We start from the raw sequence: 135,027 nt of genomic DNA, 5'->3' as shown, positions 1-135,027 counted from the left end.
TGTTAAGCTACTTGAGGGAACGCTACCAGGACGACCTAAGGCAGATTAATAGCAGGATTTGAATCCAGTGTCACTTTTAGAGACAAGATTTTCAGGGAATAACAAAAACAGCTGTACTTATATACTGTTCTGGAAAACAGTAAAGAGTCCAGTAGCGCATTTAAGACTAAACTTTATTGTGCTACAGTCTTAAAGGTACTACTAGACTCTACTATTTTCAGACTACAGCATAACGCGCTAACTCCTCTGGATCTATGTTCTGGACAGATTAGTGCCTCACTCAGAGCAGAACTACAAGTGACAAAAGGCACAGGTTGGACACTTGTCAGCTTCCCTCAAGTTTTGATGGGAAATGCAGGCGTCCTGGTCTTGCAGCTTGGCTCTCCGACTGCTGTCCAATGGACTTTTCAACTGTCACTTGTCCAACATTCCGCCAAGCTGCCTACATTTCCCATCAAAACTTGAGGGAAGCTGACAAGTGTCCAACCTGTGCCTTTTGTCACTTGTAGTTCCGCTCTCAGAGAGGTGAACAAGCTTTTGAGAGTGAAAGCTCTCAGATACTTCTTCACAGCTTTAGATCCAGAGAAGTTAGCCGTGTTAGTCTGTAGTAGCAAAATAGTTGAGAGTCCAGTAGCACCTTTAAGACTAACCAACTTTACTGTAGCATAAGCTTTCGAGAACCACAGTTCATCTGACGAAGCTTTTGGGTTCTCAAAAAGCTTATGCTACAGTAAAGTTGGTTAGTCTTAAAGGTGCTACTGGACTCTTCACAGCTTTGACTCTTGAAAGCTTATACCCTCTAAATCTTGTTGGACTTTTAAGGTGTTACTGGAGTTGACTTTTGCTCTTCTACTGCAAACCAAGGTCGAATCCATACACACTCACCTTCAGCTTTCGCGCATTCATGGCAGTTGGGTTGATCCCACTGTCATGAACTGGACATTCACATTCATGCTCTTAGAGTGTCTTCATGGCGCTATCAGTTCTCCACATGCCCGTGAGGAAAACGTGATATTGGGCAGAGCCTTTTACTGTCACTGTTCCTCTTCCCTCCAGCCGGGTATGAGTGGCGCGAGCGAGCGCACGCCAGCCACTCCTCCAGGGAAAGTTCCTTCCAGTCGGGCATGAGCAGGGCTCTGAGCCCACAAGGGGAAGGGGCAGCAGCGGCGTGAGCAAGCGCACGCCAGCCGCTCCTCCCAGAAAAGTTCCCTCTGGCCAGGCAGGAGCAGGGCTCCATGCCCATGTGGGGCTGCAGGCCAGAGGAAAGGAGGTGGCGGCACTGGCTGCAACAGGTGGAAAAGAAGACCTGCAACCATGGCTGCCACAGGCTAAGCGTTTCTCAAGCGGGACAGCATGGAAGCGCAATTATGGTGCATTGATAGTGGAAGTTTTGCGAAATATGTGAGCAGCGGTGAATTTAGCACCACAGTGGCGGAAAAAACACGCAAAACAATGGACTTGTGGATTTGGCCCAACATGGCTACCCCCCTGAAACTATCTCAGGGTATAAAATTCCACTGAGAAAAGGGATTCATTCAAGTGTGCTCATAGCCCTGGCTGACCATGCAGAAAATAGTTTGGGCAGTAACTGCATGAATGTTTGACTTGGGCCAACCTGTCCAGCACATTTTGACCCCACCCTTCCTCCAGGAAGATCACACAGTGTGTACATGGGGTCACCTTTCCACATTCTAGTCTAACATAATCATTGCACCATTATGGAAACAGAACATGGTAGCTCCTATTGGGTAATTTCCATGGGTAATTTCCATGTTGTTTAATATGTCGTGTCAAACTACTTATGTTTTGTTTCAGCAAGATCAGTCTCTGTATCCCTGTACTTGAATTTAGGCTTATTTTAAGATATCTGCAATGCATTCCCTGTTGTATCCCCTTGTTGTTGATTGTATTAACTCACACTGTGCAATCCATCTGTAGTCTCACTGAGAAATGCAGACTATAAATATATAAGTAAGCAAGTAAGTCTGGAGTTTGAGGAGGTAAAGGCTGTTTCCACACTACTCACCTTCTTCCGGAACGCTGCAGAACATCGTGAAAAAAACACGCTAGAAGACACTATCTTCCGCGTTTTTTTCGTCACATTCCGCAGCGTTCCGGAAGAAGGTGAGTAGTGTGGAAACAGCCAAAAAGTAGTACAGCCCTCTCCTCCCTTCCTGCTGTTACTGCATTATGTTGGAACTGCCTGGAGGCCCAATGTTGAATAGTGCGTGTTCTTTGGTTCCCTATACTGAGCTCTTCTTGATGACATTACTACTACACACAAATTGTAGCCTCTATCAGGTTACATCTTCACCTCACAACACCTTGTACGGCCATGAAAGGATCTAAAAAACAGAATACCCAATTTTGGCCAGCTGAGCTCTTGGCAAGTTCCACTACTACATCTGGTAGGTCTATTTTCTGGGTTTGTTTGGGTTTCTTTTTAACATGGAGAGCAGAAAGAGAGAAAATTGGAAATGGTTGTGCAGATGCAAATTGTTGTTCAGTGTAGAAGATTTTTGGTAGGTACCTCAGATAGGTACCTCTCTTACCTTTCATTCACCTGCAAAACTTTCCTCCTTCACACAATTATTAAAATGTGATTAAATGGACAGTATGTCCATTTATTTTCAAACAGCTGTGTATGAGTATCAAGTTCAGAAAATGCAACCACATTCAGTAGGGATCCCAAGTCCCGCAATGGGGACGGTGGATCCCCCTCTCCCACACTCTGCCCCTGCTACCACTCACCTGGTGGGGGGAAAGGCAGGGAAACAGGTCTTCCGGCAACACGATGACATCAAGTGGCGTCATCGTGCCAACCCGGGAGCGCTTCCATGCCTGTTTGGGGGCCAAATTGGCCTGTTGCAAAGCACAGGAGCACTCCCAGGCCCTGCACAATGACGTCACTTCCCAGAAGACATGGCGGCACACGAAGACAAAGAACAAAGTGAGTGCTGGGCCCCTCTGCTCCCACTTGGAGGGTAAGGGTATCTGGTAACTGTTAACATTCAGGAATGGGAAATTTTCAACTCATACGAAAATTCCCTCTGCTACACAAGTATTTGATGAAGTACAGAAAACCTCTTCCTTTCATTTGAACCATGAGTAGAGTTGGGATTGTTAAGAAGGACTGAAGCTGGGGTCCCCAGCCTTTTTGAGTCTGTGGGCACCTTTGGAATTCTGACCCAGGGTTTTAAGAACCCCACCTTGTGTCATTTCCTTGCCTGCACCAAGCTACACAACAGAGGCTACACAATTTTCCCCCTATTCAGCATCATTTCCTCAGACAGAAATGGCTCCATTGGGCTGCTTTAAGACCTGTTACGGAAACACCCACTTTCCGGTTGTAATCATGCAGAGAAGAATTCTCCCATCCTTTCCAAAAGTACTGATTCTCTCTCTCTCTCTCTCTCTCTCTCTCTCTGTGTGTGTTTTTTTGCAGCTAAAGTGTTTTGCCCTGCATGCAACAAGCCAGACATAGGGTTGCCGACACCAGCGTGGAAAATCCCTAGAGATTTGGGGCAGTGCCTGGGGATGGTGGAATTTAAGGAGCTCAGCAGCAAAATGAAGCACTAGAGTCCACCACCCACTGAAGCTGCCATTCCAGGGGAACTGATCTCTGTGGTCTGGAGACCAGTTGTAATTCTGAGAGAGCACCAGACCCCACCTCGAAACTGGCAACCCTAATCCAGATTGGTGCAGATGTCTAGAAATTAGGTAATATCCTGGTGCTGCCATGTGACCAATCAGTTCTACAACCTTCCTTCAAAAGGGAAGATTTGAGAATGGGAATCGATAATACCCTTTTTATAGCATTTTGGTATATCCAAAAAACTTCACATAGCTTATCGCAATTATCCTAACATCAGTACTGCACTGTAGGTTGTTTGTGTTATTGTCCCTGTGTTGCTGATGAGGGAATGGAGAGGGGGGGGGGGCTTAAAACCACCTAGTAGTTATTCATTTACAGCGCAATCCTAAGCAAAGTTACTCCAGTCTAAGCCCAGTAAAATCAATGGGCTTAGTCTGGAGTAACTCTGCTTAGGATTTCACTATTAGTCAAAATCTGAAACATGAACTTCCAAGGTCCCATTTTTAGCCACTACATTCAACCTGATACTAGGGAATCAAGAGAGAACATGAAGTCTTATGCGACTCCTCCAGAAAAGAAAAAGGGAATGCAGCAATTGCAGGCCTAATTTATTGGCAGAACAAGTTACGCTAGTATTGCTGAAATGTAACAAATAGCAGATCTCCTCTGGTATCTGCAAATAGATGCACGTGAAAGAGCTTAAGTCCCACCCAAACAAGCTAAACTCTGTGCTGTGTTGGGGCCACGTGGATTTTTAGATCTCTTAGTTCGAAGAGCAAAGGCCCGTTCAATTGCATGCAGAAGGTCCCTAGATTCAGTCCTGGGCATAAAGGCAGCACTTGTTCTCTGCCGGACAGCTACTGCCAATCAGAGTAGACAATACTGAGCTATTTGGTCTGACTCAGTAAAACACAACTTCGTGCATTCGTAACCTGATTCCCCGCCCCCCACAAAGACCAATCACCTCTAGTTTGTTTCCCAATGTTAGCTTCTGTCCAAGACCTAAGGGACAAGCTAGATGTGACAGCCATGTGCAATATCAGATCAGTGGCCAAATCTAACGCAGTAAGGTGGTTTAAAGTACGGCGTGGCTGGACAGCAGGCCCCACTCTCCCCAGACTTCACCTCCCAAATCTCAAGAATTTCCCAACCCAAAGTTGGCAACTGTACCCTCCACCCAAGGCTTTTGTGTATTACTTGTTTAATTTCTTCTCTCCTTTCTGATTCTGATTGCCATCAGCCACTTCGGCCTGTTTGTTTTAATGTTGTTTTTAATTTTTTTTTTGTTCGTTGACATTATTTATAGTCTGCCTTTCTCAAGGAGGATTACACAGAATAGGTCAATATGATCAAACATTCAGAAAACACTGCAATAAGGCAGTGATTGCAGAAATTTGAGTACAAGCAGAAGCTGATAACAGAGCTGAAAACAATGCTCAAACAAGGCATAAGCAATTTAAACTCTTCATAGGTACACAGTAGTATAGTTCACAGTTCCTGTCCCTTTACCTGAGGGACCGCCTCTCCCCATATGTACCTCGGAGAGCTCTTAGATCTGCAGGTAAACACCTACTGGTGGTCCCTGGCCCCAGGGAGGCTCGGCTGGCCTCGACCAGGGCCAGGGCATTTTCTGTCCTGGCCTCAACCTGGTCGAACTCTCTGCCGGAAGACACTCGGGCCCGCCAAGATCTTGTATCTTTTCGGCAGGCCTGTAAGACAGAGATGTTCCACCAGGCATACGGTTGAGGCCAGCACTGGATCCATCTAATTAGCCTCCCTGCCGGTCTCCTGTCAGTGGCGGGGGGGGGGGAGCATATGGTCCATCTGCCTCCCCATGCTTGAAGAGTTAGAGGTTCACCAACCCACACCTCCACCCTTTTTTTCCCTTGTGTATGGTGGGCAGGGGAAGGGGAAGGGTGCCCCATCTGGAATGTGGATATCCGTGAGATGTTATTTTATTGGTTTTACTTATTGTATCTTATTTATGATTGTGACCCACCCTGAGCCTGTTTGCGGGGAGGGAGGGCTAAAATCCAATAAATAAATAAATGAATATGTAATTTAACGGCACTTCTCTGCACCATTTCCTTACGGTACAGCCTTCTTACCTGGTTCTTACCCAGGTAAAAAAGTCTTCCTGATTGATTCAGTTTTGCATAGTTAGTGGAAAGCCAAGAGAGTAGGGGCCATCTGAACTTTATCAGATAGGTCATTCAATAAGGTGGAGGCCACAACTAAGAATGTACGTGTACAGGCAGCTGTTGATTTTGCCTATTTGCAAGAGGCCCTGTTCAGATGAGTAAAGATGCCAGGGAAGAGCATCCCGGCATAATGATCTCACGTCCGAGAATGATGCTATGCCATGCCAGGAGCATGCCCTTTCCACCCTGCCAGCCAGGTGAGTGGGGAGGGGCAGAGGGTGGGAGCGGAGGATCCCTTGCCCTCCCTGGGGGACCTGGCAGCCCTAATTGACTTTGAAGGGAGACCTTGAAGTGCATTACAGCCGTATAGTCTTGATGTTACTGTGGCGTGGATCCAGGTGACCAGATCAGCTGTATCAAGGTAGAGGGCCATTTTTCAGGCTAGTTGAAAAAAGGCCTTTTTCCAGCTATGTTAACTTGCTTCTCTAGCAGCAGTGCTGGATCCATTATAACCCCTAGGCTCTTTATTGAGTTGGCAAGGGTCAATTGAACTCCATTGAAAATGAAGAGCACAATGTCCTTCAACATCTCTTGCTTTCCCAGCCAGCATCACTACTGTCTTTTCTGAGTTCATATTCAGGTTTTTCACTTTCATGTTCAGTTGTTTCATTTTCAGACATTTGACCACAGCAGTCAGGCAGCCAATGCTCCACCTTTGCTATCGAGTTTTCTTAACTGTCAACTTTAATAACTTTTGGTTGTTGTGGGTTTTCCGGGCTGTATTGCCCGTAGTCTTGGCATTGTAGTTCCTGATGTTTCCTGACGTTAATAACTTTTCATCATTTTAATGGATGACGAGAATGCTGGCAATAAATTCTTTAAATACATAAAATGAGATAAAAGTGCAACCCATCAAGAGGATTGAAAAAGAACAATTCCATCTTCTTGACATCACAACCTGCGATGACCCAGTCAAGTTGGTTAGGGAGCTCGCCTACCCATCCCTAGGAAACTAGGTAACCCTTTTTTCCCATGTGCCTCCCAGGGCGGAACCACAGATTACCAAAGAATTGAGTGTCCTGAAGAAAACCTCTTCTGATGTCATTGCATGTGTATTCCCTCGCTCCCATATCACATCATCACTGGAGAAGATTGGGAAATGCATATCTTAATGACATCAGGACACGGAGTAATTTCAAATCGATATTACATAGACAGAGGAGGGGATGACACAGGGTTGATAGCAGCCAGGTGTCATTTGTGATTTGCAGTCCCACCCTTCTATGCAGTTGGGGGAGCTGGGTTGGAACAGAAAGCCGAGGCATTTCCGCCCCAACTCTGGCCCAGTTCTCATCAAGGCAGTAAAATTGCATCCAGGGCCTATATGGGTACAGCAGCGCTCCTGCACTCTACCAAGGTTACAGATCAAGGCCAACCCCATCCATCACAGGGTGTGTCACCTTGTTAATTTGGGGGTGGGTTTTTTTGCTGCTGGGAGCTGAATCAGCTGTGTTCTGCCAAGCAAGTTGGTCAGCAATGGATGGATTTTCCAAATCAAACAGGAAACTAAATGATGTGTGCAACTAGCATTTTTCTGTGTTCATTCCCAAACTCTGTATCTGATCCCTGCCCTGAACTTCAAAGCCATCGCCCTCCCCTAAGGAATTACACATAACATTTTTTGTTGGTTTTAAGCCATAAGGCAGCAGAAAAGCTTTTCTAGTCCACCTTCAGTTTCAGCAGCTGCCCAATGCCCATGAGGGTCTCGGCTGTACCACTTCAGGCTGCAGAGGCTGTACCATGTCAGGGAAATGGTCTAAACGACCACTTTTCTCCCTGCCATCTAATTTTCAGTATGGAGAAGATGTTTCTGTTTGAAGCAGCGTTCAATCTTGTGAGCATCCAGCTGCAGCCTGGAAGACATTCATAAGGGCTGCCAACTTCCAGGTGAGGCCTGGAGATCTCCCAGAATTACAGATGATCTCCAGACTACAGAGATCAGTTTCCTTGGAGAAAACGGCTACTTTGGAGGGTGAACTCTATGGCATCATGCCCTACTGAGATCCCTTCCTTCCACAAACTCTGCCTTCCCCAGGATCCACCCTCCACAAATCTCCAGGAATTCACCAACCCAGGGTTGGCAACCCTAGCCAGGTACAAATTTACCATCTCAGTGAGAACAAGGGCTCTCTTATACTCTGAGCCTGGGGTTCAAGAGGGCCAGCTTAGTAGCTGCTGGTAACCATTGGTGGAACCTTTAAAGCCCTTCTCAGTCTAGGAGCCACCCATATACCCAAAGAAACACCTCTTCTTGTATGTCCTCTAGATGCCATCTGTTGATTGTTCTTCCTTTTAAGGCAGCTTGCCTGGCATCACTGTAGCTTCTTCTCTGTGGAACAGGGTCCCTGAAGAGACAAGGGGCGTGTGAGCATCTTCTCTAGAAATATTTAGGAAGAGCTCTGCAAAAGCCATTTTATTTGCCAGGATTTTGCAGGCATCTTTTAGGGAAGAGCAAGGGTTTTATTTTATTCTGGTTTCCCCCCCCCTCCCCTTGCCAATCCTGCTTACTTTAAAGCTACCTTGAGCCACATGGAAAGGTGAGATATAAACATTTTAATCAATCGATAACCATCATTTTAGGCAGGGGTCATTTTGTAGAAAAAGAGCTGGAAGACCTCATTAGCATAACTCATTAGCACAACTCATTAGCATATACCACGACCCTTTGCTATCACCAGAAGTGTGTCATTAGCATAACTGATTTGCATATGCCCCTGACATCACCTATCCTGGCTGTTTTGGACCCAATCCTGGCCATTCAGGGACGAAATTGGGCCCAAAATGGCAAAAAGGGGCTGAAAATGGCCGAAAAGGGGCCCAAAATTGTCAGGATTGAGCCGCTGCTGAGCAGGAGAGTGATCCACCACCCGTCAGAGGCCTGATCTGGGCTGTTTTGGCCCCAATCCAGGCTGAAACGGCCCCCAAATGGCCAAGAGTCATGTGGGTGGGGCCACCTGACATGTGACCTCTTTGGAGAACTGCCAGAACTGCATTCCTATGCGTTCCCCCTTGAACTGAGCCTTGATTTTAGGGGAGGGGCTATGTCTCACGGAAAAGCCTCTCCTTTGCATGCAGAAGGTCCCAGGTTCAATCCCCAGCATCTCCCATAGTAAAAAGAAAACAGTAGACTGTGGTGCTGGAGAGCTACTGCCAGTCTGAGTAGAAAATACTGGCCATGATGAACCAATGGTCTAATTCTGTATAAAGCTGCTTCACGTGTGTTTAAATAGTCGAGCCAAATCTTGAAGACAAGTAGGCCATTTAATTATTACATTGAGCGACTGCCTTTCTCCCATCATAGAACTCCAGACCGGTCCTGCATTCCTCTGTCTACTTGCGGTCCACTATGTGCGCAGCTACCTTTTCTTGCCTTCCATGATCTCTGAAAAAGACAGTGAGCACAGAGAAAGGGGCACAGAGCCGGAATATCTTCTCTCACTTGCACAACCTGATCTTAAGCATGCAGAAAGAGACCCTCCCCCCTCCCTTTTTGACATGTCTTCAGACCATGTGCCTTCCACATCTATCCCGGGTTTGTGCACAGCATTAGAGATTTAAGACAATTATTCCAGAGGTGGAGGTTAGTCTGTTGCACCAAAAGTATCCAGGAATCCAGTGGCACCTTTTTATTCCTGCATAAACTCATGTGGACTAGAGGGAAACTAAACGTCACACCTGACATGCATTCTTCAGGTGTTGTTTTCCTGCAAGTTTCCATGGGAAGTATAGTCAGAAAGGATGACCGCTCGATGCGATTCTCTGCCAGGGCGAAGAGGGAGAGAATCCTTGCAGAGGGAGCATTGGGAGAGAACCACTGCCGCAGGGCGAGGCGGGTGTGCAGGGGGCTGGCTGTTGCCTTCCTGGGTTGCCCTCCTCAATATGGTCCTCAACTTCAATGGCACCAGCAGAACAGTGGGAGGGATTATTTATTTATTTAATTTATTTACGTCATTTATGGTCCGCCTTTCTCACTGAGACTCAAGGCAGATTACACAGTATGAGGTTAATACAATCAGTATCAAGTAAGTACATTTCAATACAATACCATAAGGTCAACAGATACAAGTTTAAAGACATAGCATTAGCAAGGATCCAAGACATAGTAGAGATACTGAAGCAAAACATAATCAATTCTAGGAGTAACATTAGACAACATGGAGCGATGGTTTTACATAGGAGGAGTACATATTTAAAGCAGCAGATAATATATGAGGAAAAAATGGTGATGAAGTCTTTGATCCCCAACTTGTTAGAGAAGCACCTGAGACCCCATCCCAGAATGCAGCCCTCCCATTTGAGTAAAAAGCCTTTTTGAATAGTTTGGTTTTGCATTGTTTACGAAGCCAGGAGAGTGGGGGCTCTTCTGACTTCCTCAGGCAGGTCATTCCATAGGATAGGGGCCACCACAGAGAAACCCCACGTACAGGCGGCTGCTGACTTCACCTGTGTGCAGCCTGGTACCTGCGGGAGACCCTGTTCAGATGAGCGAAGCTGCTGTGGAGGAACGTAAGGAGGAAGGCGGTCCCGTAGGTATGCCGGACTAAAGCCTTGAAGATTAAGTAGATTAAGTGCAAAGAGATCAGCACCGAGCATCTATACTGGTCGCTGCCATCTTCCACCCTCCCAGAACGAAGAATTGCACTGTTAATGTGTAGAAATGGGCCGATGAAGCTTTTCACAGAATGGAGGTAAATCATATCCTCTGGGAAACAATTCCCCGTTAAGCCTCTCTTAAAGATAGTTTTGTTAGTCCTTAAGGTTGCCCACTAGACTCCTGTTTATTTTTGGAAATTTAGGACATACCATCTTTTGCTCCCTCAATGGCTAGGGAGGCAGGGCAACTGTTTCTTTAATAGTTCAACTGAAAGTGCAGTTTGGGCAGGAGAAGGAAGTGGCAGTTGCTGAAATGCCCAAAACAACTGTTGACAGTGTAGGAACCTGTAATCCTTGCCCTGGTCTCAGTCCAAATTGTCCCCTTTCTAACACCGCTGGCTGCGTTTAAATAAAAATCACATTGGTTGATCTGATATGGATCTCTACCAGGTTTGCATTTATTTATTAAATACTTACCTACATTGTTGGTGGGATTGCACTCACATTAATCAATTTTGGCAAGAAGTGATTGAATATATTAAAGTAATGACATCTTATCAACTCCCACTCCGACCAGAAATAATTTTGTTAAACGATTGGCGAGATACTCCGATCCCAAACATAAGAAAAATCTTGACAGCCCATTTGCTAGCTGCAGCTAAATCAGCAATTGCTGCAGCATGGGAAAACAATTGGTTATTGAGAGTTCGGGACCAGTTTATTTTGGCTAAGCTTACTGACTATATTAAACAATCTGAAATGCCTGACTATAGCTTAAAATTTATTGAGCTTTGGTACCCAATTCTGTAAAGAGCCCCATGGTGCAGAGTGGTAAGCTGCAGTACTGCAGCCCAAGTTCTGCTCATGACCTGAGTTCAATCCTGGTGGAAGCTGGGTTCAGGTAGCCAGCTCAAGGTTGACTGAGAGCCAAGCTACAAGTGATGAATTACACTTGCCTGGCAAGCAAACAGACTCATGTGTATTCCTCCTTGTTCACTTGCCATTCACTTGCTCTCCACTTGATCAAGTGGAGTCTGTTCACTTGCCAGGCAAGTGTAATTTGTCACTTGTAGCTTGGCTCTTAGCCTTGCATCCTTCCGAGGTTGGTAAAATGAGTACCCAGGTTCCTGGGGGTAAAGTGTAGATGACTGGGGAAGGCAATGGCAAAACACCCTGTAAAAAGTCTGCCAAGAAAACGTTGTGATGCGACGTCTCCCCATGGATCAGTAATGACTCAGTGCTTGCACAGGGGACTACCTTTACCTACCCAATCCTAGAATTTTTAACTAAAGATGAATGTGCAAAACAGCTACTTAGACCTAAAGACTATTTTCATGTACTGCTCACCATCTAGAATAAGGCAACAAATTCAGCCACTTACCTTATTGTTATAACGGCCTAACTGACATCGATGTATAAAAAAGTACGAACGAATGTTGGAAACCAACTTTCACTGTTAATGTTTTGTTTGTTACTGTTATATTTGAAAAACTAAATAAATATTTTTTTAAAAAGGAAAAAAAAGAAATACTTTTCCACAAATGTGTGAAAAGATGAATTAGCTGACAGTACACAGGACATGTACCAAGGAAATATAAAGGAAGCACGCCAAGAATTATTATATTGCCCTATGTACAATAATACACTCAAAATTACAACAATGGGTGCAATGACAATTGTTTACAATAATCATAGGAGCAAGAAAAGTTCAATATTTACAATAATCATAGGAGCAAGAAAAGTTTCATCAAATCCTATTGAACATTCAACAGGTAAGTGGTAATCACGTTGCTGTTAATGCATAATATCCCAAAGTCCATGGAAGCTAATTGAAGGCATCCAGTAACGCTGAGTGGCAGGAACGCTGAGTGGCAACGAGCTTACCGGTCCCATTCGATTTGGCTCGTTTCAGGATAAAACCTTCATCAGGCCACCAACCTATAAATTATCATTAAAAATCCATCATAGACCATGCCACAATAACAATCATAAATACAATATCCAAATGCACTAATTAATACTCACTATTTTGATTCCAACATAATCTTAACACGCGAAGTTAACCACCAGGTACAGAGTCAATGTAAAGTCCATTCAAAGGTAAGGGGGAAATCATTCTTAAGACCATAAATACTGTCATCATTAAAAAAATCAATTAAGTGCATTCACTGAACCATTTCATTAACTCTGATCCTGAAAAGACCCACATCTATATATGGAGTCTACTTTTTTAAAAGGGAACAGGACCAAATCGGAATCCTGAAGAACAAATGTTCTCCATGGCGAATGACCCCCCCAGGCACACCAATATTTAATTCAGATTAAAATTATATTGTTAGAAAGGGTATTTATCCTTTATATCCTTAAGAAAATTTTCGTCCCAAATACAGACCAAAGAACTCCACAGTCTGCCTAATTATCCAAGTTGTTTATACACCACAATGGGTGCTGAATCAAAGGATCGAAGGAAAGTAGAACATAAAACATTCATTAAAAACGGAGAAGGAATTGGTCAAAGCAAGAGATAGTGACAGCTGTCAAAGGAGCACGTCCCTATCCGGTTTAAGTTATCACGGAAATCACAAGAAGACTGAATAGTCAATTTCGGTATTTAGACCCTGCGGAACCATAGTTTTTAATCTGAAAATCCATCTAATCTCTGCCTGCAAGAGGCGACGTTTATTCGCTCCCAATTTAGGTAACACCTCCAATACTGAAAATTTGAAGGTTTTGTCCCTACCATGCGTCTGCCACAGATGCTGGTGGAGTGTTGTTATCTCACTACAGTTTTTGACCCGTGAAACGTGTTCCTGGATCCGCTGACGGATCGGCCGGGTAGTGCAGCCTACATATAGGAGGGGACAGGCACATTGAAGGAGGTAAACTACATTATCAGTATTACAAGTGGAGAACCCTTTTGATTGGGCTGATTGACTAGATGACGGATAATTTATATCTCTAAGATCACAAGACAGGGCGCACACACTGCAATGTCCGCAGGGGAAATGCCCCTGCGGCAAGGATTTTTCTTCCAATGGTATTCTAAAATCGGAATGAACTAGTAAGTCCTTTAAGTTCCTAGTGCGGCGAAATCCTATTCTTGGTGGAGACTCACATCCCGGAATCTCAAGGAGGATGTGCCAGTACTTCCTAATGATCTTAGTAATCGGGCCAGATAGAGGAGAATAGTCAATGGCCCAAGAGATGCCCGTGGTTGCAGGATCCTTTTGCCTATAAGTAAGTAATTGCGGTCGGGTCAATCCATCAGCTTTTTTCATAGCACGGGAGATCACCCAATCTGGGTATCCTCGTGCTTTAAAAGCCCTTCCCATCCTGTTTGCCTCCCTATAAAAGTCAAAGTGGAATGACGCATTCCTCTTAATGCGCATGAATTGTCCCACTGGGATGTTTTTCTTTAAAACATTCCTGTAGGGGCTTATTTGCTCACCCTTGACGTTCAGTCACTGTACACCTCGATTCCTCATAATGAGGCCAGAGCTGTCATTGAGCATTATTTGGAAAAGAGATCTTCAAAATTCCCCCCCACTAGCTTTCTTCTAGACCTTGTGGATCTTATTATGGAGAAAAACTATTTTAGATTTGAATCCCAATTTTACCTCCAGGTTAAGGGAGTCGCGATGGGTTGCCCCGCGGCCCCGAGTATTGCGATTCTCTTTATGGCCGCATTGGAGGAAAAATATGTTTATAGTGTTGAGAATAACCCTTTTTTCGGACAACTGGTTTGTATAAGGAGATTTATAGATGATGTCTTTTGCATAATAAAGAATGCCTCGATGGTTGAGGGGTTTGTGAACTGGCTTAATAGCCTAGACCCTAATATACGGTTCACATCCCATGGCAGTTTGGAGAGTGTGCCTTTTTTGGATGTGGTTGTCTTTAAGCGATCTGCCACTTCCTTGGGGGTAAAACCTTTTAGGAAGCCGACTGACAGGGCGGCTTATTTACAGTACACTTCCCATCATCGCCCTGTCTTAAAGAAAAACATCCCAGTGGGACAATTCATGCGCATTAAGAGGAATGCGTCATTCCACTTTGACTTTTATAGGGAGGCAAACAGGATGGGAAGGGCTTTTAAAGCACGAGGATACCCAGATTGGGTGATCTCCCGTGCTATGAAAAAAGCTGATGGATTGACCCGACCGCAATTACTTACTTATAGGCAAAAGGATCCTGCAACCACGGGCATCTCTTGGGCCATTGACTATTCTCCTCTATCTGGCCCGATTACTAAGATCATTAGGAAGTACTGGCACATCCTCCTTGAGATTCCGGGATGTGAGTCTCCACCAAGAATAGGATTTCGCCGCACTAGGAACTTAAAGGACTTACTAGTTCATTCCGATTTTAGAATACCATTGGAAGAAAAATCCTTGCCGCAGGGGCATTTCCCCTGCGGACATTGCAGTGTGTGCGCCCTGTCTTGTGATCTTAGAGATATAAATTATCCGTCATCTAGTCAATCAGCCCAATCAAAAGGGTTCTCCACTTGTAATACTGATAATGTAGTTTACCTCCTTCAATGTGCCTGTCCCCTCCTATATGTAGGCTGCACTACCCGGCCGATCCGTCAGCGGATCCAGGAACACGTTTCACGGGTCAAAAACTGTAGTGAGATAACAACACTCCACCAGCATCTGTGGCAGACGCATGGTAGGGACAAAACCTTCAAATTTTCAGTATTGGAGGTGTTACCTAAATTGGGAGCGAATAAACGTCGCCTCTTGCAGGCAGAGATTAGATGGATTTTCAGATTAAAAACTATGGTTCCGCAGGGTCTAAATACCGAAATTGACTATTCAGTCTTCTTGTGATTTCCGTGATAACTTAAACCGGATAGGGACGTGCTCCTTTGACAGCTGTCACTATCTCTTGCTTTGACCAATTCCTTCTCCGTTTTTAATGAATGTTTTATGTTCTACTTTCCTTCGATCCTTTGATTCAGCACTAGGGGTGTGCAAGGAAAAAACTTTCGGCTTTCTTGTTTCGGGATTACCCGAAACAAGATTCTCTACCGTTAAAGCCGAAAGCCGAAACAAGAATCTCTTTCGGGATTCGGGATTCGGGATTCTTTCGGCATTCTTTCGGCATTCTTTCGGGGTTTTTTTTGGGAAAATGCCTCCGTCTTTCAGGACGCCTGGAGGAGGCATTTTCCCACCTAATAAGCCCAAAATTGGTGGGGACCTTCCTCTAACCCTTCTCTAACAACCACCCAAGTTTCAGACAGATTGGACTTTGGGGGGCCATGTTATGGCCCCCCAAAGCAGGTCCCCCCATCCTCCCATAAGAAAGCGAAGGAGCAGCATATTGTTAGCATGCTGCTGCTGATCTTTCTTCATTATTTCCTATGGGGAAAAAATGAAGAGGCAGGCTTCCTTTGCCAGGGGTGGCATTTTGCATGCAAAATGCCCCCCTACCCTCAGGGGCCCTTCTCCCACCCCTCCTCCCACCCCCCACCAAGGCTCAGCCTGCTCCCACTTGGGGGGGCCATTTCATGGCCTCCCCAAGTAGGTGCTCTAATCTCTACCACTGACAGCTAGGGGAGGCTTGTGTTGCCAGGGGTGGCATTTTGCATGCAAAATGCCCCCCAACCCTCTGGGGCCCTTCTCCCACCCCTCCTCCCACCCCCCACCAAGGCTCAGCCTGCTCCCACTTGGGGGGGCATTTCATGGCCTCCCCAAGTAGATGCTCTGCTCTCATCTCTACCACTGACAGCTGGGGGAGGCTTGTGTTGCCAGGGGTGGCATTTTGCATGCAAAATGCCCCCCAGCCCTCTGGGGCCCTTCTCCCACCCTTCCTCCCACCCCCCACCAAGGCTCAGACTGCTCCCACTTGGGGGGGCCATTTCATGGCCTCCCCAAGTAGGTCCTCTCAGCCCCTAAAGTCCACCCCTTACAGCCCCACACAAACCCAATTCCCCCCCAGCTGCCACACACAGACCCAAATCCCCACATTAGCCCCTCACAGACCCAAATCCACCCCCACCTGCCCTACACCCATAACCCCAGGAACAGGCTGGCAAAGGCCAGCCCTCTCCCTTTGTTCCCTATGCTGGGAACTTCTAAACTCTCTTTCCCTGGGCAATTCTGCACAGCCCAGGGGTGCCACAATGGTGGGCACACTTCTGAGTGCCAGCTGGTCCCTGTGAAAGAGCACCTGAACCACAGACACCCTCCCTCAAATTCCCCCACCACCTACAGAGATGGCTGGCCAGCCAGCCCCATTGTTCCCTATGATGGGAACCAACTGCACAACAAAGAATAAAACAAGAACAACACAAAATAAAGTTTTAAAAAAATTATATTCTCCCTTCCAAAGTACAAGTAGGCAAAGCATTATGACACATTACACCAGCAGTCCCCCACACAGAAAAATTAAAACAAAACTCACTTAACATCAGAGAATCACAAAGCATGATTCCTGTCAAAAACACTTTATTTCTTGAACAGCTTTAGGTTACACAGCAGGGGGGAACACCAAAGAGCATGGCAGCACTATCTTACACAAAAATAACACAACTCGCTTCACATTAAAGAATCACCCCAAAAAATTGCTGTCAAAAGCACTTTATTTCTGTAACTGCTTTAGGAAGGCACCACAGAGCAGGAAAGCAGTGTACTACACAAAAATAACACAACTCACTTCACATCAGAGAATCACACAAACACAATTGCTGTCAAAAACGGTGAAGTGGGTTGTATTATTTTTTGCAGTACATTGCTATCATGCCCTGTTGTGCCCTCCTACTGTGTAACCTAAAGCTGTTCAAGAAATAAAGTGTTTTTGCCAGGAATTGTGTTTTTGTGATTCTCTGATGTTAAGTGAGTTGTGTTATTTTTGTGTAAGATAGTGCTGCCATGCCCTTTGGTGTTCCCCCCTGCTGTGTAACCTAAAGCTGTTCAAGAAATAAAGTGTTTTTAACAGGAATTGTGCTTTGTGATTCTCTGATGTGAAGTGAGTTTTGTTTTAATTTTTCTGTGTGGGGGACTGCTGGTGTAATGTGTCATAATGCTTTGCCTACTTGTACTTTGGAAGGGAGAATATAATTTTTTTAAAACTTTATTTTGTGTTGTTCTTGTTTTATTCTTTGTTGTGCAGTTGGTTCCCATCATAGGGAACAATGGGGCTGGCTGGCCAGCCATCTCTGTAGGTGGTGGGGGAATTTGAGGGAGGGTGTCTGTGGTTCAGGTGCTCTTTCACAGGGACCAGCTGGCACTCAGAAGTGTGCCCACCATTGTGGCACCCCTGGGCTGTGCAGAATTGCCTAGGGAAAGAGAGTTTAGAAGTTCCCAGCATAGGGAACAAAGGGAGAGGGCTGGCCTTTGCCAGCCTGTTCCTGGGGTTATGGGTGTGGGGCAGGTGGGGGTGGATTTGGGTCTGTGAGGGACTAATGTGGGGATTTGGGTCTGTGTGTGGCAGCTGGGGGGGAATTGGGTTTGTGTGGGGCTGTAAGGGGTGGACTTTAGGGGCTGAGGGGACCTACTTGGGGAGGCCATGAAATGGCCCCCCCAAGTGGGAGCAGTCTGAGCCTTGGTGGGGGGTGGGAGGAGGGGTGGGAGAAGGGCCCCAGAGGGTTGGGGGGCATTTTGCATGCAAAATGCCACCCCTGGCAACACAAGCCTCCCCCAGCTGTCAGTGGTAGAGATTAGAGCACCTACTTGGGGAGGCCATGAAATGGCCCCCCCAAGTGGGAGCAGGCTGAGCCTTGGTGGGGGGTGGGAGGAGGGGTGGGAGAAGGGCCCCTGAGGGCTGGGGGGCATTTTGCATGCAAAATGCCACCCCTGGCAAAGGAAGCCTGCCTCTTCATTTTTTCCCCATAGGAAATAATGAAGAAAGATCAGCAGCAGCATGCTAACAATATGCTGCTCCTTCGCTTTCTTATGGGAGGATGGGGGGACCTGCTTTGGGGGGCCATAACATGGCCCCCCAAAGTCCAATCTGTCTGAAACTTGGGTGGTTGTTAGAGAAGGGTTAGAGGAAGGTCCCCACCAATTTTGGGCTTATTCGGTGGGAAAATGCCTCCTCCAGACGTCCTGGAAGACGGAGGCATTTTCCCATAGAAAAGCCGAAAGAAAGCCGAAAGAATCCCGAAACGTTTCGGCTTTTTTCTTTCGGCTACCCGAAACGTTTCGGCATTCCCCGAAACGTTTCGGCATTCCCCGAAAGAAGCCGAAACACTTTTGTTTCGGCATTCTTTCGGCATTCTGAATGCCGAAACGCACATCCCTATTCAGCACCCATTGTGGTGTATAAACAACTTGGATAATTAGGCAGACTGTGGAGTTCTTTGGTCTGTATTTGGGACGAAAATTTTCTTAAGGATATAAAGGATAAATACCCTTTCTAACAATATAATTTTAATCTGAATTAAATATTGGTGTGCCTGGGGGGGTCATTCGCCATGGAGAACATTTGTTCTTCAGGATTCCGATTTGGTCCTGTTCCCTTTTAAAAAAGTAGACTCCATATATAGATGTGGGTCTTTTCAGGATCAGAGTTAATGAAATGGTTCAGTGAATGCACTTAATTGATTTTTTTAATGATGACAGTATTTATGGTCTTAAGAATGATTTCCCCCTTACCTTTGAATGGACTTTACATTGACTCTGTACCTGGTGGTTAACTTCGCGTGTTAAGATTATGTTGGAATCAAAATAGTGAGTATTAATTAGTGCATTTGGATATTGTATTTATGATTGTTATTGTGGCATGGTCTATGATGGATTTTTAATGATAATTTATAGGTTGGTGGCCTGATGAAGGTTTTATCCTGAAACGAGCCAAATCGAATGGGACCGGTAAGCTCGTTGCCACTCAGCGTTCCTGCCACTCAGCGTTACTGGATGCCTTCAATTAGCTTCCATGGACTTTGGGATATTATGCATTAACAGCAACGTGATTACCACTTACCTGTTGAATGTTCAATAGGATTTGATGAAACTTTTCTTGCTCCTATGATTATTGTAAATATTGAACTTTTCTTGCTCCTATGATTATTGTAAACAATTGTCATTGCACCCATTGTTGTAATTTTGAGTGTATTATTGTACATAGGGCAATATAATAATTCTTGGCGTGCTTCCTTTATATTTCCTTGGTACAGTCTTCTTGAGGAAGCCCTTTCCCTTTTGGTGTTCGTAGTACACAGGACATGGCAGAGCAAATCTTGTTCTAACGCGTGTTATGGATGCAAACAACGCAGCCGATGCCTTGGCCAGCCTACGCCTTCCAGTCCATTGTGGCCAGAGGTTCTGCCAGTTTCTTCATTGCGGTCAGTTATTCAAACATGTGTGGTGAAAATGGGATCCTGCTGCCGCTGAGGCGTCTGAGGTTTACCAACAGCCCCTGCACTTGAACGTGCTTCCGTTCCATGGAAGACAAACATTTTTACAGCCAACACCTGTATTTTGCGGTGATACCTGTTAGCTGTGAACTGGTGTATGTAGGTTTGCCAACTCCTTGGGAAAGCTTTGGGGGTGGACTAGAGCCTGGGTTAAGGAAGGGAGCAGGGTTAAGGAAGGGAAAGGATCTTAGTGGGATAAAGTCCCATAGGTCGACCCTCCAAAGCAGCCATTTCCTACAGGGGAATTGATCTCTGAGATTTCCAGGCCCTAATGAGGGTTGCCAACTCCAGGTTGGGACATTCCTGGAGATCTGGGGACAGAGCCTGGGGAGAATGGAGTTTGGGGAGGGGAGGGAGTTCAGCAGGAATAAGTCTCACCTCCAAAGCAGCCATTTTATCCAGGGGAACTGATCTTTGTGGACTGCAGATCAGTGAAAATTCCAGAACTCCAGGCCTTACCTTGAGGTTGACAGCCCTGTAGGACATTGAGATGAGAGAAGGCTATTTACTTTTTTACAATGTTTCTAGGATAGATGGTGACCTGTCCATTTTTCTGTGCTGGGGCTAATAGAAATATCAGCAGGTACAGTTAAACCCTTCTTGCCTCAAATTAAAGTAAGCACACATCCCACTGCTGCTTTGAATAGGGTTGCCAGACCACCGCCTGCAACCCCCAGGAATATTTAGGGGGTGGGGGCAGACATGCTGGCATTGCACCAGGGTGCTGATGTCACCTCTGGCAACAAAACCCACAAATGACGTCATGACACTCAGGGCTCTCTAGGATTCATAGAAGCTCTATTGTTAAACCGTAGAATTTTTGCCAAGTCTTAGAACATCTCCACTCCGCATCACGATGTCCCTTCCAATTTATGCCAGAAGGAACATGGACACTCCAACACAATTCCGGCATGCACCCACCCCCATTTCCCCCCACTTCCCTCTCACCAGGATTTCAGGCACCAGTAGGCAATGACCAGGTTTGCTGGGAGGTCTCTCGCTGTGGCAACCCTAACAATAAAGAAGATTTTGTAGATCAGATTACCAACCTCCATTTGAGCCCTTCATTCTCACTGAAATCACAAGCCAAGGTATAAGGTGTACCAGTCTGAATTGCAAATAGAGTTGCCAACCTCCTGGTGTTGCCTGGAGTTCTCCTGGTATTACAACCAATCTTCAGACCAGCCAACCTCTACGCAAAAGAATAAATGGACACAAGTCTGACATTAGAAATGGCAACATCCAGAAACCAGTGGGAGAACACTTCAATCTACCAGGACATTCCACCAAAGACTTAAAGGTCACTGTAGTTCAACAAAAACCTTTCAAAAACAAAATCCAGCGGGAAGCTGCTGAATTGGAATTCATATGTAAATTTGACTCTGTCAAGCTGGGACTGAATAGGGACTATGAATGGTTATCTCATTATCAGAAGTAACTGACTTCCTTAACAGAAGCAAACTGTTCTCCATATCAGAAGGAGCTGTTTGCATCTACTCCTCCCTCCCCTCTCCACCTATAGATCTGACCAGTTTCTTCTTGCCCTCCATGCATCTAAGAGAACTGTGATTCTCGAAAGCTTATGCTACAATAAAATTGGTCAGTCTTAAAGGTGCTACTGGACTCTTTTTGATTTTGCTACTACAGACTAACATGGCTAACTCCTCTGGATCTAATCTTCAGACTAGAGATCAGTGACCCTGGAGGAAATGGCAGCTTCAGGGGGTGGACTCTTTAGCACCACAGCTTTGCTCCTTCTCCAAACTCTGCTCTTCTCAGGCACTTCCCCCACATCTCCAGGAATTCCCCGAACCAGAGTTGGCAATCCTATCTGCAGGTGTGGGCAAAATGTATGTTTTGTGTGCTCCTCCAACTAAAAATATTCCGGGATTGCTGGTGTGTGAGAGAGGTCTTCATCACAGCCATATTTTTCCTCAGACAGAAGGAAAGGTGGCAGCCATATTTTTCCTCAGACAGAAGGAAAGGTGGCAGCCATATTTTTCCTCAGACTGACGGAAAGGTAGCAGCAACAGTGAGTGGCTGAGGGGAATGAGGTGTGTGGACACCATTCCCGCCTGTTTCCAATGCTTCTTGCTACAGGGGCATGCGTACAGAAACAGCCAGAAACAGTTCCAGGAAAAATGGACAGTAAAGGAGAACAGGGGGGGATACAGGTAGTTGCGGGTGATGGTTAGGGTTGCCAGCACGTGACTGGCAACTGGCAGGAGTTTGGGCGGGGCAGGGACATGGGGGGCACCATTGAGTGATAGAGTTATGTTATAGGTAAAAGTTGTCCCCTGTGCAAGCACGGAGTCATTACTGACCCATAGGGGACGTCGCATCACGACCTTTTCTTGGCAGACTTTTTACGAGGTGGTTTGCCATCGTCTTCCCCAGTCATCTACACTTTACCCCCAGGAAACTGGGTACTCATTTGACCGACCTCGGAAGGATGGAAGGCTGAGTCAACCTTGAGCTGGCTACCTGAACCCAGCTTCCGCCGGGATCGAACTCAGGTCGTGAGCAGAGCTTGGACTGCAGTAACTGCAGTTATGTTACTTCTGGGGAAAAGCCGGATATATCAGTCCACTCTAGGAATCGTTGGAAACTTGTATGGTAAAGCCATAGAGTTCCTGGCGATTCCTAGAGCTGAGTGACATTACTTCTGGGTCTTCTGGAAGTGACATAAAATCGTTGGATGGTGATTAAAAATTTTTTTTCTCCTGCCAGTTGCCAGAGCACCGGCAGGCAATGCGAGCTGGGGTGGGAGATCTCCTGCCCCCAGTGGGAAAATAGCACGCCTAGTCTTGGTGGAACTGGAAGAGTGAAGGCTACAGAATGGGATAGATCAGGATATGAAAGCGAAGAGGTGGGAGACAAGGCTTTGAAGGGGAGGACAAGGAGTTGGTGTTGCATGCAGGAGCAGAGAGGAATGCAAGCTAGCGAGACACAGTCACTCAATTTTCCCTATCACTGCACAGAAAGCATCACATGTAATGACTAATCTTTGTGATCTCTTGCGTCCCATTCTGAAGGGTGCAGAATTAACGCAAATCCAATTTCTCACTTGAGCTAAGTTCCTTCTGTATACCAGCATGAAGATAACCAGTGGGTGATAATAAAATGCTGAACAAATGGCGTTTTTATCTAAACAGATGACTACATTTTTATGTTTCTACTCAAACAACTTTGGATCTAGTGTCTCTAAAAACCTGTTCTGCAGTTTCTTCTCCAAACCGTTCTTTTTCTTGCTGAGATGTGTGAAATCCTTATGGTTTTAAACCATTTGGCCCATCGAACAAGCCAGTTTACAGGATTGTGAGGGAATGCAGTTAAAAGTCTATCAAAGAAAAATAACAAAATTACAATGATTCATGAACACAAAATCTGACATGTTTTAAATTGTTTTCAGAAACTCCAGCATTCTGTTAAACTCAGAACCTAAATGGCTTTGCTACCCATTTTCGTCTGAAAACTGTGAGAAATCCATCTAAGGAGAGGCCTTCCTGGGATGGGAATTCCCCAACTGTGGTGCTACTACACCCCTTGACTTCACTCTTGTTAACTTTGTTTATCTGGGGGGAAAGTATGTGCCACAGGGCCTCCTGTGCAAATCTTAAGGTATACAGAGGCACTGACCTTGCTTTGCCATCTTGCTAGGTTGCCAACCTCCAGATGGAGCATATCGATCTCCCAGAATTACAACTATCTCCAGACACAGAGATCAGTTCTCCTGGAGAAAATGGCTGCTTAGGAGGGTGAGGTTTTATGGCATTATATCCTGCTATGGTCCTTCCCCTCCTAACACGAACACATGAAGCTGCCTTACATTGAATCCGACACTTGGTCTATCAAGGCCAGTGTTGTCTCCAGGGTCTCAGGCGGAGGTCTTTCGTATCACCTCCTACCTGACCCTTTTAACTGGAGATGCCAGGATTGAACCTGGGACCTTCTGCATGCTGAACAGATGCTCTACCGCTGAGCCGCAGCCGCCAAACCCTCTCCTGCTCAGGCTATACCCCCAAATCTCCAAGAATTTCCCAACCTCGAGTTGGCAACCCTACATCTTGGTGCTCCTCTCGGTGTGTGTGCTGAGAGAGGCCAGAGGGTGGTGCCCTTACCCTGTGTTCGTGCGTACTGCCAGCAGGCCTTTCCAAAAAAAGGGTCAGAAGATGGCATAGCTCTATAGAGGCTCGTGATCCAGCGAGTGAGGCTCTGGGACACACGACTGGGTCCAAATCTATGGGGTGAAGACCACTGTCTTCGAACGCCATCTTTATTTATTTTATTAATAAAATAAACTTTATTTTGCCTGATTAACGAGACACCATCCTGAGCAGGTCTTGAGGCTATATGTATTGTTCTTAACACACAAGGTCATATTTTTCTGCAGTCCTCGAAAGCACCCTCCAAGTTTGCAGGAGAAGTATCCCCTGCTGTATTTCACCTGGCCATGGACTTTGGGCAAGGGTCTGCAAGAACTCCCTCCACAGACAGACAGACAGACAGACAGATGCACGCACACACACACGCACACTCACACTCAAATCCCCCCTTCCAGGGTTCTTTAACCTTAAGCAAGCCGACTTCCCCATCTCTTTCTCTCCCTCCACCCCTCAACTGTTCTCAGCATTCTGTACTTCCTGAGATGGATCAGTCCTCATCAAATAATTTAAAAACAGTTTATGTTTCTATGCAATAAACTTACACATTCATTTCTGCAAACCCCTTAAGGTGTCCTCCAAGCAGGGCTTTTTTTCTGGGAAAAGAGGTGGTGGAACTCAGTGGGTTGCCCTCAGAGAAAATGGTCACATGGCTGGTGGCCCCACCCCCTGATCTCCAGACAGAGGGGAGTTGAGATTGCTCTCCGCGCCACTTGGCGGTGCGTAGGGCAATCTAAACTCCCCTCTGTCTAGAGATCCGGGGGCGGGGCCACCAGCCATGTGACCATTTTCAAGAGGTTCCGGAACTCTGTTCCCCCGCATTCCCCCTGAAAAAAAGCCCTACCTCCAAGTATATAGAAATCCCGGCTGCTGCTTCTGTCATTGGCACTGAGACTTGGTGACAAAGGCAGATTATGATGAAAATAAAATAAAATAAACCATAGACTCTACTATTAAATATAGCACTGCCGGTGAATGTTCTTTGAATACTGGTCAAGCATTCACCAAACACTTGAGAACGGATGTATTCAATTCAGTATTGTGTATCCTACTTTAGAATTTGATGCCAGCGTTCTGCATTTCTGTATATCATCATGAAATAGCATTAAACACTAAACTGCATTTGAAAGCCTGCTAAGTTAACTTCCTTTCCACACATCTCAGCCCAGTTGTGGTGCTGGATTTCCAAATACATATAGCTAAAAGGTGCTCTGATGTTGCATTATTTGCTCCAGGAATGACTTATGAATGCAGTTCTGTGCTAGAGTAAAATAATCGATTCCAGAGAGAAGACCTCTCCCCACCCCCCTTTTGGAGACGGACAGTGCAATCTTAAGCAAAATTACTCCAGTCTAAGCTCATTGATTTCAATGGGCTTAGACTGGAGTAACACTGCTTAGGATTGCTCTGTAAGAGCCAAGCTACAAGTGACGCCTGACACAGGTTGGAGACTTGTCAGCTTCCCTCAAGTTTTGATGGGAAATGTAGGCATCCTGGTCTTGCAGCTGTAATGGAGAGCCAAGCTCTAAAACCAGGACGCCTACATTTCCCATCAAAACTTGAGGGAAACTGACAAGTCTCCAACCTGTGTCAGGCGTCACTTGTAGCTTGGCTCTTAGAAGGTTTCGTGTTCTGCTGCAGAAGAACCAGTAGAGGGCGCACAAGTTAACCATCAAAGTACGGCACGTATTTAATAAATCCCAATAGGTCAACCTTGTTGTTTTCCAGCCAGTTCTTTTTGAAGCCCTGGAATTCTGTCATTTGCAAGCAACATCTATGCACAGAAGGCAAGGTAGAAAAATGCAACATGGAACCTCGGCAACCCACGGTTTAGTTGCCAGGAAAAGGAACTGGATGGATGCCCATAATCCAATTTTCAGGACAGCCAGGATTCTTTCAGAGGCTGCCATGAGACCTGGATGTCTCACTAGAGGAGGGAGAAGAGGATGCTTTGGATTTTCCTGGCACTCTTCCTCCTGCTACCTGACAGGCCTGGGCTATCCCTGCCAGCGTATGGGCCCTGGCCAGTGCTCAGTGGATGCTGATCTCATTGCCAGACAGATTATGCATCAAAGTCTGCCAAAATAGTGAGGAGTAGGGGCAGACTGGCCGTTAAGGCCACCGGGAAAGTCCCAGTGTGCTCATGGGCTCTCCTGCCTGGGGCAGGCTCTGGCTTTCCACTGAAATGTTTCGCCAGCCTCTTCCCCCATTTCTCCTCTCCCAGCCCAGTCAGGCAAGTGAGCACTGACTCTCGAAAGCTTCTAAGGTGCCCCTGGATGAGGTGCCCCTGCTGCAGTTTCCCTCAGTTTGCTAAAACTAGTGAGGAGGCCCGTAATGGCTGAGATGAACCCCAGCTTTTGTAGGTACTGTAGCTAATAAATAGGAACAACCGGAGATGATACAAAGGGTGAGTTTGAAAATGAGAGTGGAGGGTTGCCAACAGGCCTGGGGAAAAAATGTCCTAACCCTTTAATAACAAGAATGGGCAGTTGAATCTTTTCATGGTAGGGAAGTAGAGAACATCACCTGCTAAATAAATCCCCTTACAGGAGAAGACATTTTTCTCCAGACCTGTCGCCAACCCTAGAGTGGAGCATCGGGTGTGGGCATGTCATATTTATCTACATTGTTTTCTGAAGAAAAAAACAGAGCTATTAATAGGCAAAAAAGTAAGTAGCTGTGTTGAAATGAAATCCTGCCCTCAAGTCATAATTGACTCATGGCAACCCCTGGTGGAGTTTTCATGGCAAGCGACTAACAGGGGTGGTTCGCCATTGCCAGTCTCTGCAATCCTGGTCTTCGTTGGAGGTCTCCTAACCAAGGCTGACCCTGCTTAGCTTCAGAGATTTGACCAGATCAGGCTCTCCTGGGCGATCCAGATCAGGGCAAACAGCTGTGTTAAGCCGTAAAAAAACAAAAGTAGTGTCATGCCCTTTATTACAACTGACGCCAATGCAAAATGCTGAGTTCTTCAGAACTCTTCATTAGGCTGGAGGAGGAGGAAGAGGAGGAAGGATGGGGGGGAGGGGAGGAATACCTGTGGCCATGGTGTTGTGCTAGTTTCAGATGGTACAAAAAAGGAACGGTTGCAGTCCTGGTGTCCTGGGAATTCCAGGCGTTCAAGACTGAGGAAGCAAAAATGGAAGCTGTCCAACTGCAGAGAGGAAAACCAGTGGCAGTTTGTCAAATTTGCAATCACTGGTTGTGCACTGGCTGTTCAACATGTTTACCAGCCACTGCATGCAAATATAAGCCCTTTGCAGCCTGTCCGCTTTGGAAAACAAAAGAACCGATCTTCCATCGGACCTGCAGCAGCCTGCCTATCCTTTCCATTGGTAGGGATTGCAGGCAGCTGCGTCAATCCAAACAAAACGCTCCAAACAAATGTTGTGTAATACTTTATCATTATTATTGCATTTTGTTGTGCGACCATAGGCCAGGGGAATATATATTTACAAGCCCATTCAGGGACATTAACACTATAATTCTAACCAGAGTTACGTCCTTGTAAGATCATTGACTTTTATGGGTTTACAAGGGTGCAGTGCTGCTTGGAAGGGAAGGCAGTTTGGGCCTGTTCTCCCTTCCTGCTGCTGACTTCCTCCCCAGGTGGTTCCTGGAGGTCCCCTTCCAAGAAGCGGCATTTGACGGACATTTGGGGCTGTAGCAGGAGAGTGGAGGCAAAAAAAGTCCTGTTCCATTGACACAAACTCCTTCCACGTGTTGAGGTGGATCCAAGCCATGGAATGGAACACTAACATCATTCACGAAACCTCGCCAAATGGCGAATCAGCAAGATTTAGGGTTGCCAACTTCTAGGTGGGACCTGGTGATCTCCTGAAATTATACCTCATCTCTAAACTGTTAGAAGAGCAGCACTGAGCACTGTTCTTTTCCTCAGGTTTCAGAGGGGGACAAACCAAAGCATTAGAAAGATCAAGAGGTCAGGGCATTTGTTTACTGTTTACAGCTCTGACTATCCTGACTATCCTAGATTGCTAGTCTCAGGACTTCCTGCTTGTGACATCCTTCTCTTCCTGGCTTTGTCACACTCATCTTCTCGCTTCTCTCCATCTTACAACCATGGATGCAGGACTTGTCCTCCATCCTTAGATTAGATAGGTCGATAGGATCTATCTCTCCTACTTTCCTATTAGAGTGTGGAGTTCCTACAATAAAGAACTCTCATTTCCTTACTAACTATAAGCAAGTGTATGGTTTGTTGTTTTCTCTCCTACACTCACACCAGCTAGCACAACCAACTCTAGTCACCCATGATCATGCTTTCACTGCAACCAATATCACTCTGCTAGAGGCCCAACTATGGAATCCTTTAATTAGGTTTCTGGAGCCAACATCGGATTTATTTATCATAAACTACAGAGATCAGTTCCTCTGGAGAAAATGGCTGCTTTGGAGGGTGGGCTCTATGGCATTATACCCTGCTGAGGTCTCTCCCCTCTACAAACCCCACCCTCCCTAGGCTCCACCCTCAAATCTCCAGGGAATTCCCAACCCAGAGCTGGCAACCCTAGCAAGATTCCAGCTGTTTTGAAAGTAGCCCGTGTGCTCTTCTGGACTGGAGTTTATGAATGGTGAAAAACACATTTTTGTAAAGCTGGCTGTGTGGCAGTATTATCTGATCACAAAATTAGTTTATGCAATGGCCGCACATCTGTCGATGTGCAGTTTATATAGATGCTACCATAGGCCAGGGGAATGTATATTTACAAGCCCATTCAAGGACATTAACACAGCTTTGAACACCCCAGCAGGGGTTGCCCTAAATCAGCTGCAACTTGACAGCACTTTCTACCACCACCACCACCACCACCTGTACGTTTGCTCCAGCGGAAGCAAAGTGTGACTTCCGGGTCCATTTCCAGTTGGGAAAACAGTGCCTCCCCCACCCCCCATGGGCTGTGAGTCCAATCTGAATCAGGGCCCCTGCGTACCAGACTCTTCTTGAATTAGAAACGCTGGAAGCTCTTAAGAGAACCCGCCAGCATCCCATGTGGCTGAACCCTAAGGCATTCACAACTTTAAAAAAAATCAGAACAAAAACAACCAGAAACACGATGAGCATTACATGGGGAAAGTCGCTACTTTTGCAATTACGCAATGTTTATCATAACAACATTAAAGGGTTATCATAACGGCATCTGCTGCTATAAAAGTTTACGTAAAGAGAAACTTCTGTTTGTTGCTGTATGAGTGCTCATATAAATCTGCTACGTAAAAAGACAGGCTGGTGAGGTTCTATTAATTGAGTCTGAAGAAGCAGGCTGTCCTCCAAGAAATCTGACCTTTGCACAAAATGTTAATAGTGTTAAGGTGCCACTAAACTTGCTGTAGCAGAGCAAGACTCCATCTACACATTACGAAGCCTTTGAATTTGTTGGGGAATAACATGCACACCTTGCATCACACATGCAATGGGAGCTTTGTGCCTCCCAGATGCACACCAGTTCTTTTCTGTTTGCTACCAAAGCAGGTGTGGACAGGTGTCTTTGGCCGCCCTCTGGTGTTTTCACATCTGCAAATTGTCCAAAGGAGCCATTATTGGTTCCATTGTGAACCTTACATGTAGGGCCCTTTTTTATGGTGGTACTTACCGGTTAAAGCAGGCCCTTTTTTATGGTGGTACTTACCGGTTAAAGATTTTCCATTCCTTGGCTCAATCATCAACCAAATGGGAGGCTATAACCAATAAATCAGGAGAAGATTGAGACTTGCAAAGGCAACCATGAAGGAACTAGAAAATATTCTTAAGGATGTGTCATTGTGGACCAAGATAATTCATACTATGGTGTCGCCCATTACAATGACAAATAAGTGGGTTCTAGATCTAATCAAGCCTGACTTCTCCCTAGCAGCTAAAATGACAAAACTGAGGCTATCGTACTTGGATCACATCATGAGAAGACACGACTCACTGGAAAAGACAATAATGCTAGGAAAGGTGTAAGGCGGTAGGAAAAGAGGAAGACCCAAAATTTACTCAATAAAAGGAAGCCGCAGCCTTCAGTTTGCAAGATCTGAGCAAGGCTGTTAATGATAGGACGTTTTGGAGATTGTTAATTCATAGGTTCACAGTAAGTCAGAAGAGACTTGATGTCACATAACACAAACACATTCACTGGTACTGAGTACGGGCATCTTTGGGAGGGGAATCTCCCAAGTCCCAAGGGAAGAATTGGTGGAAATAAGTGAAACCTTAAATATGAGTACCAGCTAGGGTTTCCAGCTCCAGGTTGCGAAATGTCTGGAGATTTTGGGAGTGGAACCTGTGAAGGAGGAGGGTTTGAGGAGAGGAGGGACCTCAGTGGGGTACAATTCCATAGAGTCCACCCTCCCAAGCAGCCATTTTCTGCAAGGGAACTGATCTCTATGGCCTGGAGATCAGGGCCGTTTTCACACGCGCCCCGGGAGATCGCGCAAACTCACAGCATGAAGCTGTGAACTCCTAGCATGATCTCCCAGCATGAACTCCTAGCATGATCTCCCAGCTTGATCCTGTTTAATGGCCCGATGACATCAGAAAAAGGGCCATTAAACAGGATCATGACAGGAACTTGAGCCAGGAAGACGCTTTTATGCTGTAAGTTTCACGTGATCTTCCAGGCGCGTGGCCATGTGAAAACGGCCCAGTTGTAATTCTGGGAGATCTCCAGCCACTACCTGGAGGCTGGCAAACCTAGTGCCAGCACTGTTTGTCTTTCTTTCTTTCTTTCTTTCTTTCTTTCTTTCTTTCTTTCTTTCTTTCTTTCTTTCTTTCTTTCTTTCTTTCTTTCTTTCTTTCTTTCTTTCTTTCTTTCTTTCTTTCTTTCTACATAAAATACTGCACATAAGTACTGTGATTTCAATGGTAGTGGTTGGTTTGCAGACATGAAAATAGAAAATAGAGCTGTACAGGGATGACACTGTAAGGACCAAAATTGGTTGTTATGCCTGGCAGAAGTCAAGTTGGGGTTTCTCAACCCATTTTATAGAAAAGAAATTATGAAAAATAAACTATAAACCTATTCAGTATTAAACTGATGCCTACAGTTTGTTTGTTTTCTAGCCTGCCCTTCTCATTGAGATGCAAGACGGATTACGCAATGTACGTCAGTATGAACAACAGCTAAGACATTCGGTGAACAAATACAAGAGGTTATGGACTGCAGAAATGTGAAAACAAGCATAAATCTGAGACATTGCTGAAACAAAGCAAAATAATTAGACACGACCTCTTTCGCAACACAAAAAACTCCTAGTAGGAGCATATCTACGTCAGATAGTATAGTCTACAGTCACTGTTGGGAAGGGGAGAGGTGAAGTAGTGTGGACATATTTTGCAAGAGGATCCTGAGAAGTACAGTAAGTTTCAAGTTCGGTCCTGCTTCAGAACGCTTAAGAGCCACTGTGGTATAGTGGACATTAAAAATGAAATAGCATCCTGGTCAACTTTTGTTAATGTCATAGATCCAGAGGAGTTAGCCGTGTTAGTCAGTAGTTGCAAAACAGTAAAAAGTCCAGTAGCACCTTTAAGACTAACCAACTTTACTGAGGCGTAAGCTTTCGAGAACCACAGCTCTCTTTGTCAGATGCATCTGACGAAGAGAGCCGTGGTTCTTGAAAGCTTACGCCTCAATAAAGTTGGTTAGTCTTAATGGTGCTACTGGACTTTTTACTGTTAATGTCATGTATTAGTGCCCTGTGGCTTAGCTTATAGCAAGATATTAAAGGGAGGATTCAAATTTACCAAGGGCAGAAAAAAATGTTCTGGCTGAATCCAAACAAAATCCATGTAATTTGATTAGCTATGTAGATCTTACCATGAATCAAAGCCAAAACAGATGTGTGGGTCTTGGGTATAGACACAGGGTTGAATCCAGGCTAAATTTTCCAGTGGGGGAATGGAATTTTCTCGCCCCACCCACTGCAGCCCCTTATCTCCCCAAAACGCTGTTCCTGGGAGGCGAACCTGAGGAATGACGTGAGAGGCATCTGCAGGGGGAAGGGGGAATTCACAGAATCACAGAGTTGGAAGGGGCCATACAGACCTTCTAGTCCAACCCTCTGGTGGAAATTGTCAGTTTAGTCTGGATCCAACCCTTAGGATCCGCCCCCCCCCCCCCACTGGCAGTTTGCTAAGATAGTAACTTTGGGAAGAGTAAAGAGTCCAGTAGCACCTTTAAGCCTAATCAACATTACTGTAGCATAAGCTTTCGAGAACCACAGTTCTCTTTGTCAGATGCAAGATGCATCTGACAAAGAGAACTGTGGTTCTCGAAAGCTTATGATGAAGAGAACTGTGGTTCTCGAAAGCATCTGATGAAGAGAACTGTGGTTCTCGAAAGCTTATGCTACAGTAAAGTTAGTTAGTCTTAAAGGTGCTACTGGACTCTACTATTTTGCTACTACAGAGTAACAAGGCTAACTCCTCTGGATCTCTGGGACTGACTACATCTGAAACTGGACTTGTGCCAAATCACAGCACATTTCTGGACAGAAATGAACCTTAAAACGGCCGAGCAAGGACAGAGTGCTGCTTAACCTTTAACTATCTTTAACTTATTAACCCAGTTTGCTTTTTCAAAGAGAGCAAACCAAGAGCAATCTTGCAAATCAGATGAATGAATACATTTTTCTCTTTCGAAGATTGCCTGTGCTGCAGGCATCCTCTTGACCCATGGAGGCTTGCAAATGTTGTCTCAGGCCCAATTCTCACATGCTATCTAAGCACCGTTCAAGCCTTCTCTTTTTGTGATCACAGAAAGGCGGTTCCAGATGAGCTTGTATCAAGTTTTGGAATCAACAGATGGCCATCATGGATGTAGAAAGGGGAGTATAAAGGTGGAAAACAACGCAGTAAAAGCAAGGAGGTACATACAATAAACATTGCAATAGGCTACAAGGCCTGCTCCCTTATAAAAGTGTCCTCCTGACCCGCTCCATATACTACAATTTTCCTTTGTAAATTAGTCAAAATAAAACATTAAAAAACAAGGTCAAACTAGACACGGCGGCGTCCTCATGCCCACCATGAGGATCCCGTCATGTCTAGCTTGGCCCACAGCCTGGGGAGGAATAAAAATGTTCTGGAAGGCACAGAATGGTGTCAGTGAACAAGGAAAGGGGAGCAATAACAGAAATCTTAGTGAATCCTAGGAGGAAAGATTTTGGAGGGATTAGGGTTGCCAGCACATGGTTGGCAACTAACAGGAGACTTACCAGCTGTGGGAGGGGCCTCTCTGGCAACATAATGATGTCACCAGTGATGCGTGGAGTGATGTCAGCATTTTAGGATGCTGTCTGTCCCCACCCATTTTGTCACCATTTTCCTCCTTCCAGCCAGCCGAGTGGTGGTGGGAAGGACCTGCTGGCAGCAAGGGATCCCCTACCGCCAGCAAGAACTTGATAACTCTAGGTGGGACTTCCAATTTGTTTCTCTGTCTGATGATTCCTCATGAGCTTCCACTTTGGGGAGGATAATAATATTGGCCAACCGTCCTGGGTAGTTGCAAGAATTCTATGAGAAGGGCTTCGAACGCTTGGAAGCACAGGCGAAGTGTTGTTATCAATGGAAGGATGCCTGCCCTAGATTCTTGGTTCTGGTTTACATGAACCATGGTATGAAAAATAAAAATCTAAACAGCCATCGCCAGGCTGCTTTGCTGAATGGGGCCAGCTGCGCTGTGCTAAGGTCACTGGCTCGAGTTGAGGAAAACCTCTTGTGGCGAAATGGACCTTTCCTCCCACTGGTAGACCCTGCTCTGCCTACCCCTCCCTTTTCTAGTCTCTGGCCGGGCACCTGAAGGGGCTGTCTCCCGTTCCTGTCTCCGGGTAGTTGCTGCCACCACTGTCCCTGTATGGGGTCCTGGTTAGGCGGAACAGCCTCCTAACCTCCCTCCTCTGCTAGTGGGCCCAAGCGGTTGGGAGACTATGTGGAACAGAAGAGCCTTCTTCCTTCATAAATTCCAAAACTCATTTATTGAACTTCTAACTATACACAGACAAATATACAGTGAACGGAAGGAATAATACAACCTAAAAAGAAACCCCTACTCTATCTCCCTCATGCCCTAATTCAATGTTGTGCAGGGCAGGCCCGATTCTTTGGTACCTGGGGTTACTTTAGATCTACCTCTCCCCTCAGAGCCATCTCTCCCTCCACTCTCCAGCCACCAACTGCCAACTCCCCTCCACCAACTGACTCGCTCTCCCTCCAATCACATTCTACTCCAGAACTGGCCCCTCCCCTCTGCAGCCCATAGAAAATTAACTCCACAAACAGAATGGCATTTCTCCACACCTCTCACTAGAATTTATTTCGCTAGTTTGGTGTTGTGGTTAAGAGCGGCAGGACTCTAATCTGGAGAACAGGGTTTGATTCCCCACTCCTTGACTTGAAGCCAGCTGGGTGACCTTGGGTCAGTCACAGCTCTCTTAGAACTCTCTCAGCCCCACCCACCTCACAGGGTGTCTATTGTTGGGATAATAATAACACTGACTTGTTAACCCCTCTGAGTGTGACACTAATCTGTCCTGAAGAGCAATCTATCAATCAAATGTTGTTGTTATTATTATTATTACTATTTATTTTTTTAGAATGTTTTAATACTACCTGCTCATGGCAGCCTGCAAAATAAAAATAACAAAAACAAAACATTAAAAGGTGTTAATTAAAATCCAGCATTAAAAAAGCCCCATCCCAGAATAAAAACACAGAACATAAAAACAGACTATTGACATCTTAAATTCTGGTGGTCCGTCGCTAGTTCCCCAACTGATCGATACAGGATTTTAAATGTTGTGAGACACCTTCCTGGAAGACCCACCTGGAAATTATAAAATCTAGAGCTTTTCAGACATTAGGGGCCATATTAAAAATCTATCCTCAAAGGTTGCTTTTTGATGGAATCTGCATTGAAACTGTATCAGAGCAAGGCAATAGCCCAAGCCATTTAGGAAGTAGACGTCTGGAGCTGGAATGTTGTGTTAATTTGCAATCTAGATACCGTTCAAAATCTGTTTCTTTAAAAAGTCCTAGTATTTCCTAAAGGTTATCCAGCTGCCTTAAAGCAAGCAGAACTCAGCCTTCCATTAATAAGGGCCACAGTGCAGGTAACTTTCATTACTTTTGGTACAAGCACATGCAATCTCCCGCAGTTCATCTCTCAATGCAGCACCCTTCCTCGGAATGACAACACCTGATCACCAAATACAATAGCATTCTCCATCACTATTCCCTTCTAGTTGGCCCTCAGGTGTTCCCCCTCTTAGTCGCAAACTCCATGACTACATTTCTGATGCCTCGAGTAATAGGCATGTAATACCAGGCTCCAAATTTTCTCCCTGGTATAAATGGTTTAAAGCAGTTCATAACAGAGTCTGAATATCTGTCCAACATTACATTTTACAACCTAATGTAACAGAGAGCCAGTTTGGTGTAGTGGTTAAGAGCAGCAGGACTCTAATTTGGAGAACCAGGTTTGATTCCCTGCTCCTCCACTTGAAGCCAGCTGGGTTATCTTGGGTCAGTCACAGCTCTCTCAGAGCTCTCTCAGCCCCACCCACCTCACAGGGAGATTGTTGTGGGGATAATAATAACATACTTTGTATACTGCTCTGAGTGGATGTTAAGTTGTCCTGAAGGGCAGTATATAAATCAAATGTTGTTTTCGTTATTCTACTTAATTCAAACGAAGAGGAATCTCAAAAGAAATCCTTCTTCAATAAAAAAATTGAGGGAGTTTAAGTCTTTGGATAGTGTGATCTTACCTTGGGATTCCTATCTTAATAAACAATAAGCAACTTCAACTTCTTTCTTTTTACACATAAAGCGCAGTGTATATATAACAATATACAAAATATAAAACAATAACTAATATAAAACAGTTCAGGCTCATTGATCCTAAGCAGGTTGAAGGGGGGGGGGGGTCTCACAGTCTCTTTTGACTTTGATCAAGTCAGTCACTTGAAGCTGAATGGACCTGCAGCTCTGCTCTGCCTAGGCTTTCCAGTTACTTGCTGGTGGCGGGCAATCTCCTGAGGGTTTGCCCCATTGCCCACTGATCACTGGCGATCGGTGGGAGGTGGCAAACCCCCAGAGATTGCCTGCCACTGGCAGGCAACCCAGGAAAGTGCGCACCTGGCATGCTCCCGGTGGGGCACCATGACATCACTTCCTCAAGTGATATCATTGTGTCAGCCACAGGTGTGCTCCTGCGCTGCGCTAGGGTCAATTTTGTCCCCAAACGGGCCAGAATTAGCCCCACACGAAGCACGGGAGCACGCCCGTGGCCATCGTAATGACATAACGTCCAGGAAGTGACATCATCACACCTCTCTGATAGTATGCACCCACAAAGAGATCCCAACAGGTAAGTCCAAGGTCCCCCCGCCCCCCGCCAGGAAGGTATAGGGACCTGGGAACCCTAGCTGTGCCTTGATTTGCCGTCTGTTCTCTTTCTTTCCAAGAGTTCCTGAGATATTAATGTGTAAGTTTATAAACAAGTTGGCATCCCCCTGAGGCAAGCTCCCTGCTGCTATAGCATAGTGGTTAAGTGGTTGGACTGCGAGTCAGCACTCTGCTAGTTTGACTCCTCCTATTGCCATGAACACTGCAGGTGGCCTTGGGTAAGCCACTCCTCTCAGCCCCAGCTTCCCAGCTGTATTATGGGGATAATAATAATAACACTGACTTTGGTTGTTGTGGATTTTCCAGGCTGTATAGCCGTGGTCTTGGCATTGTAGTTCCTGACGTTTCGCCAGCAGCTGTGGCTGGCATCTTCAGAGGTGTAGCACCAAAAGACAGAGATCTCTCAGTGTCACAGTGTGGAAAGGATGTTGGCACGCCAGCCGCAGCTGCTGGCGAAACGTCAGGAACTACAATGCCAAGACCACGTCTATACAGCCCGGAAAATCCGCAACAACCATCGTTCTCCGGCCGTGAAAGCCTTCGACAAAACACTGACTTTGTTCACCATTCTGGGTGAGGCATTAATCTGTCTAGAAGAGTGGTATGTAAGAGCACCGTTATTGTTTCTGTTGTCTGGGGATCAGTTGTAATTCTAGAAGATCTCCAGCCCCCACCCGGAGGCTGGCAACTCTGTCTTTTAGACTGGGATTTAGACTGTGATACTGAATATAACTTACTAGGGAATAAAGCCCTGTTGCACTCTATGAGTTTTACTTCTAAGCAAATGTTTCATATTGAGCTATTTGTAATATAATGACTGAAGAATCCACCATTCACTATATTCTGGAACAGCTTTTAATTCTGGAAAACATCTGTTGCAGTCTGTTTCATTCTCTCTCTATTTTTGCATTGTGGAGGCAGGCCAGACAGGTTAACCTCTGACTTTACTAGGCAATGATAAATGCTTTTTGGCATTTATATTTCTATTCTTGCGAGATGATTTAAGGGGTCATAATAAATATAGCCTCTGGTTTTTCTCCATGCCATTCAAATAAAATTTCTTAGCTTTAAAATGCAAAGGGGGGTGGGTGGGTTGAAAGGTATTCATTATATACCAAATTAAGTCTGAAAACTTTGCGGTGAATTCCAAAAACCTGTGAATTGAGCCCTATTTGTGGGACGGATCTTCCCTGCGCCCTACTTTCTGCTACATCCTGCATTCTCTGAAAGGTGCTTATGGGGGTCTGGGGCCCTCAATAAAAGCAGGGGTCTCCTGCAGTGGGAAAGGAGAATCTGCAAAAGTCTCCCACATGGTTTGTAGAAGCACAAGGGCTGTTCCATTCATGGAAGGACTTTGTATCCGTCCCTGGCTGCAGTCCAACCCAATCCTTTGCAAGCTGCAAGCTTACTCAGGGCCAAATCACCCGTTATATCCACCACACGATCACCTCGGGAACTTTCAACCGCGCAACAGTTGTGAGATTCCCATGGGAATTCAGCTGAAAAACACCACAGGGGCCTAATTCTAGTTGGGACCGCAGTGCAGGGGATAACATTCGATTTATATACCGCCCTTCAAGATGACTTAACACCCACTCAGAGCGGTTTACAAAGCATGTTATCATTATCCCCACAACAACAATCACCCTGTGTGGTGGGTGAGGGCTGAGAGCTCCTAGAAGCTGTGACTCACACAAGGTTAGCTGGCATCAAGTGGAGGAGTGGGGAATCAAACTTGGTTCTCCAGATTAAAGTCCCGTGCTCTTAACCACTACACTTAACTGACAGGACTATTGCCTCCCCCTTCCCTAGGGTTGCCAGGCCCTCTCAACCTCCGGGTTGGGGATAGGGGCCTGGCACTTACCTTGGGGAAGAGGGTGTGTGTGTGCATTTTGTGCACGCTCGGCCATAGGTGCAATGATGTCACTTCAGAAGTGACGTCATCGCGCAGCCCCTGGGAGCCCATCCAGGCTCCACAGGGGCTCAAAACGGGCCCAATCCATGGCAGAACGGGCCTGTTTTTGAGGTGCTGCAGAGCACAGGAGCGCTCCGGTGCTCCACAGAGGCCCCGATCCGGGCCAAAATGGACCTGATCCCGGTGGCTGCTGCGCACGGGAGTGCGCAGTGCTGCAGGGCAGCCCGCAGGGAAGGTGTGCACCCCCTCCAGTTAGGTAAGTGGGGGCGGGGTGGGGAGAACAGGGGCGAAGGATCCCCCACCCCCACCAGGGGTCTGGGATCCCTACCCTTCCCCCATGCTATTTTTCCAACCCAGAATGGATGCTGCAGTATCATTTGCCCCATGGGCAAATGATACTGCAGCAACATTTCAGGTTTGCCCTCAGCAACATTTCAGGTGGCAAAAATGGTATGAGTGGGCACCGGACACTGCTCCCCACATCACAGTGCCAGTCAGATATGGCCCCTTCGGTGCTTCTAAATTGAGTTCCCACAGGGAACTCACCACTGATATCCTGCTCAAAGTCCCGGTGGTTATCACACGGCAGGCATAACATTTAGTTTGGCCCTCAAGAGAAACTGCCTTTCCACAAAGACAAACAAGTAGAATTCAGACACTGAAACAAACTGTTATAAACGGGAGTGGTTTGGTTTCATTATTATTGGCTGCCTACCTGGTAGCATTTAAGGGAAGCCTCCTGCCACTAATCTAAAGAAGAAAATTGGCGACAACATCTGATGCTGAAGGAAAAATGTTTTCTCTTTACAGTGGGCATACCTACATTTTTCTTCTGCTATCATGGGAAGTGCCGCATTATGAGGAAAGTGTTGAAGATTGGTCCTAATAACGGAAAGAATTTCTTTGTGTGCCTTCTTGGGGAGGATAAACTGTGTGACCAGTTTCAGTGGCCAGAAAATGGTTCCCTAATGAAGACTATCCCAGGATGCTGAGCTATTCATCTACCATACGCCGTCTGACGTTAATCTTCTCAAACTGTATATTCCATACTTCCGTTCTCTAGGACACATTTTAGGAGAATCGTGATCCAATGACACTGACTGCAGGTTTAAGAAGAGTATATATTTGAACATTACTTCTACCCCTACTTATGTTTATAATGTTTTCTGTTCATGATTTTCTGTTTATTTTCTTTAACTGCAGGAACTCTCAGAATGCATTGTGTAATATGCACACTTGATGCAATTGTTTCGCAATGTGCTACAATTTGTCAGTATATATACTGACAAATTGTAGTACATTGCATATAAGCAAACTTTGGCCCTCTGGGACTTTACTGAAGTTTACTGTTCTAACTCAGTTTGCATAAGATTGGAGCTTAACGCTAAAACTTACTTTTGAGTAACTGACATAGTACAGGGCTGTTAGCCTGCCTAAAGCAAAGGAATAGGACTTAATTATGACAAACAAGTCAATGGGGTTTTATGACAATACTTAATTATGACAAACAAGTCAATGGGGTTTAGCCACACCTAAATTTTGCCTGATTTTAACCCCCCCCCCCACGGTTATGATTCTTCTGTGTAGATGGGACACTGGGAATTCTGTGAATGAGATCTCGAATTTTAAATTATTGTTATTGTTATCATTATGTTGTATTGGATTCCTGCTAATGCTATATCTTTGTGAACTTGTATCTATTTACCCTATGGCATTGTTTATGGAATTGTTCTTGATACTGACTGTACTAATTTCACATTGTGTAATCCACCCTGAATCTCAGTGAGAAAGGTGGACTATAAATGACATAAATAAATAAATAAATAAATAAATAAATAAATAAATAAATAAATAAATAAATAAATAAAAATAAAACCACTTTCCATTTACCTAGCAATGTTAATGTGCAGATTTTTGCCCTTTTTTATCGGGATTGCCCTCATAACAACTTAGTGTGATGTAGGACCCTGTTTCATTCCCATTTCGCAAATGGGAACCATGAGAGAGAGAGAGAGAGAGAGAGAGAGAGAGAGAGAGAGGTGGCTCACAGAAAAGAGAAAGTGACAGGACTTCACTGAAGTAAATGGGACTTGAACCCATGTTTCCCAGATTCAGGGCTCAACTACCACTTTTGTAAACGCAGCTGCAAGGATTATCTTATCAAGGAGTCCAATGGTGTGGGGGGAAAGGGAAGTTTTAACCCTTTCCTCCCCTGCCATTTTCTCTCACGAAAAGCCTACCACCACCACCACATGTGGCTGCTTTTACTTCCCTTGAGGGAAAAAGAGAGGTATGCATAATTTTTTCCCCCTGTAGGATCAAAAGCAACGTGGAAGGCTTTTGCCAGAGAGAAAAGGGAAGGGTTAAAGTTTCTCTGTTTCCCCATCGAGGCAGATAAGACAATCCCTGAAGCTTCACTTATGAAACTAACGAACTTACAAAGAAAAAAACATCTTATGACTGAATCCTCAATGCATTGTTCCAGTGTTTTTTTTGCTTAGACAATCAAGGCGTCTGCATTCTTTTTCTTTCCCTCCCTTCATAAAGACAATCAATCCCTAATTCCTTTCTCCCCTCCTCCAAAACTTTTCCTTCTTGCATCTCAAGTGTACAGAGTCTGGATACTTCAAAGGCCAAATCATGATGTTTGTAACTCAACTCAGAGTATCAAAGCATCCAAATCCTTTTCCTTTTCCTTCCCAGAGTGTCAATAGAACACGTTGGGTTGCCCCTCCACTCTTCCCTGAATATACATATTTTAAAGTTTGCTTACAGTTCATAGCTGATTATGTTTGTTCCATAATCAATCATTAGAAACATGGGCCAAATCCACACGCACTCACCATCCGCTTATCTTGCACAGTCATGGCTGTTGGGTTCATTCCGCTACCATGCTGTGCATCGTCACATTCACCCTCCCAGTGCGTCTTCGTAGCACAATCAATTCTCCACACGCCACTGAGTAAAGCGTTATAGTGGGCAGTTCCCTCCTCTGTCGCCAGCGTTGATGGCACATGTCACTTCCCCTTTTTTAAAAAAAAACTAAAATTAATTTTGCACTATACCGATATTCCGACTTTTAAGAAATGGCAAGGTCTCCTCCCCCTCAACTTTGATTGGCCCATTTTTTGCTCGTCACAGACCACTTTCTAACAATTGGCTGGTTGTTATGGCGGGCAAATGTGAAAATAATTTGTCATATTAAAACATTTTCCGGAAACCCTGTTGCTCACAAAGTAGGTTTTCCGGTATACCGACCTTTCTTTATGGTGTAAATGCACTATAAAAGCCCCCTTTTTTAAAAAAAAGGGCTGGGCAGAAACAGATTTCCGCCATTATCACGTGGTACAGAAAGGAGGCGCAATTGTGGCGCGGTAATGGTGGGGAACACGTGGAATGGGAAAGCGTGTATCTGCTTGAACAGTGCTGCGGTTGCGAAAAAGGCACGGAAACAAAAAGGAAGTGTGGATTCGGCCATGATTATTTAATAATTTACTCTGTTTTCCAGCCAAGGCTGGTTCCCAGAGCTGCTTACGACTGTTTATTCTAGACAGGATTTGTCCATAATTTCTAGGAAGGCAGAGTTGTTTGTCCAAGAAAGCAAACTGCTAGCCATGCTAGCTCCAGTTTCAAAACTGTTCGTGTGTGGCAAGGAGCAAGCAATCAGGCTTTAAATGAAGGTATGACAGATAGAGTTGCATAGTAGATATGCAATTCATAAGATTATTTTGTGATCACTAGTCCAAAAAAACTGAAATTGCAATCTAGAACAATAAGGGTCTCAGTGGTGGAAAGCACCATCAAGTCATAGCTGACTTACAGTGACACATGCTGGGATTCTCTGGTCTTTGTTGAAGGTTGCCCATTCAATTACTAACTGAGGCCGACCCTACAACAGCAACAACAACAACAAACAACAAACAACAAACAACATTAACATTTGATTTATATACAGCCCTTCAGGACAACTTAATGTCCACTCAGAGTGGTTTACAAAGTATGTCATTATTATCCCCACAACAAAACACGCTGTGAGGTGGGTGGGGCTGAGAGAGCTCTAGAGAGCCATGACTAGCCCAAGGTCACCCAGCTGGCTTCAAGTGGAGGAGTGGGGAATCAAACCTGGCTCTCCAGATTAGACTCCTGCGCTCTTAACCACTACACCACCCTGGCTCTCAGTTTGACCCTGCTTAGACTTCCAAGATCTGATGAGATTGGGCTTGCCTGGGCTATCCGGCTCAGGGCAATAAGGGTCTCTAATTTGCCCTGTTTTCATTAAAAGAAATCAGGGTAGTACATATGGGCTATCTATTTTTAACCTTGCAACGTCTTGTCACATCAATTATCAGCTTCGTATTTCTGCGAGGATTTGAATTCAGATTATCACCCTAAAAATGGTAAGAGGAATACAACCCCGCCCCGATATAATGTAAACAACAGTGACAATCTCCTAAAAAGCGCAAGAATCAGGAGAAGGTAAACAGTAGGGGGTGGGGGCTAAAGTGTTGCATCGGCACATGAAGTCATGCATTGCTTGGTATTGCATGACACCTGTCCCTGAAAGCTCCCTGGGTTTTGCCAGCCATCGGTGCTTGTGTAAATGCTTTCGCAAGTTTGATTTTCTTTTTAAAAAACTGAGGTCCAAAATATCTGTAGATCTCTGCTTCCCTCTTGGGGATCTACTCAGAGATGGGACATGTGAGAAGGATATGCGTATTGTGTGTATTCTTTATTTTCTTGGGTTTGTCTTGAAGTACAGGAAGACGCCTTCCTTTTGTTCTTTGCTTTTCAAGCGGTACAGACCTGTTTAAATTAGAGGGGGGTGGGGAAGAAAAGAAAGCGTGTAAACACAAGAAAGGTTAAAACTGATGAGAAACAGAAAGATGAAGTGGAAGTCGTGGCTTAAAACACAGAGGTGTGCAGTCCAAGATTTGTGAACCGGCTAAATAGCCAGATTTATGCCTACCCAGCATAATCTAGCTATGCCAGATCACACTGGAGAATCCTGGATCAGATCCAAGAAGCAGGACTCTGATGGGCTATTCAGCTGCAGGCAGCCACAGCAGAGGCAAAGCAGCCGGGCGAAGTGAAGGCAAGCTCCACGCCATGGCAGGAGAGCGGCATGAGGCTGGCAGGGGACCATAAAGCAGCAGGCAGTGGATTCCCATCCTGCCCAAGCCCCAAAAGAGCCCTTCAAGCTGGGAAAAGCAAGCAGCAGAGGCACAGCAGCAGTGAGCAAGAGGGCAGTGGCACAAAGTAGAGGCAAGCTCTGTGCTGTGGCAGGAGAGCAGCCCGAGGCCAGTAGGGGATGGGAAGCAGCAGGCAGAGTGGATTCCTGTCCCTCCCCTGTACTCCTGCCCGAGCTCCAAAAGAGCCCTTCAAGCTGCTGGTGGCTGCTTTTTAAACTCCATGGCTCTGGCAAGCCTTAACCACCTACCCCACTGCAGTTTGGGGTTCTCTGATTTGACACTGGGATTCTCTGGCTCCCACTACTTTGGTTCTCTTGGGCTTAGTTCGTTCAGCTTGTATTGGGAGTGGAACTTGCATTTGGGATTGGCTTTGGGCCAGGTTTGCCTTGGCTTAAGCTTTCCCTTCGGTTAGCAGTCATAGCCTCCCTCACACCAAAAGGACAGTTTATGAATATGGCAATATCATAAATTCCTTCCCCTCATGTGCCCTGAGCATGAGACATGCTGCCTGGCTATGCAGAATGGATCCCAACCTGGCTGGCACTGGAAAATCACTGGAATGTGAGACGTAGGCGAGGCTGACTAGCTGTCCCGTACCCCAGAGATGTGCAAAGATTTTGAGCCAAAAGGTGGACTTCCAGGAATTCCTCTCATCCACACCCTTCTGATCTTCCCTCTTCCTCCTCCCTAATCAAGGTTACTCAGGGATCTGATAACTCCTCCAGTTATCAGTTTAGTGTGGTCAAGAGCGGCAGGACTCTAATCTGGAGAGCCGGGTTTGATTCCCCACTCCTCCCCTTGAAGCCAGCTGGGTGACCTTGGGCCAGTCACAGCTCTCTCGGAGCTCTCTCAGCCCCACCCACCTCACAGGGTGTTTTGTTACAGGGATAATAATGACATACTTTGTAGACTGCTCTGAGTGGGTGTTAAGTCATCCTGAAGGGTGGTATATAAATCGAATGTTGTTGTTGTTGTTGTTCCCTATCCAACAATTGTGAGTCATCCACCAGCTTTTTACCGATAGTTCTGCCCAGATATGGTCAATCAAGCCTTACCCAGTTCATTGTCCACCTCTGGAGACAGCCATCAAGTCATAGTCTTTGGGAGCAAGACATCAATTTTGCCCCAAAATACATTTTGCTCTATAATTGGGCTGCCCTGCCATGTGCTCAGTGTGTGTGTGTGTGTTCTGGATGGACCATCAGACTACGTCTGAGCCCTCCTCTACCCCTTCCATTAGACACTGGCCATATTCACTGCTGCTTCCATGGATCTTCTTCTTTCCCAGAACTGGTAAATATCACCATTCCCCCGAATCTCTTTTTTCCTCTCTGATTTCCTAGTTAGCCTTGGCCCTTTACACACTGCTTACCGGGATGCGCAACGACGCAGAACATCGTGCTACAAACGCGGAAAATCGCGTTTTCTCACGCGAGATTTGCCAGGAAAGCCTTGGAAATGTGTACCCCGTAGGGAGCAATGAAGAGTGGCTGTGGTCAGCTTGTTCAGAGGCCCATAGAATTGGACCCCAGAGACCAATCTCCTCCCCCCTGGACCCCCAAATAGTTTTCCTCAGAAGGAATAATGGCACAGCGGTTAAGGGGTTCAACTGTGAATCAGCGCTCTAGTGGTTTGAATCCCACTGCTGCCTTGAGCTCAGTAGGTGGCCTTGGGTAAGCACTCCTCTCAGCCCCAGCTCCCCAGCTGTATTGTGGGGATAATAATAACTCTAACTTGTTCACTGCTCTAGGTGAGGCACTACTCTGTCTAGAATATAAGCACAGTTATTATTAACTGGGTTAGAGAATCTGACCTGAATTTCAGGAATACCAATTTTTTTGGTATCCTTGAAACCTAGATCTAGATCAACTTTGTTTGTTTGTTTGTGCACACCCGTTAAAACATCTGCTTTAAAGACAAAAGGTATGACTCAGTATAAGGTGGCTTCATGGGGCCATAACTGATAGGAAAAGAGGAGGAAACACAACTCCTAGAGAGCAAAAACATGAAACAGCCAGATATGTTGGTGAGATCCACTCTCCACAGGAAACTGAAACTCTGTCCACAGCATCAGATAAATTTATGCTGGGAATGGTTATTCACTAAGGTGCTGTTGGACTCCTGTCTTATTTCATGACAGCAAAAACACACGTATAAAGAGGTTCTTAAGCCCCATACGGTTAAAAAAAGAGAGCTTTGTCCCTTTCATTTCATGTTTTCTTTCTATATCCATTGCAATCCAACTATTTTGGTGGGTGGGGGGTGGTGGCGGATTTTAACACAATATTTGATGATAAACAATTTCATTTGGGATTCCAGCCTGCTTATGGGACTGAAGCTGCCTTGATTGTTAGCAATGCAAGATAAAGAAGTAAATATGTAAAGCAGAGAAATTCAGAGAGCACCGCTAAGCATTTGTGCATGCGTGCTGATGAGGCAATAGATTCACACGAAATCCACTTACTTCAGTAAAGAAAATAAGAGTCCTTTTTATTTAGGAAAGAGGATAGAATCTAATCCATCAAAGCTAGGATGATGGTGGATGCAGGGACTGAGCGCTGTGTCCTCCATGGTGGCAAGATGGAGAGAGAGAGCGTGAACATGTGAGGGAGATGAAGGAGAAAGGAAGTTCTCTGAGAATATCAAAGGGGTAGCATCAGATAGAGCAGTATAGTGTCTTCCTCTCTCTCTCTCTCTCTCTCTCTCTAACTCTATCGTAAGCCCCCTCTGAGACTAGGAACAAGGGACAGCGTAAAAGTCCTTCGCTTCTTACATTGATCACCCTGCTAAATAACTTATGCAGAGAACCACAAGAGAAATATATAGGAAGTTTGACCTGGCTGATTCTTCTTGGCCTCAGTGGCTTTCAATACTATAGGCTCTTCTATCTTTCTGGATCACCAATCTAGAATGGCTATTGAAGGAACTGCACTCTTGTGGTTCTCTTTCCACTCCATGGGATGTTTCTGTTACTGGAACTGCTCTTTTATTTGAATGGGGAATTAGCTAGCAGTCCAGAACTAAATTCAGCGTGGATCTAACCAATGTATACCAAGGTCCTTTTTCCAGAGACTCACGTGACAAAGAGGCAGACTACAATTATTCAATCAATAAAGTGTATTTTCTAATAATGTGGCGTATGCCTGAACTTACACACACATACAAGTTTACATACAAGAGCCACGAAATACAGAGTAGGAAAATAAGAGACTGTTGCATGAGCAGGAGCCCCATGATGACAAAGGCATACTTACAATCCTGGGGTGGATCAGAGCTCTAGCAGTGAGGTGGTCTAGTGCCCGCACTAGAACCACGTACGGAGAGACAGCAAGGGGGTCGGGATGGGGATGGTGCGTGCACCATGTGGGCTGGGAGACCAGCTTATATACTTTCAAATTACCCAGGGGCTGACGCCCCGTTCAGTGGTTCTCACGACTTAAATCAAAGGATTTGGGGCTATCGGAATAGCCTCGGTTGGACATTGTTTGAAGCCTGATTGATATTATGACACCTTTTGGGAGAGGGGATGGGGGAAGGAAGGGGATCCGGGCGGTTTGCACGTTCCCAGCGCTCATCCTGGTGCTATCAAGTCCGGAGTGCAGAGGTTGCTTTGATGTGCGCTTGTTGATTGCCCTGGCTGACAGGTGATCAATCTTCATTCTGGATAGGTGTTAAGATATGCAGAGGAGAGTGGAGCTCTCTCGCTGTGTACGTGGTCAGCTCGCTTCTTTGAAATGGTTTCCCAAAGCAGGCAGTTCCCCCCGGTTTCCTGGCTGCCTGAGAACATGATTGCCGGTTGGGCACGGATAGGGCTTACTAGCAGGCTGCCCGGTGGTGAGGGCAAGCTTGGCATCCAGCCCGCGGGAGGCTCCCGGCGGGAGCTGGCCAGGAGGCGCCTGTTCAGGCTCGCTGAAGATCTCCCTGGCTGGCACCTGGCTGCTAGCAGCGTGGCTGGGGCCCAGGGTAAGGAAAGCTCTCATGGTAGGCGAGGAAGCAGCGTCTAAGACAGTCCATGATTGGTAGCAGGGTAGAACCACAAGGGAAAGTCCAGATATAAGCTTGAACAGGGCTGTGCCACACAAGAGTCCTGCAAGCAATTGTCCCGGAAACAGACACCGTCTGTTGCAGTATCAGATATGAAACTGACACGTGTATTAGAGGCACATGTGCAAGGCAATCTTTTAGTGTAGAATTCAGACACAGTTCGTGGCTGGCCTCAGGGCAGGAGGGTGGGGGGTGCTGCTCGGTAACATTTCCAGAAGGTCGGCTGCATTGCCCCAGGGCACTGATGTACTGGGATGTCTCAAGGTTCCATCTTGTCCCCTACTTAACATCAATATGGAAGTGTTAAAAGTCATCTGACAATTGACTGTATCTAACTCCGAGTGTACTGACAACACCCAACCCTATCTCTTTATCAAACTCCACTGAGGTTGTGGTGTTTCTATTTTTGGACAAGACTACACTTCCTGTAAAATATCCGGTTTGAATCTTGGGGCTGCTATTAGATCAGCCGCAGTTACCTACCTTACTTACAGATCTTTGGTAGTTCCCAGTTCACTTACAAGCACAACAGTTTTTACTTTGAAACCAATAAATGATGTAGGAGCAGAGTATCTAAGGGACCGCTTGCTTCGTTACAAACCTGCATGCTCCTTAAGGTCTTTCCCCAAGACCTTGCTTTGGGTACTTCAAGGTTGTTTGCCAAAGCTCCTGCTTTGAGAGGCAAGTAAGGTGGCTACTAGAATCATGGTCTTTCCTGTGGTGGCACTGTATTTTGCACACCCTCCTCAGCTATCAGCTGCTTCCTGTTCTCTTTTAGGGACCAGATTCCCCCCCCTACACAAACATTCACAGTGAAATCCTAAGCAGAGTTACTCCAGTGTAAGCCCACTGGTTTCAATGGGCTTCCACTAGAGTTACTCTGCTTAGGATTTCACTGTCAGTGACATCTGATTGCTCTTTCTTGGGTTCTTTTTGCCAACTCTGATTTTTCCTGTGCTTTATTTTTATTTTTATTCTTATTATGGATTATTGTTTTAAATTTGAGGCATAAGCTGACTTGGAGCCCCAGATCAGGTGTACGAGTGGAACAAAAATGTTTTTGCAATAAATGAAATGTTTTCAAATTTAATTTTATCATCCCATACACAAAGTACACGAACAGTGAAATCCTAAGCAGAGTTACTCCAGTCTAAGCCCATTGAAATCAATGGCTTAGACCACAGTAATGCTGCTTAGAATTTCACTGTAATACAAAACACAAAAACAAACAAGAGAACCGCTAAATGACTAGAATTGCAGGGACTTCAAATGTTGGTGCCTGGCAGGAACTGGAAACAAGAATTTAATTTTAATTTAATTTAATGTATTATATTTATATTCCACCCTCCCCGCTTTCGCATGCTCAGGGCGGATAACAAATACAAACATCACCCAACCATTAAAAACATTTAAAAGCATTAAATAATACATTAAAAACATTTAAAAGCATTAAATATTACAGTTCATACTGCATAGTAGTTCATACATGCCTCTGTGTTTGCATAGGGGCGATGGTTTAACCCCCTCTCCACGGGGGGGGGGGGGCACCGCCCGGCGTCAACCATATGCCTGGCAGAATAGCTCTGTCTTACAGGCCCGGCGAAATGCAAGCAAATCTTGCCGGGCCCTTGTCTCGCAAGACAGAGCATTCCACCAGGCCGGGGCCAGGACCGAAAAGGCCCTGGCCCTGGTCGACGCCAGGCGGGCCTCCCTAGGGCCAGGGACACTTAAGAACATAATGCTGCTTGCGAGGGAAAGGCAGCTCTTCTTTAAACCCAAAGGAGACCATTGCTAATCGAAAACTGCAATACCCAGATTTTTATTTTAAAAAATCATTAGCACACTTGTATAAAAACAAAATGATTTTTTAAAGGCAAAACTCTAGGAAAGGTCCGTGTCATAGCAATGCAACCAGCAAATCACCTTTCCCCAACCAGCTCAGGAACCCCCCTCACACACACACATATCAGCAACAGCATTCTTCTGACCGGGCTGGTGCTTCAGTTATAGCTGGAATTCAGGACAGCTCTGTGGTCCTACAGGTAGCCGGCTTGTGAGCCTGTTTCCATCGATACCTTTCTCAAGGAATTTGCTGCTTAAACAAATAGTTCAGAGTTAAAAGTCAATAAACCATCCCATCTTGCAGGCTAAAAGACAACAAATGTTATAAATGCAGCCATCAGTAATTCTTGCCACGTACCTCCTATGTCAGTTATATTCAATTTTTGGCTGTCTCATAGAAGAAAGCTAATTTCCTTCAATGGTTAGGCACTTCCTCCTATCCCCAGTACGGGCTTACTATCTAAAGAACCACTCACATAACCAAGTGTCCGAGCTGTTCACAATTACAAAGAAATCAGTATTCATATTGAGGCCATACAGGGCCACAGTGTTTAATCTAAAAATCCAGTATGCCTCTTGTCTACAAAGTTCTTTCTGCATAGTGCAAAACTGTGTCCCCTTAACCACACACAGCACTTAGATCAGTTCCCCTGGAGGAAATGACTGCCTTGGAATGTGGCATTCATTATATGGCATTATATAAGAGAAACATTATATGGCACCCCTTTCCCTCCCCAATCCCTGCCTTCCCCAGGCTCCACCCCCCTGCAAATCTCCAGGAATTTCCCAGCCCTGATCTGGCAACCCTAAGTCCCCTACCCTGGACTGTTAGGATTTGTCCTAGAAAGTCTTGGATTCAGCTCTTTACTCAGCCATGAACCTCGAAAGTATGATCTTGTCCTAAGTGATCCCATGGGTGGGGGGCGACTGGGCAGTTCTTCCTCCTTAAAAATGGTCAGTCCTGCAATTAGACATTATGGAACTAGATGACCCAATAATGTTCCCACTTGTATGGCTGCATGGGATAGCCCGCCGCTTACTAGTATTAACTCAAGTGGTTTAACTGGAAGTGATAAAGATCCTGTAATAAAGCTGTTCATGGTGGTTGGTGTGTAATGTGGAGAAAGTACAAGACTCAAAGGCGGAAAAGAAAGGGTGGAGAGCCGAGACGCAGGGAAGAATAAAAGGAGAGTACAGAAAGAGAACTAAGGCGGAGGAGAAACGAGAAGGATGCGATTGATTAAGGAACACACAGAAAGCAAGTAGAAACTAAAAAGGGTGGGATCTGGTTGGAAGAACAGAGGCCTGGGAGGAAAGTGACTCTATGGACTGCCAAATTTTTATTGGCCTCTGCTCCTTTGCCTATAAATAGGAGTTTGATTTCTGGGCGTTAGTAAAATAAGACAAGAGCCCAGTGGCGCTCTAAAGACTGACTATAATTTATTTCAGCCATGTTGAGTTAGAGCTTGCTTTCTATCAGGTCTGATTTATACATACAACAGATTAAGATCTGTTGATCGGTTCTCCACAGCAAGATCTTCACAGGGAAAGTGCTGGATTAACATTCATCAAGATGTGTCTCTTAACCAGATCTTAATAAGGACCTATAATTTCTTACTCAATATGGGGACTAATGCCCTGACCTTGATAGCCCAGGCTAGCTCAGTCCCATCAGATCACAGAAGCTAAGCAGGGTCGGCCTTGAGACATCCAATGAAGACCAGGATTGCAGAGGCAGCCAATGGCAAATCACCTCTCTTAGTCTTGCCTTGAAAACCCTAGGAAGGGTCACAAGACAGCTAAGACTTGATGGCACTTTCCATCACCAGCACACGAGGGCTATCATCTTGCATTTCCCACTAGGACTGATGCCTCCATCTTGGAACATTTCTGGAGATTTGGGGGGAGTCCCTGGAGAGGGGAGGAAGCTCAGTGTGCATGTCTAACATCTGAAACTGCCACTTCCTCAAATGGATCTCTTTAGCCTGGAGATGAGCTGTTATTCCAGGCCCTACCTTGAAGTTCATAGCCCTATTTCCCACCCTATCCAGATGTTTATAGCTTCAGCTCCTGTAACCTCCTGTTTGCTTATCTCCTTTCATCCTGCATTAGATTTTACTTGTTGACTCTCTAACAGCTGGTTCCAGTGTCTCACACCCATGCCGAAGCAACTGATTCCTATTCGGATTGGATATTGTTTTGAACTGCCTCTCTTGGTACACTCCCGCTCGCCCAATTTTGTTGTGTGCATAAATCAGGCCAGAGGGATTTACACTCCCATGCAGCTGAAGAAGTGAGCTGAACATTAACGGCGGTATCAATTTTGCTGGTTTTTAAAGTGTCACTGCTTTACTCTTGCTTTCTTTCGCTGCTACAGACTAGCACGGCCACACTTCAGCGACCCTAGTAAAAAAACAGGCTTGCCCCCCCCTTCAGTTCTCTTTCATCAGTAGATTCCTGCAGGCCCAGCTGTCTGTAGAAAGGCAGGCTGGAATTAATCAAGAAACCTGACACTACATCCTGAGGGCTTAATAAAGTTCTAAGATTCTTCCAGTGTTAACCAGCTTGGCAAAACCCAAGAACTTGCCTTACTTGTTTCTGCTGTTGTGAATTCTCTCTGTACATTTTTTAATAACACCTGAATATTACATAAGTACATCTCACTATGTACTCCATGGACTTTTCAACCTGCTGTTTATATTCCCCACCCCCCTCGTAACCTTGCACATATGGCAGTGGGTAAGGGTGTGCCAAGCGGGTTCTAGTTCAAGGAAGTTTATGGCTGATTTTTTTTTTTAAGTTAAGGATCCTGCAAGACTTCTACTACCCACCCACCCCCAAACACACACACATCTACCTGTCTGGAATGAAACTGGCAGAACTTTCACAGAAATGTTTCAAAGGCACACTTTTGGCTGGGGAGCTGCCGAGTTGGAAATCGTGCCCAGATTTGATCCTAACAGACTTGGCCCACATAGGGAATTAGGATAGTTAGCGGGCTGGGAAAAGGTAACTGCTCCTCTTCGTAGGTGTTCACATTGATCCTACTACTTTGCTAATTTCTCAACGATGGAAATAGTCCACCCTCACTTTAACTCATGCAAGCTCAGCCCCGGCTCTGCAAGCACCACCGCACCAGTTCCCTCCTTCTGTGGTTTAAGGCAGCAGCCACAGAGCTGGCACCCATCCTTGGCACCACCAGCCAGGTTTGAACTTGAGGGGCCCTTGCAGAGCTCCTAGGGCTTAACTCCGCTTGCTTCTGGCTGCCAGTGGCACTGCAGGGCAGAGCGGCGCATGGGAAACTTTCCTCGCTAAGTTAAATGGCCAATCCCACCCTGTGCAAGTTGACGCCACGATTAGCAAGCAAAGGTGAGATGGTGGTGGTGGGTGAATGCCAAAGGGGCTGGGAATCGGGCTGTTCCCTCAGCATTGGCTTTGCTACCATAAGCCAGTGTAGTATAGGGGTTAGAGTGTCGGATGAATGCCTGTAAGATCCAGGTTCGAATCCACGCACTGCACTGGAAGCTTGCCGGGTGATCTTGGGCCAGTCACACCGTTTCAGCCTAACCTACCTCACAGGGTTGTTGTGAAGGAGAGAAGAACAATGCGGAGGAGAGAAGAACAATGTAAGCTGGGTCAAAGGAAGGGTTGCCAACCTCCCAGTGGGACTTGGGGCTCTCCTGGAGTTACAACCGATCTCTAGACGACAGAGATCACTTCTCCTGGAGAAATTGGCAATTTTGGAGGGTAGATTCTAAGGCATCACATCTCCACTAGTCCCCTCCCCTCCCCAAACTCCACCATCCCCAGGCACCCCCCCCCCCAATGTCTAGGAATGTACCAAGCCAAAGTTGGCAATCGGAGAGAAAGGCGGGGTATAAATGAAGTTAAATGAAGAAAAATGCCTGCTCTCCGAAGGCCCGCTGGAAACAGGCCGGCGCAGCGCGCGGCTCTCCAAAGCCTGCGGGCGAAAACAGGCGCGCGCCTCCGGAGAGGCCCAGCCAGCTCCGGGCCTGGAGAGGCCGACCAGCCCGGCGCTCAAACCCCTCCCCGCCCGGGGCGAGCCACTCCCCGCTGAGAAGGGCTGGCCGCCGCTGGGCTTGCCTGGCCTCCCATAAAGCGGCTGGCGGAGCGTTCTCGGGCGCGCTGCTGCGGCCACGGCGGGCGGGATGCTGCTGCTGCTCCTCGGGGGCGCCGTCGCGCTTTTTGCGCTGGTCCAGCTGATCCGCTTGGAGTTGCGCGCCGAAGGCGACCTCACCCTGACCTGGCAGGAGTGGTGGGGCAAGAAGCCCGGTGAGTGCGCTGCGGGCGCCTTCCTGCGCCTCGCCTCGCCTGCTTGCAGAGCGACGTGGCGGCAGCGCCTGGGGAGAGGGGCGGTGGCGAGCAAGGCGGTGCCGTCAGGACCATGTGGGGCGCTGGGGCTGCACAGCAAACCGCTGCTGCCTTGAAGCTGGGGGGTAGGGGGGGATCCCGCTGGAGCCCCCGGGGAGAGATCCGAAGCCCGCATTTCCGTGGAAACTTGCAAGCGCGCACCGTTAAAGGGGGAGCGGCCCAGAGCCCAGGTTCTTTTGGGTTGGGCGTCTTGCAAAGGGAATGGCAATTTGCACCCCACGAGTGGTATGTGACAAAGGGAACCTTGACTCTCGAAAGCTTACGGGAGCAATCCGAAGCAGGTCTACTCAGAAGTAAATTACGTGCTATTCAATGGGACTTACTCAGAGAAAAAGGAAATATTCGAGTCCAGTTGCACCAGAGACCAACTAGATTTCTAGGATATGAGCTTTCCAAAGTCAGAACTCCAGAATGGGGAAAATGGTTAAGAGTCTCTAATCTCGGCCGAGGGTGAGAGGGGTATAAAGACTCCTACCGTTTTCTGCTCCTTGTATCTGAGGAAGGGAGTCTCTTGAAAACTCATACTCGGGAAATCAAGTTGGTTTGTAGGGTGCAACGTGGCTACCGCCTGAAAAAGCCTACAAATTGTGGCCCTTCACTTGAGTTCAGTGGGTTAAAATGAGCCTGAGGGGGTGGCGTCTCTTTGGAATCCTGAGTCTAAATGCTATTTATTTATTTCTTCCCCACCATTCTGCTTACATTGTTCGCCTCTCCTCCATTTTATTGTCACAGCAACCTTGCCAAGCAGCTTAGGTTGAGATGATGTGACTGGCCCTAGGTCACTGAGCCAGCTTCCAAGGCAGAGTGGGGATTCGAACCTGGGTCTCTCAGATCCTTGCCCGTCACTAACCACTGCCCCATAGGAGATAGTCTTTTGTAGGCCAATCCCTGACATGTTTAGTGGGAAGTGAATGGCACGGAGGTCAGTGGGATTTGCTCCCGTGTAAATGTGCATAATATGATCCCATGTAGCCTGCCGTGCCCTGTTTTTCCACCAAAGAGCTCTTTGGGCCGAAACAAGACAGGAGTAACTAGCAAGAATGCTTTCCCCCATCCCTCCTGTATATTCCTCCTTTGCCAAAAGTTTGTGTATGTGTTATGTGCTGTCAAGTTGCCTCGGACCTATGGCGACCCTATAAATGAAAGACGTCCAAAACGTCCTATCATGAACAACCTTGCTCAGATCCTGCAAATCAGAGGATGTGGCTTCTTTTATTGAGTCCAGCCATCTCGTTTTAGGTCTTCCTCTTTTCCTACTGCCTTCCACTTTTCCCAGCATTATTGACTTTTCCAGAGAATCTTGTCTTCTCATGATGTGACCAAAGTATGATAGCCTTAAAGTTTAAAATGAGCATAGACTCAGCACTAATAGAATCTTGTTAAAACAGCAATTGTGTTGCCTTCACTGAAAATATGGGCAAACCTTCCTAAATAAATGTTTGTTTTTATTGTGAACGGAACTTACCGAAATATGAATCTTCTGTTAAAAACTTACAGAAGGCAGGCTTGTCATCTGTAATGGCTGGAAGGAGTGACAAGTCTGGTGTATGTTTGTATTACACTTTTAGACCTAGAGCTGAATGCTTTGTGTTGTATCTAAGGCCTCTTCTCAACTTCCCTTGGCGTGGAATTGAAGGCTTGGGAATGGCAAATGGGAATTAGGATTTGCCAGGTCTAGCGGGAAGATTTTTCTAGGTAGGTGCTTTTACTGGCACTGTGATGGGGAGGCAACTGAGCATAGAGTGGCAGCGCGGTGTAGCAATTAGAGTGTCAGCCAAAGATCTCGGGGCACTGGGTTCAAATTCCTACTCTGTCACAAAGCCCACAGAATGATTGTGGGCCAGTCATTTTCTTTTGGCCTAACCTACCTTACAGGGTTGTGGTGAGGATCAAACAGGGAAAGGAGAACCCTACAGACCCTACAGGTTGTGGTGAGGATCAAACAGGGAAAGGAGAACCCTACAGGCCCACAGTTATGTATGCCTTAACCTCGCTGGTCAACTAGCAGGTTGCAGTATGGACTGATAGCAACATAATAGCATCAGTAAAATATCAGAGCTAAAACAGCGACAATAAAATGCACCCAGTTACAACAGGATATCCTAAAAGATAGGGTTAGGAAGGATATCTTTTAGATATCCTAAAAGAGCCTCTATAACCACAACCTAAAAACAATAACTGGGTGAGGTAGAGCCAAGCTACAAGTGACGCCTGACACGAGTTGGACACTTGTCAGCTTCCCTCAAGTTTTGATGGGAAATGTAGGTGTTCTGGTCTTCTAGCTTGGCTCTCCATTTAATTGGAGTTTACAGAGTGGCAGTCTATGGGAGGGAGAACATGCGGCCTACATTTCCCATCAAAACTTGAGGGAAGCTGACAAGTGTCCAACTCGTGTCAGGCGTCACTTGTAGCTTGGCTCGTAGCAAACTAAAGCCAAGTGAGAAGGATCCAAAAGGCTGGAGAGAATGAAAATATTTTTCACCATGTGCCTGAAAACTCATATATTGCCAGGTGAGCTTCTGTGGAGAGACTTCCAAAGCATTGGTGCCAGCGCTGAGAAGGCCTTGCATCTGGTGCTTATCTACCTAGCTTCCACATGGAAGTTTTTCTCCATTTTGGCTTCTGAACTGCAGTGGGTTGGGGAGGGGGGTGTTACTTCTGGAGCATCCACAAAGCACTGTGCTCAAGTTGTCCTTTGTTGGAAGAGCACAGTTCAAACACATTATCATGTCATCTGGATGGAGAAATGTGCCTTTTCTTGGCCTGGAAAGGTTCTGCCCACATCGGCGACATTTTTCCTGCTGTCACCCCCTGGCTGCTACCATTTTCTCTGCTGTGCCCTGGAGGGCTTTTAAAAATATCAATTGTTGTTACAACTCTGTAACATGCTGGGGGAAAGCTGCAGAGGAAATGGTGGCTGGGGGGTGGAAAACGTGCACCAAAAAACTGTAGTGTGGAAGCTCCATTGCCTTTGTATTTGCTAAATGTAAAACGGAATCCTTTCTATATAGAAGCAGCTCCAGTTGGATTTAGCCCACCATTAGGTGAGGGACTGGTGGTGTATATGTGAAATTACACTATTGTGCAAACCCAATTCTATGCCTGTTCACTTGGAATGAAGTCCCACTGTATTCAGTGCGGCCTACTTCCAAAGTTGCGAGCATAAGGTTTTGGCTTCTTTTTTAATGCCTCTCTGCAATGGAATTGCTATGACAACATTGTTTTGTTCACTATATAATCCCAGAAATATAATACAACTGAATGATTGCTGCCCCCTTTGTCCCGGATTCTCAGTTGCTGTTTTAGGTGAAAGCCCTACCAGATGGAAATAGTATTTCAGCAGTCACAAAACATTGTCAAAACACACCATTTTGCCATTTTTGTGGTTTGAGGTAGTTAAAGTGGAAGTAATGAACAAGGATAACTTTGGATAGCATATCCGTTTCGAGAGAATAAATAAGTATAAAATGCTATGTCCGTTTTAAAAAATAAAATAAAAATCACTGACTAAGGGAAACAAAGAAGTTATTGTTGCAGGAAATTCCTGCAAGCACACGCCAGAAGATTCGCATGCGTTTACGAAAGGCAGAATGTTTGCGTGTGTGTGTTTGAACACTTGGTCTTTGACTGAAAGAAATGTCCCTGTAGCTTGTGACCTATAAAGCCATATACAGCGGGAGTACCAGCCGTGTATTCAGTTCTGGAAGTCCCCCACCTTTTTCAGCCTTTGGAATTCTGACACAGGCTGGTCAGTGCAACCATAAAAATGGCTGCCACAGGAGGTGGCTGAATTGTGTTTAGTCAGGAGCAAGTCTCAGTGCATTTTTCAGAATATCACTCTTGCTATTTGCACAGGTAAAGTACTTTACATAAAGTCACTGTCTTGCATTATACTGTAAATATCAAAAATCTTTAAAAGCCCCACTTGGCCTTGGCCACTTTCTAAAAATGTTTGGTGGGTGCCAAGAAAGGTGCCAGCAGGGACCTTGGCACCCACAGGCACCAAAATGCCCCCCCCCCCAGCATAGTGGGTGGAATGTCCTTCGATCACAAGCTCCTGAGTTCACCTCTTTGTCATGACCAGGAAGCTCACTGAGTTATCTTGGTCCAATTATTCCCCCCCTCTCTCTTTCTTTCTCTCTCCCCCTTTCTCTCCCTCTGCTCATCCTGCCTCTCAGGGTTGTTGTGTGTGGCAAGGGAATGGGATCTCCCAACTCATGAATGGCTTGAAAGAAAGGGGGAGGAATATAACCTATATATGTGTGTGTTTATATCCTGCTTTTCTCAAAACAGGACCCAAAGCGGATTACAAGAAAAATACATAAATAAAGGCACATGAAACAATTTAATTTTAATTTAATTTATTATATTTATATTCCGCCCTCCCCGCTTTCGCAGGCTCAGGGCGGATCCTGAAGACAGAACAAGTATACCTCAGGGCGGTCCTGAATAGATCGGCTGGTTTGATTGAAGTCATAGGCTATGAGCCACATGGCTAAACTCTTGCCCTTTCTCTGGAGTCTCTGGCCACACCCAAGTTTTATTAAGGTACCTGAGACAGTAAGGGTACAGCCTCCTACATGGCATGCCGTTCCCCAGTTCGATCCCCAGCATCGCCACTTAAAAGGATCAGGTAGCAGGTTAATTGAGGGACCTCGGCCAGAGATCCTGGAGACTAAGCTTGGCAGGCCCAACTCGGGACAAGTCAACTGTTTGTGACTGTGTGAATTAATAAATGAAGGGCTGCTTAGCTGTAGGATTTGAACATGGTGGCCACCCGCCTCATTTGACCAATGACGGGCACCTGAGAAATGTAAAGGAGCCTGTTAAGAGTTTGTTGGAGCTGTAATGAAGACTGTTTCTCAGAAGCTAAGTATGTAAGAAATGGCCTTGCGGGATCAGACCATATGCCTGCCCCTTGATGCTACCAGAGGCCGGATGAATAGCTCTGGGTCTGATTAGCTGGGCCTGATGCTGGCCATCTTCCTCGCTTTGCCCTCAGTTTCTGGGTTTCATTCCATATTCACAATTAGGTTGCCAACAGGCCTGGAGAAAAATGGCCTGTCCTTTTAATAGAGCCTTAATGAGATGTTACTTGGCGGTTGATATGGTTTACCTCCATGCCAAGAACAACTACCTACTTCCACTCAGCCTCCATTAAAGAGACTGAACCCCTCCCAGGCAGTCCAGTTGGCAAACTATAAAAACCATAGAGTTTCAAAGAATCCTAGAGCATCTTGCCATGCCGTGATGCATTTTCCCTGTACTCACCAGAGCAGGGAGTGGGCAAGACTTCCCCTGCCTCTAGTGGGTAAGTGGCAACACTAAACCCTTTCATTCCAAGGGGCTTGGCTCAGTCCTGGCTACCAGCAATGTGGGAGGTAAAGAGTATAGCTTATGGGATTATGCCCCCCTGACCTGCGCTGCTGGCAGCCCATAGCAGTGGTTTCCAAATCTCAAGCAATTTCAGAAGCGAGTCCTACCTCAGAAATTTGAGACCTGCCTTGTTTGTTTGTTTTTATCCCTCCTGTAAATCATCTGTAAACTCCTCCAACCAAAGGCTCAGAGCGGCCAAGTGAAAAACACTCTGCAGATAAGATCGTGTAAAAAACAAATTGCACCCAAACCACACGGCTCCACATCTGATGCAAATATGGTCTCGCTGGGGTGTATTGCAATGCCTGGCTCAACTTCACCCAGACAGGCCCTTCCAAAAGTCAAAGGGGATGGGGGTTGCCTAATTTCTTCCGGGATGCTATTCTAGAAATGGAGAGCGACTGTAGGAAACAGCTCCTCACAGAAGTGAGGTGCAGTGCCCGGTGAGATGGGACCGAGGCAGGATTTATGAGGTTGATTTATTTGTGTGCCAAGGTATGTGCCAGGAGGGTCCCCCCCCCTCAGATCAGGAAGGGCTTTAGAGGTCATAATCAGCACCTTGAATTGAACCTAGAAACAACTAAGTAGCCTGTGGAGTTCTTACAGAATTGGTGCAGTTCTACTCATTCCAGAAGCTACTTCCCCCATGCTCTCTTTAGAAAAGGCAGTCAGAGCAATACCTAATGGTTTTCGAGTTCTTTATGCACATTATCTTGTTGCAGCTCTATAAGGTTGGCCTGCATTATCCCCATATGGGGGGCAGAGGGTAAGGGACACGTATCTGAGGTCACCTTGGTGAGCATGTGGCAGAAATAAGATCTCACCTGTGGACCAGTCAGACCATTTTCTCTTAGCTGCTGTGCTACACCAGCACCAATCTGCACATTTTAACTCCACCCAAAGGAACTTGGCTCACAGTACATGGATCTACCACCACCACCCCCATCATTTTGTCCTCAGAACAACCCTGTGAGGTAGAACCATAGGGTTGGAAGGGACCTCTAGGGTCATCTAGTCCAACCCACTGCACAGTGCAGGAACTTCATAACTACCCCCCCAACTGCCCCAGTGACCCCTGCTCCATGCCCAGAAGATGATGAAACACCTCCAGGATCCCTAGCCAAACTGATCTGTGGAAAATTGCTACCCGACCCCAAGGTGGCAATCGGCCTTATCTTGGGCATGTAAGAAGGGCCGCGAAAAGCAAGCACTAATGCTACCCCTTCTGCCCTTCCCCTCACGATCTGCCCAGGTTCACAGAATCAGCATTGCTGTCAGATGGCCATCTAGCATCTGCTTAAAAACCTCCAAAGAAGGAGAGCCCACCACCTCCCGAGGAAGCCTGTTCCACTGAGGGACCGCTCTAACTGTCAGGAAGTTCTTCCTAATGTTTAGCTGAAAGCTCTTTTTTTATTTAATTTCAAGCCGTTGGTTCTGGTCCAAGTTTCTGGGGCAGTGGAAAACAACTCTACGCCATCCTCTATATGACAGCCCTTCAAGTACTTGAAGATGGTTATCATATCGCCTCTCAGTCGTCTCCTCTCCAGGCTAAACGTACCAAGCGCCTTCAACCTTTCCTCATAGGACTTGGTCTCCAGACCTCTCACCATTTTTGTTGCCCTCCTCTGGACACGTTCCAGCTTGTCTATATACTTTTTAAATTGTGGTGCTCAAAACTGAACACAATACTCTAGGTGAGGTCTAACCAGAGCAGAGTAGAGCAATACCATCATTTCTCGTGATCTGGACACTATGCTTCTGTTGATACCGCCCAAAACCACATTTGCCTTTTTAGCTACCACATCACACTGCTGACTCATGTTCAGTGTATGGTCTACTAGGACCCCTAGATCCTTTTCGCAGCTACTACTGCCAAGACAAGTCTCCCCCGGCCTATAACTATGCTTTTGATTTTTCCTTCCTAAATGCAGAACTTTGCATTTATCTCTGTTGAAATTCATTTCGTTTTAGCCCAGTTTTCCAGCCTGTCAAGATCATCCTGTAGGTTTGGCTGTGAGAGAGAGAGAGAGAGAGAGACAGACAGACTGATTGGCTCAAGGTCACCTAGCAAACATCGTGGCTGAGTGGGTATTTGAACCTGGTTCTCCCAGGTCCTAGTCTGATACTCTAACCACCACATCACAATGTCTCTCCCAGCAAAGAGTGCTTCAGACGATGTGCTGGGCATCACAGCCCCATCCAGTCCCCCTTGAGACGAGGAAACATGACCCAAAGGAAGCGCACAGGGACTTGGGGTTCTGATCTCTTTTTATTCAGCATGGCACAAAAAAAGCAAATATCAAAACAGACGGTAGAGTCTGTCCGTTTTGTGACTGGGATCTTGCTGGTTTGGCAGGATGTGCTTTGCAGGAGGAGCAGATAGCTTCCCTCTTGCGCTGAGGTGCCTCTGTCCTCTTATCTGGCTGCACAGCAACCCTTATGCAGATCTGTTAGCTGCAGGCGTTTATTCTCTTATCTGCCGTGTACCAAGTTGTGTCAGAAACCTGCACCACCACCTCTGGTGCAACATTCCAGTTGTTTTTTGACCTGTGAGGCTGTGTCCACATCTTTGTCACCTGTGACTGTTTACTGAAGTGACACGATTTGTGCCTTTGACATGCATACCAAGCTCATAGGCTCATGTAATCTTTAAGCACAGAGAACTGGAAATATATGTGCATCTGAATAATAATTGCATACAGTCTCTTTCTCTGTGTTCCCTGTATGGTGCCTCAGTGTCTGGCTTGCCTTAACTGAGGCAATGCAGTATAACAGAGTGTGAAACTAAGATCCGAATCAGTGTACAATTCTCTCCTCTGCTGTGAAGCTTGCTGGGTGATCTTGGACCAATCACTCTCTCTTGACCTGGCCTACCTTACAGGACTGTTGTGAGGATAAAATAAGCATGAGAGACTTAACCTCCCTGAAGAAGGGCAGGAAGAAATGAATGAGAGGGTGGGTTTATGCTTTTCCAAATTTGCCCTTTTTCCACACTACTGAGGACCAATCTTCATGTTATGAAGTCCTTGTGGTTGGGGGAAGACTCAAGGACTTTGTATCCTACCTGCGCTGGGAGTTTTGTGCTTGAGGCCTGTCCCTTTTCTGTGTGCAACTCAGGCATGCAGGGATAAGTGGGTTCATGGGATCTTTTACCATTCCTCCAGGCCTGTAAGACAGAGATGTTCTGCCAGGCTTTTGGTGGTTGAGGTGGTCCTCTCAGCCTCCTTCCTGGTTTTTAGCTCATCGCTGTGTATTAGCCTCCATAGACTGAGTGATCTTGCAGGACTGAAATCCGCTGTCTGTTTAAATTTTGCTGCCAGTTATAAATTGCTTTTAGGTATGTGTTATTTATTGTATATTATGTTTTAAATGGGTTGTGATCCACTTTGAGCCTTCATTGCAGGGAGAGCGGACTATAAATCAAATAAATAAATAAATGTGCTGTTTTCGTGTCTTCAGACTGCACCGTGGAGCCAGCTCCACTGCAAAAATCATGTTACGTGGCTACACACAGTTTTTGCACTGGAGCCAACTGCGGTTCCATAGAGCAGTCTGACGATGCCAAAACAGATGGGGAGGAGGGCCATGCAGTCACAAGCCGAAAAGGGCCGGTGAGTCTGAGATGCGCGAAATTCCCCTTTCCATGTCTGATCCAAAGTCATCAAGCCGTCCCCCAACAAACATGAGGAGTTTTCAGCCAACGTTCTTTTTTAAAAACGCTTCCCCCTTTGCGGCAGTGGTATGTGAAGCTGTTGCTTCTCCATTTATTTAGGTCACAGGTCACTCATGATGACTCAGAACGATGGTATTGTATTGTCTGAGCAACATGCTTCCAGCCGGCCCCAGCCCAGGCAAGGGCAAACCTGGCACGAGTTGAATGTGGGTAGAAGGGCAGGGCTGGAGAGAGAAGGGAAACGTCGTGCACAATCTGATCCGTGCTGATGGGGCCAAGGATGGCCCTTGCGCAGGCCACACACACACACTTCCCCCACTGTGCTTTTTCACCCGTTGCAAAACCGGCTCCTGATCCGACAGTTAAACATTACCTTTGCGCGTTATGATGCATCCGTGATTGCCTGTTGATCGCTGGCCAAAATGGGCCAAGCTCTAATTTATATCAGATAAACGTTGGGAATTGCAACGTTGGTGGGTAGCCTCAGTTTCCTACCCCCGTTGAGGGTTTTAGCCACTGTTGAGTAAACAGCTTTGCGTGTATCATGTAAACAGTTATTACAGCGCCAGCACCTCTAGGGCAGCCCTTGTACGTCTACAAAATGTTGAACTTGCTCTTTTGGTTTTGAAAGCTTTTTGACAGAGAGAGAACAGGCTGTGCTGAACTCTGCTAAGTGTTAACATGTGCCAGAAAAAGCCCCCTCCCACTTGGTTGTTAGTAGAATGAAAAACCTCTTTACCCTGTGTTGTGTATTGGGCTGAGTTAGGCCTTACATGGCCTCTACTGTATCATATTAAATATTATGCACTGTGTTGAGCTTCATGACATGTCAGGGTTCCTAATGCACTTCATTCTCATTGGTGACATTCATCTGCATATCCATTGGTTACTTTCAGGAGCCAGCAGCCAATCGGTCCACTCAAATAAAGACCAGTGGCCTGAGGGCATTCTAAAGTACGTGTTCCTATTGGTCACTGGCTATTGGGGCGGGGTTTACGTGTATATATTGAGGGCTTCTGTTCTGCAGTGTGTCTGTGTAGTGTCACCTAGTGAGTAGTGTCTGCTGTTGCCTGTCCTGGCTTGCAATAAAGAACCTTGTTTTGGCTGAAATCACTCTGGGCTAGGGTTGCCAGCCTCCAGGTAGTGGCTGGCGATCTCCCGGAATTACAACTGGTCTCCAGGCCACAGAGATCAGTTCACCTGGAGAAAATGGCTACTTTGGGGGGTGGACTCTATGGAATTATGCCATGCCAAGGTCCTTTCCCTCCCCAGCCCCCACTTTCTCCAGGTTTCACCCCCCGATCTCCAGGAATTTCCCAACTTGGAGCTAGCAACCCTACTCTGGGCTGCAATCATTCTGAGCTCCAGGCTCAATACACAACACCCTGCCTAGTTTCAGGTGGTCTGCAGTAGAACAGCAAGATTCAAGTCCAGCAGCACCTTAAAGTATAACAACATTTCCAAGGTATAGTCTTTGGAGAGTCAAAGCTCTCTTTGTCAGATACAATGATCTGTAGCTTGTATTTGATGAAGGGAATTAGACACTCGAAAACTTACACCCTAGAAGTCTGGTTGGTCTTTAAGGCACTGCTGGACTTGAATATTGCAGTTAACCCTGTCTAGAAAATTAACAATGCAGTCCAGTGCAGAATTACTCCTTTCTGAGACTATTGAAATCAATAGATGCATAGGATTACGCTGTGAGTTTATTTTTATTTATTTTTTTCATTTGTCATTTGTAGTCTGCCTTTCTCACTGAGACTCAAGGCGGATTACACAGTATGAGATGAGTACAGTCAATATCAAGGACATTTCCATAATGCCATAGGATAAATTGAGTTGCCTCTGGGCTGGATTCAATATTGAGCGGAACCACAAGTGACAAAAGGCACAGGTTGGACGCTTGTCAGCTTCCCTCAAGTTTTGGCGGGAAATGTAGGCAGCTTGGCGGAATGTTGGACAAGTGACAGTTGAAAAGTCCATTGGACAGCAGTTGGAGAGCCAAGCTGCAAGACCAGGATGCCTACATTTCCCATCAAAACTTGAGGGAAGCTGACCAAGTGTCCAACCTGTGCCTTTTGTCACTTGCAGTTCCACTCATTGTCATAGAGTAAATGTAACGGCAGTTCTTCTGACAAAACGACATTTGCAGCGGAAGGGAGAATGATTTTGATTCTACCTTCCCAGGGTAGACTCCCAGTTTACCCCCACGATGTCAGATCCTCAAGAACACACTTTGGGGGGCTGTAAAAGGCTGCCCTGGGGGGTGGGGGGAGAGAGGGAAAGCCCTTCCCTCCATGGAATCCAGGCCTATAATTCAGATGTGTTATCAAGTTATGCGGCACCAACATGATCTTAGTAAAATATTAAGTGGCATGAGATGGTGTCCTAAGCACGCCAGAGTTGGGGGAGGCCAGTTTCTTATACCTGGCATCAGGGCTTTTTTTCAGGGGGAACGCGGGGGAACGGAGTTCCGGAACCTCTTGAAAATGGTCACATGGTTGGTGGCCCCACCCCCTGATCTCCAGACAGAGGGGAGTTGAGATTGCCCTCCGCGCTGCGGAGGGCAATCTCAACTCCCCTCTGTCTGGAGATCAGGGGGCGGGGCCACCAACCATGTGACCATTTTCTCTGAGGGCAACCCACTGAGTTCCACCACCTCTTTTCCCAGAAAAAAAGCCCTGCCTGGCATAATAAAAATTGTGTTATTTATTTATACAGTATCATTAGTTGGTTGTTGTGGATTTTCTGGGCTGTACAGCTGTGGTCTTGGCATTGTAGTTCCTGACATTTGGTGAAACGTCAGGAACTACAATGCCAAGACCATGGCTATACAGCCCGGAAAATCCACAATAACCATCGTTCTCTGGCCATGAAAGCCTTCGACAAAGGATCATTAGTGTTTGTAGTATTTTACAGGGTATCATATTTTATTAGTTTCAGCATTCATACCTCTCTCTTCTCCCACACTGGGGACTCCAAGCTACATATACAAATACACACAGAGACAAACACACAAAATACTGTTTAAATTGAGATAAATAGGCACTGAAGACACTTTTCCAGCAGGTCCAGGGATATAAAGCCGTTGACCACGGATATTTTTATTTCATTTACAGCCCTCCTTTCTGCCCAATGCCAGATCCAAAGCCGCTCACATCTTTCTCCTCTCTTCCGCTTTATCTTCACAACAACCCTGTGAGGTAGGTTAGGCTAAGAGGGTGTGACTGGTCCAACGTTGCCCAGCAAGCTTCCATGGCAGAGCGGGGATTCGAACCTGAGCCTCCCAGGTCCTAGTCAGCACACTAACCACTTCTCTACACTGTCTCTATCTCTGCTGATGGTTCTGGCAGATTTGTAGGCTGTGAACCAAAATCCCAGGTTTCCAATCCCTGCACAAAGGAGCAGGCCAGATGTTCAGCCCTGGCTTTATTTCACTGGCTTAGAGGTTTCCAATTTCCTCCCCTCCTCATACTTTTGAACAAAGCAGTCACAGTTCCTGTCTTCCTGTCACATGATTTCCTTCACATGCTTCCTCCTCAGGTGATCCGATGCATCATGGGTTTGGTAAAGTTGGACTACTGGCCTACAGAACTTTTGAAAGCACAAAGCCATCTTAGCAAGTGGTTATTTTGCTATTTATCTTCTCCCTCTCTTTCTGGACAGAAAATGAACTTCCCGGGAAAGTGGTCTGGGTGACTGGAGCCTCCAGTGGGATTGGCGAGGAGCTGTCCTACCAGCTAGCAAAGATCGGCTCACTGCTCGTGCTCTCCGCCAGAAGAGAGAACGAACTGGAGAGGGTAAAGAAGAGATGTCTTGGTAAGATTTTCCTCATTTTAAAAAGCGTGCACGTGTTTATTTGGCAAAAATGTGTATCTGGATCATTTATTCAAAGCAGGTTATTGCAGTAATAAGCAAAAAAACAGCCGCAAACACCTTGGCATGAATTCATTGGTGTGTCCTAGGAGGTCATTTTGATTCTTGAAAAGGTAAATAGAAAGGATTTGGGTTGTCCTTAATTGAACTTGCTAATGACTTGGGTAGGAGAGGGGCAAAATGCTACCCCACCTGTAAAATAGCCCCGTCCAGTTCCATGGGGTAGGCTTCGCCAGACCGACCACTGTAAGAGCTGCCCAGCCACCTCCTCTCACGGGATCAGCCAGGACAAGGTCATCCTTCCGTGGTTCATGGCTGAGCAGAGAGTTGAATCCAGGACTTCTAGGACAAATCCCAGCAGTCTAAGACAGGGGTTCCTAACCTTTTTGAGCCTTTGGAAATCTTTGGAATTCTGACATAGTTATGAGCAACCACAAAATGGGTGCTGCAGGAGGTGGAGCCATACACACACCTAGAAGAAGTGCGAGTGTAGGGGAGAAGAGGGGTAATTTTACACTGGGAAAGGAGTGAAAAAGCAAATAAAACCAACAGTGGTGGCAGCTGCCACCGGAGCAGCATTATTTTAATCTGCACTGCCCATCACTCTAATAATAATAATAGTAGTAGTAATCTTGTGCTTATATACTGCTCTTAAGGACAATTTAACACCACACTCAGAGCTGTTTACAAAGTCAATGTCATTATTATCCCCACAAACAGACACCCAGTGAGGTGGGTGGGGCTGAGAGAGCTCTGAAAGAGCTGCAGCTGACCCAAGGTCACCCAGCTGTCTTCAAGTGGAGGAGTAGGGACTCAAACATGGTTCTCCAGATTAGAGTCCTGCCGTTCTTAACCACTACACCAAAACTGGCTCTCTCTCATGGCCTATCAGAAGCCATGCTGGGCAAGCGCTTCAGCTGGCTCCACCCACTTTCTCAAAACAGTTGGCAGGCACCAAGTAAGGTGTTGGGTACCATCATGCCCGCGGGCACCATGTTGGGGACCCTTGCTCTAAGCACAGAATCCTAGTGGTTCTGTACACTTATGCTGTGTAGGGGCAGCTGGACCAAAGAACTGATCAAGAGTCTGTGCTGTCCTGTTAATTTGCAACTAAATAGCCATTTACCCTGGGGAAAACTGGTTAGTGGTGCATCTGACAAAATGGGTTTTGGTTCATGAAAGTTTCTGCCATGGTTGTTGACTTCCACCTGGGGTTTTTGGCTTGGAGCAAAACGAGGGTTATTGCTTCTAGGTTCATGGTGATGGCTGGTGTCCAGGGGAAAGGTTGCAGCCTTGGAAAGATACTTTTGTTCCCCAGAGCTCCAGTTCCCTTTGATGTTTGCTCAGCAAACAAGGGAATCAAGGTTCGGTCCTGTTTGACCTATGGGAAGTATGGGAGGTTTAATTGTTAATTGGATGTTGTTGCTCAAAACTCTTTCATCGTAGTGGTAAGGATGCCAACTATGTAGGTTGGGAAATGCTTGAAGATTTGAAGTTTGGGGAGGGGAGGGCCCTCAGGAGGGTATAATCCTATACAGTCTACCCTCCAAAGCAGCCATTTTCTCCAAGGAAACAAATCTCTGTCATCTGGAAATCAGTTGTCATTTGGGAAGATCTCCTGGCCCCACCTGGAGGTCTGCAATGCCAGGTCATGGCCTGTCCTGTGCAGAAAGAATAGCATCTCTGATGGTGATGTTACCATTTGAGGAAATGTATATAGGAGAGAATAATATCCCTCAAAGTTTGTTTGAATAATTTCAATAACCTGCAATAATCTTGAGCATTTTTTGGATAGAAAACGTACCCAGGGTTAGGGGTGTGCGATTCAGGTTTCTGATTCAGGATAAATACCCGAATCGGACCTGATTTGTAAAGATTCGGGATTTCCGAATCGGGCCCAGCATGCTGGACCCATTTTGGGGAGAGAGAGAGAGAGACAGAGAGAGAGAGACAGAGAGAGAGAGAGATGCAATTTTATTTTATTTGTACATTTTTGATTATGTTGGGTTTGTATCTAGCGTTGCCAACCGGTATGGAGAAAAATATCCCTTTAATAGAGGCATATGATCTGATCTCCATGCCATGAAAAGATTCAACAGCCCATTTCCACATGTCCACACGTTAAGCCTCTATTAAAGGGACGGAACACTTTTTCTTCAGGCTTGCTGGCAGGTCTAGTCGCATCCTAAGTGTGGAGGGGTTGCCAACCTCCAGGCGGAGACTGGAGATCTCCAGAGATCAGTCTGTGGCGAAACATCCCTACCGAGCGCCCTCCCTTCTTCAAACTCTTCCCCCCAATCCCCAAATCTCCAGGAATTTCTCGATCCAAACTCGGCAATCTTCGTGTGGAGCCTTCCTTGAGGATACAGTCCATTTTTAAAAAAAAGTAAACTGGATTAAAACAATGTCTGAATGCAATAGAGGCTCATATTTATCTCCATTCAGCCTGGGAGTGTCCATCAAATAAGTTACAATAAAGCTTGTAAAAGGAGGAGCAGAGGGAATACTGGGCGGCTTTTAGAGCTGGATATTGTCAGTATGACCAGATGGCTCACATAGTGTGTTTATAGCATGGGCGTTTTATTTTTCCATGTTGTGGAAGAAACATGCTTCTGCCTAGCAATTCCCAACCCCTGCCTTGAGAAAGTCCAGGGGCTCTTAAGTCACTAGCTGCGAAATCTTTAAAAAGAATTACAGTAGTCTAAGTCCATTGAGGTCAAAGCGTACCGCTCTATTTGGAGGGCCTGTAAATATTTTTCTTCTTGTTTTCAGTCTTGTATGCATTCATAGAGATAATGAAACAATTCCTCCTGTCAGCAAATAATACATTTTGTACGGCAAAAGGCCTAAGATGTGTTTAAAAATGTTTTTAAAGTCTGCCCCGTTCATATGTTTATTAAACAAGCTCGTGCACAAATTAGAAAGTTTGGGGCTTGACTTAAATTGATCTGCCATCTTACCCTTCATCATACTTTAAATCCCTGCTCAAATGTTCAGAAAACCAGGGTTATGTCCCTTTAGGATGCTTTTGGAAATTGGCTTTTTGAGCAAGGTTGAGGAAAATTCCTGCTCTCCTTCCCGCCTTGGCCATGAGGTCCTTGTTGCTGGGATCTCTGAACATGGATTCTGCGGCGCTGTTTGTTTCCAGGCCGGTCCAATAAAATCCAATCCCATTTGTATATAAATGTGTTCAGTTTGGGGATATTCTGGTGCAATGCAGTGGCTAGGTTGTCAAACCGCGGCTTGGGAGAGCCAGGTTGAAATCCTTTCTCTCGGCCTCACCCACTTCACAGGGTTGTTGTGGGCTAAAACAGAGGAGCAGAGAACCGCTTGTATTGCCCTGAGTTCCTCAGAGGAATGGTAGGATAAAAATGTGACAGATATTCAGAATGTGTTGTACGGCTGGAGCAGAGACAGGCCCTGCTGCATTGCCAAGGAGTCTTACATCTTACCAAGCTGGCAGAAACTGAAATGGAGCATGGGACTTGCCAGGGTACATCGATGCCAAAGTCTAACGGTGGCTTTTTGGCACGGAGCTTTATCTGGGGCAGAGATCGCTGTGCTGCCATAATAAGCTTGTGTCCCAGAACTCCAGTTCCTTGTCATTCCGTCAGTGCCTGAAGGAATCTCTTTTAATGCCCATGCTGATCCAACAGGCAGAAAACAGCCACACCTTCTTTTCTCTCTCCTCTCAATGGGGTTCTCGGGTTGCCATGGGGATTTTTGCATTGGGCATCTGGCATTGGCGTTAACCCCTGACCTCGTTTGGAAATGCAGAAGCGAGTTTCTCAACGAGGGCCTGATAACCACATTCTGTGCAGTCATGAGAGACAGCCACGTGATTATGGATCAGCAGAGAAAACTACTTTTGACACTCTTCTAGATTGGGCTGCAATCCCAAGTAGCCCTTGGCATGTAATGGGACTTAATTGCATGCAAGCTTTTAGCAACCGAGAAAGGCGTACTGTGCAAGCAGTACATTAATTGGTATTCCTGTGGAACTGTGGACTGATGCCTTGGGCTACATGAGTGTCGTCGTTTGTTTGTGCAAGACTTTCTGGGAGTCTCACTTAGAGATTTTTTTCATGGCTTCAGAGTTTCTAGAAATTTGATGGGCAAATTGAGGGGGCAAAAACACTTTCCTCTAGAAGAAAATAGAAATTTGGGGGCAGTCTAGTCTTTGCCGTCTGAGAGATGGGGAGCAGGGGAAATATGTTGAAAATGGAATGTACACATTTTGTTAGATTATACTTTCAAAACTCTTAATGGCATTATAGCCAATATGCATTATTTCATGATGCATAGACCAAAGGTCATCCTTCATTAGCCATTGTGTTAAGCTGGAGTGTTGCTGTATAAATCTCTTGATTCTTCTTACATTGGGCGGCGACCTCTCTTAGGGATGGAAGAAGTTATTAAGCAAAAGCCTTAAAGGGCAGAGATCGCTCTCAGCTCTGATGCCAACCTTGAAACAAAGGGTGTTGGAGTTTTGGAAGAAAGCGACTGAAACAACTGCAATATAGTCCTAATAGCATATTTGGATTTTAAAGTGAGCTTGTTCACTTCATAGCCTGCCGTTCTCACAGGGACACGGTGGTCTACATGGTATAAAACAATAAGAACATAAGAACATAAGCAAAGCCATGTTGGATCAGGCCAGTGGCCCATCCAGTCCAACATTCTGTCACACACAGTGGCTAGAAATCCAGTGCCATCTAAAGGACTGTCAGTGAGGCCAGGACACCAGAAGCCCTCCCACTGCCTTCCTTCCAGCACCAAGACACAGAGCACCACCTCCCCACAAAGAGAATACCATCTATCTCCTGTGGCTAATAGCCACTGATGGACCTCTGCTCCATATATTTGTCCAGTCCCCTCTTGAAGCTGGCAATGCTTGTAGCTGCCACCACCTCCTGTGGCAACGAATTCCATGTGTTTATCACCCTTTGTGTAAAGTAGTATTTTCTTCTATCTGTTCTAACCCGACTGCTCAATAATTTCATAGAGTGCCCACGAGTTCTTGTATTGTGAGAAAGGGAGAAAAACACATCTTTCTCGACCTTCTCTAACCCGTGCATTATCTTGTAAACCTCTATCATGTCTCCCCTCAGTCGTCTTTTCTCCAGGCTAAAGAGCCCCAAGCGCCTCAATCTTTCCTCATAGGGAAAGTGTTCCAACCCTTTAATCATTTTAGTTGCCCTTCTCTGTACTTTTTCCAGTGCTATGATATCTTTTTTAAGGTGTGGCGACCAGAACTGTACACAGTACTCCAAATGAGGCCTCACCATCGATTTATACAGAGGCATTATGATACCGGCTGATTTGTTTTCAATCCCTTTCCTAATAACCCCTAGCATAGCATTAGCTTTTTTTATGGCAGTTGCACACTGTGCTGACGTTTTTAGTGAGTTATCTATCATGACTCCAAGATCTCTCTCTTGGTCAGTCTCCGCCAGTTCAGACCCCATCAACTTGTATTTATATTTTGGATTTTTGGTTCCAATGTGCATTACTTTGCACTTGGCTACATTGAACCTCATTTGCCACATGGATGCCCACTCTTCTAGCCTCGACAGATCCCTTTGGAGTGCCTCACAATCCTCTCTGGCTTTCACCACCCTGAACAATTTCGTGTCATCTGCAAATTTAGCCACTTCACTGCTTAATCCCAATTCCAAATCATTAATAAACAAGTTAAAAAGCATTGGACCCAATACCGACCCCTGTGGCACCCCACTGCTCACCATCCTCCACTGTGAGAAGTGCCCGTTTATGCTCACTCTCTGTTTCCTATTAATTAGCCAGTTTTCGATCCACAAGAGGACTTGGCCCTTTATCCCATAGCTACTGAGCTTACTTAGGAGCCTTTGATGAGGAACTTTGTCAAAAGCTTTCTGGAAGTCAAGATAAACAATATCTATCGGGTCTCCCTTGTCCACTTGTTTGTTCACTCCCTCAAAGAACTCTAACAGATTGGTGAGACAAGATCTTCCCTTACAGAACCCATGCTGAGTTTTCCTCATCAGCTTTTGGTCATCAATGTGCCCACTAATTTTATTTTTGATAATAGTTTCCACCAACTTACCCGGTATTGACGTCAGGCTGACTGGCCTGTAATTTCCCGGATCTCCCCTGGAACCTTTTTTAAAGATGGGGACAACATTAGCTACCTTCCAGTCCTCAGGAACAGATGCAGAGTTTAATGACAGATTACATATTTTTGTGAGGAGATCTACAAGTTCACACTTGAGTTCTTTCAGAACTCTTGGATGTATGCCATCTGGGCCCGGTGATTTATCAGTTTTTAAATTATCTAGCAGTCGCATAACCTCCTCTCTCGTCACCTCAATGTGACTCAGGTCTTTCAAAACCCCTCCCAAAGTCAGTGCTTCCGGAGTGGGCATGCACTTCTTATCTTCCACAGTGAAGACAGAAGCAAAGAACGCATTCAGCTTCTCGGCCATTTCCCTATCACCCTTTAGTAATCCTTTTACGCCTTGGTCATCCAAGGGCCCCACGGCCTCCCTAGCTGGTTTCCTACTTCTAATATATTTAAAGAATTGTTTATTGTTTTTCTTTATGTTCTTTGCAATATGCTCCTCATATTCCCTTTTTGCCTGTCTGATCACAGACTTGCACTTTTTTTGCCACAGCTTATGCTCCTTTTTATCAACCTCACTCCGACTAGTTTTCCACTGCCTAAAAGAATCCTTTTTACCTTTTACAGCTTCTATTACATTGCTTGTTAACCATGCTGGCCTTTTCCTAAACCTATTTGTGCCTTTCCTAACCAGCGGTATATATTTAATTTGAGCTTCCAGGATTGTAGTTTTAAATAGTCTCCAAGATTCCCCAAGTGTTTTGACCTTTTTTACTTTCCCTTTCAGTTTCTTCTTCACGTACCCCCTCATCTCAGAAAAGTTACCCCTTTTGAAGTTAAACATGGCTGTGTTGGTCTTATTTGGCAATTTCCTATTTATACATATGTTGTACTCAATAACATTATGGTCACTGTTCCCAAGTGGTGCAATCACATTTACATCTCTCACCAGGTCTTCAGCATTACTGAGGACCAAATCCAGGATCACCTCTCCCCTAGTAGGTTCTGTAACCATCTGTTCCATAGCACAGTCATTGAGACAGTCTAGAAACTCACTTTCTCTCCCCCGATTCGAACACCCATTGGCCCAGTCAATGTGTGGGTAGTTAAAATCACCCATTACAACACAGTTTTTTTGTTTAGCAGACATCTTTAATCCTGTCATCATTTTATAATCCTCCTCTATTTTCTGATCTGGAGGGCGATAACAAACTCCCACAGTTAAGTTTCCATTTGGGCCCGTAATTTCAACCCATAGCATTTCCAGAAGCGAATCTAATTCAGTTACCTTCTCAATCTTACTGGAATGTATACCTTCTCTGACATATAGAGCCACCCCACCACCAACCCTTCCCTCCCTATCCTTCCGATATAATTTATATCCAGGAATCACCGTGTCCCACTGATTTTCCTCATCCCACCAAGTTTCTGATATGCCCACAATGTCTATGGATTCGCCCAACACTAAACATTCCAGCTCCCCAATTTTACCTCGGACACTTCTAGCATTTGTATATAAACACCTGTAACTTCCCCGGCACACTTTGCCTCGAGACGTAGTTAGGTCATCTGCACTGTTTGTCTCCATCTCAGTTGACAACTCTAATCTATCTCCCTGTAGAAGTGTTATACCTAGCCCTTCATCTCTCTGAGATGAACCATCCTGAACCAGAGACACTTTATCTCTTGTCGGCTTTCCCCTAGCATTTAGTTTAAAAACTGCTCTGCCACCTTTTTGATTTTAAGTGCCAGCAGCCGGGTTCCTTCTCGGGACAAGTGGAGACCGTCTCTCTTGTACAGCTCCCGCTTGTCCCAAAAAGAATCCCAGTGCCTAACAAACTTGAACCCTTCCTCCCTACACCATCGTCTCATCCACGCATTGAGACTCCTGATCTGCGTTTGTCTCTCTGGCCCTGCGCGTGGAACAGGTAGCACTTCTGAGAAGGCTACCTTGGAGGTCCTGGCCTTGAGTCTCCTGCCTAACAGCCTAAATTTTTGTTCCAAGACCTCACGACTGCATTTCCCAACATCGTTGGTTCCAACATGGACCACGACCGCTGACTCTTCCCCAGCACTATCTACCAGCCTATCTATAACACGCGTAATGTCCGCTACCTTCGCACCAGGCAGGCAAGTCACCATACGGTCAGAACGCGGTTGTGCCACCCAGCTATCTACTTGTCTAAGGATCGAATCACCAACTACCAAGAGCCTCCCTCCCGCCCCACCCAGGGATGGTTCCTTGATGCGAAAGGAAACCTGCTCACCAACTGAAGAAGAGGTCCCTTCTGAGGGCATGTTCCCCTTATCCTCAATACGGTGCCCTGATTCCACAAGATCCTCATTCTCCTTGACAACAAGAACGCTGCCATTTTTAGAGTGGGACACATCTGTCCTGTCCCTGAGAATCTTGTCCTCGTGCCTATCTAACTGTCTCCGCTTCTCCAGGTCAGCCACCTTGGCCTCAAGGGTACGTACTCGTTCCCTGAGAACCAGGAGCTCCTTGCAGCGAGCACACATCCAGGACTTCTGACCAGAAGGCAGATAGTCATACATGTGACACTCAGTGCAATACACTGGAAAGCCCCCAACCCCCTGCTGGCATTCTGACTTCATTATTCTGTTAGTCTCCTGCCTAACAGCCTAAATTTTTGTTCCAAGACCTCACGACTGCATTTCCCAACATCGTTGGTTCCAACATGGACCACGACCGCTGACTCTTCCCCAGCACTATCTACCAGCCTATCTATAACACGCGTAATGTCCGCTACCTTCGCACCAGGCAGGCAAGTCACCATACGGTCAGAACGCGGTTGTGCCACCCAGCTATCTACTTGTCTAAGGATCGAATCACCAACTACCAAGAGCCTCCCTCCCGCCCCACCCAGGGATGGTTCCTTGATGCGAAAGGAAACCTGCTCACCAACTGAAGAAGAGGTCCCTTCTGAGGGCATGTTCCCCTTATCCTCAATACGGTGCCCTGATTCCACAAGATCCTCATTCTCCTTGACAACAAGAACGCTGCCATTTTTAGAGTGGGACACATCTGTCCTGTCCCTGAGAATCTTGTCCTCGTGCCTATCTAACTGTCTCCGCTTCTCCAGGTCAGCCACCTTGGCCTCAAGGGTACGTACTCGTTCCCTGAGAACCAGGAGCTCCTTGCAGCGAGCACACATCCAGGACTTCTGACCAGAAGGCAGATAGTCATACATGTGACACTCAGTGCAATACACTGGAAAGCCCCCAACCCCCTGCTGGCATTCTGACTTCATTATTCTGTTAGTCTCCTGCCTAACAGCCTAAATTTTTGTTCCAAGACCTCACGACTGCATTTCCCAACATCGTTGGTTCCAACATGGACTACGACCGCTGACTCTTCCCCAGCACTATCTACCAGCCTATCTATAACACGCGTAATGTCCGCTACCTTCGCACCAGGCAGGCAAGTCACCATACGGTCAGAACGCGGTTGTGTTTGACAATGCAGTCAAACAGCATGGTAGCATGAGATACCTAAATTATTTATTTATGTCATTTATAATCTGCCTTTCTTATTGAGACTCAAGGCAGATTTCACAGTGTGACATTAGTACAAATGTCAATTTCAAGGACATTTTCATAAACAATGCCATGAGGTAAATAAATACAAATTTACGAAGACATAGCATTTAGCAGGAATCCAATACAGAGTTGAAGAAATGCTGAAACAGAACGTAAGCAATTCTAGGGCTGACGTTAGGCCACATGAAGCACAGGTAGCTCATAGGAGCACATATTTAAGACAATGGGTAGTACATAAGGCAACATAGTGGTGAAGTCTATGGTCCTTAACTCATTAGCGAAGCATCGGAGAGCCCCTCCAATTCAAAAGCCTTTTTGAATAATTTACGGAAAGCTAGGAGAGTGGGGGTTCTCAGGCAGGCTGTTCCACAGGGTAGGGACTACCACAGAGAAATAAATAGTGCAGTAGATTTAAGCTTTATAAATGTGAAAAAAACAGACTCTTCAATTGTTGCATTATCATAGCATATCGAATTCTCTGCATGGCCACATCTGTGGATTCTTAAATTCAAGGACTGGGGCAATGAACACATCTTTTAGACAGATCATTCTGGAAATCTGAGAAAAGCTCCTGATTTGCAGAAAAATTTGAAATCTAAATAAAAAACATTCATTGGTAGCTTAAAAAAATAACAGAAATGGTGCCCTTTCAGTGGCCTTTATGGGGATACCTAGACAACCACAACAGAATTGCCAGCCTTTAAGCATTGGTTTTGGATGAGCCCCGTGGCGCAGAGTGGTAAGCTGCAGTACTGCAGTCCAAGCTCTGCTCACGACCTGATTTTGATCCCGGCAGAAGCTGGGTTCAGGTAGCCGGCTCAAGGTTGACTCAGCCTTCCATCCTTCCGAGGTCGGTAAAATGAGTACCCAGTTTCCTGGGGGTAAAGTGTAGATGACTGGGGAAGGCGATGGCAAACCACCTCATAAAAAAAAGTCTGCCAAGAAAACGTCGTGATACGACATCCCCCCATGGGTCAGTAATGACTTGGTGCTTGCACAGGGGACTACCTTTACCTTTAAGCATTAGTTTCTGAAAAAGGCAGGAGTGAGGGTCCTTTTCCATGAGTATTTGGCCTTGGGGGAGGACTCACTGGGCCAGGCCTGGCAACAAACACTGGGCGACTTGCTACCACATTACGTGCATTACTCATCTAGGGGTTTTGTGAGGATAAAATGGAAGAGCCCAGTCAAAGGCCCGCACAAATGGGACCAGCTCGGCTGCTGTCACCGAACAGAGTTTTCTCAGGGAGAGGCTTCCATGGGAAGGGAAGGAGGGAAAGCGAAAAGTACGGAGGCAGATAAAGATAGGTTGGCTGGTGGGTTGGCAGGAGAGAAGGAAAGAGGTAAAAGGGAGATTTTGTGGGGGCTGCCAGGGAAGGGAATAGAGGAATAGTAGAGGGAGAGAAAGTCATATGCCCCAACAAGTCCTTGTGGGTCCCTTGCTTGTAGTATACTACTTGAAGATAAAATTACTTCATTTATACCCTAACTTTCTCTCTAATGGGGACCCCAAATTGGTTTATGGCATTCTCTTCTCCTCCATTTTATCCCCACAACAACCCTGTGAGGTAGGTTAGGCTGAGAGAGTGTGGCTGGTCCAAAATCACCCAGCAATCTTTGATGGCAGAGTGAGGATTCGAAACTGGTTCTTTCAGATCCTAGTCCAACACTCTGACCATTGATTGTAATGTTAAAAATATCTACAGTGTACCTTGGGTTTATCATTCTGTAATGTTGTAGATTGTCTCCTCCGAAAATGTCATCCTATACATTTTGAGTTGGTAAAAGCTTGTCTTTAAGAAAGCATTTCAGAAGAAAGAATATTTCATAGGAAAGAATATTTAAGACTTCCTAAAATTTCTAGTTTTTCAACTAGATTGAAAATACAAGTTCCAGGCTGGGTGGGATTGTAGGAGTCCCTCCCCCATGAATTTTCGTAACCTTCACATGGCCGTTCTTACAATGTAGATTTTTCTTTTGTTTAGTTTGGATGCAATGCTTGGAGTGAAAACTGTTTTTTAAAATTCTGTCTCTGAGCAGGGCATTTTTTAAAAAGTTGTTTTTTAAAAAATTATTTGGAAAAAAGACAATAAACAATGTATAAAGAAATATAACAGCATGTTCAAGCTACAAAATATTACTTGTCTCTGTCTCCTTGCTTGCTTATATTGAAAATTTTATACTCAACATTTTATATTCAACATTATACTCAACAGATCTTTGAGCTGAAAACAGTGCAGCCAGAATAACCAGTCCTGACCTGGATGGCCCAGGTAGCTTGATCTCGTCAGATTTCAGAAACTAAATGGGGTCAGCTTTGGTTCATATATGGATGGGAGACCGCCAAGGAAGTCCAGGGTTGCTAGCCCAAGGGAGGCAGTGACAAACCACCTCTGAACATCTCTTGACTTGAAACATCGACGGGATTGGTATAAATCATTTGTGACTTGACTGCATCCTACACCACCAGAATAATCAAGGGATTAGAGTACTTTCCTTCAGCAGAACAGCTGAAGTGTTGAGGTCTTTCTAGACTTTTTAAAAAATTAAGGGGAGACACGGCAGATTTTATAAAGCTGTGGGTTGGATCCAAACTAAGTTTTCCGCGAATGGAATTGGAGACATAATTTCAGCCAGATCCCCCTTCCTGTTAAAGACCACCAGTTTGCTGCCCGTGATTTTCCTGAGGGGCCCCTGTTCCCCAGCAACAGCATTTTAGGGAGATCAGTGGGGTGCACAGGGAAGGGGGAGGCAAGAAATTTTTGTTCTGCTGATGGAAGCACCTTCTATCAGCAGAGAATTTAGTTTGGATCTAACCCTATGCTTGGTGTGGAGAAAATGGGGAAAAGAACTTTTGTTTCTGTCCTGTAATGTTGAGATGTTGCTCAAGGAAATGGCTTCGCAAAGCCTTTCTCTTCAATCTGGCTTTTAATGAAAGGTTCCACGTTTTAAAAAACCGCCTGCTTTTTTAGGGCCTGCCTCTAGGAATATTGTTCTAGGAATATTGTTTTAGCCTGTTTTTATGTGCCCGCTGGGCTCTTGGCTTGTTTATTGCATAGTTCTCTAATCTAGTTTTTATTACATTATTATATGTAATATAATGTTCCATTGCGTTATTCCCCAAGCTTGCCAGTTCTGCTTTACTGTTCGTATTATACTGTGTTTTAGCGCAATGTTCTCAGTTGTATGCATTACACTATTTTTAACACATAAAACCATATTGTTTTTCGTTGTAATCTGCCTTGACCCTCAGTGAAAAAGGCAGACTACAAATTAAGTAAGAGAAAATTTTGTTGCAGGTTCTAATATTGGTAATGCTTATGATCGTTATAATGACTTTATTGTAGAATTTCCTCCCCAATAAGAATTGTCCTCACCTCCATCATTATCATCCATCAGTGGTTGAAGATCTTTTTTGCCCTTCCTGGTTATATTTATAATGGTTGTTTTATATATTTATTTACTTACTTCATTTATACCTCTCCTTTCTCCCTAATGGGGTCGCAGAACAGCTTATAATGTTTGCCTCTCTTCCGTTTTATCCTCACCACAACCCTCTGAGGTAGCTTAGGTTGAGGGTTGCCAGGTCCAAATTGGGAAATTTCGGGAGATTTTGGATGTGGAGCCTGGAGAGGGCGGGGTTTGCCTCAGTGGGGTATAATGCCATAGAGTTCACCCTTCAGAGCAGCCATTTTCTCCAGGGGAACTGGTCTCTGTTGCCTGGAATACTTGTCAGAGATGCTTTAGGCTGATCCTGCACTGGGAAGGGGGTTGGACTAGATGGTCTGTATGGCCCCTTCCAACTCTATGATTCTATGAGATCAGTTGTAATTCCAGGAGACCTCCAGCCACCACCTGGAGGCTGGCAGCCCTAATGTGTGACTGGCCCAAAGTCCACCCAGCAAGTTTTTGTGACAAAATGGAGATTTGAACCTGGGCCTCCCACAGCCTCGTCCTTCTCTCTAACCACTACACCACACTGGCTATTGTTTATATTATAAACAGTTGATGTTTTTTTATCACTGCCTTGAGGATCCTAATTGGTTGGAAATGTGAGATTAAAATGTTTTCAGTTTTTTACCTTGTGAGCGGCTTTGAACAGGTTTGTGGAGAGGGAGTATATCAATCTTCTAAGTAATGAGCAAAAAGAAGCATTTCTTGACGACAGTTTATGGAATTTGCTGCCACAGGTTGTGTTAAGGACTACTAGGTTAGAAGACTTTTAAAAAGGACTAGACAAGACAGATGGCATCATCCGTCTGCCGTGATGGATAGATGAAGCCTCTGTGTTCAGAAGCAGTGTACCGCTGCATACCAGTAGGACGCAACCATAGCAGCTGAGCTGCTGCCCCCTTCCTCTTTGTGGGTTTCCTAGAGTTATCAGGTTGGCCAATGATGGAAGCAGGAGCGTGTGTGTGTCCCCCACCACCTACTTCCTCTGACTATATAGTATTTATCTTTGTGGAAGAAGGGGCAGCGATTAGTCAATTTCCTCCTCCCACTGTGGATCTTAATTTCCCTCCTATGCTGTCTCTGAGGATCTACTGACCTGCCCTGGAACAAAATGTGAGGGGGAGTTAAGGGGAAGGGGGGAGAGTCCCGCTCTGTGAAATCCATGCGTGGTTGGATACACACCAGGACACTAGATGGGGTAAACTCTGATCTGATCCTGTAAGACTCTTCTTAGGATCTTGTGTTCAAAAATCAGCGAGGACAGCAAATGCGCACGGTCCCCATTGCTTCCAAAAGTAATCTGTTTCCCCCATTTTTATTCTTTTTTTAGAAATCAGTCAGCTAAGTGACAAAGATATCCTTATCGTGCCGCTCGATCTAACCAAGAGGAGTTCCCATGAACCTGCGACAAATACAGTTCTTCAACATTTTGGAAGGGTGAGCCTTCGCTGACTACCCTCTTTTCAATGCTGTGACTCAAGTAGGGCACCACTTCGCTGGGCATGCTTCGGAGTGAGGCAGGAGATGGGTCCAATGCTAACATTGCCTAATGTTAGAATAATATGTAATTGTTTCCATGTGGAATAATTAGGCATGTTCTCAAAATGGGGAAAAAATCAGACATCAGCTTTAGCTGAGGCTTATAGTGGGCAGTAGGTCAGGCAGGGTGGCATCACAGCAACTCCTCCTCACGGGCTCTGTGCCTACAGCCAGACACAGTAAAGTAAGGCTTGCCTCTAAATAAGCTGGCAAGGAGGAGGAGCAGCAGTTGGTGCCAGTAGGATGTGGGTTTCTGAACATATTCATCGTAGAACCTGAGCAATGAGGATTTTGAAGCTGAACATCAGTGCAAGCCTAAAGAGAGCCATGGACCTTCTAAGCCCACTGACTTCCTATTTAGAATTGCACTGTTAAAGATTCCCAACCGTTCTCAATTTTCCCCACACTTAACCCAGCCATTCCTGCACAGGTTCACTCCAGAGTTATACTTTACCTGTTCTATCAAATTCCCCTGATGGGCCTTTTCAAAATTTGGTTCACGCCAAGGGGGATAGCTTGCCCCAGGTGTAGAAATAGTTCGTTGCATCGTTGCTCAGTTCGCAGAAGATACTTCCCTTTTTCTGTTTTTTTCCCCAGTAGGCTGCTCTCCCACCCCACCTTTCCTGTGTCAGCAGAAGACAAGACACGACCTTCATGCCTGTTTTTTTCCACTCCCTGAAACTTTGCCTGTCTGTTACAAAAGCTCTTGAAAGCCTGGCTTTAGATGTTTACAGTAGATACAGCTGGTCACTGCAAAGACCGTGCAATTCCAGTGGCTATTTACTGCAATTCCTGAGTTCCCAAAGTCAGTTTTTTAATACGGTGCAGATGCAAACCTCTTTAATTTCATAGAATCAGTGTTGGAAGGGACCTCTAGGGTCATCTTATCCAACTCCCTGCTCAATGCAGGAAATTCCCAACTAACCCCACCTCCCACCCCGACTGCCCCAATGACCCCTGCTCCATGCCCAGAAGATGGCAAAACACCTCCAGGGTCCCTAGCCAAGCTGGCCTGTGGAAAATTGCTACCTGACCCCAAGGTGGTGATTGGCATTACCCTGGGCATGTAAGAAGGGCCATGAGAACTAAGCACTAATGTAACCCATTTGTCCTCCTTTTCTTCTCCAAGCCGTTACTAACTCAGCTCAAGCTACAGTCCAGTCCAGACATGACTTGAAACACCATTTTAACTACACTTGGTTTGCAATACCAGGATTTAACTCACAGATTCAGATGCTGGATTTTGCTACCTTTACTCTTTTCGCTGCTGAGGCCTGGCTGGTATCCTGGCCTGCATTACAATGAAGAAAACACTGGAATATGAATCGAGGGTGCTCCAGTTTCATTCATCGCACAACATTTCTTTTATCGTTACTCATTTATCACTCACCTTTCTCACTGAGACTCAAAGCTGTGGTTAAGGAACTGGATTCAGCAATGGTTTCAGATCCTGGTTGGATGTATTCTGACAAACCACAGTTTGTGGAGCAGTCTGAGTACCACTCATAATTAGCTTAATGAAACCAGGATTTGGAGTCATGGCTGAACAGAGCCTACAGTTTGCTCTTTAAATTCTAGCCCAGGAGTCTATAATGAAAAAGTCAAACTACGTTGGAGCAAGAGATCAACAAAGAGCTAGTATTTTTAAAAATTGCATAACTCTCATTTGCATAACTGAAAATAATCAATTTAACTTCACTGAATAAATATATACAGGACATTTTGTGCAGTGGAATTAGTACGGTGGTGTAAATCTGTGCACGGTTTGCACGTGGATTACTGGCCACGTCAATTGTATGTATGTATGTATGTCATTTATATTCCGCCTTTCTCACTGAGACTCAAGGTGGATTACATAGTGTGGGATTATTTATTTATTTACTTATTTATTAATTACATTTATAGTCCGCCCTCCCCATGAACGGGCTCAGGGCGGATTACAACAACTGTTAAAAACACTATACTACCTTGTGTCTTTAACAATAAAATCACGGATCGTAAAATGAATTCAGTGACATAAAACTCTGCTCATAATTCCTATTGTCCCGGGACGGGATTTCCTTCACGCTTCCCTACAATCCATCAGGAGAAGAGAGGGGTGGGCACGTGAGTTGGCATACGATTTGTTGCTATTCCTACAAGTACAATCAGTGGCAAGGACAAGGGCAGGCATTTCCATACAGTGTCAGAAACATTTTCATAACAATGTCGTAGGGTAAATGGATACAAGTTTACAAAGAAATAGTATTAGCAAGGATCCAGTATAGGACTGAAGAATTGATGAAACAGAACGTAATCAGTTCTAGGACTTACATTCAACAACTTGAAGCACAGGTAGTATATAGAAGTACATATTTAAAGCAACAGATAATACGTAAGGCAACATAATGGTGAAATCTATGGTTCCTAACTCATTAGCGAAACATCTGGGACCCCTTTCCTACAATACCGCCCTCTTAGCTGAGAAAAAAGGCCTTTTTGAATCATTCAGTTTTGCATTGTTTGTGGAAAGCCAGGAGGGTGGGGGCTCTCCTGACCTCCCCAGGCAGGCCGTTCCATAGGGTAGGGGCCACCACTTCCATTTCTGTAAAGCACCGCTAATAAGAACTTTAATCCCATAAAAATCTTTGCCTGCCATTCCCTTCCCATACCAGTAATTCTAGCATCCCACCTACTCCATTTTTTTAAATATAAAGATTTTGTTTTCTTTGTAAAAAGAACCGTCTTTGGTTCAGTAGTAGGACACGTTTGGCTCTAGGTTGCAGATCCTTGTATTCTCGTATTTTGTCATTTGCTTTAGCTATGGACGCAGTGTCTCTCTACAGAAGACCTCTAACACATGAAGAACACGTGTTGGGAGATGCAATGTTAGCCAGGAAGGGTAGTTTAAAAAGACAGAGCCAGCAGCAGGGCAAAGGCATTGGTATACACTGGAGCTGTGTGAAGGGGCTGTGAAATGCCAGAAGGAAAATTTCAGCCCATTATAACTTCTCCAGGTCCAGGCCTGGCTCTAGAAGGCAGCTCCATCCCATTTCCATTCCTCGCTGCCCTCTCTTTGGCATCCCACAGAGTTTAAGACTGGAGAGGTGAAATTGACAAAGCCTTAGGGGAAGATGAAATGAACAAACCCTCTGAAGAGCGATCTCCTCTGGCTCTTTGTTAAACTGTGCTTCCTGGCTAACATTGCATCTCTCTACACTTGACGAACATGAGCCGAGACATCTCATGTAGAAAGACTCATAGTGCTACACATGGCAATAAAGTCTGTTATTTCCTTCCCTCTCCCCAGATTGACATCCTGGTGAACAATGGTGGGCGATCCCAGCGTTCGCTGTTTGTGGACACAAGCATAGATGTCTATAGTGCCATAATGGAACTCAACTACCTGGGCACCATCTCTTTAACAAAGTGTGTCCTGAATCACATGATTGAAAGGAAGCAAGGAAAGATTGTCACCATAAGCAGCGTGATGGGTATCATGGGAGCTCCCTTGGCCACTGGCTATTGTGCCAGCAAACACGCTTTGCAGGTCAGTGTTTTTTTCTTCTTCTTTTTTTCAGCCTTCTGATCCAAAGAAACAACCAAGCAGAGGGAAGAAGTAACCCAAACGGGGCGGAAAGAAACAAAATAAGGACCTCTAGACAAAAAGGCGAGCGGTAATAATGACACGTATAATTATGTAAATGAAAAAAATATTTGCATTTGTAAAAATTGTGTAACATCACAAATACCACTGTGATGGCTGTGTGCATAACAGAACCAGCCACGATGATGATAAAATAAATAACAGAGTTAACACACCATGTAAACAATGAATTGGGGGAGCATAAATAACATTTATATGTCGAAAATAACAATAGAATGTAATAAAAGGAGCATAAATATCAACATTTATACATTAGTTTGGGGTTGCATAACCAGTCAACATGGCAGAATCCCATTCATTATTGGAATTAACCAGACAAATCTCTCCAACTAAGAGAGGCCATACAAAGAATCAGGAAAGACCTATGAAGCTGTCAATCCTTTATATGTTCAGGTAAGATGAGGTTTTGATTGATTGATTAAATTTATAGTCTGCTGTCTCCGTGAACGGGCTCCAAACAGATGACATCTTATAATATAATCACATTAAAATCTCAATAAAACACATAGTTCAGTAAAACAGAAACCAACTTTACATGGCAGCTCATATTGCTCTACCAAGCCCAGGGCTTTTTTTCAGCTGGAACGTGGTGGAACGGAGTTCCGGAACCTCTTGAAAATGGTCACATGGCTGGTGGCCCCGCCCCCTGATCTCCAGACAGAGGGGAGTTTAGATTGCCCTCCGAGTGGCGTGGAGGGCAATCTAAACTCCCCTCTGTCTGGAGATCAGGGGGCGGGGCCACCAGCCATGTGACCATTTTCTCCAAGGGCAACCTACTGAGTTCCACCACCTCTTCCTCCAGAAAAAAAGCCCTGACCAAGCCAATACATTACATGGGGTGGAGGATGGTAAAATTGTGATAAACGAGTTGGTGGAGAACTGGGGCGAGGGGGTTTCAATTTCCCCCTCAGCAGGAGACCGGCAAGAGAGCCCACCCATGCCCCAACCGCAACTGTATGCCTGGCAGAACATCTCTGTCTTACAGGCCCAGCGGAAGGCTAGCAAATCCCGCTGGGCCTGAGTTTCAACAGACAGAGAGTTCCTCCAGTCCGGTGCCAGGACCAAAAAAGCCCTGGCTCTGGTTGAGGCTCGGTGAGCCTCCTTGGGGCCATGAACCACCAGCAGCTGTTAATCAGCCGATTGGAGCACCCACCGGGGAATGTATGGTGAGAGGCAGTCCATGTTGTTGGAGCAATTTGTTTGGTTAATTCTAATGAGCAAACACAGAGGCTGACAAGGGAAGAGCGACACAAACTGAAGTGAAAGAAAAGCTCTCTCAGAAACAAAATCAAGATACCAATGTCAAATGTCATGAAGTGCTCAGTGCTGTATTGTAAATATTCGTCCAAGGTACAGTCTATATAAAGTTCCAATAAATCACTACAAATTGCACTTGCCCGTTGTGCTCCCAATACTCCAATATAGCTGGATCATAATCCACAGCTTGTAAATTCAGTCTTCCAGCAAAGCAGTTTCTGTGGGGAGGTAACGGTTCCCAAACTGGCCCGACAAACTGCTAGCGTGGTTTGTTTCACACACACGTGCTTTGTCAGGGGCACTTGGCTGAAAGTTCCAATGCATTAGTCATGTCGGACGTACTGCCTCTTCTTTGTACAACAGGCAAGTGCAATTTGTAGTGATTTATTGGAACTTTATACGGACTGTACTACATGTAGACTACCAGACCTTCCTCATTTGAATGAATTGTATGAATCGCTGCTGCTTTAACCATTGACATGAAATGTTGTTGATAGAGTGTATTGATATGGAATACTGTTGACATGGTATAGGTTTTGACTTTTGTATAATTCTTGAACAAATATTTATAATACAGTACTGAGCACTTTATGACATTTGACATTGATATCTTTATTTTGTTTCTGAGACAGCTTTTTTCTCACTTTTGGTTAACTCTAGTAACAAATGTATTTATGCTTTTTCTCATTGATGTTAATTCTGTTATTTATTTTGTAATTACATTGGATGGTTTTGTTATACACACGTCTGCAAATATCCATCGTTGTGCGATTTAAATTTTTACAAATACAAATATTTTTCATTTGCATAATTTTTAACATAATTGTTTGCCTTTTTGTTTAGAGGTTCTTATTTTGCAACAGGAAACACCTTGAAGACTAGAACACTGCAAAATGGCTGCCATGGGAATAGCCCTCAAAATGGCTGCCATGGGGATAGTCCTCTTAACTGTCTCCTCTTGCTTGTCACTGAGGTGGTAAACCTGTGGTTGGACCATTTCATACTGCTGGTAGGAGCTTGTGTGTTGGAATACTTCTCCAAGCAACCACCCCTTCCCCCTTAGTTTTCTGCATCCAGAGATTGTTGTTGATTTTCGAGTGTTCTATCAGGTATATACCCACCTGCAGTTAGAAGAGGTACAGCCCAGACAGAGGTTAGTTCCTCAGTGAGAACTAGGCCATTGTCTGTGGATCTGATGAAGAGGATATTCTGGGGTTGAAGGGATGGTCGTATGTGGCCCAAAAATGAGATCCAGAGATGGGTTCAAATTCACACTCGGCCTTGAAGCTTGATGGGTGATCTAGCGCCAATCTCTCCATCTATCTCACAAAGTTGTTCTTGGATAAAATGGAGGAGGGGAGAACACATGTATGTTATCCTGAATCCCTTGAGAGAAGGGTAAGATAAAATCGAATAATTGAGAGTCTTTTCCCACAAGTAAGCCTTAACAAAACATTAATGGGAAATTTTCTAGCATCTTAATATGCTTCCTAGCTACACATTGACTTGTGTTTGTTCTGCATTGGAGAAGGAACAGAGGTGCAGGTGTATACAGACATTATTTTGAACTCTTTAACTTGTCTCCTAGGGTTTCTTTAACTCTCTCCGGCCTGAACTTACTGAGTATCCTGAAATAAAAGTAATTAACATTTGCCCGGGGCCTGTCCAGTCACAGATCATACAAAATGTGTTTACTGAAGAGGTTTCAAAGGTAAGGCTGGATGATTTTTTTTTTTACTAAATGGGCTGCATATGACCGTTCTGCTCTGTTAATAATGGCACCTTCTTCTGCAAAGGGGAAGCACCTCTTGCTTTGGGAAGAAGGCGTTGCTCTTAGCAGAGTTGCACAGCTTCATTGTAAAGGGCCAATTGGCTAAAGATTCCCAAGTGAGTTATTGGCATGTATCCCCAATGCTTGCGATGACCATAAATCTGACATTGTTGGGACATGCCTACAGATGGAAAAAATTATAGTGTGCCATGGTAGAGTAATGTTGGAAGTAGCCTTGCTGATCCACAGACTAACTTCCAAAATGTTGTGTAAATCCTTTTTGTTTGGATCAACCAAAATTCCACAAAAACAATGTGCAAGCTTTAGAGTTCTCTGAGACTCTTCATCGGGTTGTACATTCAGTTACAGCAATCAAAGGGAGCATGGAAGGAGTCATGTAATGTTTTGCGTGTAAATAAGTTTGTGTGTGTTAATGTGGGGGGGTTGAATATTGGTTACTGAAGGTTTTAATGCAGGCTTCTGAGGTGAGAAGGGTGAGTGAAGTATGCTTTGACTGGACGATAGCTATACCCTAGTACAGGATGCCGAGAGAGAAGTATTCATTCTATCAAGTTCAGTGAATCTGTGCAGAGTTCTGAGAAATTCTGGCTAACTGAGGCAAATTGTGTGTATGCCTGGGTCAGTCTCTGTGAATCTCAGAGAGAGGATATTCTATCTAGGCCAGTGAAGCTGTGTGGAAAAGCTTAAGTGAATCTATGTGCGGATTGAGAGGAGCATTTATTCTCTTAGAAAAGATCTGTGTGGAAAATTAGTCTTTGTGACTGGGTCTGTGACTATACCTTTAAGAAGATACAACTATTTTTGAAACCACCAAGCTTAAGTACTGTTCTGAAACCAATACGCTTCAATACTCTGCAACCATCATGTTTATGAACTTATAAATAAATTCTACTTTGGGTTAAAAAAAAGATCCCCTTTTCACTTCACAGCCACCCTCACGGGCTGACCGTTCTGTCATACTACAATTTATAACAAGACTTCCTATAATTACCAGAGAAACAGAAGAAATCTAAGGTGGAAGTCTTTGGTGGCAGCAGTAACCTTATGGAAAGCAGCAATATATAGGTCACACAAACAGGGCAAAATACCACAGGTGGGGTAAGCAGTGGGATTCCAACCTCAAAGGGAAGATGTTCTTGAGATATAAGCCTGTGGGTTTTGGTGTGGTGTGGGGTGTGTGTGTGAGAGAGGGAGAGAGAAAGAAGGAGGCCAGGGCCCTCCTGAGGTAAAAGTTTAAGGTAACATAAGGAAGAGCCGTAATAAAGGTCCAAGGGCATGTTTAAAACAAAAGCATTATAAGTGGTTTTAGGGCATGGGGGCTAAGAGTTGCAGATAGAGTGTTCAAATAGAAACCAGGCTGTTCTGGGTACCAAGCTGGATAAATTCAGGTTCAAAACAGGTTTGAGTTGCACCATGTAACTTGGAAAATGGGGAGAGGAAATTGCATTCTCCTTGTGAGAACATGAAAGGCAGCAGTTGGTCAAATGTCCCTCTTGCACTGAATAAAGCACGCCTTGTAAGGCAGGGCAAATGATAAACATAGTGGTCTTCCTAGTTAACCGATAATAGGTAGGGTTGCCAACCATTAGGAAGGGCCTGGTATTCTCCTGGAATTACAACGAATCTCCAGATTACAGGAATCAGTTCCCTGGAGAAAATAGCATCTTTGGAGGGTACACTGTGTGGCAACATATCCCTGCTGAGCTCCCTACCCACCCCTAGATCTCCGGAAATTTCCTTGGCAGGAGTTGGCAACTCTTCTTAAGGAAGATGTTGCACTTGGTTAGGAGACAGTGTCTTAAGACCATTAGGCTCGCTTGTGAGGGGACATTATTTGAAACAGTCACAGGGAGATTAAAACTCCTTTGGCTGAACTAAAGCAGCGCATTAACTGATATAAGTCATAAGCCTGTATAGGATATGATCATGTCCTCATATGACCAGCATTTGAACATAGTCCAGTCTTCTGAATTAAGGAAATCAAGGGGATTTTTTTATTCCAAGTTCAGAATGGAAACCACTTATTCCTTAAAGAATTGTGAAATTCTTTTCTTTATTTGAAATGTATACTTAAAAAATCAATAAATACTATATTAAAAAAAGAAAAGAATAATCAGATGTGGGCTTAGTTAAAACCCTCTATTTAAAATCAGTATAATTGGAAGCGGGGCCCTGACCTGGATAGCCCAGGTGAGCCTGATCTCATCCGATCTCAGAAGCTAAGCAGGGTCGGCCTTGGTTAGTAATTGGATGGGAGACCTCCAAGGAAGACCAGGGTTGCAGAGGCAGGCAATGGCAAACCACCTGTTAGTCTCTTGGTATGAGAACCCTCACCATAAGTCAGCTATAACTTGAGGGCACTCTCAACTCCAATTGGAAGTGAAAGCTAGATTGGGTAACATTATCCAACAGATGGAGGACAAGTGATAAATGAAGTCCCATCTGAAGATCAATCAAGAGAGCCAGTTTGGTGTAGTGGTTAAGAGTGCGGGACTCTAATCTGGACAGCTGGGTTTGATTCCCCACTCCTCCACTTGAAGCCAGCTGGGTGACCTTGGGCTAGTCACAGCTCTCTTAGAGCTGTCTCAGCCCCACCCACCTCACAGGGTGTTATGTTGTGGGGATAATAGTAGCATACTTTGTAAACCGCTCTGAGTGAGCATTAAGTTATCCTGAAGGGCGGTATATAAATTGAATATTATTATTATTAATCTTTTCCCAGTCGAAGCATTTTTAGAGTACAACAGCAGGCTTGAGCTTTGCCCCCATGCCTTGAAAGCGCTGATTTCTTCCCTGCCCTTCTTCCCTATTTTTTTTTAACTGAAAAGTTAGTTTGAAGAAGAGTTCTAGTGAACTGCAAAGCTTGTTCACTGCTCTGTGGCGCAGGCTGCCTTGCGATCTCTTGATCGACCCCTTTATAAAAGCCAGGAGATGGTGTTTGTGTGAGGGACTGTACCATTCTTGCCCTCTGCCCTGTCATTCCCTTTAAATGCAATGATGGCTGCGTAACAATTGGTGGGCAAAAGGTCTTCCGTGGTTAAAACCGAGCATGCTCAGTAGCATTGGCTGCAGAATCTAACCAGTACCTTTTTTTGGGTTGTTGCGGCCACTTGCACAAACAACCCCTGTAGTTGCTGGTGGGGGCAGCCTTCTTTTCCTCCTAGGCTCCAGGGAAGCACGTTCAGTCTAGATGCTGTGCCCCGGGATCTCCCTGTATTGCCATAGACCTAGAGGATGCTTTTGTAGGCATAGGGTGGCCTCCAAATTACACACCGGTATCTCCTAGCTTGTGGTCCTTCTCCAGGCTCTGTTGCTTCAGAATGTAGGTAGGGGCAGCTGTCCACATTAAAAGGAAAAAAAACCCCTCCTAGCAGTAGGAAACTCTGTGGTCTGGAAGGAAGCTAGGCTAGGTTTCCTTTTGCAGGGATATTTTGTGGAGGGTATCTGGAAGCATTTGGCTGTCAGGATCGTCCTGTTGCTGTGTCAAGAGTGGATTTTTTAAATGCAGCAAGCCTCACAAAGACCGTCTTTGTTTGCACAGATGATCCCAGCCTTGTTGACTAATCTGTAGTCCTCTAGCAAATCCTCCCCTTGCCAAGTCTAAATTATGCTGCCTTCTGGTCAGATTTTTGTTAAGTGGTTTTGTGCCTCAAGCTGCTGAGCTGTTTTTCTGCCTGGAAGATGAGCTTCCTTGCTGATATTTCTGCCTGCCTGGGATGGGCACAGTGCTTTGCTAACGAGCAGCTGGTCGGGAGTGATCCGAAGCTCCCTGGTCTCCCCACCCCCCACCCCGGTTTCATTAAGATGTTTTGGATTTTGTCCCCAGGGCTCAAGAAGTAGGAGAGTACCAGAAGTTGTACTTTCCAGTGAAAATGGATCTTCTAGATCCCTTGCATCTGCTCCAGTGAAGTCCTCCTCACTCACTCCCTTTGATGACAGCTTGGCCTCTGGGTGTGTGTGTGTGGGGGGGGGGGATTATTCTCCTGCCTTTGGCGATCTGCACACTCATCCCTCTCTGGAGCCCAGCCCAGGCACTTCTGCTACAAGGCATGCAGCCTGCTGCCAAATGAAATGGGATATTCCGATGATGCCTTTGGGCTGAATGTTAATCTTTGAAATGTGCATAATTATGAGAATTTTGCAGTGAGAAGTACAGAAATGGTTAGCCACAGCCTCTTCTTGTCTCCCTCTCACCAGGTAAACGCTACCGTTGGAGATCAGACTCATAAAATGTCAACAGAACGCTGCGCCCAACTAACGCTGGTTAGCTTGGTCAACAACCTGAACGAAGCCTGGGTCAGCGATCAACCGTATTTAACAGTCTGTTACCTCTGGCAATATGCACCCACCTGGGCGTGGTGGCTGCTGAATCGCATGGGAAAGAGGCGAATACAGAATTTCAAGAGTGGAGTGGTATGTTCACCTGTTTACCCTATTATAGCTCAATCAACCTGGAGCATTACTTGAGATAAAGCAACCTATAAACACTAAGTATTAATAAAGTTCGATTTATATACTGCCCTTCAGAACAACTTAATACCCACTCAGAGCAGTTTACAAAGTGTGTTGTTATCATCCTCACAACAAAACACCCTGTAAGGTAGGTGGGGCTGAAAGAGCTCTGAGAGAGCTGTGACTGACCCAAGGTCACCCAGCTGGCTTCAAGTGGAGGAGCGGGGAATCAAACCCGGTTCTCCAGATTAGAGTCCTGCTGCTCTTAACCACTACACCAAAATGGCTCTCATTTCCTGGTGAGTTGCTGATTTTCAGAGAAAATCAGGATCTGTTGAAAATAGCATCAGAAATACGTCCCACCTCTGCCCCATAGCAGAACTCATTGGGGGGGTTTGTCTGTGTGTCGACACTACCACATATTTATAGTATAGTATAGTATAGTACATGTAGACAGCTCTGTGTTTGTTTGTTTGTTTTGACAGCCCCTGGGCACAACTGTGGGGTTTGGATTGCCCCGTTCTGACTGTAGATCTTTTTGATATTCAAGAGACCAAATCTGGAAAGGCTGTTTTCCTGGAATGCCCTTTTCAGAGGCTGTATGAGGAACCAAGGACCTGTGGGTCTGTTGGTTCCACCTTTCCGAATGCCATGCGTTTTTGCCTGCAAAAGTGACAGTCCTCTGGGTACTCCAGTGGTCTCTGTGACCATTTCAGTGTGACAGGAAGATGCCTCCAAGCAGGAGCAACAGCAGGTGGGAGGATCCTGTCAAACCATATGACAGGTGGGGCAGCTGATAGCAGTGCAGTTGTACCAGAGCAGCACCTGATGCCAAAATGCAACATGAATGACAAGCTGACCTTATACACAGCCTTTCTGGAAACTAATCACGTGGACATGTTTGAGGGTGCACAGGCTTATAGTTGAGTGTGTTCTTACCCCTAAGCACAGGCAGGTCAAATTTCTAGCATATCTTTTTAATCTATGTAGAATCCAGGCATTGAATAAAGAGGGACTTCTCGTGGTGTGGCAGGTGCAGCCTTGCCTACAAGCAATGATTTCGTTTGTGAAAATGCTCCCTGTTGATCTGTGCTCTCACATCCTTATTAGAGCACAACTAGCATTCACCAGACAAACACAGTGGCCAAAAGTTAGGATACAAACCTTGATGGCATCCGAAACAAGCTCAGAATTTTATGTTTATGGTTCATTGCAGGATGCAGATGTGGCTTACTTCAAGAAGACTTCCTGAGGAGGCACAGTCCTTCTCCTTCCCATCTACATCAGACAGACAGAAGCAACCGTCTTCCTCCGCTTCGATTTTCTTGTTTTCAATGTGTAGCTTCACTTCTGGCTACTATATAATCTGATACATAACATGTCTGTTTTAACGTATTGCTTTGAATAAATTTCTATATAGGATGCTTTTTGATATGGTAATACAGATGGCCATCAACAATTTTTTATATTCCATAATCTCACATAAAACTGACCTCCTACCCAAAAGACTGTCTTAGTGGGGACTGTTCAAAACCTATACCTCTCCCAAGGCATGTTCTCAAACAGCAAGGCCTTAGGGTACACACAAGCTTCCAAATTGTATCTTCTACCTCTGAAGTATTATCTTACCAGCAGCTCATTATCATTAGCAATGTCTTGACTGTCTAGAGAAGGAAACTATGCACTCAAGATCTCTCTTCTGCCTTTCAGCACTGACAGACCTACTAAGGAGATTTTGTGGGTGTAAAAAACCTCATTAGTGACATGAAAGAGTAGTAGTAGGCTGAAGGCAATCATCAGCACAAATACATTTTTTTTTTAAAAGGAAGCAACCACAAGCAGGGCCATTATATTCCTCGTTATAAGTCTAACAAGATTTCAAGACCTCTGTCCCTCTCCCTAGAAATGCTCTTTTTAGAATGATTCTTGTAGAAGAAACAGTCCTAGAGGAAGAACTTGTTGGAAGATTGCTTGTGATTGTGTGCTTGTAGGACAACCACCCTCAACTTTGCTGAGACCTGTGGGGGATTACAGGAACTGTTTCCACAAATGTTAATCCCCTTTTTTTTAAAAACCAAGAGAATTTTTTTTAATATTTGCAAGACTCAAACCTCTTATTTTGTGGGGTAAATAGAGATGTATTATTCAATGTTTTCAAGTACTCCTTTGATGCAAATAAAATATACCGTTACAAATGGTAACATCTCAGTCTATTGTATCAAAATCAGAAAAATAACCTTAATCACAGAAGTATTTTGGTATTCATTCTTATGGCTTTGCAATCTGTAATACGCCGTAACTTGCCTTTTGGGGCAAGTCACCTGTTAGGATACTGATTTCAAACAAATTTAAGTTCACACACAGTACACAAAGAGCTTATTGCCTGCATTAAGATTCCTTCCCAGCGTCCTCCAAATCACCAGTTGCGATCAACCTGGGATCAAACATACATACTCCTGGTACTGACCGAGACATGTCTCTCCCCACCCCCCTAAAAATAGAATTGTTCCAGGTTCTTTGTGAATAAGATTTCCTTGCTCTTTCAAAGAGAGTAGTTTTTAGTACGAAAGTGCAGTTTTGCATTTGGTTCTGCAGAAACCAAAGTCCTAGAGCAAAGGCACGTGGAGAGGCTCAGAGGAATAAACAGGATAGCCGAGGGGGGGATCTGCTGCTTGTATAGTCAGGTTCCTCAGGAGGATGGGATGTGCTTGGATGCTAAAGCGTTCCTCGTCGTCGTTAGTGGCATAGAGCAGCTCCCAAGAGAGGTTGGCCCACTGGCCTCGGACGGCTTCACCGCACAGCTTCCCCACCGGCACTGGGAATTCCTGAAGGGTAAGCACTCGGCTGGTGTAAACGCCCTTAAAGACAAATGCGGGTACAGAGAGAATCACATGTAAAGGTCATCTTTCATCTTACCCTTTCAACATGAGCTCCTCCCACCCCCGCCACCTTACACTCAAATCACACTTGAAAGGCTCATAGAGTAATTTGGCTTGACTCTTCCCTGCCCCATAAAGTTTCCATGTGCGATTTTCCATTGCATAACTGAGGTAAGGGGCTGTGACTTACAGAAGCTTCTATTGAAATAAATGTCAATCTTTGAGCTGCCACAGGATTTTTTGTTTGTTTTGCATTTGTTATTGGAGCACTATGTCACCTTGATCATTAATTGTAGCAATTCTTAAAGACATAATCAGTGAAATATGCCGGCAGGATAATATACAATACAAAAAAAAAAAGTAACACTACAATGTCAGTAGAGGTTTTGCTTTCTGGCCAAGTATTCCTCCATGGAGGAAAAGTTATTAACAGCAGAATTCCATCTTACAACATACACCTGCCTGTGCCATTCTCCTTCTCTTTGTATAAGCTGCCCACCCCAGCTTCCTTGCAGAAACAAACGGCTGCAGGGCTGATACCTTGCAAAGACAAACTTTTGCAAGGTCAGATGTGACAGGATTCCTATGGCAAGTGTTCACAGATGGATGTCATTTGAGAGGTGGGTCCCACAGCAGAAGTGTACTTGGCTACTATTCATTATTTATTGGATTGACCCATCAGTCACCTATGAAGATGTATTCTTCACACCCTTCGATGCAGTGTCCATTGGCTGGCCCTCAGTCACGAAGAGGTAGTAGGATCTCCTTCCTTGGAGGAGTTTAAGAAGAGGCTATATAAGCCACCTATAATGATTCTATGACTCAATATGAATGTACACAGATCAGGAGAGGGCGTGAAGGGATGAGCCAGTGCTAGGCTCTCGTGGCCCTTTCTTATATGTCCAGGGTCATGCCAACTGCCACTTTGGGGTCAGGAAGGAATTTCCCTCCAGGCCAGATTGGCCAGGGATCTTGGAGGGTTTTTGTCTTTCTCTGGGCATACAGCAGGGGTCACTGGGGGAGGTGGATATGAATTTCCTGCATTGTGCCGGGGGTTGGACAATATGACCCTAGGGAGGTCCCTTCCAGCTCGATGTTTCTAAGACATCTTCCTTCCTCTATCTGAGATCACTTCCAAGAGGGAAGGGATACTAAATAAATTAGAGTTGAGAAACATGATAGGCACTTAGGGGAGGAGACACTCAAAAGAGAACAGCCCACTAGGAAGTGGCATAGGCGGGAAGAGGATACCCACTTGCAAACTGAGGGGGCAAAGCTTGCCCCTGTGGCTGAAAAACATGTACTCATTCCTCTGTGAAGGTACGTCTGTACACAGCAGCCTGGATTTCTAGTTCAGCACTGACAGTTTTATCTTGCAAAGTATTTATGTGCTGTGCTGACTTGGGAGCTGCAGTACTGGTCCTTCCCACACCTCTTGGCTGTCCCCCCTCCAAAAGTTGTCAAGAGCTCCATTTGTTTTTGCTCTTAAGTTTTGTGGCCAAATAAAAATTGGCTTTGATTTCTCGCCAGCCGTCTTGCTCCGCTTACCATATTAGCATCGTGCCCCAAGGAAAACAGATACGACTTTTCTCGCAAAACTGCCTGCTGCCACTCCTTTTCAGACACCAACCCAATAAACCAGTCATTTTCATATTCTTCCAGGCAGTGCAGCAGCTCCTTGAAGTTTTCAACTGGACCCAGGCTTGCTTTATCTACCATAAGCTTAACTGCATATCTGAAAGACCAGAGCACAATATACAATGCAGAAACTGGGAAAAAAATGGATTACAGCGTAATTTCAGATAGCTTATCTGCAGTACGGCTTTTGGTTATTCATTTTTTTCATTTATAGCCTGCATTTCTCCCCAACGGAGACTCAAAGTGGCTTATGATGTTGCTCTCGCCTCTGTTTTATCCTTACAACAACCCTGTGAGATAGATTAGGGTGTGTAACTGGGGCAAGGTCACTCTGCAAGCTTCCATGCCAGAGTGGGAATTTGAAACTGGGGCCGTCGTCACACGGGCTTAAAATTAGTGCGAAAATTGCGCAATCTACCGCAAAATTCCCACCTTATTCTGGCACTGTTGCGAGTCTGAGATTTCTCCTCTGGTCTCAATTTTCGCGCTATAATCTGCTTCCGTGTGACCATCCGGCATCGATTTCTATCCCATAATGACGGAATTTTCCCTTTCTTATCTTGACCCGTTATCCCAGACGCCCTTTCGCGCTCTCCTGCAGCGAGCTCCTTTTTTTTTTTTAAAAAAAACGTCCTTATATCGCTATAACGTCATAATATTATAAAAATACAAAGCAATGAAAGAGTGTTCTTTCTATGCTGCTCGAGCAGCATAGACCGAAAAAGTCTTTCCGCTGCCCTTCGCCTCCGACGGAGGGATCGCAGGTGTGCATGGCACAGAGTGAACGTGCTCTGAACCATCAAAACAACCAGTTGGGCCACCAGAACTACAAGTTCATTCGGTGGAGCCATGATTGAGTCTTCGGCGATGGGGATCACATCAGACAGGGGCTTTTCTCAGAACAAGAGTATATTTATGGATGTTCAAATTAGGAAGAAAAACAATCTTAGCCAATGTTCAAGCTGCTTCCAGGGCGGGAAAACTTGGCCAACCTATCCTGCTCTTTTGGGGTTGGGCTAATGTTTGGTTATAACGATGTAATGTCGTTATAACGCAATAAAGCGGAAAAAAATTTTTAAAAAAAGGGGGGAGGAGTTTTTTCTGTGCCCGTTCAAAATGACGGCACAGAGCGCTACAGTGTGAACAACTCGAAGCGGGAGGAGACGGTATTTGACAAAAGATTGCGTCATGGCGCCGATAGGAACAATAGTGCCACATAATGGAAATTTGACGGAATAAACGCCCGTGTGACGACGGCCTGGGCCTTCCAGATCTTAGTCCCACACTAACCACTACATATATAGCTGTATAGCTGGAACCCCAATGCTCATCTTCCTTGTAATAGTTTTGCTGGTGCAACACAGGGAGTAAAAGACTTGAGTTGTGAATCAGAAAAAAACCAGTTTGAATCTCACCCCTTTGCTATAAATTTAACACTTGGTTCCCCCCACCCCCACCCACAACATAGGGATAATAGTGACAGACCCTACAGGGTGGCTGTAATAAAACGATAATGCACCTGAAGTGCTTCAGCCCTCTTAGAAGCACCTGTACAAATGCTGAATAATGCTAATTATAGTGTCAGTTGCCACATGTTAATGTCGGCTCTGTTGGCCCACGGCAGGGAACTCTAATGTCAAAGCTAAAAACATCCTGCACGAGTAGATTTACAAGTGATAAAAATACTACAAGGTAACTTGCACAATTTTCAGAATGAAACTCTCCCCATATCTTATCTCGATTGTGATTTCTTAGGAGGCGCTGTGTTAATCTGTTGCAGCAAAACCAGCAACAGGAACCTTGTGGCACCACAGAGACTAACTTGCTCATTTTTAGGCTAGCAGCAGATTTCACGGACTAGCATAGAAACTCATTCGTTTTTAGAGTGCCACAGGACTCACAATTTCCCCTGGTCAGTGCTTCGGTTCCTGATTACTTACTGTAAAAGTGGCTCATGTAGACAGGTGCTAACTTTTATCAGTGTTCCAAATATGTATTTGGCCACTGTCCAGTTCTCATCCCCCTAGTTACTGTCTTTGCTGTCATCTTTTACCCTGACCCAAGTATTATCATACATACATGGATAACAAGATAGCGTACATTTGTAACAGGAATCATATCACTCTGCTCTTTCTCCAACTACAGTGGCTACCAATTTGTTTCTGAGCCCAATTCAAGGTGCTGGTGTTGATGCAGAAAGCCCTGTTATGGCTTGGAACCAACATCAGGGGTGTGTGATCCGGGTCTGGGAACTGGGTAAAAAAGCCGGATTGTTGCAGATCTGGCTAAATCCAGCTTTCCTGGATGAAATTAGAGAATCCCAGATCCAAACCAGGAATCTGGTTCAAGTCCTCCAGACAAATCTGGGTTAGTCCAGGTAAATCCAGGGAACGCGGCTTTAGCCTCCTGGCTGCCTGTTTCCACCTTCTGCATTTTTTTCAAGAAGGGAGGGGGAGGAGTGAGGCAGACACAGGAGGGTGGAGGGAGTTAGCCAGGGAGGGGGGAGTGAGTAGCCTTCTCTGCCTGGCTTCTGGGAGTGGCACTGGTTCAGCTGGGCTAAATTGCAACAGTGCCCCTTACTTCAGTTTGGTTTGGGCAGCATTCTCTTGTTTTGACAAGATTCGCTAGGGGTGTCCCTTGCTTCACTTTGGTTCTGGGAGGATTCCATCATCCCCTTGTTCAGTTTGGTTCTGTTGGGCTTCATTGGGAGTGAGTATGCATTTGGGAGTGTGTCTATGGCCAGTGGTAGTTTCCCCCATAGGAAACAATGGAGAGTGGCTGAGGACACCTTCAGGGGCTCACAGATTTGGACCCCAGGATCCAATCCTCCTGAAACTTGGAAAGTCTTTATTGGATGGTCAGGAGTAGGTTCCTTGTAAATTGGGTGACGTTTGCTTGAAAAATGCCACCCCAGCCCCTGGATAATTTTCATCCTAGGGAACAATGGCCAAATAAATTAGGGATGCTCTAATATTGCTGAACTGGATCAGAGAATCTTTCCCAGGTTTCAGGGATCCTGGACTTTTTGGAGATCCCTGAGACCTGGGTCTGGAGTTCCTGGATTTTCTTTTGGTGCACACCCCTAACCATGTCTACTTCCGTATGAACCTACCTGGCTGCTTCGTCTACCCCTCTCCACCTTCTGAGATTAGGCAGGTAGCTACAAAGGAGACGGGGCCTTCTCAATGATGGCACCAAAACGCTGGAATTCTCTCCCCGAAGTTGGTTGGTTGTCCTCCTCCTATCACTACCTTGCTCCGTCTGTCATTCCCTCAATGATTCCTCCTTCCTGCCTTCTATGTTTAATACGTATTTTAATTTTGGTTTTAATTGTTTTTATGTTTTAACTGTTAGATGCTTTGGAGGTCTTTACTAGGCAAAAAAGCAGCATACACATTTGGTAAATAAAAAATCAAAGACAAGTTTTCGCGCTACACAGCAGTTTCAAACAGCGGCAGCGGCTTTTAGTTCTTTCTGAGCCTGCACAATCTCCTGCCTCTTTCACAACACTACAGACATTTCAAGGCAGCTCTCTGTACACCCAAGGCATCATTACTGTATACTTAGTATGCAGTATACTGGATACTGAGTATGCAGATGATTGCAAGTCCAGTGAAGGAGCCAAGATCTTCTAGATAGCCATGGTTTGGCAGGGAGAGCAAATTATAGCACAAGCAAAGACTGGCATAACTGAAAGAGCTACCAATTATACATGCGCAATGCATAACAAACCGCAACCAGTAAGTCAAGTGAGCCTCGCCACACACCTTTGGGTCTTCTGGTAGCTAGTGGCCGACTCTCATCAATTCCAGTACCCCCCGTTCAAGCTGCCATTATCTTTTGCCCTCTCCTTGTACAACAGTCCCCACCTTCCATCCCAGTTTTCTGCACGAGATAAACCTTCACAGCCCGCTTGATACATGGGGGAAAGCAACAACGTAAGAGCCCCGCTGGATCAGACCAGTGGCCCATCGAGTCCAGCATCCTGTCTCACACAGTGGCCAACCAGTTACTATGGAGAAGAGGCAACTGGGCACAGAGGTCAAGGCCTTCTGCTGAAGATGCCTCTTTCATGATCAAGGTGTCTCCTCTGCCCGGTAAGTTACCTCCTGGCACTGGTATTCAAAGGTATTATGGTATTACAGCCTCTGAATGTGTAGGTTCTCTTCAGTCCCCATGGCTGGCAGCCACTGATAGACGTGTCCTCCATGAATCCCTCTAATCCTATTAAAGCTGTCTGTGCCTGTTGTCTCTGGCAGCAATTCCACATCTTAATCACTCATAGACACATGCCTTTCAAACAAGCAGGGTTCAGACTCAGCACCAAATCCACTGTGCTTTTCTGGTTCAGAAGAGCCCCATGGCGCAGAGTGGTAAGCTGCAGTACTGCAGCCCAAGCTTTGCTCACGACCTGAGTTCGATCCTAGTGGAAGCTGGGTTCAAATAGCTAGTTGACTCCGCCTTCCATCCTTCCGAGGTCAGTAAAATGAGTACCCAGTTTCCTGGGGGTAAAGTGTAGATGACTGGGGAAGGCAACGGCAAACCACCTCGTAAAAAGTCTGCCAAGAAAACATCGTGATGCGACGTCCCCCCATGGGTCAGTAATGACTCGGTGCTTGCACAGGGGACGACCTTTACCTTTTTTTGCTGGTTCAGAGTGCCAATGTGGTGCAGTGGTTAGAGTGTTGGCCTAAGATCTAGGAGACCCAAGTTTGAATCCACACTCTGCAACAGGATGGTTCCACATTAAGGGGGAGCAGTGAGCAGGATAGAGGCTCCATCCCCACAACGTTCACTGCTAGCGCTGTCCCCTCCCCAACCCTGTTGCATCTGTGCAGAAGAGCTTACCTGATGAGAATCTTACCAGGCTCCGTTGCTGCCCTGCAATCTCCCCAACAGCTAAATACAGCTTTTAAAGGTGTGTGTGGGGAGGGGGGAAGCTCTGTAAAATGGCTAGAAGGGAAAGAGATTTAGAACACCAGCACACAGCATCATTTGATAGTGCCACTAACGGGCAGGCTGGCTGCAGGCAGAAGTTTCACATGGACGCTCTGCCTGTAACTGCCACACCATTTCTCTTTCGGAACAAAAGGGGGGATTTTGTTTGCTCTGGGTTAAAATTAGGGCTGCCAGCCTGCAAGCAGAGGCTGGAAATCTCCCAGAATTAAACTGATCTCCAGACCGCAGTGGATCAGTCCCCCTCGGAGGAAATGGCTGCTTTGGAGGGCGGACTGTATGCCATTATACCCTGTTGTGGTCTCTCTCTCCAAACCCCGCCCTCTCCAGGCTCTACCCCCAAATCTCCAGAAATTTCCCAACCTGGAGTTGGCAACCTTACTTAAAAGGGAAAGCCCCGGAGCCCCACAAGCTGTCATGGAAAGAGCATGCGGTTGTGTGGAAGCTCCTCAATAAAAGAGGGGCCTGCTGTGTTCCATGGCCTGTGGAAGCAGCTCGGGAGCTCACTTGGTGATCTCGGGCCAGTCATTCTCCTTCAGCCTAACCTATTTCACAGGATTGTTGTTGCGAGGAGGAAACAGAGGAGGAAGAACAATTTGTTAAGCTCCTTTGGGTACCCAAAATGCAGTATAAATTCCTGAACAGATATTACAGCAAACTGCAACTAGCATAAAATGCCTGTAAGTTAACTCCAGCTGTATGGGGCGGGGGGTGGCTTGTAAGTACAGAGCTCATTCAAATTGAACTGCACCGTTGTGCTCTAAGCATCCCTCAGAAGCATACCGAGGGTTCCTCTCAGTAATAGCAAGCACGCTACCTTGAAAGGCAGCTTCTGAGCTTTTCTTGCCACGTTATGCTACAGAGAAAATGTTGGGTGTGTCTTTGGGTAGTTCACACAAGGCTCAGCAGGCCTGGCTAATAGCCCAAATGAACTGAGAGCGCAGCTGGTGTAGAATACGGCAGGCCTCTCAACCTAGAAAGCGTTCCCTTGAAGGCAGAAAGCATGAAAACAACTGAGGTAGGTTATGCCCAATGCCGCAATGGAATCTGTTAGCCTTTAAATAGCCCCAGGACACACAGTGCAATGGCAAGAGCTACAGTTAGTTATATGGATCAGGTAAGAAATTATTCTCAAGTGTACAACAGAATGCTGTAATTATTTCCAATGCACACAGAGAACAAATTTCTTAAACAGATGTGCATGAGTCTAGAACCGTTTCCTTTACACTGACAACGCTGCTTTTGAGACAGTTACCTGAATGCTTTTAATGCCAGCTGAAACAGCTCCTGGTTTTCCATTAGCCAATCCATACAAACCGACCACGGGATGCCTCCACTGTATGTTCTGAATATCTGACCGGCAGACAGAACAGTGTTATCTGATCCAAACATACCGATGTAACAGGACAGGACAACCTCGATGTACACATCCCGCAAAGTGGCATCTTTAACAAGGTCTCCAAGCAAACTGAAATGATCGTCTTTTAAGTGAGAGAAATACAGCTGGCGGAGTACAAAGTGGAACCAGTCTTCTGGGAAGCTTTGCCTCATCTCGTTAAGTTTGGCGTCTGGAAAGGGTGCTGTACTCCACTGCTCAGGAACGGCCAACAGCTCGGAGTAGGGGCTACTAAATGAAACACGGGGCAGCCTCAACACTTCCAGCTTTCCAGTGTCTACAGCAGGAAGCCCAAGAACCACTGCTTTGTAGAGTTTATTCACATCAGTAGGTTCTGCTAGTTCATCTTCTACAGTGTGTATTTCTACTGAGCCTGGTAGAGACGAGAAGGGTCTTGGCACAGTTCCTTTTGTTTCCGGGGCACTTTTGCCAGATTGGGGATCAAAAAGGTTGTTGTCATCAGTCCAATCCTCTACTGAATCCATACTGAGACTGTCCTCTTCCTTCCAGGCGCTTGTTCTTTCTACGGTCTTGATCAAAACTTCAGGTGGGTTTAATGAGAAAGACTCTTGCCTGGTGGCTTCTTCAAACATCTTCTGCGTTTTAAACTTCTTATAGCAGTGCGGCACTAGCACCCATAAGAGGACTTTTATGAAGTCATCTTTCAGCTGCCGCCGGTTATCAGGCGAGTCAATTATTCCAGACAAGATGCTCCTGGCATCTGAATAGAGTTTCACAGGCAGGACTGTGCAGGGTGTTAAAATGTTCCCAAAGTGATGGTTGAAGGAAGGACTCTGAGCATGCTCCTCATATTCAAAAGCTGTTTCAAAAATCTCATCGACTCGACGAGCTTCAGCGGTATGGCAGGAGGTCTCCTGCAATTCTAGACCCTGAAGAACAAATAACATATCAGACAATGATGTTTAAGTATTTTGTATGGACAGGCAGTGATATGATGCCTTGGTTTAGATGACCCTCCAAATCATTATTTAGAGTGCTTGCCACAATGTCCAATTTCAGCAAGTTACTGCACACTAACCTCAAAAGCCAGGGTTTGCAACTTCTTCCAACTAGGATTTGCTAACCATTGGTTTGCCCAATTTGAATGTCACCAAAACCCAGAAACACGGTAAAGAACCGGCATGTGACAGAGAAGCTTGCAAGCCTTCTTCTTGCTCTCTGTAATCCAAACTCTGGCTATGGGGATAATTTTACTTAAGCTATTCTGTTCTTCAGCCCTTCACAAATTAGTTATTCTTTCTTTGACATCAAAACAAACAGAAGATATGGTATACCAGCTGTTACTACAGTCTAAGCAATACCATAACCTCCTTATATCAACCCAAAGCATGGTTATTAGTCCTTAAAAAGCACTTTTTTAGCTTGTAGGAGAATCTATATCAGACGCAGGCGGCAAAGTCTTTCATTCCAACCAACCCCAAATGTCGCACAAACAGGCAGCCTGCAATGTTGGACCAACACCCCTGCCAATTCTGGCACAAACCGAGTGGCTTTGAATGGCAACTCTACCAGACTGTACAAAAGATGACTCCTTTTTAGTGCCACAATATAAAATAAGCACAAAGCAGAAGTGAGCTAGATCATAGTTGTCTAACAGGGGGAAACTGGATTTACAAAGGAGAGGCCAGAAGACACAATAGAGGGTCAAGAGACGGGTTACAGTTTATGAGTTCAAGAAAAGATTTTTTTTCCCTCACACACATTTTTTAAGCTTTCTGTAACCTCAGGCCATTTTAGTAAAAAGATAGTTTTAACCAACTCATAAATTTATAGAGAGCTCTGCTGCTTCTGGATGCAACCAAGGCACCCTCTTGCTCCTGTAATGCTGTTGGGTAGGAAGGTAAACAGTCACCTTTATATTAACCAAGCAGTAAGTGAAGCCTCTTTCTAGCACCAATATCCACACCAGTCTGTCCTGAAATCGGCACAGGTAGTGAGAGCCAGGTAAACAGAGGCCTTGGAAAAAAGGGGAAAAATGGGTTGTCAGTACAGCATGTTGACAAAACACCGTCACCGCCACGGACACATTCCTGGTGCCACTTCCAGCTGCACAAAGGTAGCTATTGCACTAGGCACACAGCTTACAAGAGGATAGAGAAGCATAGGGTTTCTATTCACCACTCAAGAAAATGTACAAATGGTGATTTCAAAAAGATCCGTGAAGGCAGAAAGGTGTGGTGGGGGAATGGGGAATTACAAAAATAAGGTTGCTACCTGGGAAAAGGGTGATGATATACAATGTCCATAACTGCCTTAAAGCAACAATATTGTGAGCTTCTGTAAAAACTTTCTGCTCAGAATGTCAAATGGGGGCTTTCCCTCCTCCCCAGCACAAATATGCCCCTTATGCATGGTAAGAGCACAATTTCCATCACTGGGCAGAAAGACATCAAAATAGATTAACAATCCATTTATTAACCGCAGGGCAGGGCTGCCATACCAAGGAGGACAATTACCAAGAAGGAAGAATTTTGGATGATGCAACTTTTCCCATCACCTTTGTTGAAATTCTCTTCCATACAACCATGCTTTTAAGAAATGCAACCATACAACAATCACATCACTGAACTGTATGTAAGGAAGACCAGGCAGTAGGGTTTCAAGGTGGTCTCCTACCTGGGCACTGACCAGATGTTGATCACTTAGGTTCAGTAAGATGGGTGCAAAGTGTAACCTTCATACCATCTTACCAGCCCAGCAAATGGTAAAATATCCTTTTCTGGTGCACTGTAAGAGGTATGTCAGTGAATGCTGGCTGGCTGCATATCACTCACTAGGAAATCTCCAGTCATATCCAAATGATCTCAGCTGACACAGTTAAACTTTTGCAGTTCAGAATAATGTAGAACACAACCCGGAAAGCCAGCCATTATATTGTTAAATATTAAAACAGCCTTTTCTACCCTGCTGAGCTAATGGAATACATTATCTTGCTAACATTTTTGTAAAAAAAAAAAATCTTAATTGTGCTTATCTGCCAAAACTGATAAAATACACCTTAATCTTAAAACCTAAAGTGATATCCTGCTAAGTTATGTTCTAGCCAAGGCTTCTCCCATTAAAGACCAGGTAATTTTTCTGAAAATTAATTTTTAAACCCATCTGGATCCCCAAGGCATACTTGCCCTAGCACTGCACTTTCCAATTAGTGAGAAGATGTCTTGCACCTGTATTTTCTCTTCTTTGCTGTGAAATTTCCCAACTCCTCTCTCTCCAACTCCCATCCACCCCATTATCATCGGCATTAGTACCAAAGTCATCAAGACAAAAAGTTAGCCATAGGATGCTTCTCTTATACTTTACAGGCTTATTTCAGAAATCTGTTAGCACCCATAATAAGATCGTCACATCCCATGTGTGATAACAATTATGGGACAGGTCACACAGGAGCTGGTGAATCGACCTCTTTGTATCGAGAAGTCTTATGTTGGCTGTAGTGATCTGCAGAACTCTTATGCTACTACAGTCAACTGGAAGCTTCTAGACAGTGGTAGGGGCCAGTTCAGAAACCTTTGGCCACAATGAGACCAGCACACGATGGTCTATCATGCAGTCAGATCAATTTCAAGCATGCAGTAAGGCAAATGGTGAGAAAGTGGGGGGGGGGGGGTCACTGTACTTAACAGTCAGTAACCCACTCTCTCATTCATCATGTGAAATGCAGAATGCTTTGCTTTCATTGTATGCTTGATGTCACTTTTTGAAGACACAGGGGCACACTAAAGATGCCCATATCATACAACATGGGGGAGGCGGGGAGATAGTGTATATATCTATTTCCCAGGGGAGATTTTTTTTCAGGCAATCTATTCCCCCATGCTACGATTTTGCTTCTTCCCTGAGAAACAAAGGCAGATTACCCTTCCCATGTAATCACACCCTGGTTCTGAGATGCTTACAAATGCTGTGTTGAGAACGATTCCATAGCTGTTTGTTGAGTCATGGGGGCTCTTTACATAACCTGGGCTGTATAAACAGAACTTGCTGCCATGTCAACATAAGGGATGAGTCAGAAGCTGAGGCAGGTTGAAAAAAATGTTTACAGTATTTGACGAGATCAGAAGGGCTTTTACATTTTCAAAAGGGTGATCCAAGACAGCTAGCAAGGAGACAGGATTTCCAACATTATGTACACACAGGGATAACAGCCCCATGTTAATATGGGCAGTCTGTGTGCAGAAGGGCATTCTCCTTCTGAGTTTGTCTCCATCGCTACAGCTCTGATCCCCGGAGGGATCAGTCCGACATTATGGGACCTGTGGGGAGATCATCTAACATGAGGTGGGGGGCTGGAGAGAGGAGCTCTGCTGCAGAGAAGGGGCCATTTCATCCCCTGTCCTTCCTTGCTCCAGCCCACCGACCCTCACAGCTGTTTCTCTGCAGGGATCTTGCAACCCCAGGAGTAATCTTTCCAGGGATCAGAAGGAGCTGCAGCAATACCTAGACCTAGAGGGTGGGATAGTGCCCAAATTCCTAACAGTGAAATGTGCAGGCAAGTTTGCCCCCAAGGATAAGAATGGATGGTATTAGTCTACCCTATGTAAACACACACGAAACTGCCTTATGCTGTGATCAGACCATCAGTCTATCAAGGACAGTACTGTCTATTCAGATTGACATCAACTCTTCTGGGTCTCAGGGAGAGTTCTTTTGCATCATCTACTACCCAGTCATTTTAACTGCAAATGCCGAGGATTGAACCTGGGACCTTCTGCATGCCAAGCACATGTTCTTCCACTGAGCCACAGCCCCATCCAAGAGGCAAAAGCACTTCCTCTTCCTTTCCCTTCTTGGGCGTGTGTTTACAGGTAATCGTTGTCATTTTTTGTTGAGGAATTAAAACTATGATAAAATTATCACGAGCAGATGTTCAAGCTCTACTTGCAGTGGGAGGGGGGATGTCTCCATGTTGCAGTGTACAGATCATGCACAGAGGGCATACATGCACTGGCTGCCCTACAGTTGTTAAATCAAACATGCCCAAGACAGCAGAAGCAGGCTTCTCTTGGGCCAGAACAGTCCTGCCCCTCTACCCGGTGCAGAGTTTGAACATTTGCATAGCCCTCTTCTGCTAGCTGAGTTCTGCACCCAGACAGCCTACATCTAAAGGTATTTATTGAGCCACACCAGTTTCATTCCCTCATTAGCCTAATTACATGCCTTCTAAAATAGCTTAGCCACGTAAATGCTCAACATGGATTTAACACAATACAAATTTTGCTTTACTTTTAAATAAAAAGTTCCAGAGGGAAGTCTGCTGCAGCAAACATACACAGGAGCCTTGCAGCACTTTAAAAGAACCCCTCCCACTCATTACACATAAGAAAGTAGGCCCTAATTCACCAAAGCTTACCCCAGAAGAAAACCGTGCTAGTATTTGCTACAAATCTATTTTGTTTCTTCTATAAACAGCAACTAGTTCGCAATTGCCAACTGGGTAGCTTGGAGTTTGTATATTTTATTTATTTATTTTTATTTATGCATTTTTTTAAATGTATGTCATTTATAGTCCGCCTTTCTCACTCAAGATGGCGGATTACGCAGTGTGAGATTAGTGCAGTCAATATCAAGAACATTTCCGTAAATAATGCCATAGGGTAAATAGATACAAGTTCACAAAGACACAGCATTAGCAGGAATCCAATACAACAGAGTGGTGAAGTCTATGGTTCCTAACTCATTAGCAGATCATCTGAGATCCCCTCCCTACAATACAGCCCTCATATCTGAGTACATCACATGAAGCTGTAGAATACCAAAACACCTTCTTGGTTAGATTTTGAAACCTGGCTGTATAGGAAGTTAAAAACTGGCCTCGAGGTTGCCATGAGTCCAGACAACGGGCTGCTACCACTTCCTGGAAGGTAACTTGAAAGCTGCTTGGACCTTTTTTGCCTTCAGACATGATGCACTTCCTTTGAGATGGATAAACAGCCCACGAAATGACGACCTTTACAAAAACATCTCATCTTTCCCTGTTCCATTTGCCATTTATATTCAATGATACAGGAAAAGGCCAACGCTAACTTTTCAGCAGTTGCTCCTGACCTGGCTAGATCTCATTTGGCAAGAGGCCCAAAGCAAAATACCACCTCTAAAAGTATTCTATCAAGGAGAAAGAGTTTGTATTGTCGAAGGCTTTCACGGCCGGAGAACGATGGTTGTTGTGGGTTTTCCGGGCTGTATTGCCGTGGTCTTGGCATTGTAGTTCCTGACGTTTCGCCAGCAGCTGTGGCTGGCATCTTCAGAGGTGTAGCACCAAAAGACAGAGATCTCTCAGTGTCACAGTGTGACGTGTAGGTTTGCCTTTCTCAGTGTCACAGTTTCTCTGTCTTTTGGTGCTACACCTCTGAAGAGGCCAGCCACAGCTGCTGGCGAAACGTCAGGAACTACAATGCCAAGACCACGGCAATACAGCCCGGAAAACCCACAACAACCATCGAGAAAGAGTTTGTGAATGGATCAGACAACACCCATCCCAGGGAAAACACTCTCCTTCCTAGGGTGATGATTTTCTCAGTCTAGCTGCTTCTTACTCTGCAAATTTGCATCAACGTCAAACTTTCTTTTTCTTTCGGTTTTCCTAATCTGATGGCTTCAAGGCTAGAGCCGCCCAGGAGCCTAGTGACAGTGGCACAGCTCCGTGGCAAAGCCCACAAAACGAAACTTCGATCAGAACTTGGCAAAAGCTGAAGAGGGAAAGGTGAGCGGCTTCATGACACTCAGTGTCTGCAGGCCCATTGCAGAGGGTTCCGACTGTTTTAATTGTTAACTTGGGTTTATGGGTACAGCTGCAAACTTCCAGGGGGGCTCGGAGTCCTCCTGGAATAACAAGTGACGTCCAGTTCCCCTGGAGGAAATGGAAGTTTCAGAGGGGGAACTATGGTATACCACAGATTCTGGATAAAATCCCTCCCCAAATTTCCCTCTCCGCAAGTCCCGCCCCCAAATCTCCTCAAATTTTTCAGGCAGGAGCTGGCGACTCTATTTAGGGGTAACAGTCCAAGTATAATTTATACTTCATATACTCAGAACAATGACCACTTTATAACAAAATACAAAGCCTACCAACCATGCAAGTCTCCATGTCTTTCCTTCCTAATGCCTACCAAAGACTACTTAATCTCTGGGTCTATCCTTGTCATAGTACACACTTCAGGAACAATATAGATGTGTGCCCCTTGAGAATCTTAAGACCACATTTCTCAAAAGACTCATCTGTTAAGTTTGCAGTTTACTCTTTCATTCAAAAAGTTTCATTACTGCACCAGCTTTGCAAATATGGCAAATGGCCTACAAGCCAATCAGAGCTACTTCACATGACCATCGAGTACGGAATCAGCCTAGGTTTCAGCTTGCTTGGTACGTGGGTTGTGGGTGAAGTGTACAATGCGGTCCCGAGCCCACAGCAAACAAGACGCTGCTTAATCCATTTTTTAAAACACCGTGAGACAAACTACAGCCTGGGCCGCTGGTAGAGTCCTCACACAGCCAAGCTGCAATGCAGCCATGAGGGAGAGAGGGAGAGAGAGAATAACACAAACTATCCTCCACGACCAGCAGTGCCATTTTGTCATTACGCATTAAGCTTTTTAATTTACTTACCCAAGCTACCAGATGACAAGGCTGCTTGCAAAGCCACAGCCAAACTTGGAACCATTTGCTGATAATATATTGTGTCATGACACACACAGGCAGTCACGCCCACCGGTCCTGGCCAGCTTCGGACAGGCCTTGGAAAGCCAATCAGAAATATTGGGAGGCTGAAAAGGGGCAGCAAAGGGGAAGACAGCAGAGCAGAGAACGCTATAAGGGACAGGACAACAGGGAAGAAGACAACGTTGAGCGTGATCAGGGTTGCAGAGGACTTGCGGCGCTGTTTTTTTTCTGTCCATGATGTCAGGAGAATTGTGAATGCAAATTGTAATTTTGAGACAAACTGAAACAGTCGATTCCGGATAAACCCAACCTAGTGGAACAGAAAGAACAAGTTTATTATTTTTTAAAAATTCATAGTCCACCTTGCTCACTGAGACTCAAATTGGATTACAGGATATAAACAGTACAAACAGCATAAAACATTCGATGAACAATGCAACAGGACTAGGATTACAGAATTAAGGAGCATTTACTCTGTTTCGCTAGCTAAAATCTCTTGCAGAGCATATAGAAGGGTATCAATCTTGTACTACTTTTAAAAAAAATCACAAGTTTTCCAAGATTACATACAAAAATTTTTAATCAAAATCTGAGGGAACAGCAAAGGAAGGAAATTGTACACTTCATATACATTTTGTCTGAGGAGGACAGCAAAAATTGATTTACCAGTAAGAGTCTGGTTCCTGTATCGATGCTTCTGTTCCACCAAAGGCCGGTATTGAATACCAGCAGCTGCACCGTGGACACAACCACCATATCCAAGAGGGCACACTCTGTATTTTGCCATATCTAGAACAGAGACTGGTTAATTAATTTAGAGGTTTTTTAAAAAAAAATCCCAACATAACCTTAACTTTTTTTTGTTTGTTTAAAACTTTGCATGTTTTATACATGCTTTGCAAGGCAGTTTTGGTAAAACTGCTTTCAGAATTTCAGTGCCTCCAGCAGGCTTCCTTCCCAGGACTCAGGTTACTCCAGTCCTGACCAGTTGGCTCCTACACTCGAGCATCCTTGTTTTATACTGCCAACTGCCAATGTTGCTGGCCTGTCTGCTCCTTGCAATCTCTATTCCACACAGTACTTCTCACATACAAAGTAGTGCCTTATAAGATTGGGGTGGAGACCTTGACCATCATATTTAAAGCCCTTCATGGCTTTGGCCTTCATATCTGCAGAAGCCCCTCTCCCCCTATTTTCTGCCATGGCAGCTTCACTCAACTGAACAGGGCCTTCTGAAAATCCCAGCCTACAGCCAGGCAAAATCAACATCTGTCTGCACATGGGCTTTCTCAGTGGTAGCCCCCACCTTGTGGAATAGCCTGCCTGAGCTGCTCAGGAAAGCCCCTAATCTCCCGGCTTTCCGCAAATTATGCAAAATTGAATTATTCAGGAGGGCTTTCTACTCAGATTACAAGACTGTGTCATAAATAGCTCAGAGAGATGCTTTGGTAGGGATGAGGACTAAATGCTACACTATTAGGTACTGTCTGCTGATGTAGATATGCACCTACTGGTGAATTTCCAACTGCTAAACACGCCATAGAAATTAGGTATGCTTTTGTTTCTGGTAGATTTCATCTCTGTGCTTGGTTTTATGCTTTTTAAAAAAAATTCTACCACCATTCCCTATTGTATGTTTCCCTGAATGTCCTGTTGTTCATTATTTTACTTTGCTCACTGAATATCCTAGTCGACGATTATATTGTATTTTCACTCACACTGTTAAAATCCACCTTAGATCTCAGTGAGAAAGGTGGACTATTGAATGAATGTATGAATGAATGAATGAATCCACAGACATCAGTTCGTTTCTTACTCTGCTTCCAAGAATCAAATTTTCAATGAATTTGGAATTGTTTTTTAGCTAGGTCTGGAGAAAATGAGCGAATGGAACACTATGAAGGATTCTGGGGCAAGATACCATCCATTATAATGGAGGGGCAGAACAAACCGCTCAAGCCCCTCCCTGCCACAACCAATGTGACATTCTCCTCAACCACTCTGATTGCCAAGTAAGAACCAGAGTGGCAAAAGCATGGTAAAAAAGGATAATGCACACATTTGGGGGTGGAGTGAAAAGAGTAAGAATTTCTAACTCTCTGCAGGCCCAGTTCTGGGCCAAATACCAAAAATTCTACACCTGCGTGGCAATATTGCAGAAAACATGCAGACATCTCATCATATTAGTACTTCCATTTCACCTGATACAGTGAACCTTATTTAACAGTAAACAGTGATATAGCACTCCCAAGTGGTTAAACACTCCATATACATTATTTCTGTATTCTCTTTATCAGGCTTGCTGTATGGAAGATTAGTATACTGCTTATGAGGCCAAGGTTGAGGACAGTGGCTTGTCTGCAGCCTCCAAATGATAGATAGAAACTTTCCCATATCTCAGGCAAAGGCTTATCTTAGCAATGCTACCCAAGAACCTTTGACAATTGGGGCCTTGCCCATACAAGCCAAAACTACTGAGCTAAAGTCATCTTTTATTACACTGAACATATAATTTGTGGTATGGAATTTCTTTGGAAGGCCCGCTTTTTCTACATAGTAGCATACCACTTTTATACAATGATTGAAAATTACCATTCTAAAGCTTCTTGAGAATCCAATGGAAATATACACAGACGGGAGATGATGCAGAGAATTGTCCAGGGAAAGAAACGCTATCATAGCAAACGGTGATACTGAAATTAAAAAGGGGAAAAAGGAGAGCTGGCAACATTTTTTTAATACAAAGATGTCAACATGCAAGCATCCATCCTATAATTAACCCAATACAGGGTCAACCTTTTGAGCCTCTCTTATAAAATACAATGTAACTACAATTTGAAAGAAAATCCATCTGATTCATGAATATGCTTCAATGGCCAAACTGACTAATTATTTACATAATACACCGATAACTGAATTTTGAGGAAAATGGAAGGACCTCTTTGATTACTTAGGCAGGAATTAACTGATATAGAAGTTTGCATAATTAAAACATCCTATGTAGAGGGAAGGAGGGAAAGAGAAGGAAGGAGAATTATGATGTATCTAGGCTTAAGGATGTTAAATATACAATGCTCTCGTTTACTAGGTCAATGGAAGCTTAAATGTATTGCTTGTTTAACAGCCAAAACTACTCCATATGTACTGTTTACATACCTATTGTTTATATATGATTGTATAAGTCTCAATTTAATTTCTAATTTAGAACCTGTATAATCTTTTTATTTTGCACTTACTTTACTATATTTTCTGTTCTTTTAAATAAAATTCTTTATTTTTTTTAAAAAGGAAGAAAATCCATCTGGACTGGGGTTGTGAGATTTGGAACCTGCTTATAAAAGTTTCAGAAGGGTGGCCATGTTAATCCACTGTGACATAATAAAGAGTCCATCAGTACCCTAAGTCTCACCAAGTGACTCACAAAAGCTTAGGCTGGAATAAATGTTGCTCGTCTTCAAGCTAGCACTGGACTTCTAAGCACTAGACTTCCATTTAATTTTGCTTAAAATATCCCAAAAAGAAGAAAGAAGGATAATGGAGAAGGGGAAAAAGGGGGGCGGGGTTACTGCTCTGATGGAGTTTTCCCATTTCATTGAAAAAACAAAGCTCTATACAAATATTTGCATGGTAAGTACTAGCAAATGTTTATGCACTTTGTCTAATGAGAAGTCTCTGTGTGTCTTAGTTGGGAGAGTAAAGCAAAAGGAACTCGTATAAATTTGTGCTAATTGACAGGCTCTCCAAAAGAGAGATCTCTGTTTATAGGTCTCAAAAGTAAGACCTTGAAGCTGCTCCAAACTACAATGTCAATCTTAACACTGGACAGTTAGAAGGCCTAATGAAATACAGATAAGCATTCTGTTACACCCCTTCAGGCATCCTCTGAGAATATATCCATGCTGTTATGTTTTTTCACCTTGACCTGGATGGCTCAGGCTAGCCCAATCTCATCAGATCTTGGAAATTAAGCAGGGTCAGCCCTGTTTAGTACTTGGATGGGAGACCACCACAGAAGGCCAAGGTCGTTACAAAGAGGTAGGCAAAGTCACACTCTGTTCGCCTCTTGTCTTGAAAATTCCTTCAAGGATTGTCATAAGTCAGCTGTGGCTTAATAGCACTTCACACACTTTCTTTGAACAATGATTATGAGGGTCTCAAAAGGGGTATCTCCTCAGCAAGCTCTTGTGTGGGTTTTTCCCCCCAAAGGAAGGAGGTGCTCTGAGGATGTTTCTCAGGCACAAACAGCATTGGAATGCAGTACCCAAGCATGCTAGGAAAAAAGCTCAGAGCGGCTTTCAGCTCTGGCAGCAACAAAATTATTAGGAAGCTTTTCTCTCTCTCTTAAGTACGGGTTGGGAACAAAAACAGAACATTGCCTCTAGTCCAAGAGGATTTAACCTACAGCTTCAATGCTGAAGATATCAGAGAATTGCTGTGGAAAACAAACAATGCGTGTTTGGCATTCTTTAGGTTACAGCATATTAGAAAGTACCAAATTTCCTAGCCAGTTTTAAGATGCAAAGAAGTGTGCGGAGGTGGGTATCTGTACTACAAAGGCCATCATGGCTGCTGTGGGTTGGCTGCACTAGTTTTTCCTTCCTTCTTCCTTGGCTGTCTTTCAATCGTCTGCCTTAATAAAGGGAAATTGCGCACCAGGCACGTAGAAAATTTGCCTTAAATGTCGGGCGTGTGAACCACCACTCACTATATAACAGGTCCAGCATAACACCTGAAAGATCTCTTTGTGTTAAATGTACACACAAGGTGAACAAGAGTATTAAATTTCACTGAATACAATGGGAATACTGTTTATAGAATACCTATTATTCACAGCCAAATCACACCAGATCAGTTTAGGCACCAAATAATCAAACACTTTCTGCTAAACTCTGGCTGTAATGAAGCAATAAAGTTTTATCATCAACTTCAGTAAGCCCCTAAATTAGGGATGTACAAGGAGAAAACTTTTTCTTTTTCTGAAATTAATACAGCCCTTTTTGTACCTTGCTTTTCTTAATCTGCTCATTATCCAAATTTAATGTGATTCTTGCCTCCATCCTGTATCACCACAACCCAGTATGAACTGCACTTCTGTACCCACTTCGATCAGCCAACTGCTCTGAATATGCACTGGACTATTCCTAAGTGTACTAAGTGTCCATAGTCTATTTACCTAAAACTAGGGTGTGCAATAAAATTTAAGTCCAGTAGCACCTTAGACACCCACAAAATTTTCCAGGGTATACACTTTCATGAGTCGAAGCTCACTTCGTCAGGTACAAGTAAGCACAAAGATCCATCAGTCTTTATATCTTTTTTTTTTAAGTATATATAGCATCAGATTAAAGAAATCAGATCTATTAAGTGCCACTTTAAAATAAGTTACTTTATGAAAACTAATTCCACACAAACGTGCTTTCTTATTCTGCCCAATAATAGTCACCTTTGCTTTTGGGAACTTCTGACCCCACTTACCCTGCCCATAACCCAGCCTGTCTAACTCTGTACTGGATTGTGGCCCTTGTCTTCAAATAATTTATACTGCTCAATGCTCTTGCATTAATGTCCTAGCTCATGAACACAGAACCAAACAGAAATACATTATTGCACAACTGGCTCATGGCAGATGTAACTGCATAGCACAAAACATGATCACATACTTTAGTTTATATTACCAAGGAGCTTAAAGGATTTATCAGTTTATTACAATTTTATTCCATTTCCCCCCCCCCCCAAGAAACTCAGGGTGGCGTATATTGTTCTCAGCTCCTCAGAATAACCCTATGAAGTATATTAAACTAAAGGGGAGGGTTCAAGTCACACTGGAACCTTGATGGAAGAAGGGGGACTGAAATCCAGATCTTCTCAGTCTGATACTCCAACCACTATACAACACTGCATATTTAGTTACAAACTAATGTTTTAATGGTTTGCTTTAACAATTAATATGAGCTTGTTCAGTAACAGCTTCAATTACAAAATGGGAAGCTATTTCAATAGGTCTTTTTTTCCTCAGTTGTTTAAATCACGATCCGTATTGCAGATTTAAAGTTGCCCTTTACTAAAACTGTACAACCAACTTTTCTTTTTAATGACAGAGGAATTCTGATTAAACACCAAGCTATAAAACCTTTTTCAATCAACTGTTTTGATAGTGTAATTTTTGTCTGTTGTTTCAGAAAGTTTAGCCTAAGGTTTTGCATTAAATAGCTAATTCAGTCTGTACATGTGCTTTCTCCAGGGCTTTTTTTCTGGGGAAACAGGTGGTGGAACTCAGTGGGTTGCCCTCGGAGAATATGGTCGCACGGCGTGGAGGGCAATCTAAATTCCCCTCTGTCTGGAGATCAGGGGGTGGGGCCACCAACCATGTGACCATTTTCAAGAGGTTCCGGAACACCATTCCACCGCGTTCCAGCTGAAAAAAAGCCCTGACTTTCTCTACAGTGGCCCCTACTTTAAGGAACGGCTTGCCTGATGAGGTCGGGAAGGCGCCCACTCTCCTGGCTTTCAGCAACTTATGCAAAACAGACTTATTCAAGTGAGCTATTCGACAAAGGTTGTACTGTATCGTACGGTTTAGAAAACTACTTAGGTAAAAGTTTAGGGACTGTAGTTTATACTACTGTGTATAGGTCGTGCTGCCTGCTGCTGTAAGTAGAGTCCTATTATGTATTTTTTGGCATTGTTTAATGTGTCCTGTTAATATTTATGTTTTACTTCAGTTCTGTTTTCAGATTCCTGGTTGGTTCTAGATTTCTACACTACAAATCCTATTGCATTTTTACTGGATGTCCCAGTTGGTTGATTGTGTTGACTTATTCTGTGCAATCTGCCTTGAGTCCTAGTGAGAAAGGCGGAATATAAATAAAATAAATAAAGTTCTGCTCCTCAAATCTAAATTCAGCATACCAGCCAAGAGGATTTACATGTTTATTTTAAGCTACATTTTCTTCTTGGCAGAAAGGTGAAGATGTGACTCATATACTATGAGAGAGAAACTTCTTTTAAACCTCTGCCGCATCCAACGTACCCAGAGTACTGAAGATCCCTCCTCTACTTTCCTGCTGATGCCAAGTATGAGGCCTAACAAACATGCTGAACATTAACAGTGCAATCCTAAGCAGAGTTACGCCCTTTAATGTCCACTGAAGCCAATGCCCTGAACCTGTCTAAGCAAGGACTTACTGGGGTCTATAATAACTATCACATTTTGTGGAACAGGATAGGATTCCTGCCCACAACATGCCTCGATCTCAATGCCCATGTCAGGTGCTACAGTATTTGCAACATAAATCTTAGAAGCTATATTGTACACTGATTCAAAGACTTGCTCCAAATCATCAGCGTACACCTAAGACAGCAGGCCATCTTACCTAGGTTTGTTAAAATCCTTCTGAAAGCACTGATTTTTGAAAGTCCTTTTTGCTTCTCCACAAACACATTCACAGCTGTGACGTCCTTTGGGTAAAACGGGTTCCGGAAGATTCCAAACACGTACACGGTCTGAATCTCTCGGAGAATCCACGTAGCCAGGAGCAGTACTATCAACACGTAGCTCATAATGGCCTGGAGACTGGTTACAGAAAACACCTGAGAACCAAGCAGGGAGTGCAAAAGGCTAGCTTCCAAGAGAGCCAACGTGAAGACAGTTAAATGGAAAATTAATTCCCTCCATCTCAACTGTGTCTTACAACAAGCAGGTCTGTCCTTAAATTTCTTAGCAGCTAGACAGTGGATCACAGCATCCTTGAGGGCAAAGCCAATCTCACTGAGGTTAAGACTCAATGCAAATCCAAATCCAGTCATGAAGAGGACTATGCCGACAGAGCTGGGGATGAAATGTGATGTAACAGCTGTTCCTGCAGAAACAAGAACCATCGCTAGCAGCCTGAAAGGGAGGGGAGGAAGAGAGAGAGGCAAAGAAGAAAAAGAAAGGATTTGTTTGGAGCAAAATAAGTTATATGCAATTCACATGGAGGGCTGGGTCTACCTTCACCCCGTGTTTTCCCTACTACATGTACTGTGATGACATCAGGGTATAATGGGGGTATGATGTAAGCTTCAGAGGTTTACAAGGCCATGACATGGTCATATTGTAGCCTACACAGTATGACGAAGAGGGGACTCTTATGGATTAAAAACTGGTGGAATGACAGGAAGCAAAGAGAAGGAATAAACAGACCGTTCTTACAATGGAAGAAAGCAGTGGCTTCCACAAGCATTGGTATCGAAGCTGTTGCTATTTAATTTGTTTATAAATGATCTGGAACTGGAGGAGAACAGTGTAGTGGCCAAGTTTGCAGATGACACAAAATTATTCAGGATGGTGAAAACCAAAGCCGATTGTGAAGCGCTCTGGGAGATCTCCACAAACTGGGTGAGTGGGCAACAATGGAGCAAATGAAGTTCAACGCAGGTGAGTATAAAGTGATGCACACTGGAACAAAAGATCCCAACTTCAAGTGTATACTAATGGGATCCAAGACTGAGAGGGAAAGAGACCTTTGGATCATAGCGGGTCATTCAATGAAAGCATCAACCCAGTGTGCTGCAGCAGTGAGAAGGGCAAACTCTATGCGAGGGATTATTTGGAAAGGAATTGAAAATAAAACAGCCAATATTATAATGCTCCTGTATAGATCTATGGTGCAGCTTCATTTGGAACAGTGTGTGCAGTTCTAGTTACCGTATCTCAAAAAGGACACTGCAGAAGAAGCACAGAAGAGAGCAACCAAGATGATAAAGGGGCTGGAGCACCTTTCCTATGAGGAAAGGTTGAAGAGTCTGGGACTTTTCAATTTCGAAAAGAAATGACTAAGGGGGATATGATAGCGGTTTATAAAATTATGCATGAGGTAGAAAAAGTGGACACAGAACTTTTTCTCCCTCTTCCAAAACAGTAGAACATGAGGAAATCCAACAAAATTGATGGGCGGGAAATTCAGAATGAACAAAAGGAAATATTTGGTTAATGTGCGAACAACATGTGGAATCTGCTGCCAGAGGATCTAAACGATAGTCACAGGCATAGACAGAATTAAAGGAAATAGATAAATTCATGGAGGATAGGGTTATCAGTGGTCACTAACCATGGTGACAAAAGGGAACCTCCATATGCAGAGGCAGTAAACCTCTGAATACTAGTGCCAGAAGGCAACGACAGGGGAAGGCCTCAGCCTCTATGCCCTGTTGTTGGCCCTCCAGAGTGACCGGTTGGCCACTGTGTGAGACAGGATGCTGGACTAGATGGACCACTAGTTGATCCCAGAGGGCTCTTCCAAACTGGAGACCCAGTTTGGTGTAGTGGTTAAGAGCGCGGGACTCTAATCTGAAGAACCAGGTTCGATTCCCCAATCTTCCACTTGTAGCCAGCTGGGTGACCTTGGGTCAGTCACAGCTCTCTTGGAGCTCTCTCAGCCCCACCCACCTCACAGGGTGATTGTTGTTGTGGGGATAATGATAACATACTTTGTAAACTGCTCTGAGTGGGTGTTAAGTCATCCTGAAGGGCGGTATATAAATCGAATGGTATAATGATATTATTATTATAAAGTTTTGCAAACCATCTTGAGGGCTCAAAAACAAAAAATCAGACAGACCCGCATGGAGCTCAAAGCCTATATTACCTGTCTACTGCCCTCCGCAAACTGTAAGAAGTTACCTTAAGTTACTTGACATGGGCGAACCTCCGAGGCCAATCTCCAGCACCTGCTCCATTCCCCAGAGAAAAAGGGCATCCAGTGGAGGCAGAACCCCCAGGGTCCATAAGAGAGGCAAAACCAAAAACACAATGTGCAAAATCTGGTTTGCCAGCTTTAAATCAGGTACGTCAGCAATGAACCTGGATGGAAATGGACAAAGATATCATTTCTGTGCCCAAAGGAAGGACTGTCTACATTTGCACCGCCTCTTTGCCTCACCATGGACAAAGATATCATTTCTGTGCCCAAAGGAAGGACTGTCTACATTTGCACCGCCTCTTTGCCTCACCATGGACAAAGATATCATTTCTGTGCCCAAAGGAAGGACTGTCTACATTTGCACCGCCTCTTTGCCTCACCATGGACAAAGATATCATTTCTGTGCCCGAAGGAAGGACTGTCTACATTTGCACCGCCTCTTTGCCTCACCATGGACAAAGATATCATTTCTGTGCCCAAAGGAAGGACTGTCTACATTTGCACCGCCTCTTTGCCTCACCCTTTGGGATGATCTCAATTTTCTTAACGAAATATAATTATCGCAGGAAGCGCTGTTACATCACATGGACTCAAAAGTATAGGCATCAGTATTTTTTCTAGACAATGTGCAACCGTGTTACCTGTGAGCAAGGTCCACCGCGACAAAGACAGAAATGTAGAAAGGTCTCATTAGAGGCATAATTTCGTAGGTGTCCAGTGCCTGGAAAGCAGCAGTCTCTGAAGGGGTATTGATGATCAAGGAGTACTCCCCTATGCAAACCGTCACCCACCCAAACACAAAGACCGCAACAGAAGCTCCGATGTTGCCATCGTACAGCGAAGTGATTCTGTTTGGCAGCAAATACCAAGTTCCCAAGGCACACAGTACGCCAGCAAGAAACGAGTGACAGATCACGTTAACAACATACTTCTTGCCTGGAATAATAAATTTCACCGTTTCTGATCCCAGACAGCTAGAAAACTCCCACTCGTCTTCATCGGTTAGGATACTGTGGATCTGCACCCTTTCCACGGATGTGGTCCTCTGCTTTGCATAAAAGGCTTTCGCCTGGACAACAATAGCAGCAGCGAGCATGAGTCCTCCAGAAAGTGCAGCTGTGCAATAATCTTGAAGAACACTTAACTGATATAGAAGAGTCCCCACTCCTCCCAGCACCCATGGTATCAGGAAGAGAATAATCTGATTCAAGTAGATGTAAGAAGGTGCGCTGTGCCCCAGCTTAAACCGAGGGCCACCCAAAACAGTCTGAGGAAACCGCCTCAGGAGGAATTCTTGCTTGTGGTCATTTAGTAAAGGCACATCGGGGCCCATTCTTATCTGAGCAAATTTCGGTTGAATCTCATCTTCTCTGTAATGAAAGCAAGAGAAGCGTGTTAATGTAGTACATTTTTGGCCCTAGATGGGCCCAGTGAGAGCCATGAACTAAACGGATTTCAGACACTGGCTCTTTGTAGTTTGCCACCAGAAACAGTGACTTTTGCTGAGACTGCAACTATACAGCACCAGATGACTGTTTTGCATTCCATGAGGGACATCTAACTGCAGGTAGTTGTCAACACTGGAAAAGAAACTCTTAATACGGAAAAAAACCCACTTTTTTGGGAGGGGCAACTTATCTAAAGCTAATAGGTTTTTACAACAGAAGACTCCTCCCTGCAGATGACCTCAGCTGTGTTTGACCCTACATGATATTATGTGGTGAGGGAAAGCATGGATTGCTGGATTCTTGATATTCTGCAGGATCATTTCAGTGGCTTTGGGAGAATTTGTACACGGCTATCTTGCTTTGAGTATGAAAAGACAAGTCTGTGCAGAAATGTTTTCAATAAACAAAACTGCTAATCTACAGTGCTGCTGCTTACCCCACTCCGTCCATCCCTTAAAGACCCCCAGCATGGTTTTAACAAGTTGCCATATCAACTGAAGAGGCAGAGCCTCACCTCCTTAGAATTCCAAAGCTACCAGGTGTTGAACACTCAAGGGGAGTTTTACAATTAACTTTGGTGCCATGTTCCATACAGCAATCGTTTTGGGCTCAGAAGGCCTTAGCATCTTCTGCCCTACCGTTTAAGTCTGCCGACTCTTTTATAGTTAGTTGGGTAGCTGTGTTGGTCTGCAGTAGAACAGCAGAATTTTAGTCCAGTGGCACCTTAGAGACCAAAAAGATTTTCAGAGTGTAAGCTTTTGAGGAGGTTCCCCATTACTATGTATGGACATAAGAGTTGGACAGTGAAGAAAGATGACAGGAAGGAAATTGATTCATTTGAAATGGGGTGCTGAAGGAGTTTTGCAGATACCGGGGACAGCCAAAAAGACAAATAAGGTACTAGATCAAATCAAGCCTGAATTCTCCCTAGAAGTTAAAATGACAAAAACTAAAGCTATCGTACTTTGGTCACATCATGAGAAGACAAGATTCTCTGGAAAAGTTAATAATGCTAGGAAAAGTGGAAGGCAGTAGGAAAAGAGGAAGACCTAACATGAGATGGCTTGACTCAGTAAAAGAAGCCACATCCTCCAGTTTGCAGGATCTGAGCAAGTCTGTTAATGATAGGACATTTTGGAGGTCTTTCATTCACAGGGTTGCCATAGGTTGGAGGAAACTTGACGGCACATAATACAACACAAATTTTCAAGAGTCAGAGCTCCCTTCTTCAGACACAAGTGACAGCCTGTCTGAAGAAGTGAGCTCTGACTCACGAAAGCTTACACTCTGAAAATCTTGTTGGTCTCTAAGGTGCCACTGGACTAAAATCCTGTTGACTCTTTTATGTTATCAGTCAGCCCAGGTGAACAGTTCCGTATTCTCCTTACAAAACCACCTTGTGTGTATTTAAAACTGCACACCTGATATTACCGACAAGCCATGAAATACTTCTGAAACTCCTGGTAAAGGCAAAGCAACCTGAACCGGCACAAACATAAGTCAAGACACCATTGTTTCATGCCGTGGGGCAGCTATCTCCTCATTCGAGTCTCACGCCTTTCATTTTCTCCAGGTCACCTGCAATACATCATTTGCTTGTTCTTCCAGTATCTGTGGACACAAAACAAGCAGTGTTAATGTAGATAGTCCTTAAACTCCAGCTATTTTTTCCCATCTGATAAGTGTGCTCTGCCCCATTTTTAATTGCCATCATAAGTATAACAAAAAAAGAGACCTTCCAAACTTTGTTGCTCTTGCTCTTATATAATGTTTCTAAATGCCTTCATACCCAGTATCCATTACATACTGTTAAAAAACTGCTTTATGGTCTACAGCAGTGATTTTTAACCTAGGACATACAGCCTCTCAGGAAGTGATCTACAAAACTTGGGAAGGGGGGGGGGCATTCAGAACTTCTGGGGGCAAATGGGAGGCATTCAGGACTACAGGCAGCCCCTTCTCCCTACTTGCAATTGCCTCTGAAAGACAGCAGAAGAGAGCTGCTTTATACTAGTCTCCCTACTCTGAAGATACCCATCCCCAAGTCTTTTACCCCTGAGCCCTTAAAAAAGCAGTACACTGCAAATAGGAACCAATCAATTAAGGAGTTGGAAGATGTCCACCAGGCACAACAGCCTCACTAAAAATATGCCTGAGATCTGTGAATTATATGCATCTATTATAAATATAGTATACAAATAAAGTTGCTTTGTAACCTGGGGTGGAGATTCAATAATAATGTCGCATATTTTGTGGCCAACAATAGATTACATTTTAAGAACTAGTACCGATCTGGCACAATAAGAGAGAATTGAGGCACCTCATACATTTATTATAGCACGAACTTTTGTGAGCCAGAGGAAAATTTGTAAAAATACTCTGTGGACCATGATGCACCCCTCCCCAACCAATGCTACAATAAGTTCTTAAAGTACCAAAAAACTCTTTTGATTCTTTGGCTAGAAGAACAAAAGCCACAGGTCTGTCAGACATAAGACATTCTGAATCTGGGCTACATACCACCAACTGTCACTTTATCAGAATTCCAGGCTGCATCTTACAGTTCTGCTCAGCTAAGAAAGAGCAGAGCAGGGCAGAGCAGAAGGACACACCCCACTGCTTCTACAAAGTCAATCTATGATGGTCAGTAATAACAGAAAAGAATAACCTCATGAACTGACTGCCTTGGAGAATCTCTGTACTACCCACCACCACCCATCCTAGTTTTCCAGGCTACAATTCTTGTTCACTTGTAAGCAGAGATCCTCAGATTTGCCTAGTTGGTTAAGAGGAAAGGGAGCACTTGAATATCATTTATACCTGTCAAGTGGGGGGGAAATCTCTGGCATACACAGATAAAAGGATCACAGACAGCAAGCCTGGGAAAGTTTTAACTGTCCAGCTCTTCAAAGATTACCAGTCTATACATACATCAACTGGACTACAGGAACCAAGGACCAGATTTCACATACGTGAACGGTCTCCTTAAAAGCAGATACAAATCCAGACTCCTGTTACAATTCTATTCATGGTTATTTAAGAAGGGCTCCATTGATTTTACTTCATGTGCATGTTCAATGCGATCATGCAGCATGACCTCCAGTGAACAATGCCACAGGACTGGGACTAATGTGAGTAACAGACTGCCTAAGACAAAACACGCTATAAACCAGGGGTCCCCAACCATTTTTGAGTCTGCCAGCACCTTTGAAATTCTGCGAAGGGGAACATAGCGTCAAAATGATTGCCACAGAATGTGGAGCCAAACCCATAATGGCTGCTGCAGAAGCAGAGCCAAATGCTATACCTCCCACCTTTATGCTTTGCAAAAGAACCGCATGGCAACCACACTGGACGCAAGAAGCTGCACTTTGGCTGGAAGCATAGGCCAGTCACCAGCAAGCCTGGAGAAGGAGTGGGGCAGGCATCCATCCCTGAACACCTATGGAACAGCCCAAATCCTTGTACTCTTAAGGTCAGAACAAAGCTCCTTCTCTGCTTTGTACAAGAAGCACATAGCAACAGTCAGTCAGGCATGACAGGGACACACCGTGGCTAAGGAAAGCCTGGATGCTTAGCAGTCCTCCTTTACTCTGAATAAGGGCAGGCGATGACAAGCCCTGCCCTACAATAGCCCCATCCGTTTATGGAAAAGCTTAGCAAGCACCAGAGAAAGCAGTGGCAGGGGCCATGGGACCTACAGATGCCCCACTGGAGAAGCCTGCTATAAACAATTCAGAAGCGGAATTACAAAGACAGAAGACAATGCAGTAAAAGCAAGCGGACACCTTCAATAATAATTGCAGACGACAGTCCTATTCTGCTGTAAGGGTGCCCTCCTGAACTGTTCCATTCCACTACTGTTCTAACCCCTTTATTAAAAAAGCCCTCCTGAACATTTCTGTTCTGCACATTCTGCAGAATGACAAAAGTGTGGGAACCTTCCTGACCTCCTCAGGTGGGTCATTCTGCAAGGTGGGAGCCACCATGGAGAACACAGGGTACAAATGTTCCCTCTTTCCATGCATCAAATGGCCTGTTCACATAGGTGGGGAGAGCTCAGTCTGTAGCCGTCTCAGGCAAAGTACATCCCATCCACTCAATGCGGAAAGAAAGAAACAAGGCAACTGGAGTGTATGAACACAGCATCTTTGCAATATAAGGCAACAAATAGGCAGAGAACACAGCTCTCATCCTGATCAGCAGCACAACTTTGTGAGAATTACAACAAGTATGAGAGGTAACTAAATGTATATTAAGTTATGGCAAACGTGCATCCACCATTGCCGTGCCTCTTCACTGGGCTTTATATGAGTATATTTGCCAATATAACTAGTCTGGTACAGACACATTAGTCCCAGAAAAGAGAAAGAAATTAAGATATTTCTACTGGACCAACTTCCATCAGAACAGGTGTGTGCAAAGTGTAATGTAAAACAGAACTGTTTGTCAGGCAGAATGGAGAGGAGGTGAGCTATACAGTGATAAATGCAAAGTTTTCTCATCATTTCAGATAGTGGTCTAAAGAAACAGCTTTTTTGCTTCAAACACAGAGAACATATTGACCAGCGGGATCAATATTCAGGCTCAGTGATTCCCAATCAACTTTTATATATTATGTTTATTATATTCCACTTTTCCTTCTATTAGCTTAAGACAGACCCTCCTGAGGCCAAATCTAACCCTTTATACACTACACGACACCAACCATGTTTACAAGTTACAGTGAACACACGTACAATCTGTGTACAGTGTATACTTGATTTTTCTTTATTAATTCTCACGTTACAATCAATGCATATACAGCTGAACATGGGATTCAAACCCAATATTTATCCTGGTATGGGTCTCCAGTTTCATTTGTAAAGGGAACGTGCACTGGATTTTTCTTACAAACAGACGTACAAAAGTACATGGAAGTTGAACGTGTTCCACTGTAACATATGAACAAGGTTACTAGCTCTAAGGTTACAAAGTAAAAAGAAAGACAACTTGACTTGCTCTTTGTGCTCTGAACAGCAATTTACAAGCACAGCATGAAATCCCAAAGCATCTCCCAATTCATTGCCTTGCCTGGCACTGGAATTATTACCTTTGAACATGGCGGTTCCATCTAAGTCCTTCTATGGCCATGATAATTATCCTCCATGAATGGCCCTAATTCCCTTTTGATGCCAAGTAAACTAGCAGCTGTCACTACATCCTGTGGCAGCATATTCCAAAAGTAAATTACTCTTTGCATGAAGAGGTACTTTTTTTGTCTGTCCCCAGAGACCTGGGTGGAATCCATGCAACACATACTGCATACACACAGATGGTGCCAAACAGAGTACAGCTGGGTAGGAGCAGCCAATGATGTACCTGATTAAACGTTAGAGACACGACAACTTACAAGAGTCTGAGTCTGCTCTGAATCACCTTTTAACGTCTCTACAGCCTAAAATAACATATATATATATATATTTTTTTTTAAAAGGACAGGACAAGAATAACCACTTCTGTTTGCCTCTAATCACTTGGCAACTGCAGAAACAAACAAAACCAAAAAAACCCACACACACTGCATAGATACAGATTGACATAATGATTACGAATAACTTGGTGACTTCAAAAATAAACAGTAGAATTGCTGTCTACGCTACACTCACATGAAAGAGAGAGTGAGCGAGAGAAAATATATGTAGTTTCAGGTGGGAAGCTGTGTTGGTCTACAGCAGAACAGCATGATTTGAATCCAGTGACATAGACCAATGAGATTTCAGGGTATAAGCTTTTGAGAGTCAAAACTCCCTTAATCAGATATATGTACATGGAAAGTATCTGAAGAAGGGAGCTCTGACTCTCGAAAATTTATGCCCTGAAAATCTTGCTGGTCTCTAAAGTGCCACTGGACTCAAATCCCGAGGATATATACAGATAGACAGTGAGAGAGAATCAGTTGGCAACTACAGAAATAAACAATACAGTCTCTGTGTCATCTGTATTTGTGTGTGTGTATGTATGTGTGCGTATACACACACAAATGAAGACACGTATATACATATGCACACATGTACATCTCTCATTCCTCCCCAATACAACTAGCCAGATATCAAAGGGTGAGAGAGGGTCCTTTGGTCTGCTAACCTAACAGACTGCAAACCAGAAAGCTAGACTTGATTTGCAATCTCTGGTCTACCCACCCAGACAAGCAGGCAGCTTTGAGTTTAACCTCTCTGAGCGTTCACAGAGTGCAAGTGAGTTGCGAATCCCGAGCCCTGCGCAATATATCTTAACTATACCCCCGCCACCCATCCCGTTATGGTTTCTATCTAGGGTTGCTAGTTCCCAGTTGGGAAATTCCTGGAGATTTGGGGGTGGGAGCCTGGAGAAAGCAGGGTTTGGGGAGGGGAAGAACCTCAGCAAGGTAGAATGCCTTAGGATCTACCCTCCAAAGCAGCCGTTTTCTCCAGGGGAACTGACCTCTGCGGCCTGGAGAGCAGCTGTAATTCCGGGAGATCTCCATCCACCACCTGGAGGATGGCAACCCCATGGGAGACGCCAGCCAAGGCACGCCGACCAAGGCAGGGAGGGCTGAGCTCGAGGGAAAACCGGCCGGCGCTTCCCTCCGCCCCAGCCAGTCCCTTTGTGTGGCGGCCGACTGGGGAAGGGGTGGCGGGCCAAGAAGCCGGGAAAGGGGGGAGCGGAATAGCCGAGGAGAAGCAGCCGGGGCGGCCTTCAGGCGCGCCTCGAGGCCCACAAGGAGGCGACCCCGCTGGCTCCCCTCCCCTCCCTTCTCCTCAGAGCCGCCGCCATTTTCTACCGCCGCTCTCGCGCTGTGAGGGGAAAGACCCTCGCCCAGCGGGGACAGCCGCCCGCGCTACCCCTCACTCACCCCGCCGAGGCAGAAGGCCGCCTTCCCCGCCGGCCTGCCCGGGAATCCCGCTCCCCCTTGTGGAGCCCGAGAGGGGCTTGGCTGAGGAGGCCAGTTTGGGAAAATGGCTTCCTCCGGGGCGGGCGGGCTGCGCTCTGGAGTCTGTCACCTGCCTGGCTTTTCTCCACACGTTCAACACGTAAGATGCGGAGGGAGCGCCGTCCTGGGAGTAAGCCCCGTTGAATAACACGGTGCTTACCTCAGAGTAGATCTCCCCCTCCCCTTAGGATTGTGCCCTTAGAGACGGGTTTTGGAGTCCTAACGAACGATTTTCTTGGAGGGGTAATAATAATAGTGCCTAAAATGGGACTTACTTACGAGTAGACCCGTTGAGAACCTCTGGCTGAAGGCATGCCCTGATACATTCAAGAGGGTGGTCTTGGTGGTTTGGTCGCCCTTCCCTGACATAGGCATAAACACTTTTAAAAATCCTTTAAAAAAAAACATTGAAACACTTTTAAAAACGGGGTGGGGGGTGGGACACCCCCAAAGAAACACTTTAAAATGTTATTTGGGCTTGAAAAGAACACAGTGGCACCTTAAAGCCTAACACAATCCCGCCCCGCCATCGTCAAGCTTTTGTGAGTTAGCGCTCCCTTCATCGGATGTGAAAGCATTTTGTGTAGTAGTTTCAGGCGGGTAGCAGTGTTGGTCTGCAAAATAAATGAAACAAGGATGCATCTGATGAGGTGAGCTGTTGAAATCAATTTGGTCAAGTCTTTAAGGTGCCCTAAATATTTATATATAACTCATGCCTTATTTTCTAGCTTTAAATATAAATATATTAGCCTCGTGGAGGTACACTCCTGTGCACCTGGTGAAGTGGGCAGAGACTCACCAAAAGCATAAATAGTCAAACCACTAAATCTTGGCAAACATCTATTGAAGAAGAGCAGTAGATGTTTGCCAAGATTTAGTGGTTTGTCTATTACTGACTGGTTTCCACGTCAGTAATAGCTACTCTTGATTTTGGAAAAAAAAATTTAAAAAATGTTTTAATTGCACTGACCTATTGTTTCCCCGCGAAGGCTATGATTTATTTTAACAATTTCCTAAAATGGAACCTTTTGTTTCTTCTGTTGCAGATGAGATCTCAAATAGACATTCATTATTTTAGCCCCTAACTTTACTTAATGCGTTTGGACAGATTCTCACAGTTTCCATTGCTAATACGGTTCCCTGAAAATAGAGCAGAAGTTTCAGCAGAACAAAAGGAATGATCTAATTTTAGTAATGGGGCAAGCAAGCAATGTCAGCGTAATCGCGTCCTCTCCCTTTTATTCCTCCCCCTCCCTTTTTCTAAATGTCAAGGCTTTTTCTTCCTCTGGCTTGAACCAAATTCTTATTTGCATTCAGAGTATGTAGTTGCTTCCCCCCCCCCCCCAAATCTGGAGCTTTATACTGTAGCATCTGTTCAAAGATATGTCATCACAGGGAAATTATCTACCTAATTGCAAAGAGGCAATTCTCTAAAAATGGGCGATCACATATGAGTTAATTAGAATATTATAAACCAGTATTCTTCGGTCCATAAGTCAGGATTCTCAGGTAGGTTGAAAGGTCCTATAGAGCGCCCCTGCTCCTTTGCTATCTTGTGGAAGGAGCTGTTGCATAGAGCTCAAGGGTGACATATCTCCTGCCTCTCTGCATGCACTGTGAAAAGACCAGGTGAAGTCACACAACAGTGAAGAAGATTTTGCCACAATTCTGATCCTCCCTATGGTACACTTCCTTGTGCTTCCTTTATGTCCTGGCATTAACACCAGTGAGGTTATAATGTTGTCTTCCTGTCACATGTCTCTGACATCACTTGACTTCCTGTCATGTGCTTGCTAGGCATGTGGGTACCATGCTCAGTTCAGTCCTGGGTCTCAAAAGATTGAAGACTGCTCTAATCAACAGCAAGTAATCAAAATGAAATTCCATTTTACACCCAGCTCGCATTTGTTATTCAGTATTATTTTCTCTTCCTCTATTTTATCTCACAACAGCCTTGTGAAGGAGGTTAGGCTGATAAACAGTGATGGCTCAAGACCACCTAGGGAGCTTTATGTCTGAATAGGGATTCAAACCTTGGTCATTTAAGTGCTAGGCTCCCATTCTAACCATCACACCACACAGGGTTGCCAGGTCTTCCACTGTGGCAGGAGACCTCCCACTGACAAACCTTGTCCACCAATGTTTTAAAAGCCAAGATTACACTCAACATGATATCACTGCCAGGAAAAACCCAGAAGTGATTTCATGTTGCTCTAGGAATTGCCAGAAATATCTATGGTATTACCACAGAGTTTACAGCAATCCCTAGAATGACATATCACTTCCAGTTTTTCCAGGAACTGACATCACGGCACATGCAACACTGGCACCGTCTCCATATCCCTCCCCCCCCACTTCCCCCAAGCAACTCTAACACCACACAAGCTTTCCATGATGAGATCTTGAAAAAAAACTATTTTCAAAATTAATTTTGTAGGCTTATTTGCTTCCTAGTTCCTAATTCCTCAATAATATCAATATATTTATCAGTGGTACCCAAGGTAGCATCTATAAATATGTGCTGGTGTCACTTTGCTCTTTGTGTTCTCAGTGCTCTGTACCACCCCTCACCCATCACTAGATGATGTAATGCCTGGTGCTTTCACAAGAAATCATAGCTATGTTAGAATAACATCAGGTTCCAGTGGCACCTTATAAAATAATGTTATATGCAGAGATCCCCAATGTGGTGCCTGTGTAGGACTACCAACATCCTGGAGAAAAAATGTCCTGTCCCTGTAATAGAGGCTTGATGTGTGGAAACAGTCTGCTGTAGCTTTGCATGGCATGGTTATCCGCCCTGAGCCTGCTTGCAGGGAGGGCGGAATATAAATACGATAAAATAAAAAATAAAATAAATAATAATAATGGAGGTCAAATAACATTAAGCCTCTGTTAAAGGGACTAGACACTTTTTTTCCTGGATGTTGGCAACTCTTAGGCTTGGGGGCACCATGATGTCCACTAGCATATGTCCTGGCATTCACTTTGTTCTTCCTCAAAGCATCTCTTTCCCAAATGTAAAAGTCAAACCTGGCTTTCGGAAGGTGCTCTAGAAGACCTCAGGACTTTCAGTGCAATCCTACTCCAGCCTAAGCACATTGATTTCAATGGCTTTAGACTGGAGTAACTCGGATTAGGAGTGCCCTGTTTGTGTCTGTATTTGCCTCCATCACAAAAAGACACTCCTTAGACCTTCCCAACATTTTGTGATTGCCTTCCAGTGGCAACCATTTTGTGGTGGCACCCAAGTTTCCAAAAGTGCCCACAGGATTAACAAGGCTGGTGACTCCACGTTCAGCAAGGTTAGGGCTGCCAACTATTTTTAAAAAGAAACTTCTGTTCTTGTGCCTTTGAACACAACTAGATGTGACACTGTTCCCAAGTTCACCTTGGGGATGTGTCTCCAATTTTGAGTGCTGATAGAAACTGTTTAAGAGTGCCATGAAGGCCTGATCCTGCATTGGGGGAAGGAGGTGCTCCTGCTTCCCCCCATGCCTTTTTCTGACCCCAAACTGCGCCAAGGTGTATCTTGGTTCTCGTAAGTGGCTTTTCCCAGCACTAGCAAATGGAGGCTCTGCCCCAGGGTGAACCCAGAGACAGTGTCACATCTGATTGTGCCCACAGGGTGATTTGCAAATTAACAGATACTTATCTCATGTTCTGACAATAGGGTTGCCAACTGCCTGGGGACAATAACAACAATACCACCGTTCAGGACAACTTAGCACCCACTCAGAGCGGTTTACAATGTATGTTATTATTATCCCCATAACAATTACCCTGTGAGGTGGGTGGGGCTGAGAGAGCTCCTGAGAGCTGTGACTGATCCAAGGTCACTCAGTTGGCTTCAAGTGGAGGAGTGGGGAATCAAACCCAGTTCTCCAGATTAGAGTCCCATTGCTCTTAACCACTACACCAAACCACCTATCCTGTTCCTTTAACAGGCCTAATGAGATCTTATCTACTAGGTGCTTTTCTTTATCTCCTGCCATGAAAGGCTGCAATACACTAAATCTCTATTAAAGGGACAGGACTGTTTTCTCCAGGCCTGTTGGCAACTCTGTATGAATACCATGGCTTGGTTTCTGCAGATCAGATGGGCTTTAAAGGCACAGGCGCAGACTAGCCTTAGCTGTTCTCTTGTCAGTTCGCAGTCTTAAAACCAATTGGAAGCCATTCTTCCCTGGCTGTGGACTGGGCAAGACGTGTTCCAATAAGCACTTGAGTATTGCCAGATCTGGGTTGGGCAATTCCTAGAGAGGGAGCCTGGGGGTGGTGATCCCATAGAGTCCAGCTTCCAGAGGTGCCATGATCTCCAGAGGAACTGATCTCTCTAGCCTGGAGATCAGCTGTAATTCCAGGACATCCCCAGGCCCTACCTGGAGAGTGGCAACTGTACTTGAGTAGGCTGTTTTTAACAGCTGCACAAGAATATAAGAAGAGCCCTGCTGGATCAGTCCGGTAGTCCATCTAGTCCTACATCCTGTCTCACACAGTGGCCAACCGGTTACTCTGGAGGGCCCACAAACAGGGCTTAGCAGCCAAGGCTTTCCCCAGATGTTGCCTCCGGGCAATGGTATCCAGAGGTTTTCTGCCTCTGAATGCGGTGGCTCCCTTTAGTCACCATGGTTAGTAATTACTAATAGACCTGTTCTCTACTAATATGTTTAATCCTCTTCCAAAGCTGTCTAAGCATGTGGCCATCGCTACATCCTCCAGCAATGAATTCCACATCTTAATAACTTGTCGTGTAAAGAGGTGACGTAGGAAACTGCTTTGCATTCTGAGAATTTTGTTGCCCTCTTCACTGGAGACAAGCTGGAAGCAGAACCCGAGCCTCATTTGGAAGCCATTTGTGCTCCTTTTCACTTGCTACCTAGATGTTTTACTCCTTCAGGACCCCTGCTAAATCAAACCAAAGACCCATTTTGTCCAGCACAGCGTGAAAACAATGGTCCTCCCCAATCATTTCCCTCAGCATCTATCATTGAGAAGAACGCTGCCCTACGATCTGGGGGAGGCCCAGGTTTGAATCCCCATTCTGCCACAGAAGCTTGCTGGGTAACCTTGGGCCAGTAACTCACTCTGAGCCTAAACTACCTCACAGGGCTTTTGTGATGATAAAATAGAGAATGATGTAAGCGTCACTGGGTCTCCCCTGGGAAGAAATGCGGAGTATAAATAAAATAAGTAAGTTCCTTTTAGTTAGTAGCTAAATAACTTAAGGCATGACAGGTGCCGGGGAAGGCTGCTCACATGAACACTTGAAGCTAACTTTTTCTTAGTCAAACTTTGGTCTATTGAGCTCAGTATCGCCCACTGAGTGGCACAGGCCTCTTTCTCATCATCTAGTTCCTGATCGTTTTACCTGGAGATGTCATGGATTGAACCTGAGACCTTCTGCATGCAAAGCAAGTGTTCTACCACTGAGCCACAGCCACTTCCCTCCTAGGGGCACAGGACATTTGTCACTCTTTGCCTTGCTTTGCACAGGGCAGAACACAGATCCACAGGGGGCCTTCCTCTTTCCAGCTTGGGGTTGCCAGCTCCAAGTAGGGAAATTCCTGCAGATCTGGGGGGTGAAACCTGGAGAAAGTGGGGTTTGAGGAGGGAAAGGACGTTGGCATGGCATAATTCCATAGAGTCCACCCTCCAAAGTAGCCATTTTCTCCAGGTGAACTGACCTCTGTGGCCTGGAGACCAGTTGCAATTCCAGGAGATCTCCAGCCACTACCTGGAGACTAGCAACCCTATTCCAGCTCCATTCTGAAGTTTGCACTTAGTATCAAATCCAATACTTGTTTGTGGAATACACACAACCAGGACTCATTTCGAGGGGGAATGCGCAGGAGTGCAGTTCTGGCAGTTCCCCAAAGAGGTCACATGTCAGGTGGCCCCGCCCACCTGACTCTCGGCCATTTTGGGCCCGTTTCAGCCTGGATTGGGGCCGAAACAGCCCGGATCAG

At 45.1% G+C, this 135,027-nt stretch overlaps 2 protein-coding genes across 5 annotated transcripts; one reads left to right on the top strand and one right to left on the bottom strand.

Moving 5' to 3' along the window:
- Nucleotides 1–53,418: 53,418 nt before the first annotated feature.
- Nucleotides 53,419–94,630, top strand: DHRS7 (dehydrogenase/reductase 7). The gene is made up of 7 exons (XM_054970752.1): nucleotides 53,419–53,605; nucleotides 66,420–66,572; nucleotides 81,074–81,180; nucleotides 84,572–84,811; nucleotides 87,774–87,896; nucleotides 92,175–92,390; nucleotides 93,646–94,630. Exons 1-7 carry the CDS (start codon nucleotides 53,482–53,484, stop codon nucleotides 93,679–93,681), a joined length of 999 nt encoding a protein of 332 aa, XP_054826727.1. The 5' UTR covers nucleotides 53,419–53,481; the 3' UTR covers nucleotides 93,682–94,630.
- PCNX4 (pecanex 4) lies at nucleotides 94,543–129,403 on the bottom strand. 4 transcript variants are annotated; one of them, XM_054970750.1, is made up of 12 exons: nucleotides 129,334–129,403; nucleotides 123,528–123,717; nucleotides 121,300–122,028; nucleotides 120,640–120,819; nucleotides 118,352–118,866; nucleotides 113,571–113,671; nucleotides 111,645–111,767; nucleotides 110,925–111,288; nucleotides 105,172–105,275; nucleotides 103,158–104,188; nucleotides 96,857–97,043; nucleotides 94,543–95,287 (listed from the first exon to the last, which is right to left on the bottom strand). In XM_054970750.1, exons 3-12 carry the CDS (start codon nucleotides 121,989–121,991, stop codon nucleotides 95,036–95,038), a joined length of 3,549 nt encoding a protein of 1,182 aa, XP_054826725.1. In that variant the 5' UTR covers nucleotides 121,992–122,028; nucleotides 123,528–123,717; nucleotides 129,334–129,403; the 3' UTR covers nucleotides 94,543–95,035. The 4 variants fall into 4 exon arrangements, with proteins under 4 accessions (XP_054826725.1, XP_054826726.1, XP_054826724.1 ...); XM_054970751.1 differs by having other exon boundaries at nucleotides 129,338–129,367; XM_054970749.1 differs by lacking the exon at nucleotides 129,334–129,403 and adding an exon at nucleotides 128,981–129,066.
- Nucleotides 129,404–135,027: the final 5,624 nt, after the last annotated feature.

Source organism: Eublepharis macularius, chromosome 2 (genome assembly GCF_028583425.1).
Source record: "Eublepharis macularius isolate TG4126 chromosome 2, MPM_Emac_v1.0, whole genome shotgun sequence".
NCBI classification, from domain to species: domain Eukaryota; kingdom Metazoa; phylum Chordata; class Lepidosauria; order Squamata; family Eublepharidae; genus Eublepharis; species Eublepharis macularius.
Note: the sequence above shows the minus strand (reverse complement) of the source record. Positions and strands in the feature narration are given on the sequence as shown.

What these genes read in the sequence shown, in the direction of transcription:
- DHRS7 (XM_054970752.1), top strand. Translation starts at nt 53,482, where the DNA reads ATGCTGCTGCTGCTCCTCGGGGGCGCCGTCGCGCTTTTTGCGCTGGTC. An exon ending in TTCTTCAACATTTTGGAAGG is followed by an intron (nt 81,181 to 84,571) that starts GTGAGCCTTCGC and finishes CCCTCTCCCCAG; the next exon opens with ATTGACATCCTGGTGAACAA. An exon ending in CCAGCAAACACGCTTTGCAG is followed by an intron (nt 84,812 to 87,773) that starts GTCAGTGTTTTT and finishes CTTGTCTCCTAG; the next exon opens with GGTTTCTTTAACTCTCTCCG.
- PCNX4 (XM_054970750.1), bottom strand. Translation starts at nt 121,991, where the DNA reads ATGGGCCCCGATGTGCCTTTACTAAATGACCACAAGCAAGAATTCCTC. An exon ending in CCCATGTCAAGTAACTTAAG is followed by an intron (nt 118,867 to 120,639) that starts GTAACTTCTTAC and finishes CCTCCCTTTCAG; the next exon opens with GCTGCTAGCGATGGTTCTTG. An exon ending in TGGGGCACGATGCTAATATG is followed by an intron (nt 95,288 to 96,856) that starts GTAAGCGGAGCA and finishes TTTGTCTTTAAG; the next exon opens with GGCGTTTACACCAGCCGAGT.